The sequence below is a fragment of the Phyllobates terribilis genome, unplaced genomic scaffold (genome assembly GCF_046119375.1).
Source record: "Phyllobates terribilis strain yellow unplaced genomic scaffold, ASM4611937v1 Scaffold_9__5_contigs__length_417890890, whole genome shotgun sequence".
Classification (NCBI taxonomy): Eukaryota; Metazoa; Chordata; class Amphibia; order Anura; family Dendrobatidae; genus Phyllobates; species Phyllobates terribilis.
Window position 1 is genome coordinate 398,481,894 of NW_027362769.1, and position 144,179 is coordinate 398,626,072.

The following is a 144,179-nucleotide window of genomic DNA, read 5'->3' on the forward strand; positions in this document are numbered from 1 at the left end:
ACTATCAATTTATCCTTCCGTGCTATCATTATGTTCCCTTCCCAGTTCCTGCTCCAGGTGCTGCGCCTTCGCCAACTCCACTTGAACCACCCGACTATATCATTCCTGCCCAAGAGGAAGATCAAGTGTTGAGGCGTTCAGAGCGAAGCACAAAAGGAACACTTCCAGCCCGCTACAGAGACTAAAAATCCGTATCTTTGCCAAGTGTATATGTTCTTGTACTTATTTAGTCAGTTACATAGTCAGTTTAGTAACGTTTTAACCTCCGCACCTGGGTAAAACCAAGCACCTTGTTTATTCTTTGCATTATTTTGTATGCAGCCATGGACTTATTATGGACTTTGTATGGCCATTCCAGAGCCTTTCATATGGACGATAATATGTTGCAGAAGGAGACTCTATTTCACGTTGGCACCACCACCGTCATGTTGTACAGTTATTTATTGCATATGTCTGAATATTTTTGCCCTGTTGTTGCTTAACATTGCATGTATTTTTTTTAGTAGTCCTCTACTCGTACAATCACCAAGGACGGCTCATGTTAAGAGGGGGAGTATGTACTGACCCGGTCCAGACTGTGTATGCCCCTTTAAGTACCCATGGACTGTGAGTAGCCTTTGTACACTGCAGCTCACTCCTTAGCTACCTCCCTACCAGTATTACTGAGTGTTAGATATGCAGTTCAAGTAAATCCATTTATACCCAGTGTACTTTTCAGGCATTGTTCCAGATATGTTTCATTTGTTATATAAATGCACTTTTCATTTGCTGTGCTCCAGCATATCTGTTGGTAAAAGTGTATGATTTATATCCCCTTTGCAATGTGAAGATCTGACATGAGAATTGAAGATTCAGTAGGGGGAGATACCTCCAGTCTCTGGTCTAGACCGACAGAGCTGGGAAAGTCCCAGTCGGGCACAGGATGCCACAGGGAGCAGAGCACCTGGAGACTCCCTTACCCCAGGATTTCCGGCCAGGCCTTATGGCTCAGCACCCTTCCCTAGCTTCCACAGACAGTATGCTAAGGATTTTCTATCCTGCATCCTCATTGTAGGGACCTACATGTGCTTTCCCCAGAGGTATTTCCGCATGTGCCGGGACAAGCTGGGAAATTACCCTAGGACTCTCATGTCTGTAAACCTCTCTATAATCTCCTGCATAAAATGACAAAAAGACTGAACTGCTTCATCACAACTTACAAGCCCTATGTCTGAAGAATCTGGTTTTCTTAAAGCTCCGGAATCTCAATTCCATGTCAGAATCTAACTCTGGACTGTATCCGCTGTGGACTACCCACGTGAACTGTGAAGTATTCCCTCCATGCTATTGTGGTGAGGCCAGGGACTGGAAATTCATATTCCCAGTTATTTCATATTCCCAGTTATTTCATATTCCCAGCTATAAAGGTCTCAGCAGGAATGCTAATCTGTCTGACTTCAAAGGACCCCAGGGGAAATGGTATATTCCCCACAGTCAGGATATGACTTAGTTACCATTACATTACTATGCCGGCTCCAAAAGGCAATTACCAAAAGGATGCTATTGACCAGGGTGACGAGCCAGAAGAGAATTGAATACAGGTCAGCTAGGATATATACCTTTGTAGTGCAAACGCCTATTCCTGACAAGAGTATGGGGGAGCTAATTGAATCATGGCAATGAAGAATAGCTAATTGAATACCTCTGAAGTCAGGGGAAGCTCTTGTGTTAGATCAATTAACATGCGCACCTTACAATGAGTATATTGCTGGGAAATGGATTATGAAATGTCTGATAGAAGGGAAGAGGAGATTACATGTAAATCGCCTATTTTCTGCCCTGCCCAAGTTACGAATAAATGTGTCCCTCTGAGAGAGAGGAGGGGTCTTCTGTTGAGGGTCACCTGTCGCTACAGATGTGCACAAAGAACAAGGAACCGCTCTGGATCCATGACAGCAACCCTCCCTGCCGTATCCAGAGATCTTTGTTGAAAGTGTGGTATATTCACTTTTATTCCTTTTAATTTTAATGTATCGTATTACTGCTTCCTTACTGTATTTGTCTGACTACTGTATATATATATGTCTCGTAACCGCTTGTATATATTGTACCTCTTTTGTATCGCTCTTTTGAGTAAATAAATATATAAAATTTATAAGCTCGCTTCACATTATCCTAAACCTGGGACTCACGGAAGTTGTGAAGAAGGATCAGGGGCACGTGGCTCCGATCTGTTTGTGACAATTGGTGGCAGCGGTGGGATATTGTAGGATCCTGCCGGTGTCGTCCTGACAATTGGTGGCAGCGCGGTGGGATTTGGATATCTGTGAACTGAGCTCAATGCTAGTTAGTAGATCAGACATAGTATACAGTGAAAGTGTGTGTACGATACTGTACCCTTCCCCCTCTTAGTTTTCTGTCCTATCTTTTATTTGGCTACGGTCTCTGGTGGATGGCATACTGCCTCAGAAGCAAAGGTTCCCAGATGAGTGCTACCAGAGGAGACGCTGAGCAGATGGAAGGTGGCAGTATGTTGCCAGTTGCTGACCAGACTGGGGTGTCAGAGGAGGGTGGAAGTGCCCCCGACACCCACGAAAATCCTGGACATTCTGTTATGCAATCCACAGCTCCAGCTGGAGGGCCAGTAACCCGGCCCTGGATTCTCTTATGCAGGCCTACCTCCAGGCTCTGAGAGATGGACAGCAGGAGCAGAGCCAGGCCGTGCTCCACATGTGGCAAGCTGAGCGAGGTGCCCAGGAAAGAAAGGAGCAAGCTGAGCGAGATGCATGGCAAGCTGAGCAAGATGCCCAGGAAAGAAAGGAGGAGTGGCAGTACCAGCTACAGTTAGCCCAGCTGCGGTGCCGGCACGACCCACCGGCTCCAACAGCACAGACTCCAGCAGCCCCAAGAGCTAAGCTGCGCTCAGAGGATCTGCCTGTCCTGGAATCGGACGGAGACCTGGACCTTTTCCTGAAAGGGTTTGAACAGGTTTGTCTCCAGTACCAGGTACCCAAGGCAGACTGGGCACGCACCCTGTCCACCAGGCTAAGAGGAAGAGCCCTGGACGCTTTCTCGTCCCTCCCTGCAGCCCAGCACCAGGACTATGACCTCATTAAAGCTGCGCTGATCCTGAGGTACCGTCTCACGCCTGAGGTGTACAGAGTGAAATTCTGCAGCCTGAGGAAACGACCGACCGAGAGCCACCTAGAGACTCTGCTCCAGATGAGTGTCCAGCTTCACAGATGGGCAGAGGGAGAGATAGACAATCCCGACGAAGCAACCTTGGATCTGTTCCTCAAGGAGCAATTCTTAAACATTTGCTTGGAGGAAGTGGAACAATATGTCTTGGACCGGAAACCCCAAGATGCCAGAACTGCTGCGGAGCTAGCGGATGAGTACGTCGCCAACCGGACGTCACGGAGACCCGTCAGCACCGGCTGGAGGGGAGGTAAGACCAATCCTGTTGCGGGTAACCCTGCAGTTCCCCCTGAGACTACCCCCGCCAGAAAACCTATGGGCCCCATTGTTCCCCCTTCCAAGCCCCAGGGAGGACCCTCTCGATGTCACGCCTGCAATCAGCCGGGACATTACAGGGCGAACTGCCCTAGCCGGAAGAGGAACCCCCCTACTTCCCAAACGCCAGCAGCGGGTCCAACAGTTTATGTGGTGGGGAGGGGTGGGGCCAGGCCCAATGACAATCTCCAGCAACTGACTGTGGGGAATAAAGTGGTTATGGGACACGGGGGCCGATGTGACCCGAGTACAGCCTGAACTGGTACCCCCAGAGAGTATCATCCCTGGAAAGACGCTAACCTCAGCGGGGTTGGTACGGAGAAGATAACTCTACCCCTGGCTTGTGTGCATCTGGATTGGGGTGTGGACAAGGGGCTGGTAGAGGTCGGGGTTACATCTCGTCTCCCTGCTAATGTCTTGTTGGGGACAGACTTGGGGCCTCTCACCTCTCAGTATGGGAAGAGAGCAACCCCACTGCCCCGTGGTAATGTATCTATAAGTGATATTATACTTTGTGGTACCATGCATGCTGATCCTTGTAGTGACGTGCCAGCTGATAGGAGTGCAGCTGGGGGGGATTTAGCCCCTCTTCCTGCTCTCTCAGCTGACATGTCCAGCTCTGAACTTTTCAGTGAGAATGCTAATGTAATTCATTGTCGTGCTAATGAACTCTCTGGCTTGGCTGAGGAGCTGGTGGGGGCCTTGCCTGCCCCTCCCAACTGTCAGCTTGCACATGCACATGATCCCTCCATCAGCTCAAAACCTAGCGAACCTGTCAAGTGTATATCACATGTTGGGGCAACCCACAGTGACCCCACAACCCATCCAGGTGAGGGAAGGGGATCGGGACTCCCTGAGGAGACCCCGGGCATTGCTGTGGTCACCCGCAGCAGGAGGCAGAGGCCGCTTTGCACCCTGACTCCTCCACCCCATCACCTGGGTCTGGAACTGGGCCCACTGGTTTTAACCCCCCAGCGCCGTTCCCTGAGGGGTCCGGCGAGAGTGCGGCCTTCAGTTCCCTGTTAGCGTGCTCCAGCCAGGAGTTCCAGGCGGCTGTCCAAGCCGACAGCAACCTAGAAGCCTTGAAGGAACGCGCAGGTAAGCCCCCCTTGGAGACAGACAAGGACCGCTTGTTCTGGGACCAAGGGAGGCTGTATCGGGAAACACTGCCCACAGATGGACAGGAAGGTTGGCGCGGCGAGAAGCACCTAGTGGTACCTCAGCCGTACCGGGCTGAGCTGTTACGGCTCGCTCATGAGATTCCGTTGGCTGGTCACCTAGGGGTCGCTAAGACCAAGGCTTGGCTAGCCCACTTGTTTTATTGGCCTAAGATGGGGGCAGCCGTAGCTGCCTACTGCCGTTCGTGTGTCACCTGTCAGAGGATGGGGAAGGCGGGGCCAGGCCCTAAAGCCCCATTGATACCTCTGCCCATAATAGGTGAGCCTTTCCAGCGGATTGCTGTGGACCTCATTGGGCCGCTGCCCAGTCCAAGCAGCTCTGGGAAACTGTTATGATCTGCTACAAGCACTAAGGAAAGACAGGAGATCTGTCCCTACAATAGAACTAAACTGGATCCCTACGATGTAACGGGGAACCTGATCCTGCGATCAGACCCGCTAAAGTCCTCGGCTAGTCTGTACGAAGACCTATAGATGCAACGGAGGGATCCCTACAAGAACTAGGGACTGGGATAAAGTTGGACACCTCCTAGCAGAAATTGTAGCAAAGACAAACACACAACAAAGAACATAGAGGTCCGAAGACCTAGCACAACTAACAGAGAACGGTAACAGAGCACCAAGCTAGCTCAAGAGTAGAAAATACAATGAAGTCCAGCAAGGCCAGGAGGGCGGAGCCGGATTAAATATGCAAAAATGGTCATGTGACCAGCAAACTAGAAAAAACCTAACAGGAGAGTTCTAACAGAAACGCTACATACTAATGGTAGTAGACTACGCTACTAGGTACCCAGAAGCTGTCGTGCAGTCCTCCATCCGGGCAGACGTAGTGGCCAAAGCCCTGCAGGAAATCTTCACCCGTGTTGGTTTCCCCCAGGAGATGCTCACGGACCGAGGGACCAAGAAACAGGTGATGTCTTTCTTGGGTACGGCCGGGTGCTATAGGAAGTTCGTACAGGACTATAGTGCCCTGGCCAAGCCCCTGACAGACCTCACCAAGAAGAAGCTGCCGCAAGCTGTCAACTGGACAGCGGACTGCGAGCGCTCCTTCCAGGCCTTGAAAGCTGCCCTGGCGGCAACCCCTGTACTCCAGGCGTACGACGACTCCCGGCCGCTTGTAGTACAGACTGACGCCAGCACCTACGGACTCGGTGCGGTGCTGAGCCAACCTGACTCAGCAGGTCAAGAGCACCCTGTTCAATACCTCAGTCGGAAACTTCTGCCGAGGGAAGTGGCCTACTCTACGGTGGAGAAGGAATGCCTGGCGATCGTGTGGGCTCTGCAGCATCTGCAGCCATACTTGTACGGGCGCCATTTCACCGTGGTGACGGACCACAACCCCCTCACTTGGCTATCTCGAGTAGCCGGTGAGAACGGAAGGTTGTTGCGTTGGAGCCTAGTTCTCCAACACTACAACTTTGATGTTTGGTATAAGTCTGACCGGCCCCACGGTAACGCTGATGTGTTATCCAGGCAAGGGGAGGCAGCTGAAGTGCTTGCGGATGATGACCGACGAGGTCTTCCTCCGAACGCACTCTAAAAGGGGGAGGTGTGGTGAGGCCAGGGACTGGAAATTCATATTCCCAGTTATTTCATATTCCCAGCTATAAAGGTCTCAGCAGGAATGCTAGTCTGTCTGACTTCAAAGGACCCCAGGGGAAATGGTATATTCCCCACAGTCAGGATATGACTTAGTTACCATTACATTACTATGCCGGCTCCAAAAGGCAATTACCAAAAGGATGCTATTGACCAGGGTGACGAGCCAGGAGAGAATTGAATACAGGTCAGCTAGGATATACCTTTGTAGTGCAAACGCCTATTCCTGACAAGAGTATGGGGGAGCTAATTGAATCATGGCAATGAAGAATAGCTAATTGAATACCTCTGAAGTCAGGGGAAGCTCCTGTGTTAGATCAATTACCATGCGCACCTTACAATGAGAATATTGCTGGGAAATGGATTATGAAATGTCTGATAGAAGGGAAGAGGAGATTACATGTAAATCGCCTATTTTCTGCCCTGCCCAAGTTACGAATAAATGTGTCCCTCTGAGAGGAGGGGTCTTCTGTTGAGGGTCACCTGTCGCTACAGATGGGCAGAAAGACCAAGGAACCGTCCTGGATCCATGACAGCCACCCTCCTGCCGTATCCAGAGACCTTTGATGAAAAAAGTGTGGTATATTCACTTTTATTCCTTTTAATTTTAAGGTATCGTATTACTGCTTCCTTACTGTATTTGTCTGACTACTGTATATATATATATATCTCATAACCGCTTGTATATATTGTACATAGCATCGCTCTTTTGAGTAAATAAATATATAAAATTTATAAGCTCGCTTCACATTATCCTAAACCCGGAACTCACGGAAGTTGTGAGGAAGGATCGGGGCACGAGGCTCCGATCCGGTTTGTGACAGCTATATTGCCCCGTTCTGCTGAATTAAAGCGGCTGTTATCCCCGAGACCGGAGTCTGTGGTCCTTCCATCGTCCGCTGGACACTGCGTGGGGGTGGATAGCAGTGAACAGAAAGCCCCCTCTCCCCCAAGGCGAGGGCTTTACATATCTACCTAAACTACAGGCCATTCTGGATGCTCTAAGGAAGGCAGGATATACCATAAATCCAAGAAAATGTGCCATCAGAAAAGAGGAGGCCAAGTACTTGGGCTATGTCATCGGGAGAGGCAAAATAAAACCGCAAGTCAATAAAATGGAGGCAATCCAGACCTGGCCGCAGCCGCTTTCCAAGAAGCAAGTAAGAGCGTTCCTGTGAATGGTGGGATATTACTGACAGTTTATCCCAAATTTTGCCATGATGGCCGCGCCACTGGCGGATCACATAAAAGGCACCAGATCAACCATAGTGAAGTAGGCGGAGGAAACAGAGACCGCATTTCAACAGTTGAAGCTAGCACTGTGTAAGCAGCCGGTTCTGGTCGCACAAGACGTTAATAAAGAGTTTGTGGTCCAGACCTTCAGAGGTTGGTCTAGGAGCCGTACTCTCTAAAGAGAAGAATGGAGAACAACATCCCATTCTCTATCTGAGCCAGAAGCTTTTGTCCTACAAAAAGAACTATGCAATAGTAGAAAAGAGTGTTTAGCCATAAAGTGGGCCGTAGATGTTACCTACTAGGCTGGAAGTTTAAGTTGGTGTCAGACCATGCCCCTTTGAGATGGTTAAGGGAAAAGGGGTAAAAATGCCAGAGTACTGTAACTAGATGGTTTTTAGGTCTTCAGGACTTTAACTTTCACGTGGAGCATAGGCCCGGGAAGTTACACAGGAACGCTGATGCCCTTTCTAGAATTCCCTGTCTGGTATCGGAAGGTGCCCAAACCCCCGGCTTTGGGCAGAGGGGGGGAATATGTGACAGAGTCACTGGTAGGATCTATGAGGGGAGGTATGTGTCACTCAGGATGCACTCCTGTGTGAACTGAAACCTACTGAATTTCTGCCAGCATGTTATATGCTGGAGGTTAACTCTCTTAAAGGGTGTGGTTTTATGGGTATGGCAAAGAGGGTGGGAGGCCATTCCCTACCTCCCCTCAGGGTGTGGCTGAGCAGAGTTAAATGCTCAGTCAGTTTTTTTCTCTGTGGTGTGTGGTCTAGAGAGTGAAGTCTCCAGGCCGTGTTTAGGTGAAGCCAAAGAGCAACATCGGAGGACTGGTGTTTGCTGAGGCTTTACTGTGCTACCTGGAGCGGGCTGAGCCTCGCTTGCAATTGGATTCTGTTATAACTTATCTTTGGTTTTCCCGTTAACCCCGAGAGGGTCTGTTTATTTCTATGGGACACTGCTGGAGTTTATGCTACAGAATAAACTAGCAGGAAGTTAACCCGAACCGTGTGTCCTTTGTCTGCCTCTGGAGAGCCGAGTAAGTCGCTTTGCCACACTATCTATCTATCGATCTATTATCTATCTATCGATCTATCAATATATCTATTACCTATCTATATATCTATTAATAAATCTATCTATATATCTATTATCCATCAATATATCTATCCATATATCTATCAATCTATTATCTATCTTTCAATATATCTATATATCCATATATCTATTTATTATCTATCTTAGATAGATAATTAGATGGGTCAACAGATAATAGATATATAGCTATATGGATAGATAGACTATCCATATATCTATTATCTATTGACCTAATTATCTATCATTCTATCTATATATCCATATATCTATCATCTATCCATATATCTATTATCTATCCATATAACTTATCTATTTCCTTATATCTATCTACTATCTATCTATCCATATATCTATTGATCTATTATCTATTTATCTATTATCTATATAGATAGATAAATGGATAGATAATAGATAGATAACTAGAAAATAGATTAATTGATAGATATATGGATAGATAGAATATACAGTCTATCTATCCATATATCTATTATCTGTTGACCTATCTAATTATCTACACTGTGTGCAGAATTATTAGGCAAGTTGTATTTTAGAGGATTATTTTTATTATTGATCAACAACTATGTTCTCAGTCACCCAAAAAACTCATAAATATCCAAGCTTAATATTTTTGGAAGTTGGAGTGTTTTTTTTTTAGATTTGGCTATCTTAGGAGGATATCTGTTTGTGCAGGTAACTATTACTGGGCAGAATTATTAGGCAGCTTAATAAAAGCCAAATATAATCCCATCTCACTTGTTTATTTTCACCAGGTAAACCAATATCAGTGCACAAAATTTAGAAATAAACATTTCTGACATGCAAAAACAAAAATCAAAAAAATTAGTGATCAATATAGCCACCTTTCTTTATGACGACACTGAACAGCCTCCATCCATAGATTCTGTCAGTTGCTTGATCAGTTTTCGATCAACATTGCGTGCAGCAGCCACCACAGCCTCCCAGACACTGCTCCCAGAGGTGTACTGGTTTCCCTCCCTGTAGATCTCACCACAGCCTCCCAGACACTGTCGCGAGAGGTGTACTGTTTTCCCTCCCTGTAGATCTCAGATTTTATGATGGACCACAGGTTCTCTATGGGGTTCAGATCAGGTGAACAAGGGGGCCATGTCATTATTTTTTCTTCTTTTAGACCTTTACTGGCCAGCCACGCTGTGGAGTAGTTGGATGCATGTGATGGAGCATTGTCCTGCATGAAAATCATGTTTTTCTTGAACGATACTGACTTCTTCCTGTACCACTGCTTGAAGAAGTTGTCTTCCAGAAACTGGCAGTAGGTCTGGGAGTTGAGCTTCACTCCATCCTCATCCCGAAAAGGTCCCACAAGTTCATCTTTGATGATACCAGCCCAAAACAGTACCCCACCTCCACCTTGCTGGCATCTGAGTCGGAGTGGAGCTCTCTGCCCTTTACTGATCCAGCCTCTGGCCCATCCATCTGGCCCATCAAGAGTCACTCTCATTTCATCAGTCCATAAAACCTTTGAACAATCAGTCTTAAGATATTTCTTGGCCCATTCTTGACGTTTTATCTCATGTTTCTTGTTCATAGGTGGTGGTTTTTCTGCCTTTCTTACCTTGGCCATGTCCCTGAGTATCGCACACCTTGTGCTTTTTGATACTCCAGTAACGTTGCAGCTCTGAAATATGGCAAAACTGGTGGAGAATGGCATCTTGGCAGCTTCACGCTTGATTTTCCTCAGTTCATGGGCAGTTATTTTGCGCCTTTTTTGGCCAACACGCTTCTTGTGACCCTGTTGGCTATTTGCCATGAAACGCTTGATTGTTCGGTGATCACGCTTCAAAAGTTTGGAATTTTCAAGACTGCTGCCTCCCTCTGCAAGACATCTCACAATTTTGGACTTTTCAGAGCCAATCAAATCTCTCTTCTGACCCATTTTGCCAAAGGAAAGGAAGTTGCCTAATAATTAAGCCCACCTTATATAGGGTGTTGATGTCATTAGTCAACACCCCTCCTCATTACAGAGATGCAATCACCAGATTTACTTCATTGGTAGTTGGCTCTCAAGCCTATGCAGCTTGGAGTAGGACGACATGTATAAAAAGTATCATGTGATCAAAATACGCATTTGCCTAATAATTCTGCACACGGTGGAAGATAGATAATATATAGATATATGGATATATAGATATATTGATAGATATACAGTACAGATAGATAATAGATCGATATATAGATATATTGATAGATATACAGTATAGATAGATAATAGATCGATATATAGATATATGGATAGATATACTAATAGATAATAGATATATGGATAGATATATGGATAGATAGATTTATAGATAGATAATAGTTACAGTGCCTTGTGAAAGTATTTGGCCCCCTTGAACTTTTCTATCTTTTGCCACATTTCTGGCTTCAAACATAAAAATATAAAATTCTAATTTTTTTGGGAAGAATCAACAACAAGTGGGACACAATCGTGAAGTGGAACGAAATTTATTGGATATTTTAAACTTTTTTTAACAAATTAAAAACTGAAAAGTGGGGCGTGCAATATTATTCGGCCCCCTTGAGTTAATACTTTGTAGCGCCACCTTTTGCTGCAATTACAGCTGTAAGTCTCTTGGGGTATGTCTCTATCAGTTTTGCACATCGAGAGGCTGAAATTCTTGCCCATTCTATCTTGCAAAACAGCTCGAGCTCATTGAGGTTGGATGGAGGGCGTTTGTGAACAGCAGTTTTCAGCTCTTTCCACAGATTCTTGATTGGATTCAGGTCTGGACTTTGACTTGGCCATTCTAACACCTGGATACGTTTATTTTTGAACCATTCCATTGTAGATTTTGCTTTATGTTTGGGATCATTGTCTTGTTGGAAGATAAATCTCTGTCCCAGTCTCAAGTCTTTTGCAGACTCCCAACAGGTTTTCTACCAGAATGGTCCTGTATTTGGCTCCGTCCGTCTTCCCATCAATTTTAACCATCTTCCCTGTCCCTGCTGAAGAAAAGCAGGCTCAAACCATGATGCTGCCACCACCATGTTTGACAGTGGGGATGGTGTTTTGAGGGTGATGAGCTGTGTTGCTTTTACGCCAAGCATATCATTTTGTATTGTGGCCAAAAAGTTCAATTTTGGTTTCATCTGACCAGAGCACCTTATTCCACATGCTTGGTGCATCTCCCAGGTGGCTTGTGGAAAGCTTCAAACGAGACTTTTTATGGATATCTTTGAGAAATGGCTTTCTTCTTGCCACTCTTCCATAAAGGCCAGATTTGTGCAGTGTACGACTGATTGTTGTCCTATGGACAGACTCTCCCACCTCAGCTGTAGATCTCTGCAGTTCATCCAGAGTGATCATGGGCCTTTTGGCTGCATCTCTGATCAGTCTTCTCCTTGTTCGAGATGAAAGTTTAGAGGGACGGCCGGGTCTTGGTAGATTTGCAGTGGTCTGATACTCCTTCCATTTCAATATGATCGCTTGCACAGTGCTCCTTGAGATGTTTAAAACTTGGGAAATGTTTTTGTATTCAAATCCGGCTTTGAACTTCGCCACAACAGTATCTCGGACCTGCCTGGTGTGTTCCTGGGTCTTCATGATGCTCTCTGCACTTGAAGAAGAACCCTGAGACTATCACAGAGCAGAGACCCCTGAGACTATCACAGAGCAGAGACCCCTGAGACTATCACAGAGCAGGTGCATTTATACAGAGACTTGATTACACACAGGTGGATCCTATTTATCATTACCAGTCATTTAGGAGAACATTGGATCCTTCAGAGATCCTCACTGAACTTCTGCACTGAAAGTAAAGGGGCCGAATAATATTGCACGCCCCACTATTCAGTTTTTAATTTGTTAAAAAAGTTTAAAATATCCAATAAATTTCGTTCCACTTCACGATTGTGTCCCACTTGTTGTTGATTCTTCCCCCAAAAATTAGAATTTTATATCTTTATGTTTGAAGCCAGAAATGTGGCAAAAGGTAGAAAAGTTCAAGGGGGCCAAATACTTTCACAAGGCACTGTAGATATATGGATATATAGATATATTGATAGATAATAGATATATGGATAGCTACTGTATAAGAGACACAAAAATGTTTGTATCAACTTTACACAAATATTCTTGGCACTGCACATACAGGTGGCAGAAATGTGACGCAGTGAATTTATATCCATCCATTCCCCACAATATTGCAATTTCTAGTCTTGGTTATTTTTTGAGAAAATTTAGTACATATACAAAAGAAATTCAATATTTTCTTATTACAGCAGTGTCATTTTTGCTAACTCAGAATTATTTTTTCTTTTGATGAACAGTTTTTTTTATATAAACACAGGGAGTAAGTATAGGAGGGAAACTCTCACCCTCACTAGCTAATATAGTAGTGGCAGTATGGGAGGAGAAATTCCTCTTTAGTGACACCAACCCGTTTTCTGACAAAATAGAATTTTACGGACGTTACATAGATGATCTGATCCTAATTTGGAAAAACGCTGAAAAAGAAGCTGAGGATTTCATTTTGTGCATTAACAATAATTATTTTCATCTAAAATTTGCACATACTTTGACCACACAAAAAATCAATTACCTTGACAGTTTATTAAAGGATCAAAAAACATAAAAATATAGAAAGTAATAAAAAGAATAACCGAAATGAAACAGACATTACCTTTTTAACCCAGTACAGTCCTCAGTATCAGAATGTGGTTGCAATAATAAAGAAATACCTTTCAGTTCTAAATCAGGATACCATGTTAGGAAATATCTTAAAAAAAAGTCAAACATTGGATTCGTTGCCAGGAAGGCATCCACATCAGGTGCGATACTTTCACCAAGTTTTTTGAAGAGAAATACAAAACACAATGCACCTTGGTTATCTTCTAAAAGTTTTTTTTAAATGTGGACACATTACATAGTTAAAAGATTTACAGGGTAACAAAACCACAAACTTTTCTTCTAATGTGACAGGACCGCAATTTCCAATATGGAATTTTATTAATTGTACTACAGCAGGTGTTATATACAGTGGGGAAAAAAAAGTATTCATTCAGCCACCAATTGTGCAAGTTCTCCCACTTAAAAAGATGAGAGCGGCCTGTAATTGACATCATGGGTCGACCTCAACTATGAGAGACAAAATGAGAAAACAAATCCTGAAAATCACATTCTCTGATTTGGAAAGAATTTTTTTTCAAATTTTGGTGGAAAATAAGTATTTGGTCAATTACAATCAAGCAAGATTTCTGGCTCTCACAGACCTGTAACTTCTTTTTGAAGAGGCTCCTCTGTCCTCCACTCATTACCTGTAGTACTGGCTCCTCTGTCCTCCACTCATTACCTGTAGTACTGCCTCCTCTGTCCTCCACTCATTACCTGTAGTACTGGCTCCTCTGTCCTCCACTCATTACCTGTAGTACTGGCTCCTCTGCCCTCCCCTCATTACCTGTAGTACTGGCTCCTCTGTCCTCCGCTCATTACCTGTAGTACTGGCTCCTCTGTCCTCCGCTCATTACCTGTAGTACTGGCTCCTCTGTCCTCCGCTCATTACCTGTAGTACTGGCTCCTCTGTCCTCCACTCATTACCTGTAGTACTGGCTCCTCTGTCCTCCGCTCATTACCTGTAGTACTGGCTCCTCTGTCCTCCGCTCATTACCTGTAGTACTGGCTCCTCTGTCCTCCACTCATTACCTGTAGTACTGGCTCCTCTGTCCTCCACTCATTACCTGTAGTACTGGCTCCTCTGTCCTCCACTCATTACCTGTAGTACTGGCTCCTCTGTCCTCCACTCATTACCTGTAGTACTGGCTCCTCTGTCCTCCACTCATTACCTGTAGTACTGGCTCCTCTGTCCTCCACTCATTACCTGTAGTACTGGCTCCTCTGTCCTCCACTCATTACCTGTAGTACTGGCTCCTCTGTCCTCCACTCATTACCTGTAGTACTGGCTCCTCTGTCCTCCACTCATTACCTGTAGTACTGGCTCCTCTGTCCTCCACTCATTACCTGTAGTACTGGCTCCTCTGTCCTCCACTCATTACCTGTAGTACTGGCTCCTCTGTCCTCCACTCATTACCTGTAGTACTGGCTCCTCTGTCCTCCACTCATTACCTGTAGTACTGGCTCCTCTGTCCTCCACTCATTACCTGTAGTACTGGCTCCTCTGTCCTCCACTCATTACCTGTAGTACTGGCTCCTCTGTCCTCCACTCATTACCTGTAGTACTGGCTCCTCTGTCCTCCACTCATTACCTGTAGTACTGGCTCCTCTGTCCTCCACTCATTACCTGTAGTACTGGCTCCTCTGTCCTCCACTCATTACCTGTAGTACTGGCTCCTCTGTCCTCCACTCATTACCTGTAGTACTGGCTCCTCTGTCCTCCGCTCATTACCTGTAGTACTGGCTCCTCTGTCCTCCACTCATTACCTGTAGTACTGGCTCCTCTGTCCTCCACTCATTACCTGTAGTACTGGCTCCTCTGTCCTCCACTCATTACCTGTAGTACTGGCTCCTCTGTCCTCCACTCATTACCTGTAGTACTGGCTCCTCTGTCCTCCACTCATTACCTGTAGTACTGGCTCCTCTGTCCTCCACTCATTACCTGTAGTACTGGCTCCTCTGTCCTCCACTCATTACCTGTAGTACTGGCACCTCTGTCCTCCACTCATTACCTGTAGTACTGGCTCCTCTGTCCTCCACTCATTACCTGTAGTACTGGCTCCTCTGTCCTCCACTCTTACCTGTAGTACTGGCTCCTCTGTCCTCCACTCATTACCTGTAGTACTGGCTCCTCTGTCCTCCACTCCATTACCTGTAGTGCTGGCTCCTCTGTCCTCCACTCATTACCTGTAGTACTGGCTCCTCTGTCCTCCACTCATTACCTGTAGTACTGGCTCCTCTGTCCTCCACTCATTACCTGTAGTGCTGGCTCCTCTGTCCTCCACTCATTACCTGTAGTACTGGCTCCTCTGTCCTCCTCTCATTACCTGTAGTACTGGCTCCTCTGTCCTCCACTCATTACCTGTAGTACTGGCTCCTCTGTCCTCCACTCATTACCTGTAGCACTGGCTCCTCTGTCCTCCGCTCATTACCTGTAGTACTGGCTCCTCTGTCCTCCGCTCATTACCTGTAGTACTGGCTCCTCTGTCCTCCACTCATTACCTGTAGTGCTGGCTCCTCTGTCCTCCACTCATTACCTGTAGTGCTGGCTCCTCTGTCCTCCACTCATTACCTGTAGTACTGGCTCCTCTGTCCTCCTCTCATTACCTGTAGTACTGGCTCCTCTGTCCTCCACTCATTACCTGTAGTACTGGCTCCTCTGTCCTCCACTCATTACCTGTAGCACTGGCTCCTCTGTCCTCCGCTCATTACCTGTAGTACTGGCTCCTCTGTCCTCCGCTCATTACCTGTAGTGCTGGCTCCTCCAACAAAGGAAATATAACTAAGTATTGAGAGGAACTTTTGTAATTGACCAAATACTTATTTTCCACCAAAATTTGAAAAAAAATTCTTTCCAAATCAGACAATGTGATTATCAGGATTTGTTTTCTCATTTTGTCGCTCATAGTTGAGGTCGACCTATGATGTCAATTACAGGCCGACCTCATCTTTTTAAGTGGGAGAACTTTCACAATTGGGGGCTGACTAGATACTTTTTTTCCCCCACTGTATATAATAGAGCGCACAGAATGTAGATTGCAATATGTGGGATACACTTCGGGTCCTTTTAAAAAAATGTATTAGAAGACATTTATCGGATGCAAGAAGCAAAGCACCACGGCAGTAAATGTATCGGCGGTTTCTAAACATTTCTCACAAACACATAAAGGGGGCTCCAGATCCTTTAAATTCACAGGAAGTGAGAAAGTTTTTAAACCCATGAGAGGGTGAGATATGAGAAGGAAAATCCTAAATAGGGAATCCTATTGGATATTTAAATGACAAACAAGGGCCCCACGAGGATGAACATAAGACAGGACCTCATATTGCAGTACAATTCATACAATTTTTCTTGATCTTTAGTGTTTCTGTTGTGTAGTTGATGTTCCAACTGTTTTTAGATTATCTTTTGTCTAATATGGGGTTAAATCACTAGAAAGCAGTAATCCATTAATGGATACACGGGAGAGAGAGAATATAACATAATTGCCAGCACTTACGTGTGGCAGATCATGATTAAGACTTTCTAAGTCGAAACGCGTCGGTTTGTTCTTGGACACTTTAGTGGTATGCCAGCATGTCGGTTTTTATGAAGAATCAATAAATGTGAAGTTTTATGCATATACTCAACGCAGGAGACAAATCTCTGTTTTTTACCTTTTAGTATGTATAAAGCTTGAAAACTTATTGAAACTACTTACAAACATGTAAAATGCGAGACTATAAAAAAAAAAAAAATATATATATATATATATATATATATATATATATATATATATATATAAGAAAAAGATCTTGCTAGCAGATAAGTCCACACACCCCCTGAGTGCATGTAAGAGCTGGAGATATATGGAGCTGTCTCCAAACCCAAAACTCTATTTTGAGTTTAATTTATCACTATTAGTAGATCTGTGACAACATTACATTATTGCTCTTTGGGGTCAGGAAAGGGCTGAGTTTATTAATATAGGCCCCCAACCAATCAGAGGGCCCGAGCCATAAAGAATTACAAAAAATCAGTTCTAAAGTCACTTTATATAATGCGTCAAGCCCAACTATGGCCAATGGAAAGCATGACATCCCAAACATCCCATAATCTTCTAATAAGATGATTAATATAGAATTATTGCTGTGAGAACTTAATCATTAAAATCGTAAAGAGGTTACAAAACTGAACATAATGTTGAAACATGGAATCAGTAAGATGGCAAAGGAAATTATGACCGGTTGTGGAAAAGTCATCGATGGCTCAGGTGACATTGAATCATCTCTTTAAGCTGAGCAGAGCCTGCTCTCTGGTTATTTTTGTCCAGATAAATGGCAGATCAGCCGGTTTTGCATCATACTCAACAGCAAACTCTTTATTGTACCGGGCAAAAACAAACTTCCAGTAATCGGAGGACTCGATGCTGGGGTCCGGTTGGATGGTCCAGTCTGGATAGTATGTGCGATACTCTTTGTATGGGTGGGGTTTCCAATCTGTGTCTGAATTTATAAATCTAGTTTCAGATATAACAGCACTGGTGCATATGTCCAGGACCAGTTTTTTATTTCTACATTTCCTATATTTCCCAAGCCCTTGGGGTATATGGAAAGAAGCAAAGTGCTCCCTATGGTCGGCTCCTCCGGCCTCACAGGGGGCTTCACAGAATGGACACTGATGTCCACATCCAATCACTTTCTTCAATAACTCATCTTGGGGCTTCAATGTGACTCTGGAAAGTACAGTGTCGAAACTCATAGACCTCAGCTCTGATAAGATTTCCTTCTGTGTGTCTGTTAGGAACGACTGGATATCGGAGGAAAACTGCCCCACGTCTGCCGTGTTACCAAAAATAATAACTTTCAGCTCCTTCTGTGGAATCACTAATTCTGTCTGTAAATTATCACAGAAATTATTGAAAAATCCTGAAATAGTCGCGTTTGTCAGACAAGTTTCATCCCAGAGAACATTTTGGATTTTCTCACAAATGGAGCTCAGAATATTTTCATGAATTTCATCCAAACTTCTGGGATTATTGTATTTCTCTGAGATGTAATTTACAATCCACTGCTCTGAAAAGTTCTTGTATGAGTTAAGATATTTCAGATATTTCTGGAAAGACATTTCTGCCAGTAAGTTCTCCAGCATAGTGTACTGGAAAAAGGTCCTAGAGCTGAATATCTTATTGTCAGAACTTTCTAAGATGTCATCCACTATTCTTTCTCCGAGATGACTGAAAACATACTTGGTAATAGCTGGCTGGAGACATTGCTCACAGAATTTCTTGACTCTGCTCTGACTTTCATCTTTTTCTTTGTAAAGATTAAAAAATGTTGAGAAATACTGAGGTTTTAGTTCAATAAGAGAATTTCTTGGGTCGTTCTTCTGTAGAAAACTATCGTGCATCTCCTGGAAAACTTCAGCTGCTTTTCCAAAGATGAAGAGTTTAATATCCAGCTCAAACTGTGATGAGAAGTGCAGTTTTTTAGCTTCTTTACTTCTAATCCGCTCATTGATCATTTGTAGAAGCTCCTTGCAGTAAGTGTCATCATAGTCCTCATCGCTGTCCTTCCTCTCTGTGATGTAGATATCACACGTTTCTATCAGAGAAGTGGCAAATTCTTTCTGCTCAAAGTATGGATCATTAGAAAAGAATGATATCATACGAGATAACCAAGATTTATCTAAATGTTTTCTTTCCACTTGAAAAGTGCATTCTTCATACGACAATAGTGTGATTTTTCCTAACTTTTGGTTTATAGCAGATCCTTTGCTGCTCAGGTCATTCCTCAAATGCGGTAACATTGCTTGACCTACATTACGATGCTTAATGCTTCCCATCTGGAGACTTGACAATGTTTCCTCCCACATCGTCTCGAATGCTTCTTCTATTTCTTCATCAGTCATTTTATGTTTCTTGTGTCTTCCGGCTTCCACAAGTTCTGTAATTCTCTCTTCTATTAGCCATTGATACTTACTCTGGATACGCTGAACCTCAAACTTTCCTTTCTGGAGGGAGACAGCTTTGTCATACTTGCTGACGGCCTTTCTTTCAAGCTCCTTTTTAAGGAATTTTACGCCCATTCTAAAATCTTCTCGATATCGCTCTAGTAGATGAACATTCTCGGTTTTATTCTCGAAGTAGTTTTCGAGTTGTTGCAACATCTTATTTTCCTCCTCAAGCAGAAGTTGCTGAAGATCCCACATATACTGCTCATTAGTTTCTTTATCCAAACTTTCTACCATCTGATTTTTTATGTTATTTTCTGTCATATTTATCCATTTGTAAACTTTTTTATGGAACTCCCATTCCCACAGAGAGAACTCAATATTCAATTTGCCATACGCTTCTGCTACCAGACTGTTTCTAAAGCTAAAGATGAATTTCTCATGTTTCACAGCATTCCACAAACTTTCCACCCATTTGACAAATTCTTGGATATTGCAAGGAGCATTTTGGGTTTTCATAAACGTAAATAAGTCCTGCTTAAACTTATGAACATTTTCACTGTAACCAAAGTTTACGGGAGCCATTGGAGGAACCCCATGCCATAACCCTGGGATGTACCAGCTGTGCCTTTCAATGTCATAGTCCATCACATCACCAAAACTTGTGATTCTAATTTTCCTTTCCATTGTTGCAGCCACTTTGGTCATTTCATCTAATTGTTCTAGAAGTTTCTTTCTGTCTCTCATGTTCTTTTCATGAGCGGACACATCACTCACGTTCTGATGGACAAACTGACAATTAGGTTTTTTCCCAATCTCCTTCATTCTAAGAAAAGCATGGACAACCATCTGCAAAATATCTTTCATCTCTGTGGTATTCTCCATGGCCATGTTGACTATGGTGACATCACTCAGCCCAACCACTAATGTGGCCAATTCATTATCATGTTCATAGCTGTTCTCCAATGAAGCCAATTCAGGAGCTTTCAACCCTTCAGTGTCGATCACCAGAATAAGTTCACAACCTAGTTCTTCCTTGAAACTCTCTGTCACTTTAATCAGAGTCATGAAGGCTCCTCGTGTGCATCGTCCACTCGCCACAGGGAACTGTAGACCAAACATGGTGTTCAGGAGGGTGGACTTCCCCGTACTCTGCACTCCCAGCACAGTTATCACCCTCATCCTGCATTGTCCTCCGGTCTTCTTATCTAGCTCAGTCAGGACATCAGTTATCCACTGTAAGGGAATGTTGGAGGCATCTCTATCAATCAGCTCCAGTGGGAACCCATCCAGAAGAAGAGAAGAAGCTACTTCTGGCAATCCAGAAAACTGTATTCTATTTTCAGAGAGTAATCTTTGTTTTAACATGGAACATTCAGCCTCATAAAACTGCCCCAACTCACGAAGGAAATGTTCGATTCCCAGAGAACTATCAGAGATTTTTTGGTCTATTTGTTTGAGTTCCTCTGAATTATTGGACTTGTTGCTACATTTTTCCTTGTATTCAGCTTGCAGCACAGACACGTTTTTTCTAGATATCGACTCCAGCTCCATTCTCATCCATTTCAGGAAATATTGTCGCTCGGCCTGAGACAGATGTGTGATTGCGGTAATAAACAACATTATACCGTCAGAGAGATTGTGACTATTCTGCTCTTTGTGTAGACTGATGCGTTTCTCTATAAGCTCAGACTGATATTGTTGCACGTCCTTCCCCTGGAGGTTTGCCATCCTGCAAAGTTCTTTTTCTATCTTAGACAATTTCTTCCAGAGATCCCCCTGTAGCTTCAGTTCTTTCTTCTTATATTCTTCCACGTTTTCTATGACAGAAGTAATGTTTAGCGCACATGCTCTCGCCTTTTGACATTCTGGCGAGTCTTCATCTACATCAATATGAAGTCTGAATCTTTGTGTTTTTAGATTTTCTAGGGACGATTTCTTATGAGGTTCCTTTAAGAATTGCTCAATGCTGTTCTGAATATTTTTAACGTATTCTGCATCATTTGCCTTTCTTCTCTTTTCTATAAATTGCTTTTTATGAACTTTTAAATTTACCATTAGAGTTTTTAAAAGTTTCTGTGTCTCTGAGCTGAGATATTTTCCAGGGCCTGGAGAGACAATGAAATAAAACTTGGTGTCAGAAGGACTGAAGGATGATAATAATCGGAGTTGTCTCTCACACATACTCTCAATAAATATAAAGGTGGCCGATGAGATTCGAGTGAGAAAGGTGAACTGTTCACAGTTGGACTCCAGGTCTCCACGTAGATTGGCCACAGCAATCGGCTCTGGAAAAACATCAGACTTCCCATTGGGAAAGTACCAGGACATTTCCACCAGCCCATCAGATATCTTCCTCTCGATGTTCCCTCCATCCATGTTGTCATGTATGAAGAACTCGTGATGTTGTTGAGCTGGGTTAAGAACCTGGTTTAATATCTTAGATTTTGATAACTTATTTGGCCCCAGCCTGACGAAAGAGAAGATCGGCATCTCAATATTCACCACGTTGTCTTCTTTGAACCCTTTACTGTCTACTAATACCTGAGGTCTCCATTTCTTCACAACATCTCTCATAGCCCAAAGCATAAAAGTGCAGTCTGGACCATCACCAGAGGGAAACAAAAGTGGAACAGCAAACTGACACATGGACATTTTTGTTACAATTTCTTGTTGTAAAAATGGGTCTGAACAATGAAGAAGAGAGCAGAGAAGATCTAGTGGATGGATGATGCATGAAGGATCTTCTTCTACTTCATTCATGGAAAAGAACGGTTCACCCTCTTCATCTGATTCTTCTTTAGACGACTGTTTCTGGAGCTGAATATTTCTTGCCGTACTGTTCAATCCTATAATTTTTGTTAAATAATGCCAGGGGATGTCTGCAATATTTTGGGGTTGATCATTGAGAAGATGATCGGCTCCGATACTAAGGACATCTCCTAACGTCAACTTTGCATTCACGCGTTCTTTCATGTCCAGTTGTTCAACTAATTCCTGAAAGTTCTTAGACCGATCTGTGGAAATATAAATAAAAATACATGACTACAAAATAATTTGAAATATTAATGAAATCGCATTGTTTTCTAAATAAAGTTGCAAACTAGAAGTAATTTATTACTTAATCTTAAGACTGTAGGATTCTGCATTTCATCAGCTTTTAATCAGGAGAAAATTAGAAAATTACCTATTTTAAAACCAAGGTTTTATGTTAAATGTTATTTTTTTTATTTATGCAAATTATTTTTTGATTTCAATTTTGCACATACACCATTTCCAATAGGTGATGTCACAGCTCACCTCCTCCTGTACAATAACTGATAACACCTCTATATACAGTAGATAAAGGATCCACCATCCACAATAGGTGATGTCACAGCTCACCTCCTCCTGTAGAATAACTGATAACACCTCTATATACCGTAGATAAAGGATCCACCATCCATAATAGGTGATGTCACAGCTCACCTCCTCCTCCTGTACAATGACTGATAACTATATCCAGTGGCTTGCGAAAGTATTCACACACACACCCTCACAACCTGGAATTTAATTGTTTTTTTGACGGGTTGCATCAGTTCATGTAAAGAACATGCCTACAACTGTTAACATTTGTTTTTGTTTTTCTGTGAAGCAAATGTGGCACCCCAGGTCTGGTCGCCACAGTGGCAATGTCATGTCTGAGAGCAGGTGGGAGGTTCCCTGGTTTGGGACAATTAGCATGCAGCACCTCCTGCCTCAGTCCAGGGAGGGGAGAAACCTGCCCTTTATAAACTGGATCTGGGGCAGGGTTAGAGAGACAAGCCAGAGAGAGGGACAGGTCAGCAGCAGGCTGAGGAGTCCCTGTAGGCAGAGGAGGAACACGAGGTCAGGAGGGGAGCTAGCAGAGCTCATCCTGACTGGAGACTTACAAAGCCGGACACTGGAGTCCGAGGCTGTGAGGCTTATAAGCCCAGCAGCAGAAAACCACCACGCAGGGGACTTCAAGTTCTCTGGCCCAAGGAAGCCCGGAGGCTCAGCCACACGAGAGGGACCACCACTGCCCCGGAGGGGTGAGAAATACGGAAGGCCCTAGTCACCAGTCATACAGGTGAGAACAACACGGTACACTCAGAGACGTAGGCTACCACTACACTACAGCGGGATAGCCAAGAAAGAGTGAAGTCAGCACGGTAGGCCTACAAACTCCCCCTGACCAGCGGGATTTCCCAGTTGCTCTCAGACTGACCAGGCCTCCATTGTTAACTTGTATTCCAGACGGGTCCCTTAATACCACCAACAGTAAAGACCTTGAATTGCATGATAGACTCCGTGTGGTTACTGCTGCTCCCGTGCACCATCACCACCAACATCCCTATCTACTGTCCTGAGGCTATACTCCTCCCGTGGGGAGTTATACTACCTCTGCTGCACCCACAACACCAGCCTCAGCGGTCTGCCCTGCAGCGGCGGTTCACTCTGACCGCAATCTACAGGTGGCGTAGTCCGACATTAGTCACAAAACCCTATAAATAGACCGCCATTTGGGTTGACCACCCTGAGCCACGGGACCGGATCCCCGCCACGCAAGGACTACAACCCCCAGCATCCACAAAAGGTCCGATTCCGGGTATCCCCGCACACACTCGGCCCAGGGGGCGCATCAACTTTTGGCGTAGTCGGCAGGATTTCGTGCCCGCCACCAACGGGTACTGCGTGCCTGAATAAACACTGTAAAACTTACTTTGGTGGAGTTTCCCGCCACCCGCAGCCGTTTCCCGTCATCCGTGGCCATTTTCCCGCCATCGGGCGCCATCTTTGGGACGCCGCGTGGGAAGAAGAGGGGCGTGGTCGACGAAAGCGCGCGAGAACGGGAGCCCCGCCTTATGCACGGACAATGCGCAAGGTCCTGAAAGGAGCCGAGCGGACGCTGACGTCACCAGGATGCGACGCAAGGTCCTCAACCCCGATGGTCGCCTGCGGAGCCGCGGCCTACAGAAGAAAAGCAACGGAAGGTAGGCCACGGTCGACTAGGGGGGAAGAGGATGACGGAAGCAGAGGGAACTGTCACCGCCAGCGCGGCCACTGCCGCAGTGATGCCGTTCACTATGCCTTATATCCCCGGAGCGGCCTGGTTGCCCCAGTACTCAGGGGAGTCGCATACCCTGAGCGACTTTAAAGAGAGACTGTATAGCCTATTCAAGGTATATCCCCTGACGGAAGAACAAAAAGTGACCATAGTGATATGCCAGTTAGCCGGCGCGGCCCATCGAGAAATAAAGTCCTGGTCAGTCAGGGACAAGGGGACCGTGAAGGAGATTTTAGCCCATCTGAAGGATACTTTTGATACCCGCACCTCAGCAGAGATCAAAATAAGATTTTATGGGTGCAAGCAGCGGGCCCAAGACAGTATAAGAGACTATGCTTTGAATTTGCAAGAAGCCCTGAGAGCCATTAAGCAGGCAGACCCTGACAGTGTGAGGAATGCAGATAAACTGCTGACTGAACAATTCATTGAGGGTCTGCTGTCCAGCGCCCACCGAACCCAGTTACGCCTGATGACCCTGCAGAACCCTGAGTTAGACTTTGCACAGTTTAAGGACAGAGCCATCCGGGTACTCCGAGAACCCGCACCCGGTGGCGTTGCGGCCTCCAGGCGCCCTGCTATCACTTATCACCAGGAGGCGGCACCCCAGTCTACAGAATCTGCAGGAGCCAATGCACAGACTATGAATAGTACCCCGTCTACAGGCCTGCACCATCAGGTCCAACAACTGACCAAAAGCGTTGCTGCACTAACCAGGACTGTGCAGTCGTTACAGGTATCCTCTCCAGGAAAGATCCAGCTGGCTACCAGTCTAGAGAACGTCCCGTGGCGCCGACAGAAGAGGATCCCACCATCCAGAGGGAAGCCAACGGACCACTACGACCAGGATGGACAACCCATCTGCTGCCTCTGCTGCCAGCCAGGACATATTGCGAGGTACTGTAATTTAAACGGGCCCAACCTGGGGCAGAGGGCCAACCCCCAGGCGTAAGATCATCAGGCCAGTCAAACTGGCGTGACAAGTATGTGGGGGGACGACCAGTCTTGCCTGTGGTATTGGATGGCATTCCCATGAGTGCACTGTTGGACACCGGGTCACAGATAACCACCATCCCCTATGTACTGGAATGACACGGATATTACCCGCTACCCAGATAATGACTTGAGTATCATCGCCAGTAATGGTCAGCCCGTGAAGCAGGTGGGGTTCAAGGAGGTGACCATCAAAATTGGTAAAGTTGAACTGCCGACGCAAGGACTGATTATTGTGGACATTGACCGTCGTGAAAGTCACCCTAAAATAACCTTGGGTACTAACGTTATTGAAAATTGTCTTTCAGAGATAATTGTTATATTACAGCAGGTTACAATGAATGCCAGCTCCAGCCAGCAGCGTGTCTTACAAAAGGAGATCAGAGCCCTGATGAAGCGGCAACAGGTAGAACTGTCTGGTGGTGAGATTGGTAGCGTTAGGATGAGTGACCCGTTCCCTATCGCCATGCCCCCAAAAAGCGAAATGATGATCTGGTGCCGGACTGCAATCGGGTTAAGAGGTAGAAACTACCAAGCTATGGTAGAACCCGTTTACTCGGACAGTAGGCCCACCATTTTGACAGCACGGGGGGTGGTCAATGTCCGCCATGGGAGGGTGCCGGTCCGCATCCTAAATATTGGGGAAAGACAAGTACACTTGCCCCGGTATGCCACTCTGGCCAAATTGTTCACCATTAACCAAAACTCTGTAAAGGCCGTGGAACCCTTGCCTCCATCTCAACCAGAGGAAGGTAATGGCTCTAAAAAACAAATGGAGGATTGGTGCCAGAGGCTGCACGTGGGCACTGACTCCACTCCCCCACACCAGAAACAGGGAGTCTACCGGGTGGTTCAGGAGTACGAAAGAGTCTTTAGTAAACACCCGCTAGACTTTGGGCAAGTAAAGGGGGTAGAACACCAAATCCCCACAGGAGACCATCCACCCATAAAAGAGAGATACCGGCCTGTACCCCCTGCACACTATCAGAATACCAAGGGTATGTTACGAGAGATGAAGGAGGCTGGGGTGATCAGGTATAGCTGTAGCCCCTGGGCAGCTCCTCTAGTTCTTGTAAAAAAGAAAGATGGCACGATGAGGATGTGTGTAGATTATAGAAAGGTCAACAGAATAACACACAAAGATGCGTACCCGTTACCCAGGATAGAGGAGTCTTTGGCTGCACTAAAATCTGCTAACTTCTTCTCTACTTTGGATCTCACTTGCGGGTACTGGCAGGTTCCTGTAGCAGAGTCAGACAAGGAGAAGACCGCCTTCACCACCCCGATGGATCTCAGTGAATTCAACTGTATGCCGTTCGGACTCTGCAACGTACCAGGGACCTTCCAGAGGCTTATGGAGTGTTGTCTGGGGCACAGAAATTTCAAGACGGTCCTACTCTACCTGGACGATGTCATCGTGTATTCCAAGACCTATGAGGACCATCTAAAGCACCTGGCAGAGGTGTTCGATGCCCTGGCAGGCTTCGGCCTAAAGGTGAAACCCTCCAAGTGTCATCTACTGAGGCCAAAAGTACAGTACCTGGGACACGTGGTGAGTGCTGACGGAGTAGCCCCAGACCCTGACAAGATCACGGTGATTAAGGACTGGCCAAGACCCTCCAGCATAAAGGAAGTGCGGCAGTTCCTCGGGTTGGTAGGCTACTACCGAAGATTCATCTCCGGGTTCACCAAAATGGCAGCCCCTATGCAGGACCTCCTGTTAGGTCAGTCAAAGACTAAAAGTCAGAAGCCGCCCTTTAAGTGGGACAAGCTGGAGGAGGAGTCTTTCCGCCGGCAGAAGATGGCCCTCATGGGGGATGAGATCCTGGCCTACCCTGATTACGGCCAGCCTTTTATCCTCCACACCGACGCCAGTAACGTGGGGCTAGGACTAGTTCTGTCCCAGATCCAGCAGGGCAGAGAAGGGTAATTGCTTATGCTAGCAGAAAACTGAGACCCACAGAGAGAAACCCTGAGAATTATAGCTCTTTCAAGCTAGAGTTCCTGGCAGTGGTGTGGGCAGTCACCGAACGCTTCAAGCATTACCTGACTTCTTCTAAGTTCACTGTGTACACGGACAACAACCCATTGGCACACCTGGACACTGCAAGACTTGATGCCCTAGAGCAGAGATGGATGGCCCGGCTGTCCAATTATGAATTTACTATCAAATACCGGACAGGGCGCGCAAATGCCAACGCTGAGGCATTGTCCAAAATGTCTCACTTGCAGGACGGGGGAGAGGATCCAGGAGAACTGGAAGAAATTGAACTCCCTGCATTCCACCATCATGGGATCACCCAGTGTTCCCACTGCGTAAAGGAGAGGTGCTCTGCCACCGCTACATTCAATCCCTTACCCCACCATGGCTGGGCAGAGACACAAGATAGTGACTCCGCAGTCCGCCTGGTAAAAGAAATGCTGACCCAGGCTGATGCCCACCTTGATCCGGATGCTCCAGAAGAGGCCAAACAGTTGTGGAAGGAGAGGAGCAAGCTGTTTCTCTAAGAGGGGAGGCTGTGCCGCAGGACCGTCAACTCTCGAACACACGAGCTGATCTGGCAGGTAGTGGTCCCAAGGCGGGATGCGGCTATGATCCTAGAAGCATATCATGATGGAGCAGGGCACTTTGGATGGAAGAAGCTGGAGTTCCTGTTGCGTGAGCGGTTCTTCTGGGTAGGCATGAGAGGGGCTATAGAGAGATGGTGCAGAGACTGTGGCCCGTGCAATCTAAGGAGGAAGGACTGCGCCAGCCAGAAGACTCCACTGCAGCCCATCATCACAAAGCAGCCACTCGAGCTGGTGGCCCTGGACCACGTAAAGCTGGCTCCAAGCAGATCGGGATATGTCTACGCCCTCACAATCGTAGATCACTACTCCCGGTTCCTAGTGGTGGTCCCTGTCAAAGACTTAACAGCTCAGATGGCCGCCAGAGCCTTTCAGCAGCATTTCTGCCGCCCACACGGGTATCCAGAGCAAGTGTTGACTGATCAAGGTCCAGCGTTCGAGGCTGAAGTCCTCTAGGAATTCTGCAACCTGTATGGCTGCAGGAAGATAAGGACAATGCCTTACCACCCCCAAACCAATGAGATGTGTGAGAAAATGAACCAGGTAGTACTGGACCTGCTCAAGACGTTGCCCCTGGAGGAATGCAGCCTGTGGCCTGAGAAACTGCCGGATCTGGTGGACTTGTATAACCATATCCCAGTGGGTTCTACTAACTGCACCCCGGCTTACCTAATGAGAGCAAGACCTGGTAAGCTGCCAATTGACCTGGAGATAGGAGTCCTGACACCCGAGGACACCTCACCAGAAGCAGACGGTACCACAGAACAACAGCAGCAGTACCGGAAAGTACAGGAGAGTGTGGAGCGAAGTCTGTCTCAGGCAAGAGAGAAGCAAGAGAGGAATTACAACCAGTATGCTCCTGCTGCTCCCCTGGCACCAGGAGAGCAGGTCTTGAAGAGGAAGAGATGGCTCCACAAGTTGGATGATCAGTGGGAGAAAGACCCGTACACCGTACTGCCGTCAAGCCATGAAAACCCAAAGTATGTGTTATCAGTAAGGATGGAGGAGAGACCACAGCCACTGTCTCCAGAGACCACCTGAAGAGGTGTCCTGAGCAGCTGCAAAGTGCTGATGAAGACCAAGATAGCCCTCAACCCACAGAGGAAAGGGAAGAAATGGTAAGTACAGTGCTCGGAGAATTTCCCCGGTCCTGGACACAAATCAACAACCCCATAGTGGTACCCATCCTTACCTTCCTCCAGCCAACCCCTCAAGAGCCTGCAGAAGAGCCAGTAGTGTTGGAAGAGCAAGTGGCCCCGGAGGCAGAAGAGTACGTACCAGCAGCTCAGGAGAATCAACCCTCTGCTAGTAGTGAACCTGCCATGCCCGTGGTGAGCCAAAGAGTGCGCAGAAAGCTGCCCAACCTACCCGTAACATCTGCAAACACCTCTAGTGCAGACACGAGCACACCCAGTACACAGGGGGTGGAAACAGGGGACCCGAATAGAGTACCACCAGACAGTGGGTTACGTAGGTCCACCAGGAACACTAGGGGCCAAATGCCCGCTCGCTGGAGAATTTTAAAATGTGATATAAATACCTGTAAATTGCAAATGTTAAAATGTTTGTTGCCTGCGTACTAATTATGTTTTTCTAGTTACCCAACAGGGTTCAATGGACTAACAGGTTATGGACAATGAATAACCGGAACTGTACCTTGTACAAAGTTGCACCTGGTAAGGTGCCCTCTTTTAAATACGACCACAGAACACAAAACCCGTGGAGGTGGCTGAAGACGTGGTCCAACTCCGGATCATCAAAGCCCTGTAGCCACCCCAGAGCCTACGTGGAGGGTTTGGGACGGATCCCTCAAAATACTTCTTGGGTGACATGGACACCTGGTTACGGAAGCGCCGTGACCTAAAAAGACTAAAACTTCTTGTATATTTGTTACTGTACTGTTATCACCTGTTGTGTTTTTACAAAATGTGTTTAGTCCCGGAGTACTAAAATTCACTAGGGGGGAATGTGGCACCCCAGGTCTGGTCACCACAGTGGCAGCAATGTCATGTCTGAGAGCAGGTGGGAGGTTCCCTGGTTGGGGACAATTAGCATGCAGCACCTCCTGCCTCAGTCCAGGGAAGGGAGAAACCTGCCCTTTACTAACTGGATCTGGGGCGGGGTTAGAGAGTCCAGTTAGAGTCCAGCCAGAGAGAAGTTCCAGACAAGTCGCAGATAGGGACAGGTCAGCAGCAGGCTGAGGAGTCCCTGTAGGCAGAGGAGGAACATGAGGTCAGGAGGGGAGCTAGCAGAGCTCATCCTGACTGGAGACTTACAAAACCGGACACTGGAGTCCGAGGCTGTGAGGGTTATAAGCCCAGCAGCAGAAAACCACCACGCAGGGGACTTCAAGTTCTCTGGCCCAAGGAAGCCCGGAGGCTCAGCCACACGAGAGGGACCACTACTGCCCCGGAGGGGTGAGAAGTACGGAAGGCCCGAGTCGCCAATCATACGGGTGAGAACAACACGGTACACTCAGCGATGTGGGCTACCACCACACTACAGCGGGATAGCCAAGAAAGAGTGAAGTCAGCACCCTAGGCCTACAAACTCCCCCTGACCACCAGGATTTCCCAGTTGCTCTCACACAGACCAGGCCTCCATTGTTAACTTGTATTCCAGACCGGTCCCTTAATACCACCAACAGTAAAGACCCTGAATTGCATGACAGACTCCGTGTGGTTACTGCTGCTCCCGCGCACCATCACCACCAACATCCCTATCTACTGCCCTGAGGCTATACTCCTCCCGTGGGGAGTTATACTACCTCTGCTGCACCCACAACACCAGCCTCAGTGGTCTGCCCTGCAGCGGCGGTTCACTCTGACCGCAATCCACGGGTGGCGTAGTCGGACATTTACTCACAAAACCCTATAAATAGACCGCCATTTGGGATGACCACCCTGAGCCATGGTACCGGGTCCCCGCCATGCAAGGACTACAACCCCCAGCATCCACAAAAGGTCTGGTTCCGGGTATCCCCGCACACACACGGCCCAGGGGGCGCGTCACAAACAACAAAAAGGATAAAATTACTGAAAACTTCAGTGTGCAAAACTATTCGTTCCCCTAAATTCTTTGTAGAGCCTCCTTTTGCGATAATTACAACTGCAAGTTGCTTTGGATAAGTCTCTATGAGATTTCCACATCTTGCCACTCGGATTTTTGCCCATTCCTCAAGGCAAAACTGCTCCAGCTCCTTCACGTTAGATCGTTTCCTCTGGTGAACAGCGATCTTCACGTCTAACCACAAATTCTACATTGGATTAAGGTCTGGGATGTGACTTGGCCACTGCAGAACATTTACACCTTTCCCCTTAAAACACTCGAGTGTTGCTTGAGCACTATACTTTGGGTCATTGTCTAGTTGGAAGGTGAACCTCCATCCCAGTCTCAAATCACTGACAGGCTGAAACAGGTCTTGCTCAAGAATAACCTTGTATTTCGCACCAACCATCTTCCCCTCGACTCGGACAATTTTCTCTGTCCATGATGACGAAAAACATCCCACAGCATGATGGTGCCACCACCATGTTTCACTGTGGGGATGGTGTTCTTAGGGTGATGAGCTGTGTTGGTTTAGTGCCAGACGTAGCGTTTACCTTCGTAGCGAAAAAGTTCCATTTTGGTTTCCTCTGACCACAGCATCTTCCTAAATACATTTGGGGAGTCTCCAACATGTCTTTTGGAAAAATAAAAACATGCCTTACAATTTTTGTGTGTAAGTAAAGGTTTTTTTCTGCCTACTCTTCTATAAAGGCCACCTCTATGGAGTGTACGGCTTATTGTGGTCTTATGGACAGATACTCCATTCTCTGTTTGGTAACTCTGCAGCTCCTTCAGGGTTACTTTTGGTCTCTGTGCTGCCTCTCTCATTAATGCCCTCCTTGCCCAGGCTGAGAGTTTTGGTGGGGGCGCCCTCTCTTGGCAGGGTTGTTGTGGTACCATGTTCTTTCCATATGATGATAAAGTATTTCATGCTGCTTAGGAGATCATCGGAGATTGGGAGTTTTGTTTTTTTTATAGCCCAACTCTGAGTTGTAATTCTCAACAACTTTGTCCCTGACTTGTTTGGAGATCTCCTTGGTCTTCATGGTGTTGTTTGGAGAACTCCTTGGGCTTCATGGTGTTGTTTAGAGATCTCCTTGGTCTTCATGGTGTTGTTTGGAGATCTCCTTGGTCTTCATGGTGTTGTTTGGAGATCTCCTTGGTCTTCATGGTGTCGTTTGGAGAGCTCCTTGGTCTTCATGGTGTTGTTTGGAGATCTCCTTGGGCTTCATGGTGTTGTTTAGAGATCTCCTTGGTCTTCATGGTGTTGTTTGGAGATCTCCTTGGTCTTCATGGTGTTGTTTGGAGATCTCCTTGGTCTTCATGGTGTCGTTTGGAGATCTACTTGGACTTCATGTTGTCATTTGGAGATCTCCTTGGTCTTCATGGTGTTGTTTAGAGATCTCCTTGGTCTTCATGGTGTCATTTGGAGATCTCCTCGGTCTTCATGGTGTTGTTTGGAGATCTTGGTCTTCATGGTGTTGTTTGGAGATCTCTTTGATCTTCATGGTGTTGTTTGGAGATCTCCTTGGTCTTCATGGTGTTGTTTGGAGATCTTGGTCTTCATGGTGTTGTTTGGAGATCTCTTTGATCTTCATGGTGTTGTTTGGAGAGCTCCTTGGTCTTCATGGTGTTGTTTGGAGATCTCCTTGGTCTTCATGGTGTTGTTTGGAGATCTCCTTGGTCTTCATGGTGTTGTTTGGAGATCTCCTTGGTCTTCATGGTGTTTGGAGATATCCTTGGTCTTCATGGTGTTGTATGGAGATCTCCTTGGTCTTCATGGTGTTTGGTTAGTGATGCCCCTTGTTAATGGTGTTGCAGCCTCTGAGGCCTTTCAGAAAAGGTAAAGTGTAAATCCTGACAGATATGTTACACTTAGATTGTACACAGGTGGACATCCTGTCACTAAGCATGGGACTTATAATGGGAATTGCTTGCACCATAAATTTTTAGGGACTTGAAAGCAAAAGGGGTAAATACATATGCGCATACCAATTTTAGTTACTTGATCCCATAAATTCAATTTATGCCTATATTTTTCTCAATTCATTTCACCAACTTAGACTATTTAGTGCTGATGCGTCACACATAAATCGGATTACAAAAATATTTACACACAGGTTGTAATGTAGCAAAATAGGTAAAAAGCCAAGGGGGTGAATACTTTCACAAGCCACTGTACATAAAGTATAAATATATTCTTAATATAGCATCACATAATGATGAGTAAATCCCCATCTTACTTGTAGAAATCCATTTTGCTGTTTTATAAAAATGAAGAGTTGAAATTGTATGCTAATAAGTCGGAAGCGCAGTGGACGGGCACCGTAGTTACATCTCTCCTCCCTCTCCCTGTTCCCCACCCATCCGTTGTCTCTAGGTTAAAAAAAAAAGATAAAATATTCCAAAATGGTCTCTTTTCGGAAGCAGATGCCCGGCGTGCCAGTGTTTATATATATTGGGTGCGTGAAAGAAGCTATGGCTCTTTGACAAGCAATGGTCCAAAGTATCCTTTTTTATAGGAGCATCAAGAGGTTTGTTGTTTGAAAAAAGAAGAAACAGTGGTTTCATGTATTTACCCTGTGCAGAGAAAGGTTGCCAGCAGCAGTACAGAATAGATATAGACCACAATGGACAGGAAGGAGATGTGTGGCTACCAGGTGGCAGTGGTGGTGGAAGCAACAGCAGAGCATAGAACATGGCTTGTGGGTTGCGTAGGATCAGCACTGGTAGCCCCAGCAGCAGCAGAGTACAGATAGAACGTGATGGACAGGCAGTATAGAACACGATGTACAAGGAGGCAGATGCTATGGATAACCTAATCATTGGTATTAGCAATCATCAATTTCACACTGTCAGCCTCGTTCTCTACTTGTACCCCTTGGAGAACTCAGTGTCCCTCCACATCCACTTGCTGCCACAGTTCTCCCTACTGACAAATTTAGCTTCTTTAAGGGCATCATTGGCGACAGAGAACACTCATCAAATGCCAATGGCGGATTTCAAAGTTTACTTGTATGATATAATCAGTCAGCAATTTATGTTGCTCATACAGATGCTCCAACATAGGCAGCATTGAATACCAGCACCTTGCAACGCTGCAAATTAGTCAACGCTGAGGAAGAACTCTCTACTTTTGCAAAGACTGGAGTGGGTGTGCTTAGCCACATAAGAATGGTTAAAATGCCCAAACATTTTACTGTCCATGGCCACCAACTTCCTCAAGCAAGTATATTTCTTTCAAAAATTTTGTACGAAACGTTAAATTTCTGACATGCGATGTGTATGTAGCTTGAGTTACTTTTGCCAAACATCGTGTAACCACCATTTCCTGTGCAATGTCACTTACTACAATGCACGGTTGTAGTTGAGAGGAGCCATCCAGCGTGAGATTTGCTGCTTGATACGTAGGATCAACTCGTCTGCAGTATGGCTTTTGATGTCCATGATCATAAACTGTAAAACAGTTTGTCAGCGCTTAAACTTATAAGTGCAAAAAGTCATTTTTCAGAGCGTTTATGCCACTTTCTGCATCAATGTTGCCCGCTCTCCTATGTCTTTCACCTGTAGATTGAATCTATGTATTATTCTCTTTTCTTCACACACTATCAACTAATCTATCTCACTGTTGTCCTGTCACATAACACCTGCTATGATACTGGTGGAACAACTGAAATCCGATGGCCGAGCAGGGCCCAGCAAGTGGTAGTAGAAGTTTTTGGACATAGCAATGGAAGTTATAGACACTATCCGGAGATAAGTGAGAACAGTCTAGGTAAGACAGTTCAGGAGCTGGAGACTGGAACTAGACTAACAGCTAGACACAATACTCAAGCAATGAGTGAATGTTCCATGCAGCTTTAAGTAGGCCCAAACAGGAAACAAGATGGCATCCACAGGTTCAATATCGGTCATATTGGTAAAGGGCAATTGCAGAATACACCAGCAACCTCCAGTGGTAAGGAGTGAAATTGCAGCAGAATTTAGCAAAGTGAATAATAGAAGCCACTATCCTAACATTAATCCCTCCATTCAACAGCTGCCTCTGGGAGTTGCTTGACTTGGTTTATCTGGAAATCTGTAGTGAAACTTTTTAAGCAGTTGGGAAGAATTGATATTTTTTTACAGGTTCCCATGAATTATTTTCAGGGCCGTAACATTGCCATTTTATTAAATACTGCAAACTATTTCTGAATATTATGGAATCCAAGATCTTTTCGACAGAATAATGTTCTTCTCCATCCACTTCAAACAGGATCAGGAGGATGTAGATGACGACCTGGAAAAGGATTTGAGTTATATGAAGTTTCAAGTTTTTGTTGGAAAGCCACACTTCATCTCCCACATATAAGCTTGGATAAGGTCTGCAAGATTTGTCCACTGCTTCCTTATATTTCTCTTTAGTGAATCTTAAAGTGTCCTTTAGCATTTCCAGATTCTGTTGCAGGGAATGTATTCTATCAGTGATTTCAGGAATAGAAGTTTGACGTGCCCCCTGGGCCGTGGGGTACTCGGTGCCGGGCCGGTCATTGCTAGGGGAGATGTCACAATGGTGGTGACCTGGTCCGTGACCCAGGGCGGTCAATAAAAGTGGATTTATAGAAAAGGATTATAGTTTTTATGTTTAATGTTCGTGACGCCACCTGTGGTATGCGGCTATATGGAGCCGCCGCTGTGGATCAGATCCTCTGGAGCTGTTGTTAATGCAGCAGAGTTGGTTCAGCTCTCCACAGGTAGAGCTAAGCCCCAGGGCTGTGCTGAGATGTTATAGATGTTGAGGTAGCGGTTGTGGTGCAGTGTAGTGCAGGGGGTGATGGCGCAGGAGTAGTAATTCACAGAGACAGTGGGGTCCAGTCTTCCGGATTTACTCACAGTTCTCACTTTTCTCCTGGTTACAACTGCAGATCATAACTTCCCACGTCGTGCTGCGTTCACCGGGCAGGGGTTCAGCAATGCCTCAGGTATTTCAAGAGTGCCTGACAGGACCCCGTTCTATATGCCCTTCTCAGCCGTCTTCCTGCGCTGGCTCTCACCCTTTTTGCCCTGCGCCTCGCAAACAGAGTCCCAAGCCGGTATCCTCGGATCTTTCTGGGCAACCAGGAGTTCCCTGGATCCTATGTGGTTACTTTTTTGGCGACTTGAGTGCGGATGTGGCAACTGCACCCTGAAAGTACAGAAGCCTCCGGTTTCTAGTTGAACTTTGTAATTCTCACTAGTTAGGGGCCGGTCCCCTCTGCGGCTCGATCCCTCCACCGCCTGGTAGATTCGGGCGTATGGGTGGCCTCCAGCACTGCCCGTACCCCTGGGATCCCTTCTTCACTCCTGGAACCTTCCCTCTGCTCCCGTTCCTTCCTCCTCTACTTCTCCTGGGCCTCCTCACTCAGGCCCGCGCTTCCCTGAGCAGAGCTTCTGCTCCCAACTCTTCCTCTGACTCAATCTCCTCAGACTCAGACTCTAGAATGTTCCACCCTCTCTTTTATATCGCTTCTTACTGAGCTCACCTGAACTACTTCCTCCACCCACACCCACTTCATGATTCCCACTACTTTGGTTCCCCCCACTCCAGCCAGGGACAGGGCTCAGCAGAGGAGCAGCGCATCTTGCCCCTCCTGCTGATCTGGAGTAGTGTAGTGTTGGATGCAGGTGTTAGGGTCCCGGGCAGTACACCATCCTTACCTGAGAGTGAGATACCACACCTCTGGGTGAGATGCAGTACCTCTGTGGAGACGGAACCCGCAGGGGTGCCACAAGTTTCTCTAGGAAAATTGGGAAGAACACTTGGATGGTAACTGAAATTTGCAAAGAATGGTGTCTGTTTAGTCGAATCATTTCGAGAATTGTTCTATGAAAACTCTGCCATAGGAAGCAAATCAACCTAGTCATCCTGAAGATGGCAAATGTAGCATTGGAGATATGGCTCCAAGGTTTGGTCAGTGCGTTCAATCTGACCATTAGACTGGGGATGAAATGCAGAGGGTAAGCTGACATCAATGTCCAATGCTGCACAAAATGTTTTCCAGACTCTTGATGTAAATCAGGGGTGGGCAATTAATTTTCCCGAGGGGCCACATGAGAGACTGTGACTGTTGGGGAGGGCCGAACCAATAGGCTGAAACGAATTCTGCTCAATATTAATATTAACATGAGCATGAGCCCCACACAGCCTCCCCATGTCCAGCATGAGCCCCACAAAGCCCCCCATGTCCAGCATGAGCCCCACACAGCCCCCCCATGTCCAGCATGAGCCCCACACAGCCCCCCATGTCCAGCATGAGCCCCACACAGCCCCCAAGTCCAGCATGAGCCCCACACAGCCCCCCCATGTCCAGCATGAGCCCCACACAGCCCCCCCCATGTCCAGTATGAGCCACACACAGTCCTCCCGTGTCCAGTATGAGCCACACACAGTCCTCCCGTGTCCAGTATGAGCACCACACAGCTCTCCTGTGTCCACCATGAGCTCCACACAGCCCCCCATGTCCAGCATGAGCCCCACACAGCCCTCCGGTGTCCAGCATGAGCCATACACAGCCCCCCATGTCTAGCATCAGCCCCACACAGCCTCCCATGTCCAGCATGAGCCCCACACAGCCCTCCCATGTCCAGTATGTGCCCCACAGAGTCCTCCCCTGTCCAGCATGAGCACCACACAGCTCTCCTGTGTCCACCATGAGCCCCACACAGCCCCCTATGTCCAGCATGAGCCCCACACAGCCCTCCCGTGTCCAGCATGAGCCATACACAGCCCCCCATGTCCAGCATGAGCCCCACACAGCCCTCCCATGTCCAGCATGTGCACCACCCACCCCCCCATGTCCAGTATGAGAGCTCGAGAGCCTCCTCATGTCCAGCATGACAGCCCTTCCAAGTGTCCAGCATGACAGCCCCCCAGTGTCCAGCATTAAAGCCCTCCAGTGTCTAGCATTAAAGCCCCCCATGTCCAGCATGAGAGCCCCCCCTGTGTCCAGCCTGACAGCCCTCCCTAGTGTCCAGCATGAGAGCCCCCCCTGTGTCCAGCATGAGAGCCCCTCTGTGTCCAGCATGACAACCCTCCCTAGTGTCCAGCATGAGAGCCCCCCTATGTCCAGCATGAGAGCCCCCATGTGTCCAGCATGACAGCCCTCCCTAGTGTCCAGCATGAGAGCCCCCCCTGTGTCCAGCATGAGAGCCCCCCTGCGTCCAGCATGAGAGCCCCCCCTGTGTCCAGCATGACAGCCCTCCCTGTGTCCAGCATGAGAGTCCCCCCTGTGTCCAGCATGAGACCCCCCTGTGTCCAGCATGAGACCCCCCTGTGTCCAGCATGAGAGCCCCCCCTGTGTCCAGCATGAGAGCCCCCTGTGTCCAGCATGAGAGCCCCCCCTGTGTCCAGCATGAGACCCCCCTGTGTCCAGCATGACAGCCCTCCCTGTGTCCAGCATGAGAGCCCCCCACTATGTCCAGCATGAGAGCCCCCCTGTGTCCAGCATGAGACCCCCCTGTGTCCAGCATGACAGCCCTCCCTGTGTCCAGCATGAGAGCCCCCCACTATGTCCAGCATGAGAGCCCCACTATGTACAGCATGAGAGCCCCCCTGTGTCCAGCATTAAAGCATCTCTTGTGTCCAGCATCAAAGCAAAGCCGTCCCTGTGTCCAGCATTAAAGCCCCCCCTGTGTCCAGCATATACTTACTTCACTCCCCGTTTCCCTACGCTCCTGTCTCTGATGCACTGACTCTCCGCAGTGTGCAGGCTGATGCCATTGTGTCAGCTGTTTCTAACGCTGATTGGTGGAAGAGGGAAGTGGCGGCCCCTCCTCCACCAATGCATTCACCGCGGATTGAGACCACGGATTGAGACAGCGGTGACGGTGTGCAGGCGGGCAGTGACGGCGTGCGGTGCAGTGCGGCCCGTGGGCCACTGTTATCAGCCCTTCGGCTGTCTCGGTCCGCGGGCCGGACTGGAACAGCCAGAGGGCCAGATGTGGCCCGCGGGCCGCACGTTGCCCAGATCTGATGTAAATTGTGTTCCACTATCAAATACTGCTTTGTCTGGAACTCCATGAAGATGAAACAGATTGTGAATTATGAGATCGTCAGTCTCCTTAGCAGAGGGCAAACCAGTGCAGGGGACAAGAGGTGCTGCTTTGGTTAGATGGTCCACCACGACTAGGATGGAACTCTTCCCCTTTGAAACTGGTAAATATACAAAGTCCATAGAAATAGAACCCCAAGGGTGAGACGGATTGGACAGAGGCGGCAATAATCCCACTGATGATGTACAGGGAGTTTTATACATGGTATACATGGTACAGGTGCTACAGGAAAAAACATTCTTTAACACCTATCTGGCAATTGGGCCACCAAAAGAAACAAGACAACAATTCCTGTGTTTTCTGAATTCCCTTGTGCCCTACTAACTTGAGTCATGGAGTCAGCCTTAATACATTTAATCTCACAGTTTCTTGAACATCTTTGCATGACGAACAATGTCCGGCAACTCAGGGATCAAAGGCGGAGGGTAACGATCCTTTACAGTAATTTTATTCAATTCTCTGTACTCAATGCAGGGTTTCAACTCTTAAGGGACCATCTTTATTTTTGACAAGCAAGGTAGAGGCACCTGCTGCTGATGAAGATAGACGAATAAACCCATTGGCTAAATTTTCATCGATGTACTCTTTGAAGGCTTTTAATTTCTGCTCGGCCAATGGGTAAATGCTTCCAAAGGGTATCGCTGCTCCAGGCAATAGGACAATCATACTGCCAATGAGTAGGGAGCTTGTCGGCATTTTTCTTGTTATATACGTTGGCAAATTCTTTATATATAGATCAGAAAATTGTTCAGGGTCCTCCACAACCTCTTCATTTGATGAAGTCTGTGTGGAGTGGAGAGCTACTACTGCCACTGTTTTTCGTCATTGAGAAGGACAATTGATGAGACTTGTCACAAAAGAAACACGGAGTTCTCTTGGCACTTTTACTTTTTAATAGGTTCTCTGCCTGCAATGGTTCAACTTCAGATTTGTGAGGACTCTATATTTTATAGTCTCTGTTACTGGTGGTTGGAGCAGGTAGATAATGGTTACTATCATGGAACCAGGTTGAATTCCACTTTTCCAATCTTCTCTCTGATAGTCGGGTGTCTATACGAATATAAGGGTGAATGAAGTCATCAACATTTGTGGGAGCATCGGCCCGGGCTAGTTCATCTGTAAGTGCGCTGGAGAGTCCGTTCTCAATAAAAAGTAATTTTGCAGCATTATTCTATTCAGTATCAATCACCCGCCATCTGAATTCTGTGGCGTACCCTGCGACTGATTGGTTACCCTGATGTAGGGCCATCAACGTAGTTGAAGCTGTTGCACCGCGATTAGGGTCATCCAACACTTGGCTCATGACTGCTAGGAAAGCCTCCAGATCATTAAGTTGAACGTAATGAGTCTCATTAAGGGGGCTAACCCAGGCCAAAGCTTCATGTGTCAGTAGCATAATGATACTCGGCACCTTCGATCCATCAGTAGGGAAGTGAGCCTGGTATATACCAAAGTATAATCTGCGCTGGTTGATAAATCTGTGATATTTGTCACGTTTTCCACCAAACCAAAGCAAATAAGCAAAATAAATAATAGCAGCCACTAGTGGTCATTTATTGTACAGTTTTCATTGGTGTTTTATGCTTTTTTTCTATGGGTAAGCTGTTACGTCCTCTTTCTGTATAGATTCACCACAACATGGCTGCTGCATTCCCTGCTGCTGCTTTTATACAGGCTAAGATAATCCCTCCTGATTGGCTGCTCTATGGGGAAGCCCGTCCAGCTAGTAGTGTTTACTCAACTGCATCTCATGCATATGGTCAATTTTAAAGGGGTTTTCCAGGAAAATAACATCTACATGATAGGATAAAATGTATGATCACTGGTTCCAGCTGCTTAGCGTTCCTCCAACAAAAAATTGTGACAATAAAAACATCAGCTTGTCACGCAAAAAAAGTCCTGAAACAGATCAACTGATCTAAAAATAAAAAAGTTACGGGTCTCAAAAGATGAAAACACAAGCCATTTTTACAAATTTAGGTGTTTTTTTCACCATTATAAAATGATACAAATGTGGCATCACCGTAATCATACTGAGATGGAGAAACAAGATGTCACGTCATTTTTACAGCGTAATAAAAAAAAAAAGGGCAGACAAATTGTGTGATTTTTTTGTCATTCTGCCGCACTTGGAATTTTTTTTTTCCAATTTTTCAGTACTTTATGCGGAAAAATTAATGAAGTCATTGAAAACTACCCGTCCTGTTAAAAACCAGACAAAAAAAAAACCTCTCATATGGTGACAGAAAAATATAAATGTATCACTCCCGGAAGAAAAAGTGGACAAAAATTAAAGCGTAAAAGTGTAAATTGACAGCGGCGGAAGATGTTTAACTATTCTTTTCCCTGGAAACCCCCTTAAAGGGTGGGATTTAACAAGCACAAATTTAGAGAGGACAAACTGAAAGCGGGATTTATTTTAAATATATTGTAGCCTCTTATAAAGTATCTAAAGTTTTATATTTTCTTTTTACAATTTTTTCCAAAGTGAAAAATTGTGAAATTTTAAAAAATCATTTATGAAAGGATTCATCTTCTTTCCTTTAGAAAAAATTCACGCAAGTGGCTTCCAAAGCCTGTTTTTTCCTCCGTTTAATTGCTTGCCTTTAGCTGCATTGATAAAATACTCATTTGGAGTACGGATAATGGCAGTGACAGGCAAACAGACTGACGAAAAGTCGAGAAGCAAATTTATTTAGGTTTTTCAGGCATGAAGATTAATCCCCTAATAAAGTGATTTTAAAAGTTTTATAATTTTCCGTGCTGAACAAAATTATTTAAAAAAAAAGAAAGAAAAGTTTTGTTTCTCTGTAAACCACAGGGCAGAGGCGCTCATGGATGAATACACAGCACATACAACATGTACAGTGGGGAAAATAAGTATTTGATACACTGCCGATTTTGCCACCTACAAAGAATAGAGATGTCTAATTTTTATCATACGTATATTTCACTTCACATTGTATGATTTTTGCATAATTAAATTGAATTTTTATTGCATAAAATAAGTATTTGATCACGACCAACCAGCAAGAATTCTGCCTCTCACAGACCTGTTAGTTTTTCTTTAAGAAGCCCTCCGACTCTGCACTCATTACCTGCATTAATTAGACCGGTTTGAACTCATTACCTGTATTAATTGCACCGGTTTGAACTCATTACCTGTATTAATTGCACCGGTTTGAACTCATTACCTGCATTAATTGCACCGGTTTGAACTCTACCTGCATAAGAGACATCTGTCTACACATTCAATCACACTCCAACCTCTCCACCATGCCCAAGACCATAAAGTTGCCTAAGGACACCAGGGACAAAATTGTTGACCTGCACAAGGCTGTGATGGGCTACAGGACAATAGTCAAGCAGCTTGGTGAGAAGGCAACAACTGTTGGCACAATTATTAGACAATGGAAGAAACACAAGATGACTGTCAATCTTCCTCGGTCTCGGGCTCCATGCAAGATCTCGCCTCGGGTGGTAATGATGATACTGAGAAAGGTCAGGAATCAGCCCAGAACTACACAGGAAGACCTGGTCAATGACCTGAAAAGATCGGGGACCACAGTCTCAAACATTACCGTTAGTAACACGCTACGCCATCATGGATTTAAATCCTACAGGGCACACAAACTCCACTTGCTCACACCAGCGCATGTCCAGGCCCCTTTGAAGTTCACCAATGACCATTTGGATGATCCAAAGAAGGCATGGGAAAAGGTCATGTGGTCAGATGAGACTAAAATAAAACTTGTTTGGAGGAACAAGAAGCATGAGTTCAACCCCAAGAACACTGTCCCAACCGTGAAACATGCTGGGAGAAACATCATACTTTGGGGGTGCTTTTCTGCAAAGGAGACAGGATGACTGCGCCGTATAGAAGGGAGGATGCATGGGGTCATGTATTGTAAGATTTTGGCCAACAACCTCCTTCCCTCAGTAAGAGCATTGGAGATGGGTCGTGGCTGGGTCTTCCATAATGAAAATGACCCAAAACACACAGCCAGGGCAACTAAGAAGTGGCTCCGTAGGAAGTATTTCAAGGTCCTGGAGTGGCCTAGCCGGTCTCCAGACCTGAACCCAATAGAATATCTTTGGAGCGATCTGAAACTCAATGTTGCCCAGAGACAGCCCCGAAACCTGAAAGATCTGGAGAAGATCTGTATGGAGGAGGGGGCCAAAATCCCTACTGCAGTGTGTGCAAGACTGGTCAAGAACTACAAGAAACGTCTGACCTCTGTAATTACAAACAAAGGTTTCTGGACCAAATATTAAGTTATGTTTTTCTATTGTATCAAATACTTATTTCATGAAATAAAATTCAATTTAATTAGGTAAAAATCATACAATGTGATTTTCTGGATTTTTTTTAGATTCTGTCTCTCACAAGTGAAGTGACCTACGATAAAAATTACAGACCTCCATTCTTTGTAGGTGGGAAAACTTGCAAAATCGGCAGTGTATCAAATAATTATGCACACAGATTTTGCCCCCTAAAACTAATGCTTCCGTCTTCCTCTATCTATGTTGTCTGTTAGAATTTGCTAGTTTTTTTCTGCATACGCCATGTGGATGCAGAATTAAAGCCTCAGGCCGGGGTCCCACTAATGTATCATATCCGATGCGAGAGCTGCAGATGCGATATGCTAACGACACTCGGATCCTGCTCTGTTGCGAGCAGGAGCCGAGTGTCAATGTTCTGTGCTCCGATCCTCTCGCACAGAGAGGATCGCAGCACGGCTGTGGAGGAGGGGGGAAATAAATTTCTCTTTCTCCTCTGTTGCTGGCGTCAGTGAGAATCACACTGCATTAGGGTCCCCATTGACACTTCCCTCTCAGCTGCCTCTAAGCTTCTATCCCTCACCTCCTCCTTCGGCCTTACTCAATGGTCTTCCACACCCACCCACAAAGACGGCCACACACTGGACCTCATCTTTACCCGCCTCTGCTCCCTGTCTAACCTCTCTAACTCACCTCTCCCTCTTTCTGACCACAACCTGCTTACATTCTCTACCCTCTCCTCTCCAGGGCAACAATCCCCACTCCACAAACTTGCATACCCTCGCGGAAATCTCAAACACCTTGACCTACACTCACTCTCTGAATCCCTCCTCCCTCTTACAGACATTAGTTCCTTACATGATGCAGATGTTGCTGCCACTTTATACTACACCACAACCGCTGCAGCTCTCGATTCGGTCGCCCCCCTAACACATACCAAAGCTCGCACAATCAACAGACAACCCTGGCACACCAGCCTAACTAAAGAACTGCGACAGGCCTCCAGGGTTGCTGAGCGTAGATGGAAAAGGTCCCACTCCAATGAGCACTTCATCGCATTCAAACAGTCCCTCACTACCTTCAAGTCCACGCTCATTGCAGCAAAACAAACATACTTCGCATCTCTCATATCCTCCCTGTCTAACAACCCCAAACAACTATTCAACACCTTCAATTCTCTCCTCCGTCCCCCAGCGCCTCCTCCCTCTCCTCTTATTTCAGCCGAAGACTTTGCCTCATTCTTCAAGCAGAAGATTGACGCCATCAGACAAAGCTTTTGCCTAAAGCCCCCACAGCCCCTCCCCGCACCTACTCTACCATCTTCCTCCAAAACCACCTTCTCCACCATTTCTGAAGATGAACTTTCCTCTTTACTCTCCAAATCACACCTCACCACCTTTAAACTTGACCCAATCCCGTCCCACCTCATCCCAAACCTAACCACTATCTTCATCCCAACCCTAGCCCACCTCTTCAACCTGTCACTAACAACTGGTGTCTTCCCCTCATGCTTCAAACATGCCTCAATCACACCCATCCTCAAAAAGCCCTCCCTTGACCCATCCTCTGTGTCTAGCTATCGCCCCATATCACTGCTCCCCTATGCCTCAAAACTACTGGAACAACATGTCCACTCTGAGCTGTCCTCCCACCTCTCCTCCTGCTCCCTCTTCGACCGCCTACAATCTGGTTTCCGACCGCACCATTCTACTTAAACTGCATTGACTAAAGTCACCAACGACCTACTAACCGCCAAATCTAAGTGACACTACTCTGTCCTCCTCCTCCTAGACCTGTCATCTGCCTTTGACACAGTGGACCATTCCATATTACTACAGACTCTCTCATCTCTCGGCATCAAAGACTTGGCCCTATCCTGGATCTTCTCATACCTAACAGACAGGATATTCAGTGTCTCCCACTCACACACCACCTCCTCATCTCGCCCCCTATCTGTTGGTGTCCCCCAAGGTTTAGTTCTAGGACCCCTGCTCTTCTCCATCTACACCTTAGGCCTGGGACAGCTCATAGAGTCTCATGGCTTTCATTATCATCTCTATGCTGATGACACACAGATCTACCTCTCTGGACCCGATATCTCCTCCTTACTAACCAAAATTCCACAATGTCTGTCTGATATTTCATCCTTCTTCTCTGCCAGATTTCTAAAACTTAACATGGACAAAACAAAATTCATAATTTTTCCGCCATCTCATTCAACCCCCCCAACTGACCTATCTATCAACGTCAATGGCTGCCCACTCTCCCCAGTCCCTCAAGCTCGCTGCCTTGGGGTAACCCTAGACCCTGAACTCTCCTGCACGCCCTCATCATCTCCCGCTTTGACTACTGCAACCTCTTGCTCTGTGGCCTCCCCTCTAACACTCTCCCACCCCTCCAATCTATCCTAAACTCTGCTGCCCGACTAATCCACCTGTCCCCCCGCTATTCCCCGGCCTCTCCTCTCTGTCAATCTCTCCACTGGCTCCCCATTGCTCAGAGACTCCAGTTCAAAACCCTAACCATGACATACAAAGCCATTCACAACCTGTCTCCTCCATATATCTCTGACCTAGTCTCCCGTTACATACCTGCACGCAACCTCCGATCCTTACAAGATCTCCTTCTCTACTCCCCTCTTATCTCCTCCTCCCACAACCGTATACAAGATTTCTCCTGTGCTTCCCCCCTACTCTGGAACTCTCTACCCCAACGTATCAGACTCTCGCCTACCGTGGAATCCTTCAAAAGGAACTTGAAGACACACCTCTGCCTACAACCTACAGTAACCACCGCTCCACCACATTAGACCTCCTCTACCCTCACCTACTGTATCCTCACTCATCCCTTGTAGATTGTGAGCCCTCGCGGGCAGGGTCCTCTTTCCACCATACCGCTGCACGACCAGCTCTACCCTCACCTACTGTATCCTCACCCATCCCTTGTAGACTGTGAGCCCTCGCGGGCAGGGTCCTCTCTCCACCATACCGCTGCACGACCAGCTCTACCCTCACCTACTGTATCCTCACCCATCCCTTGTAGACTGTGAGCCCTCGCGGGCAGGGTCCTCGCTCCACCATACCGCTGCACGACCAGCTCTACCCTCACCTACTGTATCCTCACCCATCCCTTGTAGACTGTGAGCCCTCGCGGGCAGGGTCCTCGCTCCTCCTGTACGAGTCGCTGTCACATTGTGTTCAAGATTATTGTAATTGTTCTTGTATGTATACCCCTTTTTCACATGTAAAGCGCCATGGAATAAATGGCGCTATAATAATAAATAATAATAATAATTAGGGTGATCTCCGAGATAGACTTATATGGGTGCGTGAGATCTGAATCCAGCATGCTGCGATTATTTTTTCAGCCCGATCACGATCTGATCGGAGCTGAAAAGAAGAATGCCATTGAGAACACGAGCATAGAATTAAATTGGTACGAATGCAATCTGACTTTTTATTGGCCCTTACCCTCGTAGAGTCGGCTACTCACCTTCCAAAAGTGACTGAGACAAACCAGCCAAATCGGGAAACCTGAGAACCAAGCTCTCCAGGTGGTTGAGGAATTTCTGACATGCCCGTTCTCCATTTTGAAGTAAGAGATTCATCAACTCCTCGGTTTTCTCTGCCGGAGAATCTTTTGAACAGAATTCAAGATAGTTCTCGAGTGATACGAGGCCCAGGGAGCCAAGTTCATCAAAAAAATCCTCTGTGTTTTCCTGGAATATTTCAGCAAATTTCCATTTCAGATGTTTGACAATCCAAGAAGCTTCTCTGAAGGAATTCATGGTGTTCGCCAGTCACCTGCTAATAAATCATCAAAATCATAGTGTCATCGATTCTGCACCGAAAATCCACATCCAGATACAACACAAGAGGATCAGGTTAGAAACCCAATTGAGGGTATGTGCACACAATGCAGAAATGCTCAGGATTTTTTCCTGAGCGTTTCTGCATCTCTCTGGCAGGAAAAAACGCATGCGGATTGTACATGAGGATAGTACATGCGGATTGTACATGCGGATTGTACATGCGGATTGTTCATGCGGATAGTACATGCGGATTGTACATGCGGATTGTACATGCGGTTTCCTGCCAGGGACATGCGGAAATGAAGCGTTCTTCACTTTCATTTCCGCATGCGGGTTGTGATTTTAGCATCACTTGGAAAGTGCTTGTCAACTTCACACTATATAAATCCATGCAACCGGCATATATAGTGTGAATGTCAAAAAATAAAAAATAAATATATACTTTACCCTCTGATGGCCCCCGGTGTCCGGCTTCGCTCGGTCCCGGCTGCCGGCAGTGAAGACTGTAGGACCTTCCGACGTCAGCGTCACGTGACCCGTCACATGACTCTGACGTCAGCGTAGGTCCTGCATTCAACCGCGAAGTGCCCGGGAAGCCGGCAGGACGCAGCGCGGGCCGTCAGAAGGTGAGAATATATATATTTTTTATTTTATTCTTTTTTTTTTAATGGTACCTGGGTCTGGATGCGAGTCCTCTCCTCCACACCCGGGTACCATCCGCACATTAGACCACATGAAAAGCGCATCAACATATACAGTGATGCGGATTCCATGCGGTCTAATGCAAGTCAATGGCGGCAAAAGAGCAGCGTTTCCGCAAAATTAATTGACATGCTGCGGATTTTTGACCGCAGCGTTTACGCATCATGGGCACAGCACATGCGGATTTCAATTGGGGAACATTGCTGCCCTTCTACCATGCGTTTTTAATGCGTTTCCGCGGCGTTTACGCAACTGCAAAAACGCCGCGGAAACGCATGAAAAACGCATCGTGTGAACTCAGCCTTACAGAGTAAAATCCCAGCAGACTAGAGATAGCGATCAATCACAGGATTTAGAAGGCAGGGAGAGGAGGGGGCTCCCTCTCCCGTCCAATCCGCTCCCCGTGACGTCACTGCGGGGGCCCTATGTTTGCCATGACAGCAGGAGGTCACATGACGATGACTCGCCCAGGGGGATATATGGGGGAGACTCGGTACCCGGGCCTTTACCTTCCTTGCAGGATATCACGGCAGTCGGCTCCCGGGCCCGTCCTCTGGGTCACTCTTTGAAAGGGGTTTTGTGTTAACAGTTTGTCTCGTGACGCCACCCGTGGTTTCGGGTAATAGTTGCCAGCGCTGCTGCAGACCTCTGGGGGTGATGGGATGGCAGCTGGGATGTTTCTGCTCCCCACAGGCGGAGCGAGCCCCCGGGGCAGGGTTGATGGATGGGATGCAGGGCATTGTAGTGTAGGAAGGATGATGGCACAGCGGCAATAAGAGACAGTGGAGTGCAGTCGTCAGATTTTACTCACAATTCTTTTTAGGTTCCTTGGCTACACTATACAGGTTACCGCTTCCCGCGTCGCGCTGCGTTCACCAAGCAGGGGTTCAGAAGTCCCTCCGGCAATTTAAGAGTACTTATCGGGACCCCCTTTCTATATGTTCCTTTCCTCAGCCGACTTTCCGCGTTGGGTCTCTCCCTCCTGGCCTGCGCCTCACAAACTGAGTCCCAAGATGGCATCTTCGGATCTCTCAGGGTCACCTGGAGTTCCCTGATCCTACTCGGCTGCCCTTCTTGGCTACTCGGATGCGAGTACGGCAACTGCACCATAAAAGTCAGAAGCCTCCGGTTTCCTAGCCGAGACTTGAAGTGACACGACTAGCCCAGGGACCGGTTCCCTTCTTGCGGCCTGGTCACTCTGACACTTGAGAGATTAGAGCATACGGTTGGCTTCCTGCTCCTTCCATACCCCTGGGACCCCTTCAGTTACTGGAGCCTTACTCCTTCCTCCTGCAGAGCACCTGCTCCACTCAGACTTCAGTCTCTATTGTCTCTTCTTCAACACACCACACCTAACTAAGATGGATCCCCTATTTATACTCCTAACAAATGCTCCCCTAAACTCCTTCCTCCACCTACACCCACTACTTGGTTCCCCCTCACTCTGGTTCCCCCCACTCCAGCCAGGGACAGGGCTGAGCAGAACACAGTGCATCTTGCCCTTCCAGCCGGCCTGGAGCACTGTAGTGTTGGATGCAGGTGTTGGGGTCCCGGGCTGTACCCTTTTCCTTACCAGAGAGTGGGGCACCACTAGATGTAGTACCTCTGTGGCGACTGAACCCTCAGGGGCGCCACAACGACCTCCTGATCTGTCAGCTACAGAGGCCTGCTTAGACCATGCCAGGAGCACGTCTAAGAGGCTTCTGTCAGTGCATCATTGACAGCTATAATGCATTGCACCAGAGATCTGTGTAAAAAAAAGTTAAAGTCCCATAGAGGGACAAGGTACAAAAGTGGAAAGAAAATTATAAAAATATTTTAACCCCTTTATGACCTATGACATATTTATACGTCATAGGTCATCTCCGGTGCTGAGCCTGCATGTTTTCGGGCACATGACAGCTGATCTGATCAGTTGTCATGTGCCCCTAACAGCCGCGGGGTCATGTGCGGCACAGTCATCACTGCTGCAGGGGTTGTATGCGGCACAGTCATCACTGCTGCAGAGGTCGTGTGTGGCACAATCATCACTGCTGCAGGGGTCGTGTGCGGCACAGTCATCACCGCTGCAGGGGTCATGTGCGGCACAGCGATCAGTGCTGCAGGTGTCGTGTGTGGCACAGTCATCACTGCTGCAGGGGTTGTATGCGGCACAGTCATCACTGCTGCAGGGGTTGTATGCGGCACAGTCATCACTGCTGCAGGGGTCGTGTGCGGCACAGTCATCACTGCTGCAGGGGTTGTATGCGGCACAGTCATCACTGCTGCAGGGGTCGTGTGTGGCACAATCATCACTGCTGCAGGGGTCGTGTGTGGCACAGTCATCACTGCTGCAGGGGTCGTGTGCGACACAGTCATCACCGCTGCAGGGGTCATGTGCGGCACAGTCATCACTGCTGCAGGGGTCGTGTGCGGCACAGTCATCACTGCTGCAGGGGTCGTGTGCGGCACAGTCATCACTGCTGCAGGGGTCGTGTGTGGCACAGTCATCACTGCTGCAGGTGTCGTGTGTGGCACAGTCATCACTGCTGCAGGTGTCATGTCTGGCACAGTCATCACTGCTGCAGGTGTCGTGTGTGGCACAGTCATCACTGCTGCAGGGATCGTGTGCGGCACAGTCATCACTGCTGCAGGTGTCGTGTGTGGCACAGTCATCACTGCTGCAGGGGTCGTGTGTGGCACAGCCATCACTGCTGCAGGTGTCGTGTGTGGCACAGTCATCACTGCTGCAGAGGTCATGTGCGGCACAGTCATCACTGCTGCAGGAGTCGTGTGTGGCACAGTCATCATTGCTGCAGGTGTCGTGTGTGGCACAGTCATCACTGCTGCAGGTGTCGTGTGTGGAACAGTCATCACTGCAAGGTGTCGTGTGTGGCACAGTCATCACTGCTGCAGGGGTCGTGTGTGGCACAGTCATCACTGCTGCAGGTGTCGTGTGCGGCACAGTCATCACTGCTGCAGGGGTCATGTGTGGCACAGTCATCACTGCTGCAGGGGTCGTGTGTGGCACAGTCAACACTGCTGCAGGGGTCATGTGTGGCACAGTCATCACTGCTGCAGGGGTCGAATGTGGCACAGTCATCACCGCTGCAGGGGTCGTGTGTGGCACAGTCATCACTGCTGCAGGGGTCGTGTGTGGCACAGTCATCACTGCTGCAGGGGTCATGTGCGGCACAACCATCACTGCTGCAGGGGTCGTGTGTGGCACAGTCATCACCGCTGCAGGGGTCATGTGCGGCACAACCATCACTGCTGCAGGGGTCGTGTGTGGCACAGTCATCACTGCTGCAGGGGTCGTGTGTGGCACAGTCATCACTGCTGCAGGGGTCGTGTGTGGCACAGTCATCACTGCTGCAGGGGTCATGTGCGGCACAACCATCACTGCTGCAGGGGTCGTGTGTGGCACAGTCATCACTGCTGCAGGGGTCGTGTGTGGCACAGTCATCACTGCTGCAGGGGTTGTATGCGGCACAGTCATCATATATAGGGCAGCACGGTGGCTCAGTGGTTACCACTATACTATAAATAGGGCAGCATGGTGGCTCAGTGATTAGCACTGTATATAGGGCAGTACATTGGCTCAGTGGTTTGCACTGTACTATATTGGGCAGCACAGTGGCTCAGTCATTAGCACTGTATGTAGGGCAGCATGGTGGCTCAGTGATTAACACTGTATTTAGGGCAGCACAGTGATTCAGTGATCAAGACTATATAGGCCAGAGAAGAGGCTCAGTAATTAAGACTGTATATAGGGCAGCATGGCTCAGTGATTGGCTCTGTGTATAGGGCAGCTTGGTGGCTCAGTGGTTAGCACTGCACTATACATAGAGCAGCAATGGGCTCAGTGGATAGGAATATAACCTTGCAGTCAAATTCCACCAAGGAGGGTGTCTGTAAGGAGCTTGTGTGTTTGCAGCGTTTCCTCCCACGCAGAAATCCTGACAGGGGGTTTAGCTTCTGAGGCACAATAGTGATGATGATGATGATGTCTGTGGAATTAATGGCTCTATATAAAGAAGCATGAGGACGATCCGTACAGCAGCAGCAGCAGCAGCTCGCACTCACCTTACACTCCGGGACCTGTGCAGACGAGTGACGAGCACAGAATGCAGGAACGACTATCAGAGAACTATAAGAATGAAAGGAGGCGACTTCGAAACTTTCATCCTCTGCTGGGAGTCATCCTGCAGCTGCAGCTCTCTGGCATCAGCTCAACCATATAATCATTTACTGATGAGTGTTTGGGCTCATTCAGACGTCAGGTTTTCACATATCGCTCTAGTACCCGTTACAGTCTATGGAGCTGTTCACACGTCCACGGTTTATCCGCGGACCAGGAGGAGATGTCCGATTCTGATCCAAGTCACAGATCAATCAGATCAATGTCACCAGTACAATCTGTGCCAAACGTAGAAATCCCACAAGAAGTGACGTTTATTCCATCGTAAATCAAGGTATCAAAAAATGTCTGTCGCGAATAAGGCGAAACCGGCCGGGACATGTCGCCAGTTCACGGCTCCTGGGTTTATAGACCCCTTGATTTATCCCTGATGGAATAAACGTTACGTCTTCTGGGACAGACGAATGAGAAAACTCCATCAGATTTTTCTTTTGCACCTAAAAAACTGATGAAACTGATGATAAAAATTGACACCGACCGAACTCTGATCCAAAACACTGATGACGCTCGCGAACGGGAAAAATCACTGACGTCAGAATGAGCCGTTAATGGGAGTCTGTCACCCCCAAAATCAATATTAGTTCATCTATACAGATATATAGGGGGCTTATTCCCTATAAAATTGTGGCGCCCCTGAGGGTTCAGTCGCCACAGAGGTACTACAACTGGTGGTGCCTCAGGCTGTGTGCCCACGTAGCGTTTTTCAAGCGTTTATGCTGTGGAATTTCCGCAGCGGAAACGCTTGTAAAACGCTAGGTAATCCGCACCCCATGGTCCCCAAGGGGATTCCGCATGTTCTATGCACATGCTGCGGATTTTTCCGCAGCGTTTATGCTACGTACAAAAATCCGCAGCATGTCATTTAATTTTGCGGAAGCGCAGCGGAACTCCCGCCATTGACTTGCATTGAGACGCATAGAAACCGCGACTGTACATTTGTACAAGCGGCTTCTATGCGTCTCTATGTGCGGATGGTGCCCAGTTCTGGAGGAGAGGAGACTCTCATCCAGACCTGGGTACCATTGTACCTGTAAAAAAAGAATAAAATAACAAATAAAGTTTATACTCACCTGTCCGGCGTCTTCTCTCTGAATGCCAGCAGCGCTGAAGGACCTGCGGTGACGTCACAGTCATGTGACCGCAGGCCCTTCACCGCTCTGTCTCGCGATATGCCGGCAGCCGGGAACCAGCCAGGAAGCAGCGCTGCAGCCACGCCGGGGCCTCGGGGGTGAGTATAGCTTTATTTGTTTTCATTTTTACGGTTCACACTGTATAAATCCATGCTGTTTGCATGGATTTATACAGTGTGACCTAGTTGTCAAGCACTTTCCAAGTGATGCTATCGCCTGGAAAGTGCTTGTCAATCTGCATGCGGAAACGCATGTGAACCCGCATGTGGATCCGCATGTATTCTGCAGGAAAAACGCATGCACAATCTGCATGCGTTTTTTTCTGCCAGGGAGATGCAGAAATGCTGCAGAAATTTTCTGCTTCATTTCTGCATCGTGGGCACATAGCCTCACTCTCTGGTAAGGAAAAGGGTACAGCCCGGGACCCCAACACCTGCATCCAACAGTACACTGCTCCAGGCCGGCTGGAAGGGCAAGATGCACTGTGTTCTGCTCAGCCCTGTCCCTGGCTGGAGTGGGGGGAACCAGAGTGAGGGGGAACCAAGTAGTGGGTGTAGGTGGAGGAAGGAGTTTAGGGAAGCATTTGTTAGGAGTATAAATAGAGAAGCCATCTTGTTTGGTAGAGTTCAGTCTGAGGATGAAATACAGAGTGAAATCTGAGAGGAGCAGGTGCTCTGCAGGAGCTCTGCTCCAGGTTGGGCCTAGTGAATGAGGCCCAGCAGAGAAGAGAAGAAGAGGGGAGCAGAGGAGGAAGGCTCCGGTAACTGAAGGGGTCCCAGGGATACGGAAGGAGCAGGAAGCCACCCGTACGCTCTAATCTGTCAAGTGTCAGAGGCACCAGGCCGCAAGAAGGGAACCGGTCCCTGGGCTAGTCGTGTCACTTCAAGTCTCGGCTAGGAAACCGGAGGCTTCTGACTTTTATGGTGCAGTTGCCGTACTCGCATCCGAGTAGCCAAGAAGGGCAGCCGAGTAGGATCAGGGAACTCCAGGTGACCCTGAGAGATCCGAAGATGCCATCTTGGGACTCAGTTTGTGAGGCACAGGGCAGGAGGGAGAGACTCAGGGCGGAAAGTCGGCTGAGGAAAGGAACATATAGAAAGGGGGTCCCGATAAGTACTCTTAAATTGCCGGAGGGACTTCTGAACCCCTGCTTGGTGAACGCAGCGCGACGCGGGAAGCGGTAACCTGTACAGTGTATCTGAGGAACCTAAAAAGAATTGTGAGTAAAATCTGACGACTGCACTCCACTGTCTCTGTCGGTTATTGTCGCTGCGCCATCATCCCTCCTACACTACAACGCCCTGCATCCCATCCATCAACCCTGCCCCGGGGGCCCGCTTCGCCTGTGGGGAGCAGAAACATCCCAGCTGCCATCCCATCACCCCCGGAGGTCTGCAGCAGCGCTGGTAACTATTACCAGAAACCACGGGTGGCGTCACGAGACAAACTGTTAACACAAAACCCCTTTTAAAGTGTGACCCAGAGGACGGGCCCGGAAGCCGACTGCCGTGATATCCTGCAAGGAAGGTAAAGGCCCGGGTACCGAGTCTCCCCCATATATCCCCCTGGGTGAGTCAAAATCATCCTAGCATGAGAATTAAAAGTATTTTTCTCTGACACTGTATCACTAACAGGAAGGAGCTCGTATAATTCTATAAGTGAAGTCTCCTATATATCTGTATAGATCATTTAATATTAAATTAGGGGGGATGGACCAGTAATTACTAAACCTGCAGAGATGTAATCGAATGACCACCCTAAACCACCATGGAAAATGAATATCAATGTTAACTCTTACAAACAAGGCTAAAAGACAAAAAGAATGGATATTTTTCTAAACTTCCCACCCCATGATGTACCATTATGTCCTAAGCAGGTGGGCTCCAACACAAACCACTGTACTAGTGTGGCGCCCCTGAGGGTTTAGTCGCCGCAGAGGTACTGCACCTCACACAGAGGTGTGGTATCCCCTTCTCTCATGTAAGGAGGGAGTGCTGCCCGGAACCCCAACACCCGCACTCAACACTACACTGCTCCAGGCCGGCTGGAAGGGCAAGATGCAATGTGTTTCCTGCTGAGCCTTGTCCCTGGCTGGAGTGGGGGGGAACCCAGAGGTAGGGGGAGCCAGTAGTGGGTGTGGGTGGAGGAAGCAGGGTAGTGGAGCACCATTGTAGGAGATATAAAAAGGGAAGCCATCTTAGGGTGGCAGTTGAGTAGGTCAGTGAGTGAGGACTGTCAGTCGGGGAGCAGAGTCTCGTTAGGAGCTCTGCTCCACAAGTGGGGCCTAGTGCTAGAGGCCCAGGAGGGGAGCTGAGGAGAAAGGCTCCGTTCTATTGAAAGGATCCCAGGGGGTACGGCGAGTGCAGGACGGCACCCGTACGCCCCGAATCTGTCAGAAGACAGAGGGATCAGGCCGTAAGAAGGGGACCGGCCCCTGGACCAGCCGTGTTACTCCAGGTCTCGGCTGGAAAAACCGGAGGCTTCTGGCTTTTATAGTGCAGTTGCCAAAGCCTCATCCTATTCACCGTGAGGGTCAAGCAGGTCCGGGAACTTCAAGTTGCCCAGAGGGACTTCAGAGCACCCGAGCGGGACTGTGAGTAGGGAAGCGCAGGGCAGGAGGGAGAAAGACCCAGCGTGAAGTCGGTCTAGTGAGGAACATAAGAAAGCGGGGTTCCGTCAGGTGCTCCTAACCTACCTGAGGAAGAGCTGAACCCCAGTCTGGTGAACGCAGCGCGACGTGGGAGGATGGCACCCGCGCAGTGTATCAGTGGAACGTACATGAGAACTGTGAGTAAAGACTCGGGTAACTGCACCGCACTGCTTCCGTCCATTATTTCAGCTGCGCCATCTCTCCCCCTGCACTACAAGATCCAGCACCATCCACCGTCAAACATCTGCGCTGCCCTGGAGCTAAGCTCTACCTGTGGAGAGCCACACCATCCCTGCTGCAGTAGAATTAGCTCCAGAGGACCTGCTCCGCAGCGGCGGCTCCATATAGCCGCATACCACAGGTGGCATCACAAACTCTGTACATAAATCCCCTATAAGAAAGCCCCCCCCCCCTTTTATTGAGCGCCCTGGGCCACGGACCCGGCCAGCCACCGTGATATCACCCCCATGGCCCAGGGGGTGCGTCATACTTGGCGTCACTAACAGGATTTCGTGCCCATTGCAACTAACAGGATTTCGTGCCCGTTGCAACGAACAGGATTCCGTGCCCGTTGCCACCGGCTACTGTGCGTCTTAAAGAACTGTATTTCTTCACTGAATGTGGCGCCCGCCCCAGAAGAACGGGCGCCATTACGTGCGTGATCAAGGACGACAATATGGAACCTCCCATCATGGGCCGGGTCCCAGAATGGCGCCAAAAGCACAACCTGCCCCTTGCAACTGTGACCGTCCGCATAGATGTGTCCGTCAAGGCGGGGAGGACGTCCCTGGGAGTGACCGACAGCAGGCTGCCATGGAACCGCCCCCGAAAAGGGAGAGGAGGAGGAAGAGAGAAGGAATGGAGACAGGGTGTGGTCTTAACCAGTCTAGATAGACCGCACCCGGCAGCCAGCATGGACGGAAGCCAGGATCAAGCCTCCGCCTCTGGCCTGCAGAAGCAAGTGCCCCCCTCACCCTGGAGGGAGCGACAAGCAAACTCTCCTCGTAGGATGCTGAATTCCTCCAGAGCGAGATCCAAAAGCTGAGCCAGCAGGTGGAATGGGCCCAGCAAGCAGCGGTCGCCAGGTGGAAGAAGGAGCTGCTGGAGAAGTTAGCAGCTCGGCGGCAGCCAGTCCTGGGTACCATCAGCGGCGCCCCAACCCCGGCAGAGCCAGATGAGTGCCAGGAGGCCGTGTGCAGCACAGGAGCAGGTAGGAAGAGTTCCCCTGTCCCAGGCGCTGCAAGCGCCGACCTGCTCCTGGGCCTCCTACAGCAGCACCCCCTGTACCCAGGCATGTACACCCTGGAGCAGCTGCTAAGCCCGGAACCTCCACCCCCGGGTGCTGACTCCGAAGACCTCCTGCTCGGCTCCCTCCCGGAACCTCCACCCCCGGGTGATGACTCCGCGGACCTCTTGCTCGGCTCCCTTCCGAAACCGCCACCTCCGGCCCCCGAGTGGGTGTACAGCGTGCCCTCCTTCGACTGGTCCGCCAGGTTTGAGGACCAGCAACAGTACCCACTACTCCCGACACCAGCGCCCCCGGTTGCCTGCCCCGGAGGAGAAGAATTTAGTTGAGACAACAGAGGGGGGGACCTGATGGGGTTCCCGCAGGAGACCCAAGCCGAGGCTCTGCAGAGGAAGGAGTTCTCCTGGCGCGAGCTCCCAACAGCTGGAGAAGGAGCAGCGCACTCGGCGGGCACGTTGTGAGCAATTAGAGGCCCGGAACAAGGCCGCAAAAGCTCAAGCCTGGCAGACAGAATCTGCCCACCACAGCCCCCGTGAAGAAGGACTAGTAGTAAAGTTCGACTTGAAGGCTGGATGGGGCTTCGTCCGCGATCCCAATTTCAACAGGGATATTTTTGTGAACCGGCGGGATGTTGAGCCCGAGCTGGAACAGGGCCATCCCGACCGGAACCTTTACCCCGGTGACTGTGTCACCTACACTCGACACCATGGGGAACGCGGGTGGTATGCCCTCCAGGTGTACCACGTGATTGAAGACACACCCCCACAGGACATGGCTGATGACCCGGCTGGGTCCAGCAAAAATCAAAAGTACCCCAGGCGGGGACCCCACTACTAGTACAGTAGGTGGGACTAAACTGTATATAGTCACCCGTAAGGAGTTTAAAAATGTGTTTCTTTTTGTGTGTATAATTACCCGTCAGGGTATACAGACTTCAGGCTGAGGACTGTGAGCAGCCAAAGACTAACTTTGTATATAGTTTTGCACTTCTTAAAGTGCTCTCTATTGGTTTTATAAGTGCAACCAAGTGACCCCAGAACAAGAACCTGTTTTGCGTGGCGGAAGACGTGGTCCAGCACCAGGATCACCTATGCCCTGCAGCCACGCCCAGGGCCTACGTTGAGGGTTTGCAGACGGGTCCCTCATGCTGCTACTTTTGCACCTGTTTGAAAAGAAGAATGGACAACCGGTTACAGAATGTACTGTAACCTGTTACAGAATGTTATTAAAAGTGTTTTATAATGTAATGATGACCTGTAACATTTAAAGAGAAGTGCCTCCCATAAAGGGAAGAAATGTTTTTGTTACAATCTTATATGCGAATGCATTCTAAAAATTGCATGTCTAATATACCGTGTTTTGCTCAGTTCCAGCCAGCGGACGTGCTGTGTTTTACCAGAGGGGAGTGTGGTGCCCCTGAAGGTTCAGTCGCCACAGAGGTACTGCACCTCACACAGAGGTGTGGTGTCCCCTTCTCTCGGGTAAGGAGGGAGTGCTGCCCGGAACCCCAACACCCGCACTCAACACTACACTGTTCCAGGTCGGCTGGAAGGGCAAGATGCAATGTGTTTCCTGCTGAGCCCTGTCCCTGTCTGGAGTGGGGGGAACCAAAGGTAGGGGGAACCAGTAGTGGGTGTGGGTGGAGGAAGTAGGGTAGTGGAGCACCATTGTAGGAGATTTAAAAAGGGAAGCCATCTTAGGGTGGCAGTTGAGTAGGTCAGTGAGTGAGGACTGTCAGTCAGGGAGCAGAGTCTCGTTAGGAGCTCTGCTCCACAAGTGGGGCCTAGTGCTAGAGGCCCAGGAGGGGAGCCGAGGAGAAAGGCTCCGTTCTATTGAAGGGATCCCAGGGGGTACAGCGAGTGCAGGATGGCACCCGTATGCCCCGAATCTGTCAGAAGACAGAGGGATCAGGCCGTAAGAAGGGGACCGGCCCCTGGACCAGCTGTGTTACTCCAGGTCTCGGCTGGAAAAACCGGAGGCTTCTGGCTTTTATAGTGCAGTTGCCAAAGCCTCATCCTAGTCACCGTGAGGGTCAAGCAGGTCCGGGAACTTCAAATTGCCCAGAGGGACTTCAGAACACCCGAGCGGGACTGTGAGTGGGGAAGCGCAGGGCAGGAGGGAGAAGACCCAGCGTGAAGTCGGTCTAGTGAGGAACATAAGAAAGCGGGGTTCCGTCAGGTGCTCCTAACCTACCTGAGGAAGAGCTGAACCCCAGTCTGGTGAACGCAGCGCGACGTGGGAGGCTGGCACCCGCGCAGTGTATCAGTGGAACGTACATGAGAACTGTGAGTAAAGACTCGGATCACTGCACTGCACTGCCTCCATCCATTATTTCAGCTTCACCATCTCTCCCCCTGCACTACAAGTCCCAGCAACACCCACCATCAAACATCTACGCTGCCCTGGAGCTAAGCTCTACCTGTGGAGAGCCACACCATCCCTGCTGCAGTACCATCAGCTTCAGAGGACCAGCTGCGGCTCCATATAGCCGCATACCACAGGTGGCATCACGAACTTTGTACATAAATCCCCTATAAGAAAGCCCCCCCTTTTTATTGACCGCCCTGGGCCACGGACCGGGCCAGCCACCGTGATATCACCCCCTGCATCTATCTGCCTGGCTGCTGAGTGCCCCACGGCCCAGGGGGCGCGTCACTATTACTGGCTGGCATATCTCCAGGGACGTAACAGTCCCATGGGGGTGGGGTACCCGCCGACACCAGTGCATGTTTCAGCTGGCTGTGCATCCAAGGACGCACATTCAGCTTTAATGCATTGTGGAGCACAGACCTACCGTGTCCCTGCACCACAATGCAAGCTGCGGCCAGGGGACGACATTAGATGTCGATGTGCAAGTCACTGGTGGTGCATGGCAGTGACATCCTGCGCTGCCTGTCGTTTGGACGCTGAAGTCAGCTGCCGGCCTCTTTTTAAAGAATGCGGGACATGTATACCAGGATGGGGGATATATATACCAGGATGGGGGACATATATACCAGGATGGGGGATATATATACCAGGATTGAAGTTACTGTTATTGTGAACAGTTAAGTAAGTTGAAGATGAAATGATGTCTATGACGCGCCCCCTGGGCCGTGCGGGTACCCGGAGCCGGGCCTTGTAGATGCTGGGGGTTGTAGTCACCGTGGCGGCGACCCGGTCCGTGACCCAGGGCGGTCAAACCAGGGTAGTCTATGTGTATCTGTTTTAAATAGTCCGACTACGCCACCTGTGGAATGCGGTTATTGGGAACCGCCGTTGCGGAGCAGTCCACTGAAGCTGATGCTATGTGCAGCAAGGTGATGTAACTCCCCACAGGAAGAGTGGAGCTTCAGGGCAGGGTGTATGGATGATGGTGGTGATAGTTCCTGGATCAGTAATAATAACACGGAGTCTTTGCAGTACAGTCCTAGGGTCTTTACTGGTGGTAATTATATAGGCCCCAATGGGAGTACTTACTAGGGATGAGGGCCTGGTCAGTCTGGGAGCAATCCTAGAGTCCTCCTGGCCAGGTAGAGTTGTAGGCCTGCCGTTCTGACTGTTCTCTTTGGCTATCCCGCTTATAGTCGTGTTGTAGCCCACGTCCCTGAGTGTAACGTGCTGCTCACCCGTATGGCTGGCGACTCGGATCCCATGTATTCCTCGCTCCTCTGTGGTGGTACTGGTCCTTTCGTGTGGCTGAGCCTCCGGGCTTCTGTTGGCCAGGAGACCTACAATCTCCTGCTGTACAGTATCTGCTGCTGGGCTTGAGGGTCCCACAGCCTCGGACTCCGGTGTCCAGTCCTCTGTATACACTGGCCAGGACGAGCTCTGCCAGCTCCAGTCCTCAGCTTCTTACTCCTGTGTCCTGCTTGACTCCTGACACTGAACTCTGTCTGAGCTAACCCCGCCTCCAGATCCAGTTATAAAGGGCAGGATCCTCCCCTTTCTGGCCTGGGACAGGAGGTGTTGCATGTAGCGTGTTCCCTGACCAGGAAACTCCTGTTTTGCTCCCAGACATGGTATTACTACCACTGTGGCAACCAGACCGTCTGGGGTGCCACATTTACAAGGCCTAAAGTTACAGATGACACATTTCTTTTGTATTTTTGTAAAAAAGAAAAAAAATAGGCCGATGTAAAAGTTTGGGCACCCTGCATGGTTAGTACCTTCTAGCCCCCACTTTTGAAAGTATCACAGCTTGTAAACGCTTTTTGTATACAAGAGTATCTCAATTCTTGTTTGAGGGATTTTCATCCATTCTTCCTTGGAGAATTCCTCCAGTTCTGTGAGATTCCAGGGGCGTCTTGCATCCTCTGCTATTTTGAGGTCTAGCCATAGATTGTCAATGATGTTCAGATCAGTGGACTGTGAGGGCCATTGTAAAACATTCAGCTTGCGCCTTTTGAGGTCGTCTGTAGTGGATTGTGACGTGTGTTTAGGATCATTATCCATTTGTAGAATCATCCTCTTTTCACCTCCAGCTTTTTTACAGATGGTGTTATGCTTGCATGAAGAATTTGTTGAAATTTCATTGAATCCAATCTTCCCTCTACCTGTGAAATGTTCCCTGTGCCATTGGCTGTAACACAACCCCAAAGCATTATTGATCCTCCCCCCATGCATAATGGTTGCCGAGATGTTCTTTTCATGAAATTCTGAGCCCTTTTTTCCCCACACATGCCTGTGATCATTATGGCCAAAAGAGTTATATTTAACCTCATCGGTCCACAGGACTTGTTTCCAATATGTATCATGCTCATTTAGATGTTCTTTTACATACTTCTGACGCTGAATTTTATGGTGAGGACGCAGGAGAGGTTTTCTTCTGATGACTCTTCCATGAAGGCCATATTTGTGCAGGTGTCTCTGAACAGTAGAACAATGTACCACAACTCCAGAGTCTGCTAAATCTTTCTGAAGGTTTTTTGCAGTCAAGCGGGGGTTCTGATTTGCCTCTCTAGCAATCCTACGAGCAGCTCTCACTGAAATTTTTCTTAGTCTTCCAGACCTTATCTTCACCTCCACTGTTCCTGGTAACTGCCATTTCTTAATTATATTTTGAACTGAGAAAAAGGCAACTTGAAAACATTTTGCTATCTTCTTACAGTCTTCTCCTGATTTGTGGGTCTGCAACATTTTCATTTTCAGAGAGCTCGGCAGCTGCTTAGAAGAACCCATGGCTGCTGTTTTTGGCACAAGGTTAGAGGGGGCTGGTTTATATAAAGCTGGGAAATTTGCTTCACCGGCCTTTCCTAATGATGATAGTGAGCAAGCCATAACCCAAACAGGCTAATTAAGGTCTGAGACCTTGGTTAAAGTTATCTGAGCACACAAATCTCCAAGGGTGTCCAAACTTTTGCTTCGGCCCATTTTCATTTTTGTAATTTTTAAAATGTAAAAGATTACATACAGTACAGACCAAAAGTTTGGACACACCTTCTCATTTAAAGATTTTTTGGCATTTTCTTGACTATGAAAATTGTACATTCACACTGAAGGCATCAAAACTATGAATTACCACATGTGGAATTATATACTTAACAAAAAAGTGTGAAACAACTGAAAATATGTCTTATATTCTAGGTTCTTCACAGTAGCCACCTTTTGCTTTGATGACTGCTTTGCACACTCTTGGCATTCTCCTGATGAGCTTCAAGAGGTAGTCACCAGAAATGGTCTTCACTTCACAGGTGTGCCCTGTCAGGTTTAATAAGTGGGATTTCTTGCCTTATAAATGGGGTATTATGCGAAGAGAGGCGCCGCAGCAACGGTCCTCCCGGTCAGGTAAGTATGGCGCCAGAGATCGCGGTATACGTTCAGTGTCTACGCATACAGTGATCTCCGGCGCTATACACTCCTCTTACCTGTAACAGCTCCATGCGTTCTTCTGTCTGGATCCAGACTGCGCAGGCGTGTCGCGCTTGTGCAGTCTATAAAGGCGTCAGACAGAGACGCATCTCCGGTTATATTATATATATACAGTATATACACACACACACACAAATACAAAGGAAACGTGTCCTCTTTAACTTTACGCCTTTTAGAGATCATTTCATCTTCAACTTGCTTAACTGTTCACAATGAAATTCATTTTGACCAGGGGTGCCCAAACTTATCATAGGCCAGATGGCGTCCACAGTGCCTCCTTCTGTCTCATTATAGGGAATCTTCGGCTGCAGGTTCCATCTGAATCATGTATTTCAGAGATTTACACGGAAAGAAACCCCGGTGTAAGCGCTCAGCACAGGGTGCAGGATAATTGTGCGCCGACCCTTACTGTGACTTTGGGAGGCAAAATGAACAAATCAGCAGCAGGTGAAGAATTGGTTTTATTTTCTACGCCGTTCCTTGTGCGGTATAAGTGATTAGACAACTTTATTCTTCGGGTCGGTGCGATTACAGCAATACCAGATTTATATCGGGTTTTTATGATTGGCTGTCACACACTAGAAAATTCTTTTTTTGCAAAAACTAGCATCACCATATTTTGGACGCTATAATTTTTGAACATTTCTGCTGACAGTGTCATGATGTGAGGGCTTGTTTTTTGCGGGACGAGTTGACGTTTTTATTGGTACCTTTTCAGGCAGATGGCCTTTTTTGATTGCTGTCTATTCAGATTTTTGGGAGGTAGAATGAACAAAACCCAGCAATTGAGGATTTTTTTTTCCTTTTATGTTGTTCCGCGTGTGGTAAAATTGATAAGGCAGCTTTATTCTTCAGGTCAGTACGATTACAGCAATACCACATTTATATCATTCTTTAAGTTTTGGTGTTTTTACACGAAAACTATTTTATATAAAAAAAAATAATAATTATTTTTGCATCGCTTTATTCCAGAAGCTATAACTTTTTTCTTTTTTCTGCTGATGAAGCTGTACAGCGGCTTGTTTTTTGCAGGACAAGACGACGTTTATAGAGATATTTTTATTTACATTTGTATTTTTGATTGCGGTTTATTCCACTTTTTTGTTCCGCATTACATTGAAAAAGCATCGTTTTTTGCCTATTTTTTATTCATTTTTTACGGTGTCCACTGAAGGGGTTAACTAGTATCACATTTTTATAGGTCAGGTCGTTCTGGATGCAGCGATACCAAATGTGCACTTTTTTTTCTTCTTCATGGAAGAGACTTAGCATTGGACCCGGGGAGGGGGGATAAATCACAGCTTTTTTTTATTTTTAACAAATTGGGGGACAAGGATTTTGTAAATCCATAAAACCCCTTCACAGAAGTCACAGCGTGTTTTCTGATGCAGTCCACGTCCTCAGATATAAAGATCCGGAGGATGTGATGTCTGTACGAGGGTCCTAAACGCACCGCTGTATGTAGGAACAAAAGGGGGAAATGCATCCGTCACACATTCTGGAAAAGTTCTGGCACCGACGTGAACAAATCCTCTAGAACGTGTGAGGAGAAATATCAGAACTGAGCGACCGCATGACAGAAAGAAATACAGCAAACTTTTCCTGCAGGCATAAAAAATAGCCTGGGCTTTACTTACCTTCCCCAAGTCTGCCATCACACGGGACTCAAGTGTAGCCACCGGGGGGCAGAGGGGGCCATCGCCCAGGGCCCCATCACATGAAGGGCCCCACCGGAGCCACAGCTGCTTCTGACAGACTCTGTATGACCTCACCTGGGTCCTAGTGCCCACATTACATTTACCTCAGACACTGCCTGGCCTCATCTTATGCTCTTCGCTCACCTGCAGCACTTGGAGGAGAAGGTGTCATCCATCACTCCATTAACCACCTACAAACGTCATCTGAGGGCGGCCAGAATTTATTAGGTTTACTAAATTCAGGTATGTGATGGTCACTGTGGGGTGAATGTGAGAGGATGGGGGTAGGGTGGGAGCTGAAGGAGCGGTAAATAGAGGACAGGGTGCGGGGGACCTCATTATTATGCTTATTATAGTGGTCTGAGATGATAGCCGCGGCTCATTATTCTTATGGTCTGGGTCTTATTATCAGCCCCATACAGTAACCACGGCACCAGCTGCATTATATTTAATAATGTCATAGTAAGAAACTTATTATTATTATAAAGTTATTAAAGATACCCTGACAGGTGATACTGACTCGCCCAGGGGGGATATGGGGGACTCGGTACCCGGGCCTTTACCTCCTTGGGATGTCACGGCAGTCGGCTCCTGGGCCCGTACCCTGGGGTCACTCTTAAAAAGGGGGGATTGTCACTCGATGGGATGAATAACAGTTCTGTCTCATGACGCCACCTGTGGTTCCCGGTAATGGGTACCGGCGCTGCTGCAGACCTCTGGAGCAGGTGCTAGGGCAGCTGAGTTGGTGCGGTTCTCCACAAGCAGAGCACAGCTCCAGGGCAGTGTAGGTGCAGATGGTGATGCTGGGTGTTGTAGTGCAGGAGCGATAGCGTGGTAGAAATAACTGACAGAAACAGTGGGGTGCAGTCTTCCGAGTTTACTCACAGTTATTTAGGTTCCTCAGGTAGCACCATACAGCGGACAGTCTCCCACGTCACGCTGCGTTTACCAGGCAGGGGTTCAGCACTCCCTCAAGTATCTCAAGAGCACTTAACGGGACCCCTATCTGTATGTTCCTTCCTTAGCCGACTTCCCACGCTGGGTCTCTCCCTCCTGCCCTGCGCCCGCCACACAAAGTCCTGATCAGGTACCTTGAGATCCCTCTGGGCAACTTGGAGTTCCCGGACCTTTCTTGGTGCCCTTTTCGGCGGCTTAGGTGCGAATGTGGCAACTGCACCTTGAAAGTGCAGAAGCCTCTGGTTTTCTAGCTGAGACGTAAAGTAACTCGGCTGGTCAAGGGACCGGTTCCGTTCTTGCAGCCTGATCCCTCTGACGCTTGGCAGATTCGGGCGTACGGGTGCCGTCCTGCGAAAAATTATTTTTGGGAAAGAGGAGATGCTAACTAATAGTGATCACCAAAATGATCAAGAAATAAATAAATAGATAGTGATCAATAGCAATATCAATCTATGAAAATATGTCAATTTGTTAAATACAAATGTTTCCTGACACATATACATGTAGTAACAAACTAACAAACATATAAAACACCATAAAATAGTGGAAAAACACCACTGTCTAAGGAGCCAGCTGATACATTATAATAGAATCACGTATATAATGATACAACAAATACTATATATGATAATTCAATGAATGAAGAAATACAGAGCGCACAGGCTCAGTGCAATATCTGTGATGGTCAATGATGCCTAGACCCTGCAATGCACTAGTTAAATAACAGGGTAAATGTGTAAAGGCAAGTGAAGCACATAAAAGGCTGAAAAAGCAGAGTATGGCAAAAAGCAGTACCTGTTTCCCCACACTGAATGGTGCCCCCACAAGGATAAAAGTACGATCCTAATGGATAACCAAATAGGTCCCTACAGCTAACATAAGCTAATGACCACAGCGGAACCTAAAGCACTAAATAAGGGGATGATACCAGAAAGTGAGAGCCTGTGCTGAAAAAAATATAATAAGAACAGCTGGTGCCGTCCTGCACTCACCGTACCCCCTGGGATCCCTTCTGTTACTGGAGCCTTTCTCCTCCGCTCCCCTCTCACTCCTGGGCCTCTCTTACTAGGCCCCAGTCTGGAGCAGAGCTCCTGAAGAGACTCTGCTCCTCAGACTGCTCCTCTCCTCTTCTCTCTCTGACTGAATCCACCCCTACACATGATGGCTTCCCTTCTTATACTACTCCTGACAGTGCTCCCCTGTCCTGCGTCCTCCACCCACATCCACTATTTGGTTCCCCCTCACTTTTGGTTCCCCCCACTCCAGCCAGGGACGGGGCAGCAGAAGAAGTGCATCTTGCCCTTCCAGCCGGCCTGGAGTAGTGTAGTGTTGGATGCAGGTGTTGGGGTCCCGGGGCAGTACTCCATCCTTACCTGAGAGAAGGAGATACCACACCTCTGGGTGAGATGCAGTACCTCTGTGGCGACTGAACCCTCAGGGGCGCCACAATACATAATAATAATCTATATTTTTATATAGCGCTAACATATTCCGCAGCGCTTTACAGTCATTATCGGCACTGTCCGCATTGGGGCTCACAATCCACAGACTATGCCAACACAACAATTGCGTTTTAGGCCAAATGACACATAAAGGACGAGTATAGGGGGATAGCATAAAATGACCTAAAATTATAAAAATCATAGTGCAATATGTACAATTTATACCAACGCAGAATAATACCCCCCCAGACTTATAATATAAGGTCATTCAGGGATCAAACACTACTACACGGTACCTAAATATCTCTATTAAATCACCTGTAACTACAATGTCCACCGCCGAAGACACGCAAGCAATACCTGAATAATACAGTGTCCCCATAATACTGCACATAGGGTATTACCACCACATAGAGTATAACACAATGGCGCCATGTCACGCCAAAATACTTGTGCCATGTGCAACCTTAACATTTATCACCATAGAGGGACTAAAATGAAATAAAAGTATTCAATAATAACCTGGTTTTATTCCACTTCAGCATTTATTCCAGCACAGTAGAGAGTCCGGCGCCGCCTGCGATGTGGCTGGAGGGGGCTGGCTCTGTGGCCCTACTCTATTCTAACCTATTAAACATTTCTTATAATACCCAATACTCTTTTTTTTTTAGGTATATTTTATTTATTTTTCTTTAAGGGAATGTGTCACCTACATTTTTTTAAACTAATTGTAACCAGATTGTGATATTTTTTTTTTATAGTCTGTATTTCTGATTGCAGATTCCATCAATCCCTCCCTAACCAGAATGTAGAAGCTCCTGGATGATCCCGAGCGCGGCCGCCTGATGCTGTAATTCAGCATTTGGTTTTGCAGCAGCGCTCAGGGTCATCCAGGAGGTTATAAGGTTTGGTTGGGGGCTTGGAAGGTGGGAGGGAATGACTGTATTATACAATCACGTACTGAAATGGTGGACAAATTAATACATGGACTTAAGTTAGCTACCCACATAGCCAGTGGCACCGCCGCACCCGCCGCCCAGTCAAGAAGAATCTAATGGTCGCCTCAGCCTGCCCACCGCCGCTGCCTCAGCCTGCCCACCGCCGCCACCTGCCCACCGCCGCCACCTGCAATCACCAAATTAATAAATGTAAACAGGGTATATTATTGCATATATATTCACCGATTATACACTACTAAACATATCTTTATTGGTATTCATAAATTCTAGACTATAAATACAAATACACCTCAAAATATGATAACTCAAAGTGATAATATAAAAAAATTATCAAGTAGTCAAGAGTAAAGGGGGAAGGGGGGCCACACCATTTATCAACTACTTGTCCCTACCTGTCTGCGGAGGTTGGCACCCTCTTGAATCAAAATTGGCGCCCCCACTCCACAGCCACCAACAGCAGCCTCCCCTCCCTCACCAGCATCCCCTCAGCAGCCTCCCCTCCCTCACCAGCATCCCCTCAGCAGCCTCCCCTCCCTCACCAGCATCCCCTCAGCAGCCTCCCCTCCCTCACCAGCATCCCCTCAGCAGCCTCCCCTCCCTCACCAGCATCCCCTCAGCAGCCTCCCCTCCCTCACCAGCATCCCCTCAGCAGCCTCCCCTCCCTCACCAGCATCCCCTCAGCAGCCTCCCCTCCCTCACCAGCATCCCCTCAGCAGCCTCCCCTCCCTCACCAGCATCCCCTCGGCAGCCTCCCCTCCCTCACCAGCATCCCCTCAGCAGCCTCCCCTCCCTCACCAGCATCCCCTCGGCAGCCTCCCCTCCCTCACCAGCATCCCCTCGGCAGCCTCCCCTCCCTCAGCAGCATCCCCTCAGCAGCCTCCCCTCCCTCACCAGCATCCCCTCGGCAGCCTCCTCTCCTTCACCAGCATCCCCTCGGCAGCCTCCCCTCCCTCACCAGCATCCCCTCGGCAACCTCCCCTCCCTCACCAGCATCCCCTCGGCAGCCTCCCCTCCCTCACCAGCATCCCCTCGGCAGCCTCCTCTCCCTCACCAGCATCCCCTCGGCAACCTCCCCTCCCTCACCAGCATCCCCTCGGCAGCCTCCCCTCCCTCACCAGCATCCCCTCGGCAACCTCCCCTCCCTCACCAGCATTCCCTCAGCAGCCTCCCCTCCCTCACCAGCATCCCCTCAGCAGCCTCCCCTCCCTCAGCAGCCTCCCCTCCCTCACCAGCATCCCCTCAGCAGCCTCCCCTCCCTCAGCAGCCTCCCCTCCCTCACCAGCATCCCCTCAGCAGCCTCCCCTCCCTCAGCAGCCTCCCCTCCCTCACCAGCATCTCCTCAGCAGCCTCCCCTCCCTCACCAGCATCCCCTCGACAGCCTCCCCTCCCTCACCAGCATCCCCTCAGCAACCTCCCCTCCCTCACCAGCATCCCCTCAGCAGCCTCCCCTCCCTCACCAGCATCCCCTCGGCAGCCTCCCCTCCCTCACCAGCATCCCCTCAGCAGCCTCCCCTCCCTCACCAGCATCCCCTCGGCAGCCTCCCCTCCCTCACCAGCATCCCCTCGGCAGCCTCCCCTCCCTCAGCAGCATCCCCTCAGCAGCCTCCCCTCCCTCAGCAGCCTCCCCTCCCTTACCAGCATCCCCTCAGCAGCCTCCCCTCCCTCAGCAGCATCCCCTCGGCAGCCTCCCCTCCCTCACCAGCATCTCCTCAGCAGCCTCCCCTCCCTCACCAGCATCCCCTCGGCAGCCTCCCCTCCCTCACCAGCATCCCCTCAGCAGCCTCCCCTCCCTCACCAGCATCCCCTCAGCAGCCTCCCCTCCCTCACCAGCATCCCCTCGGCAGCCTCCCCTCCCTCACCAGCATCCCCTCAGCAGCCTCCCCTCCCTCACCAGCATCCCCTCCCTCACCAGCATCCCCTCGGCAGCCTCCCCTCCCTCAGCAGCATCCCCTCAGCAGCCTCCCCTCCCTCACCAGCATCCCCTCGGCAGCCTCCTCTCCTTCACCAGCATCCCATCAGTAGCCTCCCCTCCCTCAGCAGCATCCCCTCAGCAGCCTCCCCTCCTTCACCAGCATCCCCTCAGCAGCCTCCCCTCCCTCAGCAGCATCCCCTCAGCAGCCTCCCCTCCCTCAGCAGCCCCTCAGCAGCCTCCCCTCCCTCACCAGCATCCCCTCGGCAGCCTCCCCTCCCTCACCAGCATCCCCTCAGCAGCCTTCCCTCCCTCAGCATCATCCCCTCAACAGCCTCCCCTCCCTCAGCAGCATCCCCTCGGCAGCCTCCCCTCCCTCAGCAGCATCCCCTCAGCAGCCTCCCCTCCCTCAGCAGCCTCCCCTCCCTCACCAGCATCCCCTCAGCAGCCTCCCCTCCCTCAGCAGCATCCCCTCGGCAGCCTCCCCTCCCTCAGCAGCATCCCCTCAACAGCCTCCCCTCCCTCAGCAGCATCCCCTCAGCAGCCTCCCCTCCCTCAGCAGCCTCCCCTCCCTCACCAGCATCCCCTCAGCAGCCTCCCCTCCCTCAGCAGCATCCCCTCGGCAGCCTCCCCTCCCTCACCAGCATCTCCTCAGCAGCCTCCCCTCCCTCACCAGCATCCCCTCGGCAGCCTCCCCTCCCTCACCAGCATCCCCTCAGCAGCCTCCCCTCCCTCACCAGCATCCCCTCAGCAGCCTCCCCTCCCTCACCAGCATCCCCTCGGCAGCCTCCCCTCCCTCACCAGCATCCCCTCAGCAGCCTCCCCTCCCTCACCAGCATCCCCTCGGCAGCCTCCCCTCCCTCACCAGCATCCCCTCGGCAGCCTCCCCTCCCTCAGCAGCATCCCCTCAGCAGCCTCCCCTCCCTCACCAGCATCCCCTCGGCAGCCTCCTCTCCTTCACCAGCATCCCATCAGTAGCCTCCCCTCCCTCAGCAGCATCCCCTCAGCAGCCTCCCCTCCTTCACCAGCATCCCCTCAGCAGCCTCCCCTCCCTCAGCAGCATCCCCTCAGCAGCCTCCCCTCCCTCAGCAGCCCCTCAGCAGCCTCCCCTCCCTCACCAGCATCCCCTCGGCAGCCTCCCCTCCCTCACCAGCATCCCCTCAGCAGCCTTCCCTCCCTCAGCATCATCCCCTCAACAGCCTCCCCTCCCTCAGCAGCATCCCCTCGGCAGCCTCCCCTCCCTCACCAGCATCCCCTCAGCAGCCTCCCCTCCCTCAGCATCATCCCCTCAGCAGCCTCCCCTCCCTCAGCATCATCCCCTCGGCAGCCTCCCCTCCCTCACCAGCATCCCCTCAGCAGCCTCCCCTCCCTCAGCAGCATCCCCTCAGCAGCCTCCCCTCCCTCAGCAGCATCCCCTCGGCAGCCTCCTCTCCTTCACCAGCATCCCCTCAGCAGCCTCCCCTCCCTCACTAGCACACCAGCTTCCCCTCCCTCACCAGCCTCCCCTCAGCAGCCTCCCCTCCCTCAGCATCTTCCCCTCAGCAGCCTCCTTTCCTTCACCAGCATCCCCTCAGCAGCCTCCCCTCCCTCAGCATCCTCCCCTCAGCATCCTCCCCTACCTCACCAGCATCCCCTCAGCAGCCTCCCCTACCTTACCAGCATCCCCTCGGCAGCCTCCTCTCCTTCACCAGCATCCCCTCAGCAGTCTCCCCTCCCTCACCAGCATCCCCTCGGCAGCCTCCCCTCCCTCACCAGCATCCCCTCGGCAGCCTCCCCTCCCTCAGCAGCATCCCCTCAGCAGCCTCCCCTCCCTCACCAGCATCCCCTCGGCAGCCTCCTCTCCTTCACCAGCATCCCATCAGTAGCCTCCCCTCCCTCAGCAGCATCCCCTCAGCAGCCTCCCCTCCTTCACCAGCATCCCCTCAGCAGCCTCCCCTCCCTCAGCAGCATCCCCTCAGCAGCCTCCTCTCCCTCAGCAGCCCCTCAGCAGCCTCCCCTCCCTCACCAGCATCCCCTCGGCAGCCTCCCCTCCCTCACCAGCATCCCCTCAGCAGCCTTCCCTCCCTCAGCATCATCCCCTCAACAGCCTCCCCTCCCTCAGCATCATCCCCTCGGCAGCCTCCCCTACCTCACCAGCATCCCCTCAGCAGCCTCCCCTCCCTCAGCATCATCCCCTCAGCAGCCTCCCCTCCCTCAGCATCATCCCCTCGGCAGCCTCCCCTCCCTCACCAGCATCCCCTCAGCAGCCTCCCCTCCCTCAGCAGCATCCCCTCAGCAGCCTCCCCTCCCTCAGCAGCATCCCCTCGGCAGCCTCCTCTCCTTCACCAGCATCCCCTCAGCAGCCTCCCCTCCCTCACTAGCACACCAGCTTCCCCTCCCTCACCAGCCTCCCCTCAGCAGCCTCCCCTCCCTCAGCATCTTCCCCTCAGCAGCCTCCTTTCCTTCACCAGCATCCCCTCAGCAGCCTCCCCTCCCTCAGCATCCTCCCCTCAGCATCCTCCCCTACCTCACCAGCATCCCCTCAGCAGCCTCCCCTACCTTACCAGCATCCCCTCGGCAGCCTCCTCTCCTTCACCAGCATCCCCTCAGCAGTCTCCCCTCCCTCACCAGCATCCCCTCAGCAGCCTCACCAGCATCCCCTCAGCAGCCCCACCAGCATCCCCTCAACAGCCTCACCAGCTTCCCCTCAGCAGCCTCCCCTCCTTCACCAGCACACCAGCAGCCCCTCAGCAGCTTCACCAGCATCCCCTCAGCAGCCTCCCCTCCCTCACCAGCACACCAGCATCCCCTCAGCAGCCTCACCAGCATCCCCTCAGCAGCCTCCCCTCCCTCAGCAGCATCCCCTCGGCAGCCTCCCCTCCCTCACCAGCATCCCCTCAGCAGCCTTCCCTCCCTCAGCATCATCCCCTCAACAGCCTCCCCTGCCTCAGCATCATCCCCTCAGCAGCCTCCCCTCCCTCAGCAGCATCCCCTCGGCAGCCTCCTCTCCTTCACCAGCATCCCCTCAGCAGCCTCCCCTCCCTCACCAGCATCCCCTCAGCAGCCTCCCCCCCTCACTAGCACACCAGCTTCCCCTCCCTCACCAGCCTCCCCTCAGCAGCCTCCTCTCCCTCACTAGCACACCAGCTTCCCCTCCCTCACCAGCCTCCCCTCAGCAGCCTCCCCTCTCTCACCAGCATCCCCTCAGCAGCCTCCCCTCCCTCAGCATCTTCCCCTCAGTAGCCTCCTCTCCCTCAGCATCTTCCCCTCAGCAGCCTCCTCTCCTTCACCAGCATCCCCTCAGCAGCCTCCCCTCCCTCAGCATCATCCCCTCAGCAGCCTCCCCTCCCTCACCAGCATCCCCTCAGCAGCCTCCCCTCCCTCACCAGCATCCCCTCAGCAGCCTCCCCTCCCTCACCAGCATCCCCTCAGCAGCCTCCCCTACCTCACCAGCATCCCCTCGGCAGCCTCCTCTCCTTCACCAGCATCCCCTCAGCAGCCTCCCCTCCCTCACCAGCATCCCCTCAGCAGCCTCACCAGCATCCCCTCAGCAGCCTCCCCTCCCTCACCAGCACACCAGCAGCCCCTCAGCAGCTTCACCAGCATCCCCTCAGCAGCCACCCCTCCCTCACCAGCACACCAGCATCCCCTCAGCAGCCTCCCCTCCCTCACCAGCACACCAGCATCCCCTTAGCAGCCTCACCAGCTTCCCCTCAGCAGCCTCCCCTCCCTCACCAGCACACCAGCATCCCCTCAGCAGCTTCCCCTCCCTCAGCAGCCTCCCCTCCCTCAGCAGCATCCCCTCAGCAGCCTCCCCTCCCTCAGCAGCATCCCCTCCCTCACCAGCACACCAGCATCCCCTCAGCAGCCTCACCAGCATCCCCTCAGCAGCCACCCCTCCCTTAGCAGCACACCAGCATCCCCTCAGCAGCCTCACCAGCATCCCCTCAGCAGCCTCCCCTCCCTCACCAGTACACAAGCATCCCCTCAGCAGCCTCACCAGCATCCCCTCAGCAGCCTCCCCTCCCTTAGCAGCACACCAGCATCCCCTCAGCAGCCTCACCAGCATCCCCTCAGCAGCCTCCCCTCCCTCACCAGCACGCCAGCATACCCTCAGCAGCCTCACCAGCATCCCCTCAGCAGCCTCCCCTCCCTTAGCAGCACACCAGCATCCCCTCAGCAGCCTCACCAGCATCCCCTCAGCAGCCTCCCCTCCCTCACCAGCACGCCAGCATACCCTCAGCAGCCTCACCAGCATCCCCTCAGCAGCCTCCCCTCCCTTAGCAGCACACCAGCATCCCCTCAGCAGCCTCACCAGCATCCCCTCAGCAGCCTCCCCTCCCTCACCAGCACGCCAGCATCCCCTCAGCAGCCTCACCAGCTTCCACTCAGCAGCCTCCCCTCCCTCACCAGCATCCCCTCAGCAGCCTCACCAGCTTCCACTCAGCAGCCTCCCCTCCCTCACCAGCACACCAGCATCCCCTCAGCAGCGCAGCACACATGTGGCACCCCTGAGGGTTCGGTCGTAACAGAGGTATTGCATCTCACCCAGAGGTGCAGTATGTCACTCTCAGGTAAGGAAGGAATACAGCTCAGGACCCTAACACTACATCCACTACACCACATTTCCGGGGGACAGGGCGAGATTGCTCCTACGGGAGAGCACAGTCCCTGGTCCCTGGCTGGAGTGGGGGGAACCACCTAGAGAGGGGGAACTGTGTAGTGGATGGGGTGGAGGACGTAGATCCTGGGAGCACTTGTCAGGTAATATAAAAACTAGACACCATCTTAGATCAGGGTGGAGTTGGTTCAGGGAGTTCCAGTCAGACAGACTGAGGAGAAGTCAGGGAGCAGAGGCTCTGTATGAGCTCTGCTCCACAGGCGGGCCTAGTCAGGAGGCCTGAGCCTGAGTGAGAGGAGAGGGAGCAGGACGGCTCCAGGAATGAGGAGTGAAGGGACCCTAGGGGTACAGGCCGTGCAGAAGGCCACCTGTATGCCCGTTGCTACCAGGAGGTAGAGGGTCAGGCCAGAACAGGGAACCGGGTCCCTCAACTAGTAGAGAAACAGCAAATGCTTAACTAGGAACCGGAGGCTGCAGTGTTTCAAGTGCTGTAGCCACAAGTCCACACTAGTCGCACTAAGAAGGTAGCCACATAGGACCCAGGGGACGGAACATACGTTGCCCGCCAAGGCCCGAGGGTACCGGATAGAAGTGTCACTGGGTGTGAGGTGCAGGAAGAGGCCAGAGGAAGGTACACAGAACGGGGTACTGATAAATACTCTGGAAATACCTGAGGGTGGACTGAACACCTCACTGAGTATGCACAGCACGACGGGGGAAGATTGCTTGGTACCTGTAATCTGAACTACAACAACAGTGAGTAAAGACCCTGGGACTGCACTATCTTGTCTCTGTGTTCCTTGCGGCGCCAGCACTCGCAGCACTAGAACGCCCTACACAATCACCACCATCATCCAGTCACCTGAAGCTACACTCCTCCTGTGGGGAGTCACATCACCTTGCTGCACATACCACCAGCTTCAGCGGACTGCTCCGCAGCGGCGGTTACCAATAACCGCATTCCACAGGTGGCGTAGTCGGACATTAACATTTGTACACATAGACTATCCCCTTGGTTTGACCGCCCTGGGTCACGGACCGGGTCATCGCCACGGTGACTACAACCCCCAGCATCTACAGGCCCAGCTCCGGGTACCCCACGGCCCAGGGGGTGCGTCACACACACAATGCCTTGCCTGACCGCCCACCGCCGTCCTCGCAACACATGTGGACCATGATGCACCCAGCCGCGGATTAAAGTACAGTGCTCATTTCCGTCCGCTGGGTGCATCTGTTGTCCCTAAGTGGCCCCCGGTAAGGAGAAGCAAAGAGAGGGTGGCCGTGGGCCTGGGGCCCCCCCTTTTTGCTTCTGGTCACCGGGCCCCATACAGCAGTAAGGGCAGTAATGCCCTGATGGTGACCCTGCCTGTCGGGAGTGCGTCATTCCTCCCACCCATCAGAGCGCCTGTGATGTGATCGCTGGGTGCTTATGGATTGTCATGACAGATGGTGGTCTGCTGAAGACCACCCCCATGTCTGTCATTACAATACTCCTGTGAGCGCTGGCCCGTGCTGAAGCCCTGCTATTTATAGCACAGGTGATCAGACGATCGCAGCTTCAAGTTCCCTAATGGGGCTAGTAAATAAAGTAAAAAAGTGTTAAAAATATGAAAAAAAATAAAAAAACACAAAAATTAAAATCACGCCCCATTGAAAATAAAACAATAAAAAAAACAAACACATATTTGGTATCGCTGAGTTCAGAAATGTCTGATAAGAATATAAAATAAATAAATCCAATCAGTAACTGGTGTAACCCCCAAAAAATCTACACCCCAGAATTACGTTTTTTTTGGCTGTTGCAATAAAATGCAATGAGAGGCGATCAAAACAACATCTTTACCCCAAAATGGGATCAATATAAATATCAGCTCAGGGCGCAAAAAATAAGCCCTCGCCCGGCCTCAGATCCCGAAAAGTGAGAACGTTACAGGTCTCGGAAAATGGCGACTAAAGCAAAAAATAGAAAACATTTGATGCATTATGAAATGAAAATGCCAGCAAAGATCCCGAAATAAGGAGAGTCGAGAATCCGACACAGACAAGAAGGGGACATTGTTACTCTCCTAAATCTCCAGTGATTGTCTCCTCACTTCCCAGACATTTACAGACTGTTGTAAGAAGAGGACGGGCTGTGGCACAAAGGTGGACACGGCCCGGGAACAGTGGTGGAAACGGCCCAGGCACAATGATGGACACCGTCCAGGCACAATTATGGTCATGGCTCGGGCACATTGGTGGACATGACTCGCCCCCTGGGCCGCACGGGGAACCCAGAACCGAGCCTTTTTGTAGGATGCTGGGGGGTTGTAGTCTCCGTGTGGCGGTGACCCGGTCCGTGGCTCAGGGTGGTCAAACCAATGGCAGTCTATTTGTATTGTAATTGTCCGACTACGCCACCCGTGGATTGCGGTCTGTGGGGACAACCGCTGCGCTGCCGGCCGCTGAGGCTGATGTTATATGCGCAGCCAAGAATGGGATAACTCCCCACGGGAGAAGTATTGCCTCAGGGCAGCTAGAGTGGATGATGGTAGTGATGGTGCGAGCGTCCCAGTGCTAATGGTGCTGGTGCGGCGATGAAACACAAAGACTTGTAATTGCAGTTTCCAATGCTTTACTCACAGTTGTTATTCGTGTCAATGCTTCTGGCGATGACTGCCCAAGCCGTGCTGCGTCCACCAGGTGAGGGACTCGGTCAACTCCCAGGCAATTCCAGAGTGTGGCACAGGGCTCCCTTCTCTTCCCTTCTCTGGCCGTCCCCACCAGTGACCCACCTTTGTCCAGCTTCCTCGGGCCTTCTCTTGGCGAAACCTCTCTCCGGTTTCCCTGACCCTATGTGGTATGCTTTCCTGGTGGATGTAGTGAGGGGTCGCACCAAGATGTGGTCACAACCTCCGGTTTTGGCTGAGGAATCTGTTGCCTCCACCAATTTGTGTTCCGGTACCCTGTTCTGCCAACCCTTCACCCGTTATCTCCTGGGTCCTTAGGGTTCCTTCTTCACTCGTGTCTCTGGGCCTTTCTCTGTGTTCCTGTTCCTTGCTTCCTTCCTTACTTTCCTTTCTGTTCCTTCTCCTTTCTCTCTCTCTCTCAGGCTCCAGCCTCCTGACAAGGCCTGCCTGCGGAGCAGAGCCCATGCAGAGGCTCTGCTCCCTGTCTTCTCCTCTGACTCTTAACTGACTCCTGTCCTAAGATGGTGCCCACCTTATATACCTCCTTCTGACACCCGAGCCCAGGTGACTAGCAACCAATGGGCTCCTACCTATGCCCAGAGACCCTCCCCTATCTGCTCCTACACCACTGGGTCTACTTTCCCCTCCCCACTCCAGCCAGGGACAGATGCTGTCGTGCCTGCACTTCTGTCTAGTGGGAGCACCGTTGAGCTGTCCCTCGGAAATGGTGTGTGTGGTGCATGCAGCTAACTGAGCCCTGGTCCACACTCCATCCTTACCCGGGAGTGGAATACCACACCTCTGGTCTGAGGTGCAATACCCCTGTAGCAGCCGAGCACTCGGGGTGCTACAGACACAACCCAGGCACAACTGTTTAGAGATGTGTTTCTGTTATCAATTTCTAAATAAGTTAAAGGGGTTGTCCACGTTTCACACAAAAGTCTGCAGTCATATATATAACTGCAGACTTGTGAATCCTCACAGCATGCACAATGCGCATTGTCAGGATTCTCCATTGTCAGCAGTGAGTCCTGGCAGTTATGTTACTGCAAGTATGCACTATACATACTTCTGGCCACATTCCTACTAGACATGTGTGGCCTCGCTCAATTCATTAGTATTCAGTGATTCTAGTCGAAATGTGCCCGAGATTATGCATATCTCATACTTGAGGCCACATGACCGCCTGCTCGCGGCATCGGAGAATCCCGACAATACGCGGTGTGTGTGCTGGGAGGATAGAGCGACTCCAGACTTTTGTGTTAAATTTTAATTTTTTTCAAATGAAATGGAGAAATGTTCAACTTCTGATCTGTTTTGTGTGATAAATTCTAAGATATTTCCAGATCATTGCTTTCCTCTTTTATTTACAAGCCCAACTTTTTTTTGGAATCAGAGTTGAATAATGGCGCAGCGCCTCTCCTGGGGGTGATTGTATGCGTTTAGTGAGTGATCCAGGAAACATACCTCCAGTTATGTGATACTCCTTTCACTTCTTGGATTTGACATCACTCTTCCCGCCCTCGGTTCGGCCTCCACACATTGCTCATATAGGAGTCGGTCTCCAGCTTTACTCCTCGCCCCGCAGAGTCTGAACCAGGTCCTGAGGGTAAGAGGAAAACTTTTCTTTCCAAACTTACATTTCCTTAATATTTCTTGATCCCTGTGGTCGGCACCATATCTGCAATGACTGCACCCAATACACTGATATAACATTTCACTTTCGTTTTTCATTTACCTTTTGTGCTTTCACCGTAGCCAGAGGCTGAGATTATAAGGCGTATATAGTGCATTATAATGGAATGTGGCCGTACACCCGTATATCCAGTCTGGTGATATCTACGGCACCTTCTTACTGACATGGTGACAGGTGCAGCGATGGTTGGGTGGGACATTTTATACAGAGACTGACACGCACCTCCGAACAGAATAAAGCAAGTGTGAACAGGTGCAAACTGCTGCGACTGCATAATATACAAGCAAGAGAATACAGCCGTCTTCGTAAGATACAGTTTATGCAAACATTGAATATATGAAATATAACCTGCATTACTGCTATATGCAATATACTTATAAATAATGAAGGTACTTAGCATTTAAATTGGCCAATTCATGAGAGCCCACCAGCCATGGCAAGGCCACCTTACTCTGTTTGGAGGTGCTGGTCAGTTTTCTGGTTTTATCTTATAGCTCATAACTCGGGAAAGGCATGTCTGATAAATATTAGGTTTAGGGTTCCATCGAAGAAAGGTTGTCTTGTCGCCAGGGCTGTGGAGTCGGAGTCGGTGTCCATTTTGGTGGAGTCGGTATAAAATGGACCGACTCCAACTCCTAAAATATATAATAAATTGGGTGCAGTAGTTCAATGCAGTTTGTGGGGAATATTTTTTTATAAGAATTTGGGAAAGTTATGAAATGTCCCATAAATGTCTGTCCTATTCCTGATCTCAGGGTCTGGACTTTTAGCTGAGATGAATCCGTGCTACAGTAAATTTATCACTTACACATGAGCCGTGTATGAGGGAGTCGGAGTCGTGGAGTCGGAGTCAGTGTCATGGAAATTGAGGAGTCGGAGTCGGAGGTTTGGCTTACCGACTCTACAGCCCTGCTTGTCTTGGCTGATGGGCTCTCATGAATTGGCCACTTTATGTGCTAAGTACCTTCATATTATAAGCATTTTCTATATGGCAGTAATACCGTCCAAATGTCATATATTCAGTGTTTGCTGACATTGTACAGAAACTTGTTAGACCAGATGGTTGTAAAATCAGGTCTACACTTCCTCCACACTAGGATTCCTTACGTAATACACAGGCTGTTCAGATCAGCGTTTAACCCCTTCACAACCAGGAGATTTTCCATTATTTTTTTTTTCGTTTTTGTTTTTTCTTCCCTTTATTCCAAGAGCCATACCTTTTTTATTTTTCCCTATAGGATTAAAATTGGCTTGTAATTATGATTACCCGGGTCAGTACGAGTACACAGATACCAAACATGTATAGTTTTTGTTTTATTTAAGTGGTAAAAATAAAATCGGAAGTTTGTAAAAAAAAAAAAAAGAATTTTTTGTTTTTTCTCATCATTTTCCGAAACCTGTAACATTTTCACTTTTCGGGATCTGGGGCCGGTGAGAGCTTTTTTGCGCCCCTGAGCTGAACTTTTTACTGATACCATTTTGGGGTAGATACAAAGTTTTTTATCGCCTCTTATTGCAATATTGCTAAAAAAAACTGTCATTTTGGTGTTTAAATTTTTTATCATTGCGCCATTTATAGATCGGATTTTATATTTTGATACATCGGAGTTTTCGGAACACAGAGATACCAAATGTTTTTATTTTTTTTTATTTTTAATGGTGGTAAAGGTGGGTGATATGAACTTTTTTATTTTTTTTCATATTTTTTAAAATATTTTTTGCTCACTTTTTACTGGATTTGATAAATGTGATCGTGCTATATACAGCAAGGCATCAGCTCTGCTATGTATAGCTAAAATCACGATCTCCTATGAACGCCGGCTAAATGCTGGCTTTCACAGGAGAATCATAATGACAGGCAGACCCCCGACTGTCATGTCAACTCATTGGCGCCTCGCGATCATCACACAAGCACGCCGATGGGTGTGTGGAATAATGCCCACCCTGTCAAAGATTGACAGCAGCATTTCACAGGTTAACAGTCGCGGGCGGAGCTCAGCACCATTAGAAGCAGATGATGGCTGATTAAATCGGCCATCATCTGCCGTGAGAGATGTGGACTCAGCTTGTGAGTCCGCATCAAAGGCAGGAACACGATACATGTCATGAAGGGGTTAAAGGTCACTTAATCTTTCTCGTCTTGTAGAGTCTTCCATCCTCTTGTTGACATTGAGACGTCTTCCCACCAGGTTCCGCACTAGAAATATCACATTCAGTTTATGGAGGTCTTTTTTTACTTGTGGACTGTTGTATAGCGATATAATTACAATTGTGTCCTAGTCGTTTTCTGTCCCCATAATCCTGGGCTCATTAATGAGGATGAGCTCATCTAATTGTTGCAGTCGTAATTTCTTCTGGGTTTTTGGAATTTGCCGAACCAAGTGAATTCAAACAATATGTAATTTGCAATTTTCCTACAATAGCCGTTTTACATATTGAAAAAGATGGTATCAGCTACAGAAGAATCACATGACATTGGGCACAATCGGGTGGGCATCCCCATGCCTTGCAGCTGTCACATCGCATGGTATAGCACATTTAATCAGGAGGGACTGTCAGAGCATGCAGTAGAATCAGACGCAATAAATACAGCAGCCATTTTGCAGTGAATCTGGATAGTGAGAGAACGTCACAGTTCAGCCATGGAAATATGGAGAAAGCCATAAAACACTGAAGAACCTGTACAGATAATGTGTGACAGCACAACAGATTAATGTGTGAGGGAAAGAGAATGATACATTCTCTTCCATTGAGGAAGAGAGAGATAGGAGAGTCACTGCTGTGCTGCATTGCCAGGAGGAACCTCGTAGTTGGCAGCTGCTGCTGCATGCAAGGCGTATGGTTATAGTGCTGCTGCTGCAATCCAATAACAGTTTTATTAGATTTATGCAGAAGCAAGTCGCCAATATTAGCGAAGGAAAAAAAATGAACTCTATGGCTCACAAAATGTGCATGTCACACAAAGTACTGATTTTATTTGCACAGCTGTTACATTACTCCAATTACATATTCAGATCACCAATACTGAAGTTGTTGCTGCTGTTGTTTGTTTTTTTTCCGCATTTTTCGTTGCTTTTTTTGGGGGGAATGGAGGAATTGCAGCTCGAAATACAAAAGTTAATTCTACTATAGTAACAAATGTAAGGTACGAGAAAAAGTGGTAATGGCAATGGATGGGGTATTGTAAAAGAAAAAAAAACAGAGCACCACATCTGGTAATAACAATGTAACAGCCGCAACGAGCAGCAGCATCACCACCGGCACCAACTACAGTGGAGAGACACCGGCCCAACCAAGTCAAAACACAAATTATTACATTTGCAGGAAAGTGCAGAACAGGTAACAGAACTCAGGAAGATACAATTCCATACTAAAATCACCAGGCATTTGCCAAAAATAGTATTAAACTCATTAGGGCCTTACAAGAGTATCATATTGGGGGATGTGGACCAGGGTGGGGCAGACAGGAAGCGCCTCAACGCGCGTTTCGCAGCGTTAGTTGCCTCTTTTTCAAGAGGCAATATTGTGTGGAACAACCATAGTCTCACTGTCATCTACTTCTTTTCCAACTTGGCCAAGCTGCTGGCGGTGCATTCGCTGCTATACCATTTTACTGCCTTTCAGGATGATGGCATGCGCCTTTCTGGAATATACCCAGCCACCAGAGAGGAGTGCTCTCACGTGCAGGAGAATATTGGTCGTGCCCGGGACATGTCATTGCATCAGCAATCGTGGCAGGGACCGTCCACGTTTTACACAGTCAATGCTTTGAGTTGCACAATGTCATCATTAGCCAGATATAACAAGCTTCTGCTTCGTTGTGGTCTACAAAGTCCCCAATAGATTTCACCAAACGTCCACTAACAGGTCAATGCTTTTTCATGGGTCGCACTGTCCAAGCCCCATTGTCGATTCACTTTCACTAAACCTGTTCCTAGTACATAAAAGGGACAATTAATCTATATTTTTCGACAGCTAAAAAGAAGCCAAGTCAATACTTCTTCGAATTTACTGTCAAAATTTGGCAAAGTTGGCAAATTCGAATTTTGAAAGATTGGCTCGTCTCTACAGGAGATGAATGGTATATTAGTCGTGTATTAACGAGCTGTGTGTTTCTATTCAGATTGTGAAATTCAGGCACCATGACGTCAGGCGCAGGAGCGTCGTGGACCATTGAACATCTGAGGTCGGAATTAATAGGAACTTTGGAAGAAGATGTCGACAGCTTGTTGAATAAAATGAAATCTCTCCACCTCATCTCCCTGGAGGAAGACATTGCTATTCAGAGTGATGAAAACGCGAGAGTTCGTGTGGATAAACTAATGGACCTTATTCTTCTAAAAGGAGAATCGGCCTGTGAAAAATTCCTCCGTCACATAGAAAACATTGTTCTTAGATTTCCGGCATTGACTAATTTATCTGAGTCCTTTGCGAAATGTAAGTAGCCTCCTATTGTGATTATTGTGACTTGTATACACACCCATCAGCCATATAATTAAATGCGAAAAAATAGTCAAGTGAAAGGATCATAGTGACGTTGGATCATAGTGACGTTGACCAGGACCATATTGTGATGCCCAGTTGACTGGGTGAGAATATCTCCAAATTAGCAGGTGGATCAAGTTGTTTCCATTGTATGGAAAGTCTTCTGGGGTGTTCCTGGTGTACGGCACAACTTATGTTATTTTTTTCATATACAGAGGTGTTCCTAGTGTATGATGGGTATTGTGGGATGTTCCCAGGAAACAGAAGATCGTGAGTGTTCCCAGTGTACAGAAGGTCTTGAGGGGTTTTCCTGGTATACGCCAGGTCTTGCTCTTATGGGGTGTTCCTGGTATATGATGGGTATTGTGGGATGTTCCCAGGAAACGGAAGATCGTGGGTGTTCTCAGTGTGCAGAAGGTCTTGTTGGGTGTTCCTGGTATACGCCAGGTCTTGTTCTTATGGGGTGTTCCTGGAATATGGCTGGTCGGTTTTTGGGGGGTGTCGTCTATCAGTCCCACATACTGTATTATTTTTGTCCCCCTCCCGACTCCATGACAACAAATGTGGGAGAGGTGAAATGTTGTCTTCTCCAGGTAGTAGATGTGTTTTAGTCACCCCAGGCATTATAGGAGCATTTGGGACAATGGGTTTGGGTTCGGGTGCCTCACAATTTAAACAACTACCTCTCTATCCTGAATTCTGAACTCTACATACTGTACATGTCCACCCTCCCGACCCGTTATAGGAAGTAGGTACTGATGGTTCTGTCTGATTAAATCCATCCATTCCATTGTCAAAACACTCATACAGAAATCTGTTGCCTATAGTGACTTCCCTACATCCTCTTCTAGTCACTTCCTCGGCTACTTTCTTCGACTACTGAGCTTTTGAAGTCAGACCATTGTCTGGTAACCAACCACTCTGCTCTCTCATGAACAACTGTCACTTAGACGGATCCAGACTCCCTTCTGGGGGGGCATTCCGGCTTTTTTTAACATTCTTTTACAATCTGTTAGGGCATTCTTGCCTTTACATTCTCTGATCACTCTTTTTGCTGTCTGTTCCCTGGGGTGTTTCCTTTCTTTCCATTTACTCAGCAAGTTTCCAAACTTACTCCCAAGTTCTTCAGGGCTGGCTCAAGACACTTTAACACCTTGAGAGCTTGTTTCACAGTGCTGGGTTACAGCCCACTTTAATACCCTACATAACACAAACTCCAGTAGACGACAGCAGGATACCCCTTCTGTTCATCCTTCACTATTTTGTCAACAGCCAATCAAGACACATCAACACAAGTAATCCTCTAAATACAATTGTCATTGAGAAAAATTAAAAATACCTCACCCCTCAATCTTCATTGAAGTAGCGGCCTCCTGCAGTGATCAGATAGTTACAGCAGGGAAATTTACTGGGAAAAAGACAAAGTCTGAGATACATATTGTTATGATCTGCAGCAAGAACTAAGGAAAGATAGGGGAAGGCTGTCTTTACAATAAGACTAAGCTGAATCCCTACGATGTATTGGGCTGCCTGTTCCTTGTGAACAGACCCGCCTTTGTCCTCGGCTAGTCTGAACGAAGACCTAAAGAATTAAGGGAGGGGTCCCTAAAAGAACTAAGGACTGGGACAAAAATGGGACACCTCCTAAACAGAAATTGTGGTAGCACACAAAAGACAAACTGACAAAAAGTACTAGAAGTCCCAGAGGACCAAGCAAACTGACAGAGATAGGCACCGAAGCACCAGGCTAGCAAAACAGTCAAACAACACTGAAGTCCAGCAAAGCCAGAAGGGAGGAGCTGGAATATATAGGCAGATGGTCACGTGACCGCAAAACACAAGATAGAAAAAATTAACAGTAGAGTTCTAACACATATATTCAAGAGGCAGAGAAGTGGAAAATCTAACACCTTCAGAGGTAACTCTTATTCTCTTCAAAGAAAAACTGGACAATTGCAGCTAGACAATCTGTCTCTGGGGTCCAGATATGAATATTATGGATTGCATCGATCCAATATTAATGAGAGATATATTTTCGGCATTGTAGCGAAAGGATGAACATAACACATTCACTCACATTTCTGTAAGGCCATTCTAACACCTCCAACTTAATAACGTTCCGATAGATGATGCTATCCAGGCCATGTTTGATCCGTATGTAAAGGTAAAATCGCGATAAGAAATATGATGACAATATCTACTGCTTGTGACCTCCAGGGGTGAACATATCCTGTAATTTGGGGATCTCATAACATTCTGACAGGTCTGACACATCCCAGCTCCCACATGAGGTCATCAAGGAGAGGTTTGTGGGCATAACCTTGAGCTAATAAAAACCAAAATTTGGGTTTGGGCCATTTGTTAGTTCTGGAAGGTACATCTTGCTGTAATTCTGTTTGTTTTCCTAAGGCGTGCCTCCGTCCGCTAAACTCTGTGCCATTTCCGTGACATCAGGTTTAGTAATTCTCTTTCATTATTCCTTTTTATGTAGTTGTATATATCGTATTGTTTGGTTCCCATTCTGTATCATCCCTGTATATTTTTTTTTACAAACACTGCCTACCTTTCTGGATTAAATATATAGATTTAATAGCTCTGTTCCTCTTGCTATGTAAACCGCACCTCTGAAGCCATACGTTACCTATAACAGGTGTCCAATCAGCCTGCATAAACAATTGGTGGTGGCAGCTAGTACTGGTTCCTTTTTTCTTATTGTGGAGGTGACAGTTCCGGGGTATATTATTATTATTATTATTATTTATTATTATAGCGCCATTTATTCCATGGCGCTTTACATGTGAAAAAGGGGGTATAATACAAGAACAATTTCAATAATCTTGAACACAATGTGACAGCGACTGGTACAGGCGGAGCGAGGACCCTGCCCGCGATGGCTCACAATCTACGAGGGATGGGTGAGGATACAGTAGGTGAGGGTAGAGCTGGTCGTGCAGCGGTATGGTGGAGCGGTGGTTACTGCAGGTTGTAGGCTTGTCGGAAGAGGTGGGTCTTCAGGTTCCTTTTGAAGGTTTCCACGGTAGGCGAGAGTCTGATACGTTGGGGTAGAGAGTTCCAGAGTAGGGAGGAAGCACGGGAGAAATCTTGTATACGGTTGTGGGAGGAGGAGATAAGAGGGGAGTAGAGCAGGAGATCTTGTGAGGATTGGAGGTTGCGTGCAGGTATGTAACGGGAGACTAGGTCGGAGATATATGGAGGAGACAGGTTGTGAATGGCTTTGTATGTCATGGTTAGGGTTTTGAACTGGAGTCTCTGAGCAATGGGGAGCCAGTGAAGAGATTGACAGAGAGGAGAGGCCGGGGAATAGCGGGGGGACAGGTTGATTAGTCGAGCAGCAGAGTTTATGATAGATTGGAGGGGTGCGAGAGTGTTAGAGGGGAGGCCACAGAGCAGGAGGTTGCAGTAGTCAAGGCGGGAGATGATGAGGGCGTGCACTAGTGTTTTTGGAGATTCATGGTTTAGGAATGTGCGGATCCGGGAGATATTTTTAAGTTGGAGTCGGCAGGAAGTGGAAAGGGCTTGGATATGTGGTTTGAAGGAGAGTTCCGAGTCCAGGGTTACCCCGAGGCAGCGAGCTTGAGGGACTGGGGAGAGTGGGCAGCCATTGACAATGATGGATAGGTCAGTTGGGAGGGTTGAATGAGATGGCGGAAAGATGATGAATTCTGTTTTGTCCATGTTAAGTTTTAGAAATCTAGCAGAGAAGAAGGATGAAATAGCAGACAGACATTGTGGGATTCTGGTTAATACGGAGGTGATATCGGGTCCAGAGAGGTAGATCTGTGTGTCATCACCATAGAGGTGATAATGAAAGCCATGAGACTCTATGAGCTGTCCCAGGCCTAAGGTGTAGATGGAGAAGAGCAGGGGTCCTAGAACTGAACCTTGGGGGACACCGACAGATAGGGGGCGAGATGAAGAGGTGGTGTGTGAGTGGGAGACACTGAATGTCCGGTCTGTTAGGTATGAGGAGATCCAAGATAGGGCCAAGTCTGTGATGCCGAGAGATGAGAGAGTCTGTAGTAAGAGGGAATGGTCCACTGTGTCAAAGGCAGATGACAGGTCTAGGAGGAGGAGGACAGAGTAGTGTCGCTTAGTATATACTGTATATATATATGTATATATATATATATATATATATATATATATATATATATATTCCATGAGCCAGAATCGGAGGTGTATATACCATACGCTCACTGTGAGTTCCCCAATAACCAGCCTAGTAGTGGAAGCAGCCGCGGCCTCATCCATCACTCTTCCGTTAATTCCGTTTTTGTCCTGATGATTGAAGGCAGCGGAGTTGTGTTCCCCTGACAAATTTGTAACAGCGGTGGGATCTGTGTGATCTCTCTGATGTCATCAGCTACGAAGTGGTAACAGTGGTGGGATCTGCGTAACCCCCCCCCCCGCCTCCCCGACTGTTATCCTTGACAACAAGGTTCACTATTCACACTTAGAGTATATAATATTTCCATCACGTATATGCAGTTCAAAAAGGCATAGGTATTCTTTTCAGTTCTTAGACCAGACTATTTCATGTAAAATAACTCACCTGAAATGGGGGAGGACTAAACACAGAGAAAGGGAAGCAAAAATGTAATAATAAACTTCCTCCCTTGTGCTGCAGCTTATAGGTTTACTGCTGTTGGAGAATCCTTCCTCACTTGAGATCCAGATGGTACAATGTGCACCTTGTCCCTGTTCAGGCACCAAATTTCTGTGAGTGAAAGCAACTCTCTTAAATTGCTTTTTGAACTCCAATTATTAAGATATGTTTACGATCACTCAGGAAATCACACAGTACAAACTTAGTGTTGGGTGTCGGGCGTGTGCTGGATCTGAAATTGGGTCAGAATCATCAGTGGATTCTGTGGTCTCCCATTCTGGTCCAGCTGGGGCAGATGCTGCTCAGCATCACCGTTGGTCCCAACACCTAGCTGTCTCTTGGGTCTTTGTTCCTAGTAGTGTTAAGCATAGGTTGCGGAGGGGAACAAGGGCTGCTACAGCCTAAGTCCAGGGTGCACTGCACTGAGCATGCCCGTGACATGGCGGACCGTGATTGGTGGTTTGATGTCAGCTGATCCGGTGACATGGTACCGACAAATTGGCCGCGGGTGACGTCATCAGTAGTGCGACCAATAATGCGACTGTGGGCAGGGCTTAGTCTTTAAATAGCCCGACCACAAGCATGGCGGTGAGCTCTGATCATTTCGTTTAGGTTGTGTTCTTGTGTGGACGCTTGTCTGTTTGGGCTCCACGTGCTCCCTAGCTGTTCTCTCCGTGACCTGCCGATGCCAGAGTTCGCTCGGCTGATTAGCACAGGTCGCTTAGGCAGGTTTAGATGTGCTTAGGCAGGTAGTTACCGTTTGGCAGTCTGGCTCCGGCAAGGGGGTCGCTATACACCCCGAGCAGACTGCGGGTTCCTTATCCCTGGCACCGCTTGTTAGCCACTTGGAGAGTTACTCCGCAGGCCGGTCACATACCGGCTGGGAGCATGTACACTCCACTGTGAGTCACACACACTTCCTAGCGCCTGCTGTGTAGCCTCTGTGCAGTCAACAGAGCTACGGCTACGTTATTTGTCGCACATCTCCCGTGCAGTTAACGGAGATAGTGCGAAGCCTTTTCCCGTCCCGGTGTGTAGTAACACTGGAGAGAGTTATACTTTAGTTGGTTGTTTTACATTCTTACCCGGTGGTGTTCGGCCGCAGTCTTCCAGGCTGCATCATGTACCTCGGGTTCGGTTGCTTTCCATTTTAATAAAGTTGTTGCAACCGTCCCCTTAACAGTATCAGAGCGCCAAGGTCTAGCCGAACATGGCTGACAACCAGCAACTGCAGCGCTATGTACAGCAACTTGAGGCCAGACTTAGGACTCTGGAAAAAACTGCCCCAGTTGCTGATCTCACTGCAGTAGCTTCCCAGGCAGCTTCTCAAGCAGCCAATCTGGTTAACTCGGCTGCGGTGAATGCTGCGGCAGCTGCAAGTGCCCCATTACCCCGTTTTCGTCTCCCGGAAAAAAATTCTGGCGACAGCAGATCCTGCAGAGGTTTTATTAATCTGTGCTCCATTCAGTTAGAGATGATGGAGGCACGGTTCCCCTCTGAAAGGGCCAAAGTGGGTTTTGTCTTTCTCACAGGGCTTTGGAGTGGGCTACTCCTCTGTGGGAGCGGAATGACCCTGTAGTGGCTAATGCGAGTGTCTTTCTTAGAGCCCTAAAGAGTGTTTTCCTAGGTCCTCAGGTCACGCATGATACGGCTCTTAAGCTTCTTTCGTTGGTCCAGGGTTCAGCCACCGCCGGCCACTATGCCATCCAGTTCAGAACCTTAGCGGCTGAATTGGATTGGTCTGAGCGGTCGCTAATCCCGGTGTTCTGGAAGGGTCTTGCTGGGCATATTAAAAATGCTCTTTCTACCAGAGAGATCCCAACCTCTCTGGAAAAGTTAATCTCTCTCGCTAACCGAATAGATTTGCGTCATGCAGAACGCAAGTTAGAGCTGGAGGTCTCCAGACCTTGGTTTCGGTTGGCACCTTCATTCTCTAGACCTATTTCCAAACCCGCGGCTCCCGACCCAGAGTCTGAGGCTATGGATATATCCCGGACTGAGTCTAGGTCCCCTCGTTTCCGACCTGCACATCTCTTGGAGTACCCCATTAATAAGGGTTCCAAGCAGTCGGGAAACAAATGTGTCTAACCGCCGTTGGAGGAGGTGTGTTAGATTCTGGGGCTTCTTCCTCCAAATTATTGTATGAGGTGACGTTGCTCTTCGGAACAACCACGGTTACTTCCAAGGCATGGGTGGATTCTGGTGCCGATGGCAACTTTTTGTCATCAACGTTTGCTCAGAAACACGCCATACCTATGGAGTTATGGCCAAAACCAATGAACATTAGGGTAGTCAACGGTTCACTGCTGGACACTCAAATCACTCACCAGTCGATTCCCCTCACCATGTCATTTCCTCAGGGTCACCGGAAGGTTATCTTCTTTCTTATTATTCCCGGTGGATTGGATGAGGTTCTATTGGGTCTTTCATGGCTACGTTGTCACACTCCACACATTGACTGGAATACGGGGAGAATTTCTTCCTGGGGTGAGAATTGTGTTTCTCAGTGTATGGTTACAGCCGCCCGGAGGGTAGTCTCAGAGCCTTCTACCGACTTGGCCGCACTTCCTGTGCAATATCAGAGTTTTGCAGATGTCTTTTCCAAACAGGCTGAAGAGACTTTACCTCCCCACCGACCGTATGACTGTCCTATTGATTTGGTCCCTGGCACGGAGCCTCTTCGCGGTAGGGTTTATCCCTTGTCTGTCCCCGAGATTCAGGCCATGTCAGATTATATCAAAGAGAACCTGGCCCAGGGGTTTATCAGAAAATTGGTCCCTCCTGCTGGAGCGGGGTTTTTCTTCGTCCAGAACAAAGAGGGTGATTTACGTCCCTGGATTGATTACAGAGGACTAAATGCCATCACCATCAAAAATAAATACCCTCTGCCCCTTATTTCTGAACTGTTTGACAGGTTGCGAGGGGCTAACATCTTCACAAAAGTGGACCTGTTAGGGGCATATAATCTCGTGCGAATCCACGAGGGTGACGAGTGGAAAACGGCTTTTAACACTCGTGATGGTCATTACGAGTATCTCGTCATGCCCTTCGGGTTATGCAAAGCACCCGCTGTTTTTCAGGATTTTGTAAACGATATCTTTTGGTATTTGCTGCTATCATCTGTGGTAGTCTATCTTGATGATATCCTTATATTTTCCCCGGACCTCTCCACACGCAGAGTTTTCGAACGCTTGCGTGCGAATTCTCTGTATTGTAAGCTGGAGAAATGCCAGTTTGAACGGGAGTCTCTACCGTTCCTGGGTTACATCGTATCCAGTAAGGGATTGGCCATGGATCCACAAAAGTTGGTGGCGGTACAGAATTGGCAGGAGCCCCATTCCCTTAAGGCGGTACAGCGCTTCATGAGGTTTATCAACTATTACCGGCAGTTCATACCACATTTTTCCACATTGGTGGCTCCTTTGGCCGCTTTAACCAGGAAGGGTGCCAATCCCAAGAATTGGTCTAAGGAGACATCCAAGGTGTTCCAGGAGATTAAATCATATTTTTCTAGAGCTCCCATTCTCCATCACCCGGATGTTGACAGGCCATTCTTCCTGGAGGTCGACACTTCCTCTGTGGGAGCAGGAGAGGTTCTCTCTCAAAAGAACGAACAGGGTCGGAGAAGACCATGTTTTTTCTTCTCCAAGACCTTCTCCCCAGCAGAGAGGAATTACACAATTGGGGACAAAGAATTACTTGCTCTCGGAGGGAGCTAAACACCCTTTCGTGGTATATTCCGATCATAAGAATCTCTCGTACCTACAGACGGCGCAGTATCTTAACATAGGCCAGCTGGTCGTCTTCATCCGTTACCCGTGGCGGATAGACCGTGGGAGCTGGTTGGGATGGATTTTATTGTTGAGTTACCTAAGTCCCGGGGAAACACGACAATATGGATGGATGGTTTCTGACCATTTTTCTAAGATGGTTCACCTGGTTCCTGATCCTAGGTTTCCTTCTTCCCGGGTTCTGGCATCACTGTTCATTTGTCACGTTTTCCGTCTCCACGGAATGCCTGATAGGATTGTGTGTGATCGGGGTCCACAGTTTACCTCCCGGTTCTGGAGAGAATTGTGTAATTTGCTTAGCATTGAACTAAATCTTTCTACTGCCTATCACCCGGAGACCAATGGTCTGGTGGAACGCACTAACCAGACGCTTGTGACATACTTGCGCCATTTTGTTTCTGCCAACCATAATGATTGGGCGATATTGCTTCCTTGGGCAGAGTTTGCTCTAAACAACGCAGTGGCGGATTCCACAGGTCAGACTCCGTTTCTCCTGAATAATGGCCAACATCCACGCGACCCGGTTCCTATGCCAGTTTCCTCTGGGGAATCTGGGGTCAGAGATTGGGCTCTGAAGGCGCGGGAGGTTTGGGACCATACCCAGGATGCTATATTGGCCTCCAAGAATCGGATGAGAGAGTCGGCTGACACTCATCGCCGCCCAGCCCTCGTATTCTCTCTGGGCGACAGGGTGTGGCTCGCGGCTCGCAATATCAGAGTACGCGGGGAATCTGCTAAGTTTGCCCCCCGTTTTATTGGTCCTTTCAAAATTTTGGCCCAAGTAAACCGCGTAGTGTACTGTTTACAGTTACCACGACACCTGAAGATTCATGACACTTTTCATGTGTCGCTCCTTAAGCCCGTTCGCCTGACAAAATTCTCTGAATTCCAACCTGCTTCTGACACCAGGGGTGATGATCTCCAGGTGCAGGCGATTGTGGGGTCTAAGATGGTTCGTGGGAAAAAATATTACCTGGTACACTGGAGGGGTCATGGATCTGAGGATCACTCCTGAGTACTGGTGGACCACACTCATTCTCCTCTGCTCATTGAGGAATATGAGCATCAAGTGGAGGGGGATGTTAGAAGGGTGGATAATGTTAGGCGTCGGGCGTTTGCTGAATGTGAAATTGGGTCAGAATCATCGGTGGATTCTGTGGTCTCCCATTCTGGTCCAGATGCTGCGCAACATCGCCGTCGGTCCCAACACCTAGCTAGTGCACGAGATGTACAAGCTGTCTCTTGGGTCTTTGTTCCTAGTAGTGTTAAGCATAGGTTGCAGAGGGGAACAGAGCTGCTACAGTCCAGGGTGCACTGCACTGATCATGCCCGTGACATGGCGGACCGTGATTGGTGATTTGGTGTCAGCTGATTCGGTGACATGGTACCTACCGCCTGTTTGGCCGCGGGTGACATCATCAGTAGTGCGACCAATAATGCGACTGTGGGCAGGGCTTAGTCTTTAAATAGCCCGACCACAAGCATGGCGGTGCGCTCTGATCATTTCGTTTAGGTTGTGTTCTTGTGTGGACGCTTATCTGTTTGGGCTCCACGTGCTCCCTAGCTGTTCTCTCCGTGACCTGCCGATGCCAGAGTTCGCTCGGCTGATTAGCACAGGTCGCTTAGGCAGGTTTAGCTGTGCTTAGGCAGGTAGTTACCGTTTGGCAGTCTGGCTCCGGCAAGGGGGTCGCTATACACCCCGAGCAGACTGCGGACTCCGTACCCCTGGCACCGCCTGTTAGCCACGTGGAGAGATACTCCGCAGTCCGGTAGCACGCTGGCATGAGTCACACACACGTCCTAGCGCCTGCTGTGTAGCCTCTGTGCAGTCAACAGAGCTACGGATACCTTATTTGTCGCTCATCTCCCGTGCAGTTAGCGGAGATAGTGCGAAGCCTTTTCCCGTCCCGGTGTGTAGTAACACTGGAGAGAGTTATACTTTAGTTGGTTATTTTACCTTCTTACCCGGAAGGTGTTCGGCCGCAGTCTTCCAGGCTGCATCACGGACCCCGGGTTCGGTTGTTTTCCATTTTAATAAACTTATTGCAACCGTCCCCTTAACACTTAGGATGGCGTACAAAGGCTAATTTCTGGTATGTTATTCCACGAGCCAAGTTTATATACTGTCACAAACAAAGAAAACTTCCTGCCGAAAGATGTAGCCCTCCCTCTAGCTTCAATTACCATAATCTTCCTATAGGAATTTAGGGCATGTAAAAAATGTGAAACTTATCTGCCCAGCATTGATAACCATTTGCTTTCCATGAAAAAGGATTCACAAGACAAGATGAATATACAGAGACAAAATGGAGTCTGTTCTTTCACAATAGTAGTTATATTCTTGTACATAGGGGCAGTATTATAGTAGTTATATTCTTGTACATAGGGAGCAGTATTATAGTAGTTATATTCTTGTACATAGTAGCAGTATTATAGTAGTTATATTCTTGTACATAGGGGCAGTATTATAGTAGTTATATTCTTGTACATAGGAGCATTATTATAGTAGTTATATTCTTGTACATAGGGGGCAGTATTATAGTAGTTATATTCTTGTACATAGGGGCAGTATTATAGTAGTTATATTCTTGTACATAGGGGCAGTATTATAGTAGTTATATTCTTGTACATAGGGGGCAGTATTATAGTAGTTATATTCTTGTACATAGGGGGCAGTATTATAGTAGTTATATTCTTGTACATAGGAGCAGTATTATAGTAGTTATATTCTTGTACATAGGAGCAGTATTATAGTAGTTATATTCTTGTACATAGGGGCAGTATTATAGTAGATATATTCTTGTACATAGGAGCAGTATTATAGTAGTTATATTCTTGTACATAGGAGCAGTATTATAGTAGTTATATTCTTGTACATAGGGGGCAGTATTATAGTAGTTATATTCTTGTACATAGGGGCAGTATTATAGTAGTTATATTCTTGTACTTAGGGGCAGTATTATAGTAGTTATATTCTTATACATAGGGGGCAGTATTATAGTAGTTATATTCTTGTACTGAGGGGCAGTATTATAGTAGTTATATTCTTGTACATAGGAGCAGTATTATAGTAGTTATATTCTTGTTCATAGGGGGCAGTATTATAGCAGTTATATTCTTGTACATAGGGGCAGTATTATAGTAGTTATATTCTTGTACATAGGGGCAGTATTATAGTAGTTATATTCTTGTACATAGGGGCAGTATTATAGTAGTTATATTATTGTACATAGGAGCAGTATTATAGTAGTTATACAGTGGTGGCCAAAAGTATTGGCACCCCTGCAATTCTGTCAGATAATACTCAGTTTCTTGCAATCACAAATTCTTTGGTATTATTCTCTTCATTTAATTTGCTTGCAAGGAAAACACAAAAGAGAATGAAGCAAAAATCAAATCATTGATCATTTCACACAAAACTCCAAAAATGGGCCAGACAAAAGTATTGGCACCCTCAGCCTAATACTTGGTTGCACAACCTTTAGCCAAAATAACTGCGAACAACCGCTTCCGGTAACCATCAATGAGTTTCTTACAATGCTCTGCTGGAATTGTAGACCATTCTTCTTTGGCAAACTGCTCCAGGTCCCTGATATTTGAAGGGTGCCTTCTCCAAACTGCCATTTTGAGATCTCTCCACAGGTGTTCTATGGGATCCAGGTCTGGACTCATTGCTGGCCACCTTAGAAGTCTCCAGTGCTATCTCTCAAACCATTTTATAGTGCTTTTGGAAGTGTGTTTTGGGTCATTGTCCTGCTGGAAGACCCATGACCTCTGAGGGAGACCCAGCTTTCTCACACTGGGCCCTACATTAGGCTGCAAAATTTGTTGGTAGTCTTCAGACTTCATAATGCCATGCACACGGTCAAGCAGTCCAGTGCCAGAGGCAGCAAAGAAACCCCAAAACATCAGGGAACCTCCGCCATGTTTGACTGTAGGGACCGTGTTCTTTTCTTTGAATGCCTCTTTTTTTTTCCTGTACACTCTTTGTTGATGCTTTTTCCCAAAAAGCTCGACTTTTGTCTCATCTGACCAGAGAACATTCTTCCAAAACGTTTTAGGCTTTCTCAGGTAAGTTTTGGCAAACTCCAGCCTGGCATTTTTATGTCTCGGGGTAAGAAGTGGGGTCTTCCTGGGTATCCTACCATACAGTCCCTTTTCATTCAGACGCCGACAGATAGTACGGGTTGACACTGTTGTACCCTCGGACTGCAGGGCAGCTTGAACTTGTTTGGATGTTAGTCGAGGTTCTTTATCCACCATCCGCACAATCTTGCGTTGAAATCTCTCGTCAATTTTTCTCTCCGTCCACATCTAGGGAGGTTAGCCACAGTGCCATGGGCTTTACACTTCTTGATGACACTGCGCACGGAAGACACAGGAACATTCAGGTCTTTGGAGATGGACTTGTAGCCTTGAGATTGCTCATGCTTCCTCACTATTTGGTTTCTCGAGTCCTCAGACAGTTCTTTGATCTTCTTTCTTTTCTCCATGCTCAATGTGGTCACACAAGGACACAGGACAGAGGTTGAGGCAACTTTAATCCATGTTAACTGGCTGCAAGTGTGATTTAGTTATTGCCAACACCTGTTAGGTGCCACAGGTAAGTTACAGGTGCTGTTAATTACACCAATTACAGAAGCATCACATGATTTTTCAACACTTTTGTCCACGCCCTTTTTTAGGTTTGGTGTGGAATTATATCCAATTTGGCTTTAGGACAATTCTTTTTGCGTTTTTTCTTTGAAGACAAATTAAATGAAGATAATAAGACCAAAGAATTTGTGATTGCAATCATTTTCAGGAAGAAACTGAGTATTATCTGACAGAATTGCAGGGGTGCCAATACTTTTGGCCACCACTGTATTCTTATACATAGGGGCAGTATTATAGTAGTTATATTCTTGTGCATAGGGGCAGTATTATAGTAGTTATATTCTTGTACATAGGGGGCAGTATTATAGTAGTTATATTCGTGTACATAGGGGACAGTATTATAGTAGTTATATTCTTGTACATAGGGGCAGTATTATAGTAGTTATATTCTTGTACACAGGGGGCAGTATTATAGTAGTTATATTCTTGTACATAGAGGCAGTATTATAGGAGTTATATTCTTGTACATAGGAGCAGTATTATAGTAGTTATATTCTAGTACATAGGGGCAGTATTATAGTAGTTATATTCTTGTACACAGGGGGCAGTATTATAGTAGTTATATTCTTGTACATAGGAGCAGTATTATAGTAGTTATATTCTTGTACATAGGAGCAGTATTATAGTAGTTATATTCTTGTGCATAGGGGCAGTATTATAGTAGTTATATTCTTGTACATAGGGGCAGTATTATAGGAGTTATATTCTTGTACATAGGGGGCAGTATTATAGTAGTTATATTCTTGTACATACGGGGCAGTATTATAGTAGTTATATTCTTGTACATAGGAGGCAGTATTATAGTAGTTATATGCTTGCACATAGGGGCAGTATTATAGGAGTTATATTCTTGCACATAGGAGCAGTATTATAGTAGTTATATTCTTGTACACAGGGGGCAGTATTATAGTAGTTCTATTCTTGTACATAGGAGCAGTATTATAGTAGTTATATTCTTGTACACAGGGGGCAGTATTATAGTAGTTATATTCTTGTACATAGGAGCAATATTATAGTAGTTATATTCTTGTACATAGGAGAAGTATTATAGTAGTTATATTCTTGCACACAGGGGGCAGTATTATAGTAGTTATATTCTTATACATAGGGGCAGTATTATAGTAGTTATATTCTTGTACACAGGGGGCAGTATTATAGTAGTTATATTCTTGTACATAGGCAGCAGTATTATAGTAGTTATATTCTTGTACATAGGGGGCAGTATTATAGTAGTTATATTCTTGTACATAGGAGCAGTATTATAGTAGTTATATTCTTGTACATAGGCAGCAGTATTATAGTAGTTATATTATTGTACATAGGAGCAGTATTATAGTAGTTATATTCTTGTACACAGGGGGCAGTATTATAGTAGTTATATTCTTGTACATAGGAGCAGTATTATAGTAGTTATATTCTTGTACACAGGGGGCAGTATTATAGTAGTTATACTCTTGTACATAGGAGCAGTATTACAGTAGTTATATTCTTATACATAGGAGCAGTATTATAGTAGTTATATTCTTGTACATAGGGGGCAGTATTATAGTAGTTATATTCTTGTACATAGGCAGCAGTATTACAGTAGTTATATTCTTGTACATAGGCAGCAGTATTATAGTAGTTATATTCTTGTACATAGGGGCAGTATTATAGGAGTTATATTCTTGTACATAGGGGGCAGTATTATAATAGTTATATTCTTGTACATAAGAGCAGTATTATAGTAGTTATATTCTTGTACATAGGGGGCAGTATTATAGTAGTTATATTCTTGTACATTGGAGGCAGTATTTTAGTAGTCATATTCTTGTACATAGGGGCAGTATTATAGTAGTTATATTCTTGTACATAGGGGGCAGTATTATAGTAGTTATTTTCTTGTACATAGAAGAACTATTATAGTAGTTATATTCTTGTACACAGGAGCAGTATTATAGTAGTTATATTCTTGTACATAGGAGCAGTATTATAGTAGTTATATTCTTGTACATAGGAGCAGTATTATAGTAGTTATATTCTTGTACATAGGAGCAGTATTATAGTAGTTATATTCTAGTACATAGGAGCAGTAATTATAGTAGTTATATTCTTGTACATAGGGGCAGTATTATAGTAGTTATATTCTTGTACATAGGAGCAGTAATTATAGTAGTTATATTCTTGTACATAGGAGCAATATTATAGTAGTTATATTCTTGTACATAGGAGCAGTATTATAGTAGTAATATTCTTGTACATAGGGACAGTATTATAGTAGTTATTTTCTTGCACATAGGGGTAGTATTATGGTAGTTATATTCTTGCACATAGGGGCAGTATTATAGTAGTTATATTCTTGTACATAGAAGGCAGTATTATAGTAGTTATATTCTTGTACATAGGGGCAGTATTATAGTAATTATATTCTTGTACATAGGAGCAGTATTATAGTAGTTATATTCTTATACATAGGGGCAGTATTATAGTAGTTATATTCCTGTACATAGGAGCAGTATTATAGTAGTTATATTTTTGTACATAGGAGCAGTATTATAGTAGTTATATTCTTGTACATAGGGGGCAGTATTATAGTAGTTATATTCTTGCACATAGGGGCAGTATTATAGTAGTTATATTCTTGTACATAGGAGGCAGTATTATAGTAGTTATATTCTTGTACATAAGGGCAGTATTATAGTAGTTATATTCCTGTACATAGGAGCAGTATTATAGTAGTTATATTCTTGCACATAGGGGCAGTATTATAGTAGTTATATTCTTGTACATAGGGGGCAGTATTATAGTAGTTATATTCTTGTACATAGGGGCGGTATTATAGTAGTTATATTCTTGCACATAGGGGCAGTATTATAGTAGTTATATTCTTTTACATAGGAGCAGTATTATAGTAGTTATATTCTTGTACATAGGGGGCAGTATTATAGTAGTTATATTCTTGTACATAGGGGCAGTATTATAGTAGTTATATTCTTGTACATAGGGGCAGTATTATAGTAGTTATATTCTTTTACATAGGAGTAGTATTATAGTAGTTATATTCTTGTACATAGGGGGCAGTATTATAGTAGTTATATTCTTGTACATAGGGGCAGTATTATAGTAGTTATATTCCTGTACATAGGAGCAGTATTATAGTAGTTATATTCTTGTACATAGGGGCAGTATTATAGTAGTTATATTCTTTTACATAGGAGCAGTATTATAGTAGTTATATTCTTGTACATAGGGGGCAGTATTATAGTAGTTATATTCTTGTACATAGGGGCAGTATTATAGTAGTTATATTCCTGTACATAGGAGCAGTATTATAGTAGTTATATTCTTGTACATAGGGGCAATATTATAGTAGTTATATTCTTTTACATAGGAGCAGTATTATAGTAGTTATATTCTTGTACATAGGGGGCAGTATTATAGTAGTTATATTCTTGTACATAGGGGCGGTATTATAGTAGTTATATTCTTGTACATAGGGGCAGTATTATAGTAGTTATATTCTTTTACATAGGAGCAGTATTATAGTAGTTATATTCTTGTACATAGGGGGCAGTATTATAGTAGTTATATTCTTGTACATAGGGTCAGTATTATAGTAGTTACATTCCTGTACATAGGAGCAGTATTATAGTAGTTATATTCTTGTACACAGGGGGCAGTATTATATTAGTTATATTCTTGTACATAGGAGCAGTATTATAGTAGTTATATTCTTGTACATAGGGGGCAGTATTATAGTAGTTATATTCTTGTACATAGGGTGCAGTATTATAGTAGTTATATTCTTGTACATAGGGGGCAGTATTATAGTAGTTATATTCCTGTACATAGGAGCAGTATTATAGTAGTTATATTCTTGTACATAGGAGCAGTATTATAGTAGTTATATTCTTGTACATAGGGGGCAGTATTATAGTAGTTATATTCTTGTACATAGGGTGCAGTATTATAGTAGTTATATTCTTGTACATAGGAGCAGTATTATAGTAGTTATATTCTTGTACATAGGAGCAGTATTATAGTAGTTATATTCTTGTACATAGGGGGCAGTATTATAGTAGTTATATTCTTGTACATAGGGGCAGTATTATAGTAGTTATATTCTTGTACATAGGGGCAATATTATAGTAGTTGTATTCTTGTGCATAGGGGGCAGTATTATAGTAGTTATATTCTTGTACATAGGAGCAGTATTATAGTAGCAATATTCTTGTACATAGGGGGCAGTATTATAGTAGTTATATTCTTGTACACAGGAGCAGTATTATAGTAGTTATATTCTTGTACATAGGGGGCAGTATTATAGTAGTTTTATTCTTGTACACAGGAGCAGTATTATAGTAGTTATATTCTTGTACATAGGGGCAGTATTATAGTAGTTGTATTCTTGTACATAGGGGGCAGTATTATAGTAGTTATATTCTTGTACATAGGGGCAGTATTATAGTAGTTATATTCTTGTACATAGGAGCAGTATTATAGTAGTTATATTCTTGTACATAGGAGCAGTATTATAGTAGTTATATTCTTGTACATAGGGGGCAGTATTATAGTAGTTATATTCTTGTACATAGGGGGCAGTATTATAGTAGTTATATTCTTTTACATAGGAGCAGTATTATAGTAGTTATATTCTTGTACATAGGGGGCAGTATTATAGTAGTTATATTCTTGTACATAGGAGCAGTATTATAGTAGTTATATTCTTGTATATATGAAGCAGTATTATAGTAGTTATATTCTTGTACACAGGAGCAGTATTATAGTAGTTATATTCTTGTACATAGGGGGCAGTATTATAGTAGTTATATTCTTGTACATAGGGGGCAGTATTATAGTAGTTATATTCTTGTACATAGGGTGCAGTATTATAGTAGTTATATTCTTGTACATAGGAGCAGTATTATAGTAGTTATATTCTTGTACATAGGAGCAGTATTATAGTAGTTATATTCTTGTACATAGGGGGCAGTATTATAGTAGTTATATTCTTGTACATAGGGGCAGTATTATAGTAGTTATATTCTTGTACATAGGGGCAGTATTATAGTAGTTGTATTCTTGTGCATAGGGGGCAGTATTATAGTAGTTATATTCTTGTACATAGGAGCAGTATTATAGTAGTAATATTCTTGTACATAGGGGGCAGTATTATAGTAGTTATATTCTTGTACACAGGAGCAGTATTATAGTAGTTATATTCTTGTACATAGGGGGCAGTATTATAGTAGTTATATTCTTGTACATAGGGGCAGTATTATAGTAGTTATATTCTTGTACATAGGGGCAGTATTATAGTAGTTGTATTCTTGTACATAGGGGGCAGTATTATAGTAGTTATATTCTTGTACATAGGGGCAGTATTATAGTAGTTATATTCTTGTACATAGGAGCAGTATTATAGTAGTTATATTCTTGTACATAGGAGCAGTATTATAGTAGTTATATTCTTGTACATAGGAGCAGTATTATAGTAGTAATATTCTTGTATATATGAGGCAGTATTATAGTAGTTATATTCTTGTACACAGGAGCAGTATTATAGTAGTTATATTCTTGTACATAGGGGGCAGTATTATAGTAGTTATATTCTTGTACATAGGGGCAGTATTATAGTAGTTATATTCTTGTACATAGGGGGCAGTATTATAGTAGTTATATTCTTGTACATAGGGGCAGTATTATAGTAGTTGTATTCTTGTACATAGGGGGCAGTATTATAGTAGTTATATTCTTGTACATAGGAGCAGTATTATAGTAGTTATATTCTTGTACATATGAGCAGTATTATAGTAGTTATATTCTTGTATATATGAGGCAGTATTATAGTAGTTATATTCTTGTACATAGGAGCAGTATTATAGTAGTTATATTCTTGTACATAGGAGCAGTATTATAGTAGTTATATTCTTGTACATAGGGGCAGTATTATAGTAGTTATATTCTTGTACACAGGGGGCAGTATTATAGTAGTTATATTCTTGTACATAGGGGGCAGTATTATAGTAATTATATTCTTGTACATAGGGGCAGTATTATAGTAGTTATATTCTTGTACATAGGGGCAGTATTATAGTAGTTGTATTCTTGTACATAGGGGGCAGTATTATAGTAGTTATATTCTTGTACATAGGAGCAGTATTATAGTAGCAATATTCTTGTACATAGGGGGCAGTATTATAGTAGTTATATTCTTGTACACAGGAGCAGTATTATAGTAGTTATATTCTTGTACATAGGGGGCAGTATTATAGTAGTTATATTCTTGTACACAGGAGCAGTATTATAGTAGTTATATTCTTGTACATAGGGGCAGTATTATAGTAGTTATATTCTTGTACACAGGAGCAGTATTATAGTAGTTATATTCTTGTACATAGGGGCAGTATTATAGTAGTTGTATTCTTGTTCATAGGGGGCAGTATTATAGTAGTTATATTCTTGTACATAGGGGCAGTATTATAGTAGTTATATTCTTGTACATAGGAGCAGTATTATAGTAGTTATATTCTTGTACATAGGAGCAGTATTATAGTAGTTATATTCTTGTACATAGGGGGCAGTATTATAGTAGTTATATTCTTGTACATAGGGGGCAGTATTATAGTAGTTATATTCTTTTACATAGGAGCAGTATTATAGTAGTTATATTCTTGTACATAGGGGGCAGTATTATAGTAGTTATATTCTTGTACATAGGAGCAGTATTATAGTAGTTATATTCTTGTATATATGAAGCAGTATTATAGTAGTTATATTCTTGTACACAGGAGCAGTATTATAGTAGTTATATTCTTGTACATAGGGGGCAGTATTATAGTAGTTATATTCTTGTACATAGGGGGCAGTATTATAGTAGTTATATTCTTGTACATAGGGTGCAGTATTATAGTAGTTATATTCTTGTACATAGGAGCAGTATTATAGTAGTTATATTCTTGTACATAGGAGCAGTATTATAGTAGTTATATTCTTGTACATAGGGGGCAGTATTATAGTAGTTATATTCTTGTACATAGGGGCAGTATTATAGTAGTTATATTCTTGTACATAGGGGCAGTATTATAGTAGTTGTATTCTTGTGCATAGGGGGCAGTATTATAGTAGTTATATTCTTGTACATAGGAGCAGTATTATAGTAGTAATATTCTTGTACATAGGGGGCAGTATTATAGTAGTTGTATTCTTGTACACAGGAGCAGTATTATAGTAGTTATATTCTTGTACATAGGGGGCAGTATTATAGTAGTTATATTCTTGTACATAGGGGCAGTATTATAGTAGTTATATTCTTGTACATAGGGGCAGTATTATAGTAGTTGTATTCTTGTACATAGGGGGCAGTATTATAGTAGTTATATTCTTGTACATAGGGGCAGTATTATAGTAGTTATATTCTTGTACATAGGAGCAGTATTATAGTAGTTATATTCTTGTACATAGGAGCAGTATTATAGTAGTTATATTCTTGTACATAGGAGCAGTATTATAGTAGTAATATTCTTGTATATATGAGGCAGTATTATAGTAGTTATATTCTTGTACACAGGAGCAGTATTATAGTAGTTATATTCTTGTACATAGGGGGCAGTATTATAGTAGTTATATTCTTGTACATAGGGGCAGTATTATAGTAGTTATATTCTTGTACATAGGGGGCAGTATTATAGTAGTTATATTCTTGTACATAGGGGCAGTATTATAGTAGTTGTATTCTTGTACATAGGGGGCAGTATTATAGTAGTTATATTCTTGTACATAGGAGCAGTATTATAGTAGTTATATTCTTGTACATATGAGCAGTATTATAGTAGTTATATTCTTGTATATATGAGGCAGTATTATAGTAGTTATATTCTTGTACATAGGAGCAGTATTATAGTAGTTATATTCTTGTACATAGGAGCAGTATTATAGTAGTTATATTCTTGTACATAGGGGCAGTATTATAGTAGTTATATTCTTGTACACAGGGGGCAGTATTATAGTAGTTATATTCTTGTACATAGGGGGCAGTATTATAGTAGTTATATTCTTGTACATAGGGGCAGTATTATAGTAGTTATATTCTTGTACATAGGGGCAGTATTATAGTAGTTGTATTCTTGTACATAGGGGGCAGTGTTATAGTAGTTATATTCTTGTACATAGGGGCAGTATTATAGTAGTTATATTCTTGTACATAGGAGCAGTATTATAGTAGTTATATTCTTGTACATAGGAGCAGTATTATAGTAGTTATATTCTTGTACATAGGAGCAGTATTATAGTAGTAATATTCTTGTATATATGAGGCAGTATTATAGTAGTTATATTCTTGTACACAGGAGCAGTATTATAGTAGTTATATTCTTGTACATAGGGGGCAGTATTATAGTAGTTATATTCTTGTACATAGGGGCAGTATTATAGTAGTTATATTCTTGTACATAGGGGGCAGTATTATAGTAGTTATATTCTTGTACATAGGGGCAGTATTATAGTAGTTGTATTCTTGTACATAGGGGGCAGTATTATAGTAGTTATATTCTTGTACATAGGAGCAGTATTATAGTAGTTATATTCTTGTACATATGAGCAGTATTATAGTAGTTATATTCTTGTATATATGAGGCAGTATTATAGTAGTTATATTCTTGTACATAGGAGCAGTATTATAGTAGTTATATTCTTGTACATAGGAGCAGTATTATAGTAGTTATATTCTTGTACATAGGGGCAGTATTATAGTAGTTATATTCTTGTACACAGGGGGCAGTATTATAGTAGTTATATTCTTGTACATAGGGACAGTATTATAGTAGTTATATTCTTGTACACAGGAGCAGTATTATAGTAGTTATATTCTTGTACATAGGGGCAGTATTATAGTAGTTATATTCTTGTACATAGGAGCAGTATTATAGCAGTTATATTCTTGTACATAGGAGCAGTATTATAGCAGTTATATTCTTGTACATAGGAGCAGTATTATAGTAGTTATATTCTTGTACACAGGGGGCAGTATTATAGTAGTTATATTCTTGTACATAGGGGCAGTATTATAGTAGTTATATTCTTGTACATAGGGGGCAGTATTATAGTAGTTATATTCTTGTACACAGGGGGCAGTATTATAGTAGTTATATTCTTGTACATAGGGGCAGTATTATAGTAGTTATATTCTTGTACATAGGGGGCAGTATTATAGTAGTTATATTCTTGTACATAGGAGCAGTATTATAGCAGTTATATTCTTGTACATAGGAGCAGTATTATAGTAGTTATATTCTTGTACACAGGGGGCAGTATTATAGTAGTTATATTCTTGTACATAGGGGCAGTATTATAGTAGTTATATTCTTGTACATAGGGGGCAGTATTATAGTAGTTATATTCCTGTACATAGGGGGCAGTATTATAGTAGTTATATTCTTGTACATAGGGGGCAGTATTATAGTAGTTATATTCTTGTACATAGGAGCAGTATTATAGTAGTTATATTCTTGTACATAGGAGCAGTATTATAGTAGTTATATTCTTGTACATAGGGGCAGTATTATAGTAGTTATATTCTTGTACATAGGAGCAGTATTATAGTAGTTATATTCTTGTACATAGGGAGCAGTATTATAGTAGTTATATTCTTGTACATAGGGGGCAGTATTATAGTAGTTATATTCTTGTACATAGGAGCAGTATTATAGTAGTTATATTCTTGTACATAGGAGCAGTATTATAGTAGTTATATTCTTGTACATAGGAGCAGTATTATAGTAGTTATATTCTTGTACATAGGAGCAGTATTATAGTAGTTATATTCTTGTACAGAGTTATAATAGTTATATTGTTGCATATATGGGCAGTAGTTAACCTTTGACTTTAGTGTAACTCACTATTTACCCTTACAGAATGGCTGCAGTTTCTTATTTTAGTATTGAATAATATCTCTTTATCTTCTTATTTTCATCTCTACAGATAAAGAGAAAGTATTTGAACAATTGGTGGAGCAGCTGAACGTGAAGATACACTTGACAACAAAGCTTTCCCTGAGTGATGTCCTAAGTATTGGCCCAGAGAACATAAATGTTCTACCACAACAGTTTAAGGATATTATGTGGTATTTCCTGAGAAAACTTATGGCTTTAAACCAAACAGCGCGGAATATCGAGCTGCAGCAAGATCCTTCTACTCAGGAACCTAATGATGAAGATGATGACGACGATGAACATATGTTTGAAGATTGCGTCAAAAAATATCAGTCTTGTCCCATCAACCCCCTGGACATTCTTTGTGTTCTCCTTCATTGCTCAGACAGTTTTCTTCAGCAGGAAATTTTAACCAAAATGTCCATGTGCCAGTTTCCAGTTCCTCTCGTGCTTCCCTCTGGTGATGGTTCACGCTCCACCCTTATGCTTTGGGCGATGAGAGATATTGTGAAGAAATGGAAATGGAAACCTCAGTCTCTAGCAGATAGCAAAGGGTTCAGGGAAGACAACGTGGTGAATATTGAGATGCCGATTTTCTCTTTCGTCAGGTTGGGACCAAATAAATTATCTAAATCGAAACTACTAAACCAGGTTCTTAACCCAGCTCAACAACATCACGAGTTCTTCATACATGACAACATGGATGGAGGGAACATCGAGAGGAAGATATCAGATGGGCTGGTGGAAATGTCCTGGTATTTTCCTTCTGAAAATTCAGAAGTTTTCCCAGAGCCGATTGCAGTGGCCAATCTACGTGGAGACCTGGAGTCCAACTGGGAGCAGTTCACCTTTCTCACTCGAATCTCATCGGCCACGTTTATATTTACTGAGAGTATGTGTGAGAGACAATTCAGGTTATTATCATTCTGCAGTTCCTCTGACACCAAGTTTTATTTCATAGTTTCTCCAGGTAAAGACAAGGCTGTCGACTCAGAGACAAGAAAACACCTGAAGAACCTAATGAAAAGGTTACAAACTGGTAAAAAACATATTTTAACAAAGGGAAGCAATGCCAATGATGCCGGATTTGTGAAACAGATACAAATAACCATTGAAAAGTTTTTGAGTGCAGATCACAAAACTTCATCTCTAGAAAGTGTGAAAAACCACAGATACGATCTTCACATTGGCGTAGATGAGAATTTTCCAGAATGTCAAAAAGCGAGAGCACATGCATGTAACGTCACATCGCAAATCACAAATGTGGAAGAATATAAAAGGGAGACATTGAAACTTCAAGGGGAACTTTGGAAACAATTGGCTAAAGTGGAAAAAGAACTATGCAGAATGACAAAACAAGGAGGACGAGACACACATACGTATGAGGCTGAATTAAAACAGCAGCGGATCTCACTGCACAAGGAGCAGAACCAACATGACTTGCCAAATGGCATTATGTTATTCATCAATGCTATAACTCATTTGTCTCGGGTAGAAAAACACTATTTCTTAAAGTGGATGAAGTTTGAACTTGATTTAATAGCTAGAAAAAATGTATCTGAATTACAAGAGGAATACAAAGAAAAATCCAAGTCCAATAATTCAGAAGAGCTTAAAAAGATAGACCAGAAATTATCGGATAGTTCCCTAGGGATAGAACATTTCCTTCGAGAGTTGGGACAGTTTTATGACGCAGAATGTTCCATGATAGAAGAAGACATACTTCCGGAGCACAGGAGACAGTTTGGTGGACTGCCGGCAATAGCTGCCGACTTACTTCTGGATGGCTTTCCATTGGAGTTAATTGATGGAGATGCTTCTAATATCCCCATGAAATGGGTAACTGATGTATTGACTGAACTAAATGAAAAAAATGGTCTAAAATGTAAGATGGGAGTGATAACTGTGCTGGGAGTGCAGAGTACGGGGAAGTCCACCCTCCTGAACACCATGTTTGGTCTACAGTTCCCTGTGGCGAGTGGACGATGCACACGAGGAGCCTTCATGACTCTTATTAAAGTCAAGGAGAACTTCAAGCAGACGATGGGTTGTGAATGTATTCTAATTATTGACACTGAAGGGTTGAAAGCTCCTGAATTGGCTTCTCTTGATGACAGTTATGAACATGACAATGAATTAGCCACATTTGTCATTGGGTTGAGTGACATCACTATAGTGAATATGGCCATGGAAAATGCAACAGAGATGAAAGATATTTTACAGATTGTGGTCCATGCTTTCCTTAGAATGAAAGAAGTTGGAAAGAAGCCGAGCTGTCTGTTTGTCCATCAGAACGTGAGTGATGTGTTCGCCCATGAGAACACGCGGAGAGACAGGAAAACACTTCTGAACCAGTTCGATGAAATGACAAAAGTGGCTGCAGCAATGGAAAAGAGAAGGGGAATCACAGCATTCACTGATGTGATGGACTACGATGTCGAGAAGCACAATTGGTACATTCCTGGGTTGTGGCTTGGAGACCCACCAATGGCTCCAGTGAATTCTGGCTACAGTGAAAATGTCTTCAAGCTAAAACAGTATCTGCTTGACCTCATGAAATCCCAAAATAGACCTTCCAAAATTCCTGAGTTTATTACTTGGATAGAAAGTTTGTGGAACGCTGTGAAACATGAGAAATTCATCTTTAGTTTCTTAAACAGTTTGGTGGCTGATGCTTACAATAATTTGTCTGTGAATTTTTCTCATTGGGAGTGGGAGTTTAAGAAAAAGGTCTACAACTGGATCACCAGCACAGAAAACAAAATAGAGAATCGTTCCGCTGAGGACTTGGGCAGACATACGGTTACCGAGTACAGGGGCGACCTTGAACAGCTGCTGCTCACAGAGGAAACTAAAATGCTTGAACAGCTGGAAAAGTATTTTGAAAATCGGTTGGAAAATGTGAATCTTGTAGAACGGCATCGAGAAGATTTCATACAGAGTGTAAAATTCTTAAGAAGAGAACTTGAAAGAAACGCCGTAAGTAAATGCAACGAGGCTATTGCTATACGAAAAGGGAAGTATGAGATCCAGAAGATCCAAAATGAGTATCAACAACTAATAGAAGAAAAGATCACAGATCTCTTGGACGGCTGTAAAAAGAAGAACCTGGAACTGAGCGATGAAGAAATAAAACAGGAATTTGAGAAGATGTGGGAAGAGACACTATCAGAATTACAGATAGAGCCATTGCATTTGAGAAACGTCGGTGAAGCAATGTTACACCAGGTGAAGTCTGACCTAAGCAGAAGAGGACCTGTCATAAGTCAGACATTGGTCCACATAAATGATTTAGAAGAGTATGCAAATAAACCTTTTTCCATGAATAAAAAGTATGTTGATCACTCTAGAGTTTCACATATCGCAAACAGCTTGGGGTTCAGTAATGAACCCTATGATAAGGTAGGAGATCTTGCCACCGCACTGATAGGCATGTGTAATAAATATGTCACAGAGAAAGTAAGTACCTCTTCAGACTATGATGATACCTACTGCCAAGAACTATTGTATACGATCAACACAAAACTTCAGAATAGAACCAAAAAGCTTCACTTCTCACCAGAGTTCGAGCTGCACATAAAACTTTTCATCTTCGCGAAGGCATCAAAAATGTTTCAGAAGATGCACGAGACCTTCATACAAAAAAACGACCCCAAAACATGTTTAGAAAACCTGAAACCTCAGTATTTGACATCATTTCTTAGTATATTTAAAGAGAAGGATGAAAGCTGGACTAGAGTCAGGCAGTTTTGTGAGAGATGTCTAAAGCCGGCCATGATGGAATACATCTACAAACATCTTGGAGAAAAGATGGTGGATGACGTTTTAAACGGTGTCGATAATATGAGGTTCAGCAGCAGAAGCTATTTTCAATGTAACATGTTGACAAATTTACTGGAAGAAATGTCTTTTGAAAAATATGTACAATACATAAATTCATATGAGGAATTTTCAAAAACCTGGATCCTGAATTATATCACAGACAAATATCAATTCACGGAATCCTTAGGAACGTTGTACGAAAATATTCTCACTTTCATTCGCGCAAAAATTCTGATCGTTCTGCAAGATGAAACTTGTCTTCAAAGTGAGAATGTTTCTTTGTTTTTGGAAAATGTTTGCGAGAAGTTGAATGGAGAATTAGTGATTTCACAGACCGAAATGAAAGTCATTAAGTTCCATAACACAGTGAAGGTGGAACAATTTTCCTCCAAAGTTCAGGATTTACTGACAGAAATAAAAGATCAAGTTCTATCTGACCTGAAATCTATGAGTTTCGACACTGTACTTTCCAGAGTCACATTGAAGCCTCAAGATGAGTTATTGAAGAAAGTGATTGGATGCGGACATCAGTGTCCATTCTGTAAAGTCCCCTGTGAGGCCGGAGGAGCCGACCATAAGGAGCACTTTGCATCCGTTCATAGACCTCAAGGTTTGGGACAATACAGATGGGACGTAAAAAAAAATTTAGTGACAGAAATTTGTTCCATGGCTGTTGTGTCTACAACCAATTTTAAAAACTCTGACACAGGTGGTAAATGGCACCCATACAAAGAGTATCGCACGTACTATCCAGACTGGACCATCCAACCCGACCGCAGCATCGAGTCCTCCGATTACTGGAAGTTTGTTGTTGCCCAATTTAATGAAGAATTTGCTAAAGAATATAAAGCCAAACCAGCGAAACTGCCCGATGACTGGCACCAAATCATGGATATTCAGGCACTTGAAAGTTTACAGAAAGTTTTCAATTTGTATTAATTAGATTAATAGACGGAATCTTGGATTCTGATCCTTTTTGTAATATTTGTTTTTGTTACTTTCAATCTAAATATCCATCAATGAAAATGTCTTTAAAAGAACACAATCTATAAAAAAAAAGAACCTTGTTATACAATGATACTTTATAAATGATATATAATATAATATATATTGGAAATAATCAATAATATTCTATAAATGTCATACACTACGTAATAAAATCTTTTATGCATAATTTGAATTTGTTGGAAATGCTTTAATGAGAAACTCTGGGCAAACAACACAAGAATGGAAAGTTTGGACAGAAATGCAAACTTTAAAAATTATAGTTCTGTAAGTGGATGTACTTCAGGATTTTCGACTTCATCCTTCACATCTAGTATTGAGTTGACCAATAAATAAAGGAAAGAACCGACAGAACAATTTTTTTTTTTAGAATATGTAAAAATGTTTATTTATTATTATTCTATTCTTCCTATTTCTTTCATCTTCACTTTTTGAAAAGTAAATACAAATTATCAGATAAAAATTGGATACTGTCGCGCTAAACGGCTGAGTGGACGGACATGGAAGAAACATAAAAGAGGACATTCAATGATAAATATATCAATAAGAATTGCATGTATAAAGTAATGCTCAGATAATCCTTTCAACAATCATGGTAATTCCAAATTACACACAGGTATTTATGATCAATACCTTTCTATGAATGGAAGAAATAACAATTTGTGGTGTTTCTGATAACTAAAACTGCCGATCTAGTGCTTGGGCTCCAGATTATACATGTAGAATATAAATAATTCACCAATCTCTTTCCATTAAAAAATGTCAGTTTCTAATGCTACAAATAGTTACCACTACAGATCTGGCATTTCAGCTAACAATCATGCATGTGAAACATAAGTAGGAGGAACAAAAGGAAGACCTGCAGTTTGCTGACATAGCATCCTTGTTACAGGATGGGGGTTATCCTTGCACGTCTGAGCGCTCCTCTGTGCACTGATTTCCGCTATTATGGATCTTGTAGGTTCCCAGGACACGCTATCTGTTTTTCTTCAGGATTTCAATCAAAATGATTATGGCCTTCACTTCACCCCCATTACTATTTCCTCAAAGGTGAATTTCTTAGACCTAACCATTGGGGTAGACCACACCACCTTGATTACTAAGAATTTCTGCAAAGATGCGTACTCAAACTGTTTTATACCTCTCACAAGTTGTCACTTGCCGACATGGTTGTTGAACATCTCCAAGGTTCAGTTCACCCGTATTAGAAGGAACTGCCCAGATATTAATGATTATAAGAAAGAAGCCAATTTTTTAAAGGACCAGTCCCTATCAAAAGGCCATAACACAGATTTATTGGAGGCCACACCCAAGGAGGTGTAAAACTTGTCCAGGTCAGATCTGATTCATAACGTCAGAGAATCACCAAGCAACATACAAGAGCAGGTTGGTCAAGTCCCCATCATCACACAGTATCAAAAATGTAAAAAAATCATCTCCAAATATTGGCATATCTTAAAACAGGACAAGGTTATCTGGGAACTTTTACCCACCTCCCCATCCCAAATTTGTTTGTAGACGTGCACAAACTCTAGGGAATTGTATCACACCCACAAGTAAAAGTAACCCTATGCCCAATAAACAAAACCATACCGGTCTCTTAACCCAAGGGGGCTTCTTACCCTGTAGTCATTGTCCTTGCTGTAGAATGTGTTAAGCGAAGACGTCTCGTCAAAGGTACAAAAGAATGTGGAGTCAAAGACAATATTTTGGCCCCTGAACTCTTTTCCCCTCTTGCCTCATTTTCTCTTCCTTATTTTCCCCTTCCTTCCTTTTTTTCTACCTCTCCAATCTGGTTGGGAATACATATTGATTGATAATTCTTGGGCATACCTAATTTTTTAGTATTGACACTATACTACCTCTAAAATAAAGTATGACTTGCGCTGGCGGCTAGGTGTGGTTAAGAATATTAAGATTATAAATGTGAATAAATGATAACTACAGAGTGTTTTGTAAAATAGCCCAAAAACCTTTCTTGGCCAGTGACTAACCTGTTCCTAGGCGGATCTCCCGGCGTTGATGCGTCCAGGTGGCAGCGCTTGGAATGCGGTCAGAGAGGACCTGCGTAGGCGCCTGTCAGCAGGTTGAGAACCTGCGTGACATCAGCGCACGTGATTGGTACCGGTGCGAGGGCCTAGAAGGACCAAACGACTGACGCATTTTTGAAAAACTGCAGTTTCCTTCCTCAGGATGATCCTGAGGAAGGAAACTGTCCGGTACCCTGTTCCCCCCTCTCCCACCCACAGAACCTACTCACCCTCTACGCAAGCAGCTTCATCAGCCGGACCGCGCTCCCCACGGGTCCTCTGCAACCAGGACACCACGCTCCACCTGGACTCATTAGATGGATACAACTTAACTGTAAGTCACCAGAGACATTATCCACTGGTCTATGCCAGCAGCACCTTGCAGGGGCAAGCACCTCTACTGTAATACTCACCAGCAACTGGGCTTTCCATCGCAGCAGCCCCAAAGCCAGAGAAGAGGAATACCTATTATACTGTATTGAATAACCCCCATGTACATTAAATAGCCCCCCAAAAAATGACCTACCAAAAAACACTCCTCATCAAGAAAGGTTTTTTGGGCTGTTTTACTAAACACTCTGTAGATATCATTTATTTGCATTTATAATCTTAATATTCTTAACCACATCTAGCCGCCAGTGCAAGTCATACTTTCTTTTTCACTTTTTTATCCTACTGACAACCTATGGTTTGTTGCTTGTGCAGCACCCTGGGGGTTCGGTTGCTACAGAGGTATTGCATCTCACCCAGATGTGCGATATCTCACTCTCAGGTAAGGATGGAATGTGGATCCAGACCCCGACACCTGCATGCATTACACCACATTTTCCGGGGGGCAGGGCGACCGATATGCTCCAAGTAGAGCGCGACAGTCCCTGTCCCTGGCTGGAGTGGGGGGAGGGAACACCTAGGAAAGGGGGAACCCTGTAGTGCAGGAGCAGGGAGAAAGCATTTCCTGGGTGCACCTAGAGGGAGGTACCTAAGGTGGGCACCATCTAAGTTCTAGGAGAGAGAAGTCGGTTGGTTCAGCCAGAGAGAAGATGTGACAGAGCAGGACTCTGTGGAGCTCTGCTCCGGACTTGGGTCTAGCCTGTGAGACCCAGTCAGCACTGAAAGGAGAGAGAGAGAGTTGGGGAGAAGAGATGAAGAAGAGCGGAGGAGGCACCAGGAACACAGAGGAGAGAAGGGACCCCAGGGGTGTGGACCGGCTGGTAGCCACCTACCTGAGTAGTGGGGTCAGGCCAAGGGAGAGACCGGTCCCCGAAACTAGTGGAGGTGGGGAACTACCCTCAACTAGAAACCGGAGGCTCTGACATTTTATATGGTGCAGCCCCTCGCTACACCCGCTAGGAAGGCACCACATAGGGTCAGGGAAACTGGCGCCGAGGTTTACCCAGAGAAGGCCCGAGGCAGCCGGACAGAAGCGTAGTCACTGGTGGGGTATGACAGGCCAGAGGAAGGACACGAAAAGGGGGTCCTGCGAAGCGCTCCAAAATTATCTGAGAGTTGGCCGAGCCCCCTCACCTGGTGAACATGGTGCGACGCGGGAAGTTACAGCCGGCCGGAGTAACGTGGAATAACGAACTGTGAGTAAAGATCCTGGACTCTGAGTCATTATTCCACCATCATCCACCTACACTGCCCTGGGGCTACACTTCTCCCGTGGGGAGTTATACCATTCCTATGCTGCTCACCAACACCAGCCTCAGCGGTCTGCCCTGCAGCGGCGGTTCATCCTGACCGCAATCCACGGGTGGCGTAGTCGGACAATAATGAAAACCATATCAATTGACTGCCACTGGTTTGACCACCCTGAGCCACGGGATCGGGTCATCGCCACGGTGACTACAACCCCCAGCATCCCACAAAAGGTCCGGTTCCAGGTTCCCCACGCGGCCCAGGGGGCGAGTCACTTGACTTGCAGCAGGTAGAACGAGGCAGACCTGCCAGCGCCAACAACTTTTATTTCAACCTCTAAAAAGATATATAGAACTCCTCCTTCTGGACACAATGTGATTTTTTTATTAAGACATTTTGCCCAAATTTTGTCCAAATATGTAGAAAATAGAATTCTTAAGGGAAACCAAGTAGAAAATGGGCATAGCGTAACACAAGCATGTATCTCCTGGTTTTGGTACCTCTTATATAAGCACATGCAAGAACATAATAATATATTTTGACCATCTCTATTTGATATGTGGCAGAGTTGATACTAATATCCATTATCCCTGACCATAATTGCCTAGAGAGACTTACAAGAAAAGATTTTTTTTATATACTTTTTATTTATTGTCATATTTTAAACTTAATTTTTTGAAGTGGGCAAGACCTGGCTATGGAGGAGTTCAGCTCCTGCCTGGGTGATGTCATCTGCAGATCCAATTTAGAAACACTATTTACCTTCAAATGTCAGCTAAGAAGCGTCCCAGTTCTGGCCAAGCTAATAGACCTCCTTCAGTGGTGCCTGCGGCTGGTATTTCCTGATATCTGAGGAGTTCTGCGGGCCTCACACCGAAGCTAGCAAGCTCTCCGACTGGAAAGAAGATGTAGGATGGAGGAGCCGCATTATCTACATCAGGGACTGTGATTTGCATAAATAATACTGTTGGGACTTACATGATACAGGCCTCTAAAGATGATATCCAGGGGCAGAAGGAGACATCTCATGCTTCTTATTCACATGCAGTGAGCAGCTCCTTGCACAGGTTGAGGGAAAATCCTTTATTCCTGGGGCTTTCCTTTTAGACTTCCAAGTAGTGTTGAGCCACCCCCGTAGTGTTCGAGTTCGGTTCGGTTCGTCGAACACCCGTGTGTTCGCCGAACTGTTCGTCGAACTGTTCGTCGAACACACACCGTTAAAACCAATGGCAGGCAAACAAAAACACATAGAAACACATAGAAAACACCTTCAAAGGTGTCCAAAAGTTGATAAACTGCTCAGAAGACATAACTAACACATGGAAAAGTGACAAGTACATATAGTCATGCGAAAAGAAAAGAGGTGGAGGAGTAAAAGGAGGGGGAGACACAGATATAGGCATGTCATGCCCTTCTAAAATCCAAAAAGTGAGAAGCCGACACGGCCAGTTCGTTCCTGCCCGTGCCACCTCCGTGTCGCCGGGTTTGTGCCAGAGCCGCGGTGGACCCTGACGGCCAGCCCCCCTCTCCCAATACTGGTGCCTGTCCGCTGGTGGGGGTAACATCTGCAGAAGAAAGACCATCTTCCAGCCAAGCTAAGATGTCGACTTCTTTTCGTGGACAATGTGATAAGATCCCTTTCTTACGGACACGCCCATCGCTACAAATTCCAGATGAGGCACAAAAACAGCAGGTGCTTCAGCGGATATCAAGTGCTCCTTCAAGTGGGCTCTCCTCCACCTCAATTTCAACATCACAAATACCCCAGTCCTCAGAGGTGTCACCCCAATCGCACTTGCTTCCTCACAGCTCCCAAGTCTCCAGCTGCCCGTCTGAGTATGGGGTAACACAGATGGTTGAGTCTGCAGAGCTGTTTACTCATACTATAGCCTGGGAATCAGAGGTCGACTCCAGCGCTTCTGTGAATCCAGACGAGGAAATGATCTGCACTGATGCCCAGAATCTTTATGAGTCGGATCCAGGACCAGACGCAGAAGGTTCTGACCATAATGTAGACCCTCGTTCCCAAACTGTAACTCCTGTTGGTGGAGACAATGATGAAGACGATGATGAGACTCAAATACCTGATTGGAGCGACAACTTGACTTTTCGGTCAGGGCAGGAAGAGGTTGGCTTTGAGGACGACGGGTGTGATAACACACAGGGTGATGATGACGAGGTTGGAGATCCCACTTACTGTTAACCCACAGTCAGCCAGTCGATGAGGTCAATGGAGGAGGTGGAGGAGGATGTGACTAGCCCAGGGGATGGGGATGACTCGGTACCCGGGCCTTTGCCTGGCCTTGGGGATGTCGCGGTGGTCGGCTCCCTGGCCCGTACCCTGGGGTCACTCTTTAAAAGAGTGGATAATTGTTAATTTTATAAGAGTTTGTGACGCCACCTATGGTATCTGGTGACAAGCACCAGCGCTGCAGCAGTCCACTGAGACCCGTGATAAGGCTGCTCAATGGTATAGCTCCCCACAGGTGGAGCTAGGTCTCAGGGCAGCGTATGCAGGGGGAATGCAGGACAGGCGAGACCCAGCTGGGTAAGAGCAAGAACGGGAACGGACACGGTAGTCACTTCAGTACCTTTTACTGGAGGAAATTCAGGCACATCCCGGAGCACTGTAGGGTGAAGGGTGAATATCAGGATCCTCCCCAATGAGCGGGTGTAGGGCCTACTGTTTCTTGCCTCTGCGTAGTAAATTTCTGACCTGCCTGGAGCTAGGCCTAACTTTGTCTCTGTCCTGCGCTGGCTGACCTTGTGGTAGGGCCTTCTCTTGGAGTTCACGCTCCCACTATGCAGGGCCTAAGCGTCTACTGGCTCTGCTACGTATCAGCACCTTAGCCATCCTGGGACTTGTAGTTCTCCAGGGATTCCGGTTATGCCTTACTGAATCTAGTTAGCAGGAGCCTCGTGCTCCACTGCTGAACTATTAACTGAGTTCTCTAGACTAGACTGAGCTCCACAGCAGACTGACCTCTCTTAGGCTTCTCTACTGCAGGAACTCTTCAGAGGAACTGAACTGCCTAGCTCCACCTTCCCTATTTATATCCCTAAGGGGCTCCCTCTGCTGGTCTGAGGTGGAAGGTGGAGATGTGTGAATGTTTATGGGGGCCTCTTGTGGAGGATTCCATCAATACACTCTTCTAGGATATGTGATACCAAGCACAGCGAGGCGTCACAGATGCTATTGACGACGAGGTTAGGTTGCGCCTTCCTGGACACAGATGGAGTACTGGAAGCACGTCAACAACTGCATCCTCAACCACAACTCTGCCTCTGACCACAAGTCGTAGTGGCTCTTCAGGTCGCATGGGCTCTAAGCCTTGCATAGCCTGGGCATTTATTCAGAATGATAAGGATGACCCAACTCGTGTTATCTGTAATATTTGTAACCAAAACATAAGTAGAGGCCAAAAAATCCATAGTTTGAGTACTTCATGCATGAACCGGCACATGGATATGAAGCATAAGTTGCAGTGGGAAGCTCAGTGTGCTACAATGCGGCCTAGCCGGCTGGGCCAACCACTGTCTGCCCCATCTTGTGCATCCGCGGCCTCTTCATCGTCTGTGACTGGGGGGACAGCAGTCACACATGTTTTTGGACGCAGACCTGCCACCTCTTTACCTGCAACAGCCAGCGTGATTGGCAGGTCATCAGTTCATTGGGAAGTGGAAACACCTGCTGGTGTTGAGCGCTCTCTGACATCGAGAGCACCAGCTTTGGATCAAGGCAATCTAACATGTCCGCCTGCATCTTCCTCACAGACCAGCAGTTTGCCGGGGACATCCTACTCAACCCCGTCTAAGCACAACAGCCAGCCCTCGGTCCCACAGATGTGGAAAAGTAAAAGACCATTTCCTCCTAGACATGAGAAAGCTAAGAGGTTGAATTTCACCATCTGCAAGCTCTTGGCTACAGAAATGCTGCCTTTCCGCCTGGAGGACACAGTGGATTTTCGAGACCTTATGTCCGTCTCAGTGCCCCAGTACCAGATGCTCAGTCGGCACTACTTCTCAAAGAAAGGTGTGCCTGCGCTCCACCAGCATGTCGCACACAACATCACCGCTTCTTTGAGAAACTCTGTGTGTGACAGGGTGCATTTCACCACAGACACTTGGACGAGTAGGCATGGACAGGGGCGTTACATGTCGCTGACTGGGCACTGGGTAACTATGGTGACAGCAGGACAAGGGGCTGCTGTCCAAGTCTTACCGTCCCCACGAGTTGTGCGTCAATCCTCTTTATCTTGAAGTTCCTCCACTGCTTCTGCCTCCTCAACCTCCTCTCGGTCCTCCACCTGCACCCAAAGCCTGTCTGGTAATGCCACCTGCATTCTAACTGCGCAGAAGGAATCCTGCACACCTCCTTACTATGCTGGCAGCAGGGCTCAAGGCATCAGTGTTTACTTTGAAATGTCTGGGAAATGTGAGTCACACAGCTGAGGAGTTGTGGTCAACTCTGGAGACCCAGTTTCATGAATGGTTGTCTCCACTGGACCTGCAACCAGGGAAGGCCGTGTGCGACAATGCTGCATCGCCGGGGCAATGTCACACACGTGCCTTGTATGGCTCACGTGTTGAACCTGGTTGTCCAGCAATTTTTAGCCCACTATCCCGGACTAGATGGCCTTCTGCAGGGGGCACGGTCGCTGTGTGCTCACTTCCGCCGTTCGCATCCCGCAGCTCAATGACTTACATCTCTACAGAAGTCGTTGGGCCTGCCAGTTCACCGGCTGAAATGCGATGTGCCGACACGGTGGAATTCAACTCTGACCATGTTGCAGCGACTGTGGCAGCACCGACAAACCCTGGTGCAATACGTTCTGATGTATAGCCTGGGCCAACGAGATCCAGAGGTGGGGCAAATCACGCTGCAGGAGTGGTCTCAGATCAGGGACCTATGAAGTTGACGCGCCCCCTGGGTCGTGGGGTACCCTGAGCCGGGCCGGTAGACGCTGGGGGTTGTAGTCACTGTGGCGGTGACCCGGTCCGTGATCCAGGGCGGTCAATCCAAGGGTAATTTGTTTATATGGGTTTTATAATGTCCGACTATGCCACCTCTGGAGTGGGGCAAAAGGGGCCGCCGCTGCGGAACAGTCCTCTGAAGCTGGTGGTTTTGCAGCAATGGTATTATTACTCACCACAGGAAGAGTGTAGCTTGAGGGCAGTGTGGGTGGATGATGGTGGTTGTAGTGCAGGGAGTCAGTAATGAACACAGAGTCCGTGTGATGCAGTCCCAAGATCTTTACTCACAGTTGTTGCAGTCCAGATTACAGGTACCAGAGCAATCTCACCCGTCGTGCTGTGCATACTCAGTGAGGGGCTCAGTCCACCCCCAGATAGCTCCGGAGTACTTAGCAGGACCCCCTTCTGTGTGTCCTTTCTCTGGCCTTCTCCCTGCACCTCACACCCAGTGACACTTCTATCCGGTATCCTCGGGCCTTGGCGGGTGACGTGTGTTCCGTCCCCTGGGTCCTATGTGGCTACTTTCTTAGTGAGACTGGTGTGGACTTTCACCTGCAGTACATGAAATGCTGCAGCCTCCGGTTTCTAGTTGAGCCTTGCTGTTTCTCCGCTAGTTGAGGGACCGGTTCCCCTTATCTGGTCTGACCCCTCTACCTCCTGGTAGCAGCAGGAATACGGGTGGCCTTCTGCACGGCCCATAGCCCTAGGGTCCCTTTGGTTCCTGGAGCCTTCCTGCTCCCACTCCTCTCTTCTCTCCTTCAGTCCTGGGCCTCCCAGGCTAGGCCCGCCTCTGGAGCAGAGCTCATGCCGAGCCTCTGCTCCTGTCACTTTTCCTCCTCTGACTGGCTTGCTCTTTCTAAGATGGCTTCCTATTTATACTCTCCCTGTCATGTGCTCCGCTAAGCTGCTCCCCTAAGCACCCACTACATAGGACCCTTCCACCAGCTAGGGACCTGGGACTGTGCTCTCCCTTAGGAGCAATCTTGCCCTACCCCCACTGCGGGTATGTGTTGGATGCAGGTGTTAGGGTCCCGAGCCATATGCCTTCCTTACCTGAGGGTGAGATACCACACCTCTGGGTGAAATGCAGTAACTCTATGGCGACTGAACCCTCAGGGGCACCACACACCCTTCTGCACAGTTTTGAAATGGCGACGAAGATGTTTAGTGCTGACGACGATGCCATTATCAGCATGACTATTCCGGTGATTTACATGCTGGAGCACACATTAAACAGAATTCAGAGTCAGGTGGTGGGACAAGAGGAGGTGGAGGAAGTAGAGGAGGAGTCGTATGCGGAAGGGATAACATCTCCAAGGTCCAGACGGTTGGCAGCACCAAGGCGGCAAGCATGGGAGGGTGGGGGAGAGGGATTAACCAGGGCGCATGACTCATGAGTGCCTTCTTGCTGCACTACCTGCAACATGACCCTCAGATTGTCAGCATTCGAAGTAATCCCGACTACTGGGTTGCCACACTCTTAGATCCCCGGTACAAAAGTAAATTTGCCGAAATAATTCCTGCCATAAAAAGGGATTGACGCATGCAGGAGTATCTGCAGACGCTGTTGCAGAATCTTACATGTGCTTTTCCACAAAACACCAGTGGTGCACGTAGTGAATCTCACAGTTCTAACTTGCCAACCGTGGGACCGTCGAGTCTTCATCACTCAAACCGTAACAGTAACACAGTATCTGCTGGTAACAGCAATTTTGTGGAATCGTTTCACCACTTTTTTAGACCATCCTTTGCAAGGCCACAGGAGACAAGAAGTCTGACACATAGTCAACGCCTAGAGAGGATGGTACAGGAGTATCTCCAAGTGAACATCGAAGCCATGACTGTGTCACTGGACCCTTGCTCATTTTGGGCTTCCAATCTGGAAAAATGGCCGGAGCTCGCCACTCACGCCTTGGAGATCTTGTCATGCCCTGCAGCCAGTGTTCTCTCTGAACGTGTGTTCAGCGCTGCTGGTGGTGTGCTGACAGATAAGCGCACGCGTCTGTCCACTGAGAATGTAGACAGACTCACGTTCATAAAGATGAACAAATCATGGATTCGCAAGGACTTTTCTACCCCTGTGTTATCCTTGGGAGACTAAAACCTTGAGGATTTGGTAAAATCACCTCACCAACCGTTTTAAGCAACTGTGGGGCAATTGATGCCACTTAACCCTAGAACGCATGACCATAAAAATCTACACTTTCATATACCTGGGGCCTTTTAGGCTCGTGTGCAAATAACATGGAATAACTCAAACTCAAATGACAAACAACTATATACATGAAGAATACCTAGAGTTTCAAAATTCTAACTAAAGTAATCTTGCAGAAAATAGAAAACAATTAACAGGGCGGGCCTGCGAGGCCCCAGGTATGCGTTCTAGGGTTAAGTGGTGTCTGTGCCACAATTTTGGGAAAAAATGGAGACTCTTTTTGGAGTCCCCTTGCTGTGTCTTACGTGACGTTGGCATCATCAATTCCAGGTGGGTTGGGTCGCTCCCCCCCCTTTTTAACTGTAAGAAACTAGATACACTATGGCTTGCGGTAACACAGATGGTTGAGTCTGAAGAGCTCAGAGGTCTGCTCCAAATCTTTAGTGTCTGCTAGTCAGCGTAGAATTTTTAACTGCATCTAGCCTAGGCAATACTTTGGGCGTAGTAGCCCAGCTGCGAAGCAAGCTGCACCGCCTGTGTATCTAATAAGAATTTTTAAATGCATCTAGCCTAGGCAGACTGTGGGGACCCCCAACCAAACCCAGACGCTCAGCCCCCCTACCGCCCCCCTTTCCTTGACAATACAATAATGTAACTCTTACAACTGGATGGGTGAGGATCGGTCACAGCTTTATTAACTCTTTATACTCATTCCATTAGAAAGGCATTTTATTTCTAAAATAATTCAGCTTGTTGCAGCATGCCCTGGGTCTCCACTCCGACAAGTTGTCCAACAAGTGTAACTCTCCAACATGTCCTTTCTATTTCCAGGCCACGGAGGATCCTGCGTACTCGTATGCAGGACTCTGACCCCCACCCATCACTCTTAACGCTTGTTCCACTCTGTCCTGGAGTCCTGACAGGAATATGTCCAGTTCAATATTCATTAAGTGAACAACGTCGGGCCGTATGAGGCCTGCTTTATCTCCTTCCAGTTGTCGGTGTCGTACCACTACACCGCCTCTGTCTCTTCTAAATTTTGCCATCCGAATATTTATTACCCGCCTTGTCCGTTCGATGGCCGTGATGTCTCGCGCACCTTGCCATACCGCTATCGGCACAATCTCTGACCATATGACCATACTATCGCTAGTTTTGTGAAAAATTCTCTGAAGCGCTCAGTGTCTAGTTTCATTATTGCCATTAGTTATGCGCTGTTATGATGACCAAGGTTGTTTCCCCCGGCCTGTATAACTAAGATGACCGGACCTCTTGCCTCTCTCCCTACCTTGATTACCTCCATTAGTACCTGTGGCCATAGCAGGCCTCTAATACCTCTCTAGTTGAAATATGTGTTATGAAACTCTAATTTCCTCCTGCCTGGGCGGACTTTCGCCCTTTTTTCTGCCCAATACATATACGAGTGGCCTATCACCCACACTGTTGGCTTAGCGTCACCTGTAAAAGAAACAAACCATGTTAGGATAACAAATCCGGTCTTATGTATCTTGCCAAACACGTGGATCGCCATCTCCCTATCCTCTGAACTTCCGTTTCTGACAGTCCTGCTCTTGCTGCTTCCGTGGCCGCGCCTATGCGGAATGAGTGTGTCCCGTAATCTTTGGGGTGGTTCCCTGCCGATGTTATGCATTTATTAAATATAGCTTGGAACTGGTATCTTGATAATGGCGTTCCATCAATGTGTGATAGGAAGAAATTACTTTGTGATCTGATGGTTAGATATGTTTTTACTATTGTTACCCAACTCAGTGTACCGTTTGTGGGTTGTAGAAGTACCCAAGTGCTCCTGCCCGCTGGAACCGTTTTCGATTTGTGTATGCGTAGACGTATTGCATTATTGGCTATGACTACGTCCTGGTGTAATAAGCCTCCACTGGTGGTAATTTTGGATTGAGGGACTAATTCGCTTATGCATAGCGCCCCGAAGAAGGCGATCACAAATGCAGTAGACAGTAGTGTTGCTTCAAATTGTGAGTGTCATGTTAATGGTGTTAGGGATATGATGTGAGAAATCAGTTTTAGTGACACGGGACGGGACGTCTACACTCCTGACTTGGCTGACCCCTTTTCCACCCTTTTATGGATTGTCTGATGATGAACCTTTGTCACATCTCCCCAATTCAGTAGTTGGAAGTGAAATGCTACTCCGGTCAGACACCGCTGCGCTGACGCCCCTGATATGCCCCTCATCCTGGTGGAGAAATTCTATGGTGACTTGTGATCTGGCTTGTTCACATTGGTCAACCCGTCTGCCTGCTACTAGTCGTGTCCACTCTTCCCATGCCTTACCGTATGCTTGCCACGTTGACGGGGCAACTGACGCTCTGATTAATGGCATCAACTATTCGCCACTAGATCCCATAGGGAGGGTGGGCAACTGTTGCCCGATGGGTGGGCGTTGTGGAAGAGCTCTGTGAAAATCTGCCAATTGAATTGTTATAAAGCGTTAGCAGCAGCTTTAGACCCCTCAGCATAGTGGCTAGCGCGGACCCATACATTGTGTTTTAGGCACAGGAATGCTAGCCGGCGTAGTAGGCCTAGCACTGGGAGAGACGATGATGCCATCTTATTAATGCAGTGCGCTAGGCTGGTGTTTTTTGTTATGAAGCGTATATTTTTGTAAGCCAGGCGCGCGCCCCATATTTCTATTGCTACCACTATTGGGAAGAAAAATTATTTTCAGGGCTAGATGCAGCGAAAAATTATTATTAATTTCAAAGCTGGTGGAGCTTGGTATAGATGGCCTAATACAATGAGTCCCACACACTGCTAGAAGGCCAAATATTTTTTCAGAGCTAGATGCAGAAAAAAATGATATTCAATTTGCAACCTGATGGAGGTCAGTATAGATGGACTAATAGAATGATGCTATGCCCAAAAGATTTTACTTCACTAGGTGCAGTAAAAAAATTGGTATTCTATACACAGGTGGTATATCTTGCAACACAGATAGGCTACTCCACTGACTAACACACTCTGCAATAGGCCAAAAAGGATTAGCTTTGCTAGATTCAGCCAAATGCTGTGAAAAAAACTTGCACAGCACTGGCACAGACCTGCCTGGCAAAAACTGATAGGAACTGATGTAACCTAGTCCTGAAAAGGACTGCAATTACAATTAGTCTTTACTCCCACAACCTATCTATTTAAGAGCACAGACCTGCCTGATAAAAGTCGTAGGAAATGCTGTAACCTAGTCCTTAAAAGGACTGCAATCACAACTATTCCCTACTCCCAAGCTATCTGTAGATTTGTGCGAAAATTGGCTTGAAATTAACAAGGTATAGCGCACACAGCAACAGCGGTGCCGTCTAACACGCAGCTGCAGCAGTGAGAAAATGGTGGCGACGGGGAAAATGGCTTGGTCTTATAGGGCAAGGACATGTGACATACACTGCCAATCACACATGCCCTTGCTTGTGTGAAAAAAAGCACTTCGCTCCGTGTGTGCGCTGCTGATAGGCTGACAGATTGCACCTCCCCACTGCAAATGCGGGAAAGAGAAAAAAAAATGGAGATCTTCATTGTTCCTGCAGAGATCCATCCCCTGCCCCTCCCCCCACCCCGCTGTACACTCAAACTGCGTATTAACATTAATTTTCATCATTACTGAGAAAAAATCCAGTTATGATTTTGGTGCACGAACAGTTATCGAACATAACCTCGAACAGCCGAATTTTTCTCAAATTGTTCGTGTTCGCCGAACGGCTCGAACACCGCCCAAAACAGCTCGAATTTGAGATTGGCGAACAGTTCGAGTAGAACAACGCTCATCTCTACTTCCAAGTGGGTCAATCTGGAACTGTACAAGTCTGGGAGATTTATCAACGTTCACTAATGGACTGGGAATTTCATCTGTCCAGGTGCTCCCATCAGAGTGGCCGGGTCTTCCTAGAGGCCTTGGAAGGAATGACACACCTAGCCCTCAAAAAAGGAAGACACCTAATTTTGGCATGAGAAATGGAGGTCGCAATATGGAAGAAAAAGGAGCATCACCTCCGTATTGACTGGCTACATTATTCTCACTCATTGTTCTCTTTGATACTGATTAATGCAATTCAAGTTTCGGTAGATAGTATACATTTCTCATAATAGCACATTTATTAAGCCATTATGGGTCTGCAGACTGAGCCTGGGGGAGAGCTACCCTCCATATAAAGAGTGTTTCCACTAAGGGTATCTACATTCCGCTGGACGGGTGTGGAATTTTCTAGTTTTCCCTAGTAGTCCTCCTCTTTGAGGACTTTCTTTGTGGTTGGGGAAGGTTCCCAACTAATTTCTTCTTCTCTTTTTGTGTTGTTTCCCTCCTCTTTTTGTGTTGTTTCCCTCCTCTTTTTCTCTTTTTGTGTTTTTTTGCCTCCTTTCCTATATTTTTTTTTCCGAGAGGAAGAAGTTATCATCATTATTCAGATAGAGAAACTGTCTTTCTCTTAAGTCCCCCCCCCTTTTTTTACTTTCTCTCTTTCACTAATCCTCCCTCAGACCTAATCCCTGGTCCTCAAAATGAACACAGTCAAATTCTGTTCTCTAAATGCTCGAGGCTTCGATGTTCCTCAGAAACGTTCTCAGATTCTGTACTCTATGCACAAACAAAGGGTTCATATCCTCATGTTGCTCGGGCAAGAGCTCGGTCTCCACCCCGCATGTTGTTTAGACAGCCAATGAACATGCAGGCATTGCTTGCCATGCACTGTAATGCCGTAACCATGTTGGTTGTGGCATTACAGTGATTGGCTGGCCACACAGCGTCATCAGGTCTATATAAGACCTGGTGACCCTATGCTCGTCACAGTCTACCCCGGAAACAGGCAGAGTAGGGAGAGAATTGGTGGTTTATTTAGTGAGGTATTAGGTATCATGAAGACCAAGGAACACACCAGGCTGGTCCAAGATACTGTTGTGGTAAAGTTTAAAGCCGGATTTGGATACAAAAAGATTTCCCAAGTTTTAAACATCTCAAGGAGCACTGTGCAAGCGATCATATTGAAATGGAAGGAGTATCAGACCACTGCAAATCTACCAAGACCCGGCCGTCCCTCTAAACTTTCATCTCGAACAAGGAGAAGACTGATCAGAGATGCAGCCAAAAGGCCCATGATCTACAGCTGAGGTGGGAGAGTCTGTCCATAGGACAACAATCAGTCGTACACTGCATAAATCTGACCTTTATGGAAGAGTGGCAAGAAGAAAGCAATTTCTCAAAGATATCCATAAAAAGTCTCATTTGAAGTGTGCCACAAGCCACCTGGGAGACACACCAGACATGTGGAATAAGGAGATCTGGTCAGATGAAACCAAAATCGAACTTTTTGGCCACAATGCAAAACGATATGTTTTGCGTAAAAGCAACACAGCTCATCACCCTCAAAACACCATCCCCACTGTCAAACATGGTGGTGGCAGCATCATGGTTTGGGCCTGCTTTTCTTCAGCAGGGACATGAAAGATGGTTAAAATTGATGGGGAGATGGATGGAGCCAAATACAGGACCATTCTGGAAGAAAACCTGTTGGTGTCTGCAAAAGACCTGAGACTGGGATTGAGATTTATCTTCCAACAAGACAATGATCCCAAACATAAAGCAAAATCTACAATGGAATGGTTCAAAAATAAACGTATCCAGGTGTTAGAATGGCCAAGTCAAAGTCCAGACCTGAATCCAATCAAGAATCTGTGGAAAGAGCTGAAAACTGCTGTTCACAAACGCCCTCCATCCAACCTCAATGAGCTCGAGCTGTTTTGCAAGGAAGAATGGGCAAGAATTTCAGCCTCTCGATGTGCAAAACTGATAGACACATACCCCAAGCGACTTGCAGCTGTAATCGCAGCAAAAGGTGGCGCTACAAAGTATTAACTCAAGGGGGCCGAATAATATTGCACGCCCCACTTTTCAGTTTTTAATTTGTTAAAAAAGTTTAAAATATCCAATAAATTTCGTTCCACTTCACGATTGTGTCCCACTTGTTGTTGATTCTTCCCCCAAAAATTAGAGTTTTATATCTTTATGTTTGAAGCCAGAAATGTGGCAAAAGGTAGAAAAGTTCAAGGGGGCCAAATACTTTCACAATGCACTGTATATCCATTTGAACTAACAGTCCTTCTAAGGACTAATCCAGCTGCATATATTACTGGTGATAGCAAAGGTTAGGCAGGCAGAGTTTGTGGACACTGTATACAGCACAATAGGGTCCATTGCACGTTCTGTCTGCTGCTGCTGTTACAGATATCCATAGCCCTAGATATCGGGGCTAATTTTTTTTTTTTGCTCTTAATCCTGATTATTTACTTAAAAAAGCAGTACAGTACTCCATTTTACTGCTCCATTTGCTTGTTAGCAGAATTCAGCCAGATTTTTTTTATTTTATTCGCATTGCTGTATTGTGGAAGCAGAGAAACTTTTCCATCATCAGACTTGATCCCATATTACTGCGGCAATAATCGTCACATTTTTTGGAGCGTGCCAAATATTACACTACATTTAAAGTCACTTGGGTGTTGTTCATCCTATTCACACTTGGTCGCTGACCAACACCACATTTATAAAGCCACTTCCTAAAACCGTGGTCATTAGATGTGATCCCATATTACTGCAGTAATAATTGTGACATTTTTTGGAGCGGGCCAAATATTACCCTCCATTTAAAATGGGCAAGGCGCGTGGCAAGGGATGGGGAAGTGGACGTGATGGTGATGGTGCACGCAGAGGCTGAGGCCATGGGCAAGATGAAACTGTGCCTGCTGAGGGAGCACAACAAACACCCACATCATGTCTAATTACCTTCCTGTCCCAATTTCTAGGGGGCTGCAAAACATTGCTCTTGAAACCAGAGCAGTGTGAAAAGGTTGTTAGTTGGATAGCAGATAATGCTTCCAGTCAGTTTGCCACCACCACCACCCTGTCTTCCACATGGTTCAGTCTCAGTAGCCGTGAGTCTGGACCACACATTCCTCACCTTGATCCTCCTTCCTCCCACCATGCCGAGTACCCAGAGACAACTGATCCCACACTTGGACACTCCGAAGAGCTGTTCACTTTTCCATTTATAGATTCGGGCCTCTCGCCCGGCCAGCTTCAAGCTGGGTAAGAGGAGATCGCATGTAGCGATGCCCAAATATTTAAGCAGCTACGGTCACACGAAGGCAACGGTGGGAAAGTGCAATTACTGTCACAAGAGGTGGATGATGAAGAAACACAATTCCCAGAAAGTCAGGAGGAGGACCAGGGTGCGGGCGTTGAAGACGAGGTGGTGGACGATGAAGTCACTGACCCAACCTGGCAAGGTTACATGCATAGATAGGACAGCAGCACAGAGGGGGTGTGGCGCAGCACCACAACAGGCAGGAACAAGCAGTGGGGTGGCCACAGACACAAGGCGGGCAACCGTTCCCCAGAACACCAACACGAGGGAAGTTGCCAGTCCAACTGTTAGGTCTTCCAGAGTCTGACTCTTTTTTAAAGACTGTCTAGATAACCCCAAAAAGGCCATTTGTAACCTCTGCCATGCCAGCATCAGCAGGGGCAGCAAAACTAACAGCCTGACCACCACCTTCTTGCTCAAGCACATAACAGCAAAGCACCTGATTAGTTGGGCGGAACGCCAGGGTCCAGAAAGAGTGTCTGCGGGTGACACCACTGCCTGTTCCGCTGTTGTGCATGCACACCAATCCCCTATCCATGGCGCAGGCAAAGATGCCTCCCACCCTGGACCTGTTGTTGCACACTTGCAACCATCACCGTCAGCAACCACTTACTTGTCCCAGCGCAGCGTTCAGTTGTCCCTACCCCAGTTCTTTGAATGCAAGCGCAAATACGCACCCAACGCCTCTCAGATCACAATACTAAACTCCCACATTTCAAGTATGCTTGAACTTTAAATGTTGCCTTTTAGGCTCGTGGAGACTGAATCTTTCTGAAATCTGATGGCGGCGGCCATCCCTCGGTCGGTACGCAGTCCCCAGCTGCCGCTATTTCTCCCGGTGTGCCGTCACCGCCTTAAACAAGCACGTGTCCCAGAACATTACCCGTGCCCTCAGCAATGCAGTTACTTGGAAGGTCCACCTAAACACGAACACATGGACAAGTGCTTGTGACCAGGGACGGTACATCTCGCTGACGGCACATGGGATACCAGAAGGCCCTTGTTGCGGAATTATTAAAAAAAATTGCCATCTGAAAATGCTGGCAGCTGAGGTCACAGTACCTTGGACAAGCAAGGAGTACAGGCGAGATAGACACAAATACGATGCAGCAGAGGCAGGGGAACACTGTCAAAGGTGTGGGACAGTTTTCTCGGACCTTCCCAGCACCCAGGCCATAATGCGCGGGGTACTCTGACAGGGAGGGAAATGTTTTGGAAGATGCTGAAGGAGTACCTTGTTGACCGTACCAACATGTTCCATGATTCCTCTGTGCCTTATAATTATTGGGTATCCAGGCTGGACATGTGGAATGAACTGGCTGTCTATGCCTTGGAGGTCCTGGCCTGCCCTGCCGCTAGTGTTTTGTCAGAGCAGGTTTTTAGTGCCGCCGGGGGAATTATAACCGATAGGCGCATCCACCTATCAACTGATAATGCTGACAGACTGACCCTTATAAAAATGAACAAGGGCTGGATTGGGCCAGACTTATCAACACCATTGAATGATAGCAGAATAACAAACTCCAATGCAGTGTCTTATTTTTGGGAGTTCTATTCCCATGTATCTCTTCACACCCACACATGGGTATACGCTTCCTGATTTTGTCTATTTTCTGTTGTCCTCCTCCTTCTCCTCATCCTCCACCATATCACCAGGGTGACCATGATGCAACACCCACATCATTTTTTAAGGGTGTTTATGATGCCTGTAGGGAATTTTTTTAGAGGCCTACCACTAACATTCTGTATGTTATACAATATGTTTATGTATACCCCTCAGGGGTAAATGTTTTTCAGCCCATGCACTTATTGCATGGGCATTTCCAGTATAGGAGACCCATTCCTTAACAATGGTAATGCTTCCAGTCAGTTTGCCGCCACCACCACCACCCTGTCTTCCACACAATCCAGTCTCAGTAGCAGTGAGTCAGGACCACATTATTATTATTACTTTAGCGCCATTTATTCCAAGGTGCTTTACATGTGAAAAAGGGGTATACATCACAAAAACAATTGCAATAATCTTGAACAAAAATGTGACAGCGACTGGTACAGGAGGAGAGAGGACCCTGCCCGCGAGGGCTCACAATGTACAATGTGGATGGGTGAAGATACAGTAGGGTAGAGCTGGTCGTGCAGCGGTATGGTTGAGCGAGGGTTACTGCAGGTTATACGCTTGTCGGAAGAGGTGGGTCTTCAGGTTCCTTTTGAAGGTTTCCAAGGTAGGCGAGAGTCTGATGTGTTTGGTAGAGAGTTCCAGAGTAGGGGGGGTGTACGGGAAAATTCTTGTATGCAATTGTGGGAAGAGGAGATAAGAGGGGAGTAGAGAAGGAGATCTTGTGAGGATCGGAGGTTGACAGAGAGGAGAGGCCGGGGAATAGCAGGGGGTCAGGTGGATTAGTATGGCAGCAGAGTTTAGGATTTATTGGAAGGGTGTGAGAGTGTTAGAGGGGAGGCCACAGAGCAGGAGGTTGCTGTAGTCAAGGAGGGAGATGATGAGGGCGTGCACTACTGTTTTTGCAGATACGTGGTTGAGGAATGTGCGGATCCGGGAGATATTTTTGAGTTGGAGTCGGCAGGAAGTGGAAAGGGCTTGGATATGAGGTGTGAAGGAGAGATTAGAGTCCAGGGTTACCCCGAGGCAGCGAGCTTGTGGGACTCGGGAGAGTGGGCAGCCATTGTCTGTGATGGATAGGTCAGATGGGGAAGTTGAGTGAGATGGCGGAAAGATGATGAATTCTGTTTTATCCATGTTGAGTTTTAGGAATCTAGCTGAGAAGAAGGATGAGATAGCAGACAGACATTGTGGGATTTTGGTTAGTAAGGAGGAGATAGCGGGTCCAGAGAGGTAGATCTGTGTGTCATCAGCATAGAGGTGACACTGAAAGCCATGAGACTCTATGAGCTGTCCCAGGCCAAAGGTGTAGATCGAGAAGAGCAGGGGTCTTAGGACTGAACCTTGGGGGACACCGATAGATAGGGGGCAAGATGAGGAGGGGGTGTGTGAGTGGGAGACACTGAATGTCCTGTCTGTTAAGTATGAGGAGATCCAAGATAGGGCCAAGTCTTTGATGCCGAGAGAAGAAAGAGTCTGTAGTAAGAGGAAATGGTCCACTGTGTCAAAGGCAGATGACAGGTCCAGGAGGAGGAGGATGGAGTAGTATCGCTTGGATTTGGCAGTTAGTAGGTTGTTGGTGACTTTAGTTAAGGCAGTTTCAGTAGAATGATGCGGTTGGAAGCCTGATTGTAAAAGAGGGAGCAGGAGGAGAGGTGGGAGGACAGTTCAGAATGGACGTGTTGTTCCAGTAGTTTTGAGGCGTAGGGGAGCAGTGATATGGGGCGATAGCTAGTGAGAGAGGATGGGTCAAGGGAAGGCTTTTTGAGGATGGGTTTGATCGAGGCATGTTTGAAGCATGAGATGAAGACACCACCTGTTAGTGACAGGTAGAAAAGGTGGGTTAAGATTGGGATGAGGATTGTGGTAAGGTTAGGGATGAGGTGGGACAGGATTGGGTCAAGTTCACAGGTGGTGAGGTGTGATTTGGAGAGTAAAGAGGAAACTTGAGAAGCTGGTTTTGGAGGAGGAGGGTTGAGTAGATATGAGGAGGGGCTCTGGGGACTTTAGGCAAAAGCTTTAATGAGGACCTCCTGTACCTCTCCTCAAATGGGTATTGGAGTGCGTCCAATGTTTTGGCAGCCCTTGCAGTCACTGCATGTGCAATAACAGTATAGGAGACCCGCTCCTTTATAATGGGAACATTTTTTTTTACTGAGGCCCTCATCTATGTCTCTTCAAAGGGGTATTGGGGTGCATCCAAATTTTTGGCAGCCCTTGCAGTCACTGCATACGCAATAACAGTATAGGAGACCCGCTCCTTAATAATGGGAACAACAAAGCATAGCTGGCTGATGGCCCTCTAACAATAGTGAGGGCCAACTTCTGGCCCTTTAAAATAGTAAGGGCCGTCTGATGGCCGTGTAAAAATAGGCTTTGTGACTTTCAGAGTCCCTCTGTTATGCTGGCGTGTCCTTTAATAAAATAAAATAAAACTTAAAGGACACGTCGGGGTCCACCGGACTGCAGATGAGCTGCAGCAGCTGAGTCCAGAGGAATGTTCAGCTAAGCACAGAGAAAGAAATGAACTAGTGTGTTAAGTGCACACACTAGTAGTAACTAAACAAGGTACAATGCTGGGAGTTAACAACACTCCAGAAACAAAACTAATAAACTTCTGCACTGCAATACACTGCTGTGCAGAGCAGGAAGGATTTGGCAGCATGAAGCGCCTGAGCACTAGATGGCGGCGTATAGAGCTGCAGATAGCTGCGGGCCAGGAAAGGCCTGGAACCTAAGTTCCTAAAGAGGAGGAGGATCTCTGCAGCACCCAACACATGGGTGTAAAAGCGGCAGTGTGACCACACATACAATGGGGGACCCTGGAATACTGGATCGGTAGCAAGGACGCCTCTGTGGCGTGGACACCAACCGGTGAACCGACACGGTAGATCGTGCTGCTCACAGCATTCCCCTAGCCCAAATTGATGGCTAGGATGACTAGGGAGCTTTCAGCAGGAACCCTTGACAGTGACTCTCACACACTGCATTTACTGCCAGAGACCTCACCCCAGGTTAGAAAGAGATAGACTAGGCACCGGGGCGGAGCCCACGGACCCCTTAAATACACTAGAGACAGCCCCAGCCCCCCAGGACAACCAACCACACTGTACCAGACAGCAGGGGGCGCTGCTTAGCGGCACATGACCGCAAGGTGGCATGGCTTAGTGGCACATGACCGCAAGGGGGCGTGGCTTGGCGGCACATGACTGCAAGGGGGCATGGCTTAGTGGAACATGAGCAGAAGCCACACTTAGAATCCCTAGAACAGAACCTAAATGCTGACAATTACTGACCAGCAGGAAAGGGCCTGGCCGGACGCCGCGAGAGAGCCATTCTCCTGCGTACCGGCCTAACACCCTCCTTCATATAAACAGGATGTGTCTGATCATGCCTCACACACCACATTGCCAGATAAAGTTGTAAAATGTTAAAATTACATTTACTGGTGAATGAATTTTTCACTGTTGAAAACAATGCAAAAAGTGCAAAAACACATCAAGAACGCTAAGTGTGAACAGGGGGTATTTATTTTGCCTTATATGCAAGTCATTACCCTGGAAAGGATGCTCCTTAACATTTTTTCCAGGAAAATCTATTTTCATTTTTTTTTGAACAATCATTTTTATTAAAGGCTTTAACATTTGGATAAAGCATGAGTACAAAGATTTCACATCAAAGCTTTACATGAATACTCAAAGATATAAAATCCCCCCTACCCTTCTCCCCTCCCAAAATGCAGCAATTTATGTAATGTATAAAGTCTTCCATACCTGAAATAAAACTCTCATCTAACCAAGCAACTCTGTTCTTTTTAATTTTTGTCCGCCCTATTGCCCATGTTACATGGTTACAAGTGTCCCGGAACCACCTAAATAGACCTTCAAGATCCCCAAAGTGCCTTGAATGTCGTTTAATAAGTACCACTCGGAATGAGCAAATGGCTGAACCACTCCCACGATTTCTTTTTGTGAGAATTTCCTTTCTAGGAATTGTCTCCACTTTTCAAAGAATTTCCCGGTCAGTTTGGTCTTATGCCTTTCTGCCTCCAATTTTTCTGTTTTAGGTTGGACACCACTTCCTTCACGGAGGGAGCCTTCGCCGATATCCAATTTCGTAGAATGCATTTTTTTTGCCAAGATCATGATACTGTGTATTAGGGTGTGTCTGCGTCCCCGTTGACCTATATCCTCCCCTTCAAACCCTTCTCCTCTGTAATGAAAAATCCAGAAGAATGGATCTAATGCCCAATTTCCCCCCCAGATCCTCTTAACCAGACTCCTAATACTCTTCCAAAAAATTTGAATTGTTTTACATCTCCATAACCCGTGAAACATGTCAGTATTATCTTCTTGACATTTCGGGCAGGGCCTCCGTCGGATTCCACCCTCCCCCCCGAATCGGGACATTGATCCCATAAATGGCTCTATGAATAATCCTAAATTGGGTATCTCTCCATGCCTCATCAATCACGTTTTTTTTCATTGTTGCCCATCCTTGTAGGATCTTATCAGCTATGTCCGGGTCATTAAGCTGTTTCGGCCAGCCCTTGAAAATTGTTTGCTCGCCTCTATTTTCATTTTGTTTTTGTATGGTTTATTGTGAGTCCGGAAAAGTGATGTAATACTCTGACAACATTGTTCACAGCAGTGACCTGGGAGTCAGAGATGCTTCCATGGGTCTTCCCCATGTTGTTCCCATGTCATTTCCCATCAATTTGGGCAATTTTTAGGCCCCCTGCAGACCTCCGTGGGGGCCGCCGGAAAAATGCTCAAGTTTTCCATTGACTTACATTGGGCTCGTTGCTCGGATAGAGCACCCAAGCATTGCGATTTGTTCGACCCGAGCAACGAGCACCCGAGCATTTTAGTGCTCGCCAATCACTAGTGTTTATCCATTGTCTGGGGTGAAACTCATATTGGCTTTGACCATCCACTTTGCCTTGGTTTTCTCAGGAGTTCATTAATTGCATTTTTAATTAGTCTTTTGTCTTTTTGCTTCAGAGAAAATTTTCTCCTGACCTCCTTTAATATAATGTCTCGTAAGTTACTTGGGAGGGCGTATTTCCCTCCAGTTCCATCAAAATTTGTGGTTTTGGTCCACATTTTGTACGTGTGAAAGGGTACAAAGTGTTTAAACAGAAGACAAGCAAATCTATAAGCCTTCCCCTCATGGTTCTCAGCCATAATTTTGATGTCGTTGTTCGTCAGTTTAACCAGTTGTATATCGGGCTGATATCTTCTTCCTGAATGACTGGAAGGTGAAGACCCTCTAGTTTTCTTTGAAGCTTGACCCTCATTCTCAGCTTCGCTCATGGTTAGAGACCTCCTTGCATTAATTTGTGTTGATTTTGGGCGAGGATAGTCATCTGAACTCTGAGATGAATCCTCAAAATTTAAAAAATTTTCTTTTCCATATTGTTGTCCCCGGTGTTGACTACGATGTAGACGAGAAGAAGTTCTGTTTGTTGCATCTCTCAACATGACGGCTACAGGAAGAGATACAGAGAAGATGATGAGGAAAGGGGAAATCTCTCAACATTTCACCAATATTTCATGACTTCAGCTGTAACTGAGACTGTTGTAGTGTGGGTTGATAATCATTGGAGTCAGCCATTATTGTCTATGGTGGCAAAAATCCTACAACTGCGTAACATTTTTTTGGGCTCTCCTTGCATCTGCATCATGGATTCTCTTTGTAAGGAAAGCCATGATGCCGATACCAATGCCGATTCTGATGGACAACAACAATGGGTGATGATGACCTTATTGACTCACAATAGGACGTGTTAGGAGTCAACTATATGTCAGTAATTGTAAGAAAATAATGGCACTGGGATCCCTTATCGCATCCCACCACCTTTGGGTTTTCCTTATAGTTCATGACGTTTCCTATCATTGGCTTCAACCATAAGCTCAATGTCAGCGGAAATATGCCCTTTGTTGTTAGAGGAGTGTGATTGTGCAAGGGTCTGGGGTCAGTGTTATGGTGATGGGTCATGGATCGGCTTTACTTGTTGATAACTATGTACATAGCATTTGCTGTTCCACTTTATTGTTCAACATTTTCATTATATACATATCAAGTATGCAATTTCCTTACCAGATCCCTTCGCTGGTGTCTTCTCAACCCTTAACTTCTTTACAAATACTAAAGAAAGCAAAATGTACAAAATATCAGAAGTTCACTGTATGTGCCACAAAAAAAACACGTGATTATTGATTTTTAAAAGCACCTTTTTTCATTGATTTAATTAACTTCTAGAAATTGTAAGTTTTTAATTTTTTTTTAATATTCCTCATTAACTTATTTTGCCTCCTTCTCTCTCAAACACCACACCGAAAGTGCTGTTTATTTGCCTAGTTCATGATCTTTTAGAATATGCTTTGAGTTGCTGCTTTACCAGAATATCACTATACTATCACTCATACAAACACTATTTGCAGACCCTTCCCTGTATGAACATGGAGAAGTGGAACACAGAAGCTCACACAGGGAGTATGTTTATAAATAATGCTTCAGTATGGATTCTTGATAGAACAGCAGTTCAAAGCAGCTTCTAAAAACACATGAACTGGGTAGAGTAACCAGGACTTTCAGGAGGGTGTTTGTAAGAGATGGTGTTACAATACTGGCGTAGTACTGCTGGAAACCAATGGCCGAAGGAGACAAGCAGGAACAGCAAGTGGTAGTAGAAGTTCTTGGATAAAGCAAAGGAGTTGTAGGAAACAATCCGTAGATGAATGAGAACAGTCTGGGTAAAAATGTTCAGGAACTGGAGACTGAAACTAGGCTAACAGCTAGACGCAATATTCAATAAGTAGAGATCTATGTGGCTTTAAGTAGGCCCAAGCAGGAAACAAGATGGATTCTGCAGGTTCAGAATCTCTCATATTAGTAAAGGGCAAGTGCAGTGGTAAGGAGTGGAAGTACCGCCTCCAGTGGTAAGGAGTGAAATTGCTGCACAATTATTAAGGTGAATAATAGCAGCCACTAGTGGTCAAACTGTAGAAAGGCAACAGGAATACTGACAGATGGAAGCAAAATAAGGTAATGGAGTACATTAAAGATTCATAACTTTTATAAAGACTGATCGATAAGTAAATAAAAAGTTTAGCTACTCATTAAGTGACACAGTGGCCCACATGTATCAATGTATTTACTTCAGTTTACTCCAATAGTGTCATATATCTCGACAATCAGTCATAATCCAAGAGGTGGACTATCACCACCTTTCAAGGGCTCTTCACAAGACAATATTCTAGCCCGGGCTATTAGAAAGTTGAAAATATTTCAACACCCAGATTGTACAGAAACTCAGTAAAAAAAACACAAAAACAAAACAACTTTTCCTGACTTATCCCAGCAGCTAGATGTCCACAGGGAGGATTATTGTATGTGGGCTAAGGTTTGGAAGAAAACAGAGAATTAAGTTCTCTCCATTGTCTTTGCCTTATATTGATTGTACCAATTTGATGGTACAGATATTGGGGGCCACTCAGTATATAATAGGATGTAATTACTATGAATTACTGAAAAAAATAGAGAACTGGTGACATGGCACCAGATGTTCCTCAGCCGTACACAGGTGGTCATTCTTACCTTCTGCAATCGTAGGTCATTCTTACCTTCTGCAATCGTAGGTTATTCTTACCTTCTGCAATCTCCTTCTGCAGGTTAACGCTGGCTTGACGTTCATTGATTTTCTTTAGAACTTTTACAGTTATACGGGGTCCTTCTTCAATGGTATAATACCGTATAATTAAGTCAACCACCTCTGTTGCCGTTTTTTCTTCCAGTGTACTCAAAGATATTCCCGTAGACCCGGTTAGTCCACTGAGCGATGACAGGTCCCTTTTGAACCTTTTTAGTGACTCTTTGCTTATATTCTCCAGCGCCCAATCCAGGATACTTCTCATCTTCTTCTGGATATCCATTATTTGAGATTGGGGTCAATATATCCTGTTACAATACAGTTTGATATGATTAAATCATTATGTAAAACAGTGGCGCACAGAGAAAGTAAGGATCCGAGAACCGTCCCTTTAAGGAGAGAGTACTGAAATGAGCTACCGAAATTTCAGAAAACCCATGGATGGAGCCACATTGGCCTCATAGGAACTGTAGATGTAAGGATAATAATTAATGGTAGTCTACCCATGTTATATCAGCCTGCAACCAGCTGCCTCCTAGCAGGCTTACACTTCCGGTCACTTCTCAGCTTGTGCTGCGTACACTGAGGGCCGTGTCACCCATTATATCATTATCATCAACAACTGTATTATAAGGCAGGAAGATAAACACCGGATCCAGCACTGAGAATACTTAAGGTCACAGCTCACCTCCTCTCACTCCCTGCACAGTGACCTCTGCACAGGACACAGAGCATGCCCACATCACTCATCTATTAAAAACTAATTTTTTTAATCTCAAAACTTCAGACCTGGACTCAATCTTACATGTTACAACAGTACTTATCAGAGAGGATGTTGTAACCTGAAGTCAAGGAGAAATATGGAAATAACTGAGAGAGACTGTGATACACCAAGATGAAAAACAAATATGAGCACTGTCATGTGCGGGACCCGGTACAGGTTAGATATCTTAAAAATATCTGATCACCCTCTGATGTCCTATCGGGGTCCAGTGTGAACAGGAAACAACTGAACCAATTTCACCGTAATGCCATTGGGAAATTAAATATGCAAATTGTCTCTTCAGAAAGGAAGAGAACTATAAGTTCGTTGCTATCAGAGTTTCAAGAGTGGGAGAAGAGGGTCGCATTGACAATCCAACACAATGGGCAGCACTTTGAACACATTTTATAAGTGGTCATAAACTTGCAAAAAAATCATGAAAGAATGAAGTTATGTTAAAACCAAGCACACCATTGTTTTTCTTATGAATTTCTCAATAAGTTTGATTTGTCACATGACCCCTTGTAACGGGTCTGGGAGGCGGAACCTCTGAGCAACTATACAAGGGGGCGGTCCTTGTAAGGAAGCGGGTGGCTCCCAGGGAAGACGGGCAGGTAATCACGGCAAGTGACAGGGACAGTCTCTGGGTAGAAGGGCAGGTAGTCACGGCAAGTGACAGGGACAGTCTCTGGGTAGAAGGGCAGGTAGTCACGGCAAGTGACAGGGACAGTCTCTGGGTAGAAGGGCAGGTAGTCACGGCAAGTGACAGGGACAGTCTCTGGGTAGAAGGACGGGTACTCACGGCAAGTGACAGGGACAGTCTCTGGACAGGCAGGTGGTCACGGCTAGTGACGGCAGAGCCTCCAGGTAGGCTAGCAGGCAGGTAGCAGGTGAGCGCTCCTAGGTGAGCAGGCGAGAGTCTCTGGACAGGCAGGTGGTCACGGCAAGTGACGGTGGAGCCTCCAGGTAGGCTAGCAGGCAGGTAGCAGATGAGCGCTCCCAGGTGAGCAGACAGGAGTCTCTGGACAGGCAGGTGGTCACGGCAAGTGACGGCAGAGCCTCCAGGTAGGCTAGCAGGCAGGTAGCAGATGAGCGCTCCCAGGTGAGCAGACAAGAGTCTCTGGACAGGCAGGTGGTCACGGCAAGTGACGGCGGAGCCTCCAGGTAGGCTAGCAGGCAGGTAGCAGACGAGCGCTCCCAGGTGAGCGGGCAGGCTGGTCCATAGACAGACTGACAGGTGTCGGAAGGCAGACCGTCGGACCGCAGGCTTGCAAGCAGGTAAACGGATATCTGGCAGGTATCAAGCAGGAATCTGGCAGGTGACTGGCAGGTAACAGGCAGGAATCAGGCAGGTGACTGGCAGGTAACAGGCAGGAATCTGTCAGGTGACTGGCAGGTAACAGGCAGGAATCTGGCAGGTGACTGGCAGGTAACTGGAAACAGGACCTGAAGGCTGAAGCAGAGTGAAGACTTTGCAACAACATTGCTCGGGTACCTCCATTTTGGAGGAGGTGCCTTATATATGGTGAAGTCCTCCGGCCACTGGCCGGGGACTCCTTAGGACGGCGCGCGCGGCCCCTTTAAGAGAGGGGGAGCGCGCGCGCCCTAAGCACCGTGGCCGGGAAGCAGCGCACGCTGCCAGCAGAGCGGGAGGAAGACGCCGGGCACAGAGCGGAGAGGTGAGGGGAACAGCGTCCCTGCCTAGCAGGAGGCAGGGACGCCGACGCTACAGTACGCCCCCCCTTTAGGCCCCCCCTTTTTTAGGCCAGAGAGAAATTTATCAAGGATGAGAGGGGCATGGATGTTCTCCCGGGGCTCCCACGTTCTCTCCTCAGGACCAAACCCCTTCCAATCTACCAGAAAAAAGGTTTTTCCTCTTACCCTTTTGGTGGCCAGAATGTTCTCTACCTCAAACTCGTTCTCAGCGGAAACCGGAGCAGGAGGCGTACCTGTAGACTTGGAAAAAGAGTTAAGTACCACGGGTTTGAGGAGAGATACATGGAAGGAGTTAGGGATCCGTAAGTTGGCCGGGAGTTTTAATTTATAGGCCACCGGGTTGATCTGTTTGATAACTTCCAGTGGGCCGATGAACCGAGGCCCTAACTTGTAGGAGGGAATCTTGAGCCGGACATATTTGGACGAGAGCCAGACTTTATCTCCAGGACGGAATTGTGGAGGATCCAGGCGTTTCTTGTCAGCGTGTTTTTTCATCCGTTCGGACGACTGAAGGAGTGTGGATCGGGTACTCTCCCAAATGGAGGAGAATTCGCGAACGAGAGATTCCGCAGCCGGATTGTCCACCGAGGTGGAGACGGGAAATGGGATCCGAGGATGCTGACCGAAGACTACAAAAAACGGGGATTTGGAGGAAGATTCGCTCTCGTGATTATTGTAAGAGAACTCGGCCCATGGTAGGAGATCCACCCAGTCTGAATGGTGGGCATTAACGAAGTGCCGGAGGTAACTGGTCAGGTTCTGATTGATCCGCTCCACTTGACCATTGGACTGTGGATGGTAAGCGGAGAAGTCCAGAGTGACGTCAAGCAACTTACATGTGGCTCTCCAGAAGCGTGAGGTGAACTGAACCCCACGATCTGACACGATGTGGAGGGGCAGGCCATGGAGACGGAAGATGTGGCAGATAAAGTCTTTAGCCAGTTCGGGTGCAGACGGGAGACCCGGCAGGGGAATGAAGTGCGCCATCTTGGAGCAGCGATCAGCGACCACCCAAATGACCATACAACCGGCAGAGACAGGAAGATCCGTTATAAAGTCCATAGCAATATGCTGCCATGGGGCAGCAGGTACTGGAAGAGGAAAAAGGCGACCGGCAGGCAGGTGTCTCGGAACTTTGTTGCGGGCGCAGGACACACAGGCAGAAACAAAGTCTATTACATCCTTGTGCAGGGTAGGCCACCAGTAATGCCGGGTAATGAGCTGGAGGGTCTTTTTCTGACCGGCGTGGCCAGCTAGCTTAGACGAATGACCCCAGTGTAGGACCTTCTTCCGATCAGGTACAGTTACAAACGTCTTACCGGGAGGGAGACGATTTAGATTCACGGGAGCCACTTGCATTACTCTGGCGGGATCAATGATGTGCTTAGGTTCCTCCTCTAGATCAGTCACCAGAAAGGATCGGGACAAAGCGTCAGCTTTGATGTTTTTGTCTGCCGGGCGAAAATGAAGAACAAAATCAAAGTGGGCAAAAAACAAGGACCACCGGGCTTGGCGCGGGTTAAGTCTCTGGGCGCTCTGAAGGTAAGCCAAGTTCTTGTGGTCCGTGTAAATTATTACCGGGTGAAGAGCCCCCTCGAGCAGGTAACGCCACTCCTCCAGTGCCAGCTTAATGGCTAACAATTCACGGTCTCCAATAGAATAGTTGCGCTCAGAAGAGGAGAAGAGTTTGGAGAAAAAAACGCAGGTTACCATTCTCCCGGAAGATGACTTTTGGGTAAGTACCGCTCCGGCTCCGGAGGAGGAAGCGTCAACTTCTAGGAAGAATTGTTTGTTGCCGTCCAGACGATGCAGCACCGGGGCGGAGGAGAAGGCCTGTTTTAAGGAAAGAAAGGCCTCCTCAGCTTCGGGTGGCCATCTTCTGGGATTAGTACCCTTACGGGTGAGCGCAGAGATAGGGGCAGTCCGGGAAGAGAAGTGCGGTACGAAGAGGCGGTAATAGTTGGCGAAGCCCAGGAACCGCTGAATAGCCTTCAACCCCTCTGGTCGGGGCCACTTCTGGATGGCAGACAGTTTCTCAGGATCCATTTGTAGGCCGGTCTGAGAGATTATGTAGCCCAGAAATGGAAGAGAGGTCTGCTCAAAGAGGCACTTCTCATATTTAGCGTAGAGGTGGTTCTGCCTGAGCCTGAGCAGGACCTGACGAACATCCCTCCGGTGAGTAGGAAAGTCCGGAGAGAAGACCAAGATGTCGTCCAGGTACACCACCACGCAGGAGTAGAGAAGGTCACGGAAGATGTCATTGACCAACTCTTGAAAGACGGCAGGAGCGTTACAGAGACCGAAGGGCATTACAAGGTACTCATAGTGGCCGTCCCGGGTGTTGAATGCCCTCTTCCACTCATTCCCCTGACGGATACGGACCAGGTTATACGCCCCATGGAGATCCAGTTTGGTGAAGATTCTAGCCCCCCTCAGGCGGTCAAATAATTCAGGAATGAGCGGGAGGGGGCATTTATTCTTCACTGTAATCTGGTTAAGGCCTCTATAATCTATACATGGACGGAGTGAGCCGTCCTTCTTTTTGACGAAGAAGAAGCCTGCTCCCGCCGGGGAGGTAGATTTCCGGATAAATCCCCGGGCCAGATTCTCCTCAATATATTCAGACATGGACCGGGTCTCCACTGCGGACAAAGGGTAGATACGCCCACGGGGAGGAGTAGAGCTGGGAATCAGGTCGATTGGACAATCGTATGGTCTATGAGGGGGTAATGTCTCTGCTTCTTTTTTATTGAAGACATCCGCATAAGACCAATAGGGAACCGGTAGACCGGGTAGACTGACTGGGGTAGGAGAACGACGAGCAGGATGAACGGGAACTAGACAAGTCCTATGGCAGTCCTGTCCCCAGCGAAGGACTTCTCCGGTCTGCCAGTCAAGCACGGGTGCATGTTTCTGGAGCCAAGGTAGGCCTAACAAGAGTGTGTGAGAGAGTCCAGGCAGAACATGAAAGGAGATGCTCTCAGAATGCAGCATTCCCACCTGCAGAGTTATGGATTCGGTGATGAGTTGGATGGGATGTGGTAAGAGGCCCCCATCCACGGCGGCGACAGATAAAGGTACGGCCAGAGGTTTGGTGGGAATGCGGTATTTCTCTACCAGAGACTGAGAAATGAGATTTCCAGCAGCTCCTGAGTCAAGTTGAGCCAATTCGAAACAGCGGTTCTCTCCGCAGGTGATAGAGACTGACAGCATCAGAGATGGAGAGGGTTTACTCTTGTCTAGGATGACCTCTCTGAGCGATCCTAGACACAGGCGTTTCCCGACCTCTCTGGGCAGGAACGGATCCGGTTCTCCTTACTGCCACAGTAGAAGCAGCTCCCCTCGGCACGGCGTAAGTCTTGACGGGTTTTGACCATCTTGGTCTGGTCGACCTGCATAGGCTCAGGTGAGTGTGCCTGGGGAGTAAAGGAGGGAGTGACGGGTTTCTGGAAGGTGGGGGCTAGACGTGGA

At 46.8% G+C, this 144,179-nt stretch overlaps 3 protein-coding genes across 7 annotated transcripts in view; 1 reads left to right on the top strand and 2 right to left on the bottom strand.

Annotated features, from left to right (window-relative positions):
- Positions 1-16,236: 16,236 nt before the first annotated feature.
- LOC141162602 (up-regulator of cell proliferation-like) lies at positions 16,237-51,879 on the bottom strand. The gene is made up of 3 exons (XM_073648868.1): positions 51,790-51,879; positions 46,704-47,017; positions 16,237-22,203 (listed from the first exon to the last, which is right to left on the bottom strand). The coding sequence occupies exons 2-3, from the start codon at positions 46,996-46,998 to the stop codon at positions 17,519-17,521; spliced, it is 4,980 nt and encodes a 1,659-aa protein (XP_073504969.1). The 5' UTR covers positions 46,999-47,017; positions 51,790-51,879; the 3' UTR covers positions 16,237-17,518.
- A 12,632-nt stretch (positions 51,880-64,511) lies between these two features.
- Positions 64,512-111,172, top strand: LOC141162601 (up-regulator of cell proliferation-like). 2 transcript variants are annotated; one of them, XM_073648867.1, is made up of 3 exons: positions 64,512-64,720; positions 82,833-83,146; positions 106,226-111,172. In XM_073648867.1, the coding sequence occupies exons 2-3, from the start codon at positions 82,852-82,854 to the stop codon at positions 110,935-110,937; spliced, it is 5,007 nt and encodes a 1,668-aa protein (XP_073504968.1). In that variant the 5' UTR covers positions 64,512-64,720; positions 82,833-82,851; the 3' UTR covers positions 110,938-111,172. The 2 variants fall into 2 exon arrangements, with proteins under 2 accessions (XP_073504968.1, XP_073504967.1); XM_073648866.1 differs by lacking the exon at positions 64,512-64,720 and adding an exon at positions 78,466-78,622.
- Positions 111,173-134,306: 23,134 nt separating this feature from the next.
- The window catches only part of LOC141162604 (uncharacterized), a 20,166-nt gene continuing 10,293 nt past the window's right edge, over positions 134,307-144,179 (bottom strand). For all 4 annotated transcript variants that reach the window (XM_073648871.1, XM_073648869.1, XM_073648870.1 and 1 more), the window contains 3 exons: positions 138,230-138,537; positions 136,678-136,725; positions 134,307-136,063 (listed from right to left, as the gene is read on the bottom strand). In XM_073648871.1, the coding sequence (XP_073504972.1) occupies positions 135,489-136,063; positions 136,678-136,725; positions 138,230-138,512 (906 nt within the window). In that variant the 5' untranslated portion in view covers positions 138,513-138,537 and the 3' untranslated portion in view covers positions 134,307-135,488. The remainder of the gene's footprint in view (positions 136,064-136,677; positions 136,726-138,229; positions 138,538-144,179) is intronic.

What these genes read in the sequence shown, in the direction of transcription:
- LOC141162602 (XM_073648868.1), bottom strand. Translation starts at nt 46,998, where the DNA reads ATGAATTCCTTCAGAGAAGCTTCTTGGATTGTCAAACATCTGAAATGG. An exon ending in GTCTCAGTCACTTTTGGAAG is followed by an intron (nt 22,204 to 46,703) that starts GTGAGTAGCCGA and finishes ATATTTCCACAG; the next exon opens with ATCGGTCTAAGAACTTTCAG.
- LOC141162601 (XM_073648867.1), top strand. Translation starts at nt 82,852, where the DNA reads ATGACGTCAGGCGCAGGAGCGTCGTGGACCATTGAACATCTGAGGTCG. An exon ending in ATCTGAGTCCTTTGCGAAAT is followed by an intron (nt 83,147 to 106,225) that starts GTAAGTAGCCTC and finishes TCATCTCTACAG; the next exon opens with ATAAAGAGAAAGTATTTGAA.